Source organism: Esox lucius, chromosome 19, assembly GCF_011004845.1.
Source record: "Esox lucius isolate fEsoLuc1 chromosome 19, fEsoLuc1.pri, whole genome shotgun sequence".
NCBI lineage: Eukaryota > Metazoa > Chordata > Actinopteri > Esociformes > Esocidae > Esox > Esox lucius.
The window spans coordinates 28,773,804-28,906,361 of NC_047587.1; the positions used below are offsets into that span (position 1 = coordinate 28,773,804).

At 43.0% G+C, this 132,558-nt stretch overlaps 9 protein-coding genes across 21 annotated transcripts; 6 read left to right on the forward strand and 3 right to left on the reverse strand.

Moving 5' to 3' along the window:
- The first annotated feature begins 534 nt into the window (after positions 1-534).
- Positions 535-7,597, forward strand: ccdc113 (coiled-coil domain containing 113). Of its 3 annotated transcripts, XM_020040232.2 has the most exons (9): positions 535-707; positions 1,078-1,166; positions 1,285-1,423; positions 2,185-2,346; positions 4,061-4,216; positions 4,361-4,597; positions 4,865-4,972; positions 5,098-5,253; positions 7,241-7,540. In XM_020040232.2, exons 1-9 carry the CDS (start codon positions 705-707, stop codon positions 7,361-7,363), a joined length of 1,173 nt encoding a protein of 390 aa, XP_019895791.1. In that variant the 5' UTR covers positions 535-704; the 3' UTR covers positions 7,364-7,540. The 3 variants fall into 3 exon arrangements, with proteins under 3 accessions (XP_019895791.1, XP_010882336.1, XP_019895792.1); XM_010884034.3 differs by lacking the exon at positions 1,078-1,166 and having other exon boundaries at positions 7,241-7,597; XM_020040233.1 differs by lacking the exon at positions 535-707 and having other exon boundaries at positions 973-1,166.
- A 28-nt stretch (positions 7,598-7,625) lies between these two features.
- Positions 7,626-13,881, reverse strand: znf319b (zinc finger protein 319b). Its single transcript, XM_034288432.1, has 2 exons — positions 13,524-13,881; positions 7,626-12,607 (listed from the first exon to the last, which is right to left on the reverse strand). The coding sequence occupies exon 2, from the start codon at positions 12,321-12,323 to the stop codon at positions 10,500-10,502; it is 1,824 nt and encodes a 607-aa protein (XP_034144323.1). The 5' UTR covers positions 12,324-12,607; positions 13,524-13,881; the 3' UTR covers positions 7,626-10,499.
- On the forward strand, positions 13,873-17,066 carry usb1 (U6 snRNA biogenesis 1). The gene is made up of 7 exons (XM_020040234.2): positions 13,873-14,561; positions 14,677-14,843; positions 15,600-15,783; positions 15,939-15,992; positions 16,126-16,231; positions 16,528-16,611; positions 16,832-17,066. Exons 1-7 carry the CDS (start codon positions 14,416-14,418, stop codon positions 16,934-16,936), a joined length of 846 nt encoding a protein of 281 aa, XP_019895793.2. The 5' UTR covers positions 13,873-14,415; the 3' UTR covers positions 16,937-17,066.
- Positions 17,067-17,814: 748 nt separating this feature from the next.
- Positions 17,815-25,020, reverse strand: pla2g15 (phospholipase A2, group XV). Its single transcript, XM_010884032.3, has 6 exons — positions 24,741-25,020; positions 22,782-22,938; positions 21,368-21,486; positions 19,790-19,888; positions 19,410-19,634; positions 17,815-19,256 (listed from the first exon to the last, which is right to left on the reverse strand). The coding sequence occupies exons 1-6, from the start codon at positions 24,880-24,882 to the stop codon at positions 18,745-18,747; spliced, it is 1,254 nt and encodes a 417-aa protein (XP_010882334.2). The 5' UTR covers positions 24,883-25,020; the 3' UTR covers positions 17,815-18,744.
- Positions 25,021-25,124: 104 nt separating this feature from the next.
- On the forward strand, positions 25,125-54,073 carry ccdc135 (coiled-coil domain containing 135). 7 transcript variants are annotated; one of them, XM_020040229.2, is made up of 19 exons: positions 43,284-43,374; positions 43,751-43,835; positions 44,409-44,533; positions 45,200-45,374; positions 45,591-45,716; positions 45,816-46,010; positions 46,405-46,563; positions 46,693-46,911; positions 47,044-47,157; positions 48,846-48,918; positions 49,069-49,197; positions 49,404-49,550; positions 49,768-49,997; positions 50,140-50,355; positions 50,549-50,659; positions 50,764-50,874; positions 50,956-51,150; positions 51,334-51,473; positions 53,257-54,073. In XM_020040229.2, exons 3-19 carry the CDS (start codon positions 44,409-44,411, stop codon positions 53,339-53,341), a joined length of 2,550 nt encoding a protein of 849 aa, XP_019895788.2. In that variant the 5' UTR covers positions 43,284-43,374; positions 43,751-43,835; the 3' UTR covers positions 53,342-54,073. The 7 variants fall into 7 exon arrangements, with proteins under 7 accessions (XP_012994423.2, XP_019895787.2, XP_010882332.2 ...); XM_013138969.3 differs by lacking the exons at positions 43,284-43,374; positions 43,751-43,835 and adding an exon at positions 25,125-25,523; XM_020040228.2 differs by lacking the exon at positions 43,751-43,835 and having other exon boundaries at positions 43,274-43,374.
- lcat (lecithin-cholesterol acyltransferase) lies at positions 30,763-37,658 on the reverse strand. The gene is made up of 6 exons (XM_010884025.4): positions 37,362-37,658; positions 34,616-34,772; positions 32,683-32,798; positions 32,500-32,595; positions 32,152-32,376; positions 30,763-31,428 (listed from the first exon to the last, which is right to left on the reverse strand). The coding sequence occupies exons 1-6, from the start codon at positions 37,513-37,515 to the stop codon at positions 30,818-30,820; spliced, it is 1,359 nt and encodes a 452-aa protein (XP_010882327.1). The 5' UTR covers positions 37,516-37,658; the 3' UTR covers positions 30,763-30,817.
- Positions 54,074-58,707: 4,634 nt separating the features above from the next.
- Positions 58,708-69,049, forward strand: uba2 (ubiquitin-like modifier activating enzyme 2). Of its 2 annotated transcripts, none has more exons than XM_010884024.4 (17): positions 58,708-58,950; positions 59,554-59,637; positions 59,747-59,817; positions 60,129-60,193; positions 60,281-60,381; positions 60,514-60,635; positions 60,814-60,881; positions 64,503-64,624; positions 64,754-64,853; positions 64,981-65,129; positions 65,297-65,390; positions 65,555-65,667; positions 66,429-66,584; positions 67,018-67,114; positions 67,712-67,817; positions 67,924-68,066; positions 68,277-69,049. In XM_010884024.4, exons 1-17 carry the CDS (start codon positions 58,810-58,812, stop codon positions 68,471-68,473), a joined length of 1,929 nt encoding a protein of 642 aa, XP_010882326.1. In that variant the 5' UTR covers positions 58,708-58,809; the 3' UTR covers positions 68,474-69,049. The 2 variants fall into 2 exon arrangements, with proteins under 2 accessions (XP_010882326.1, XP_019895887.1); XM_020040328.3 differs by lacking the exon at positions 58,708-58,950 and adding an exon at positions 59,001-59,104.
- A 401-nt stretch (positions 69,050-69,450) lies between these two features.
- ca5a (carbonic anhydrase Va) lies at positions 69,451-95,011 on the forward strand. Of its 4 annotated transcripts, none has more exons than XM_010884023.4 (7): positions 69,451-69,536; positions 74,576-74,773; positions 75,007-75,125; positions 77,203-77,298; positions 88,862-88,924; positions 89,435-89,593; positions 89,902-95,011. In XM_010884023.4, exons 2-7 carry the CDS (start codon positions 74,584-74,586, stop codon positions 90,070-90,072), a joined length of 798 nt encoding a protein of 265 aa, XP_010882325.1. In that variant the 5' UTR covers positions 69,451-69,536; positions 74,576-74,583; the 3' UTR covers positions 90,073-95,011. The 4 variants fall into 4 exon arrangements, with proteins under 4 accessions (XP_010882325.1, XP_010882322.1, XP_010882324.1 ...); XM_010884020.3 differs by lacking the exon at positions 69,451-69,536 and adding an exon at positions 69,711-70,259; XM_010884022.3 differs by lacking the exon at positions 69,451-69,536 and adding an exon at positions 70,126-70,228.
- A 6,149-nt stretch (positions 95,012-101,160) lies between these two features.
- On the forward strand, positions 101,161-115,330 carry slc7a5 (solute carrier family 7 member 5). Its single transcript, XM_029115257.2, has 10 exons — positions 101,161-101,974; positions 104,187-104,312; positions 111,635-111,740; positions 112,858-112,902; positions 113,079-113,202; positions 113,328-113,431; positions 113,519-113,615; positions 113,714-113,863; positions 114,430-114,607; positions 114,704-115,330. The coding sequence occupies exons 1-10, from the start codon at positions 101,395-101,397 to the stop codon at positions 114,757-114,759; spliced, it is 1,566 nt and encodes a 521-aa protein (XP_028971090.1). The 5' UTR covers positions 101,161-101,394; the 3' UTR covers positions 114,760-115,330.
- Positions 115,331-132,558: the final 17,228 nt, after the last annotated feature.

The following is a 132,558-nucleotide window of genomic DNA, read 5'->3' on the forward strand; positions in this document are numbered from 1 at the left end:
GTGACAATTTATTGAATAAAAAAGAAAAACTGTTTAGGGTATTTCAAGCCTCAAACTGCATTATGATTACTAAAAGATAGCAAAATGTACATTTAATAAAAAATAAATCAAGACGAGAAATATAAAATACAGCATAATAATAAAACATAGAATAAAACGTTATAAAAACATAGGAAGATATAAAAGTTGTAAGACTAAACAGTGTAAGTGAGTTTAAGAGCTCAGTCATAGGCATGTGAAAAGAGAAATGTTTTTAACCTGGATTTAAAAATGGATACGTTTGGTGCACGTCCAAGATCTTCTGGTAGTTTATTCCAGTTGTGTACAGCATAACTGCTAAACGCAGCTTCTCCATGTTTAGTTTGGACTCTGGGCTCTACTAGCTGACCTGTGTTCATGGATCTAAGAGCCTTGCTCGGTTTATATTCTTCAAACATCAGAAATGTATTCGGGTCCTAAACCATTCAGAGATTTATAAACTAAAAGCACCACTTTAAAATCTATTCTGTAACTGACTGGAAGCCAATGCAAAGATTTAAGAACCTGAGTGATGTGCTCTGTTCTTTTAGTCCTGGTTAACATTCTAGCTGCGTTCTTAAACTGGAATTAAGAATTTCATTGTGTGGTCTGTTCTCTGTAGTGATGGATTGTTCACTTACGAACGACTCTTTTCGGTGAGCGTCAAGAACCGAGTCGCAAGCGCAATGGTAAGAGAAATTTACTTGGATTATTGCATAATATATAAACTTTTTAGCTATTTTTTTTTTTATATCTGCATAGAAGTTACAAAATAATGAACTATAGATGTCACACTGTAACCTCACTGCAGAAAAGAATACTAGTGGTGAAGGCTCATGCACAAAAGGCTAAATGGTCTTACCACATAAACTTGCATTGGGAAAAACAATTAAATTCGCTACATAAAATCTTCTGTCAGGTTTTGTTTTGTAAGCTTGACTGATGTGGTCACATTGTAAAATCCAGCGAATGCGCGCCAAGGATCCCGGATAGCATTCACCAAAACTGAAGTGAGCCACAGCAGGTGGGCACAGACTCAAACCAATTTGTTTACCTTAGCAACCAACCATGGCGGATGCAATATTGGAAGTTCAGTTTGTATCCGATACAGACAAGCGGCCTCTAGTCGAACTCATTGAAGAACTTAGGTAAAATATGATATTTGAACATGTATTTGTTACATTTCGTTAGATTTGCTACGTTGAGTGAGATTTTATAGACCCACCAAAAACAGAAGGCCTAGCTATGTGTTTTCTTCTATTCCAGACGTTCCAACGCGTTGCTCCGGGCAGAGTCGGATATGTATGAGCGCTATATTAGCCGCTTGGACCCCAGAGAAATGGTTCCTCGGCTTTTATCAGATTCCCTCGCAACAGCCACAGGATCACAGCTGGAGATTGGAGGGGTAGGAGAAATAATCTTGCACAACTGATGTAACACATGGTATCGTTTTTTCTTTTTTTTTTGTACTTCTCATTTACTTAAACTCTGACTTCAGATGGTCTTTGTAGAGGAAAGGTTTCAGGAGTTTCTGCGATCCTAGAAAGAGGAAGATGAGACCGTCCCGGTGGGACGGTTGAAAGACCAGAGGTGCTGTAATGTATATTGGGATGACAAGGTGTGCCATATGGCTATGGACTGTCCCGTTTTCTGAGGAATATCATACCACAGCTAACGTCTGCATCCGGGCACTCCAAGTTGCGCTGCGCATAAGAGCAACCCAACAATGCAGCCCTTATTTGTGCTATTTTGACCAAACCTGAAGTGCTTTGTTGCTATTATAAACTTGTTACCAATTAGTTCACCAAAAAAGCTTAAATGATTTGTAATACTTGTAGTATATTGTATGTTATAAACCAGGTGGTTTAATCCTGAAGGTTGCAAACTAGTTTATTAGAGCATTAAGACCTCTGGGATTTGTGATATTTTACCAATATACCAATGCTTAAAGCTGTGTCCAGGAACTCTGCCATGTGCATACATAAGAATATGTGGTACATTTTATATACAATGGAGCCAGCCTAAGCCAGCCTTTACCACATCCCCTTGTGCCTTATTGCTTAAATATATTACAGCTTTCAGCCAATTAGCATTCAGGGCTCATAGCACCTGGTTTACAATACCATCTAAATAACTGTGGTTAGATGCTTTTCTGTCTGCCTTTAGGGCCAGGGGAGAACGTTGAAAACACAGACAATGGCTGTGGAGCAGTTGCAGTGTCTGACATTGAAGCAAAAATGTGATGTGGCACAGAGAGAGCTTGATGAAATGACAGAGGACCTGGACAAACTGAAGGAGAGCTCTGAGAGAGTACTCCAAAAACATAAGGTAAACACAATGTAAAAAAAAAAAAACCCAGAGATAGCAGAGAGAGAAATAGAGTGACTATACATAATATATATATATATTACTATTTTGGTTTAGCTGTAGTCTATGTAGTTAAGATGTAGAGAAGAGACAAGAAAAGGGCTTGGGGAGGCATTGCTGAGGAAACACTGGGCAGAGGGAACAGGGCGGAGGAAACAAGGCTCAGGGAACACAGGGCAGAGGAAATACAAGGCTGAGGGAACACTGGACAGAGGAAATACAAGGCTGAGGGAACACTGGACAGAGGGAATACAAGGCTGAGGGAACACAGGGCAGAGGAAATACAAGACTGAGGGAACACTGGGCAGAGGAAATACAAGGCTGAGGGAACACTGGACAGAGGAAATACAAGGCTGAGGGAAAACTGGACAGAGGAAATACAAGGCTGAGGGAACACTGGACAGAGGAAATACAAGGCTGAGGGAACACAGGGCAGAGGAAATACAAGGCTGAGGGAACACTGGACAGAGGAAATACAAGACTGAGGGAACACTGGGCAGAGGAAATACAAGGCTGAGGGAACACTGGACAGAGGAAATACAAGGCTGAGGGAACACTGGACAGAGGAAATACAAGGCTGAGGGAACACAGGGCAGAGGAAATACAAGGCTGAGGGAACACTGGACAGAGGAAATACAAGGCTGAGGGAACACTGGACAGAGGAAATACAAGGCTGAAGGAACACAGGGCAGAGGAAATACAAGGCTGAGGGAACACAGGGCAGAGGAAATACAAGGCTGAGGGAACACTGGGCAGAGGAAATACAAGGCTGAGGGAACACTGGACAGAGGAAATACAAGGCTGAGGGAACACAGGGCAGAGGAAATACAAGGCTGAGGGAACACTGGACAGAGGAAATACAAGGCTGAGGGAACACTGGACAGAGGAAATACAAGGCTCAGGGAACACTGGACAGAGGAAATACAAGGCTGAGGGAACACAGGGCAGAGGAAATACAAGGCTGAGGGAACACTGGACAGAGGAAATACAAGGCTGAGGGAACACTGGACAGAGGAAATACAAGGCTGAGGGAACACAGGGCAGAGGAAATACAAGGCTGAGGGAACACAGGGCAGAGGAAATACAAGGCTGAGGGAACACTGGGCAGAGGAAATACAAGGCTGAGGGAACACTGGACAGAGGAAATACAAGGCTGAGGGAACACAGGGCAGAGGAAATACAAGGCTGAGGGAACACTGGACAGAGGAAATACAAGGCTGAGGGAACACAGGGCAGAGGAAATACAAGGCTGAGGGAACACAGGGCAGAGGAAATACAAGGCTGAGGGAACACAGGGCAGAGGAAATACAAGGCTGAGGGAACACAGGACCGAGGAAATACAAGGCTGAGGGAACACTGGACAGAGGAAATACAAGGCTGAGGGAACACAGGGCAGAGGAAATACAAGGCTGAGGGAACACAGGGCAGAGGAAATACAAGGCTGAGGGAACACTGGACAGAGGAAATACAAGGCTGAGGGAACACAGGGCAGAGGAAATACAAGGCTGAGGGAACACAGGGCAGAGGAAATACAAGGCAGAGGGAACAGGTTTGAGGGAACATAATGCTAAGGGAATACTGGATCAACCCAGCACTGATTCCCATTTAGATTCCTGGCATTCTTGTATTTTTTCAAAGCTGATGATCAATATTCTGTGCCTCTTCCCTATATCAGGCAACTATCGAGGAAGCAGATATTCGACTCGTGGAAGTCAAGAAAGCAAGTTATGAGTTTGACCGTGATGTCGCTAAGATGTTGAAGGAGAAGAGAGGTGTCACGATGGGAGCAGAGAAGATCATTCGTTATATTGAGGACAGAATGAGAGCAAAAGTAAGCAAGCAGTCGGCAAAGTGGTCAGTTTACAGTTCTTACATCTGTTTTTTTTTACATAAAGGACCGATATTGGGGGTAATGCAAAATGGCAATGACTGCTGTCCTGTTTCTCTGACCACATCACCTGTTTGTCTCCTACAGGACACATTGATTGAGAAGCTGCGGTTACAGAATGCAGCTCTCCATGTGCAGAAGAAGAAGTTGCAGTTAAAGCAACGACAGAAAGAGGAGATGGGTGAAGCCCAGCACGAAGTGGATTTCCAGCAGCTGAAGATCGAGAACACCCAGTATGTTGAATGCATTGATGAAAGAAACCAGGACCTCCTGCGCCTAAAACTCCTGGCAGGAAATACCCTGCAGGTTCTTAACCGCTACAAGGTGTGATTCCTATTCAGATTTTTATTGTACTGTACATTTCACCTCTCTTTTGTTTCACGGGAGTGTGATCAGGTTCAGGAGGGTGGAGGGATGTTTTCATGGTTGGGAAATGTAAACATACGTTGTATAGGTTTATCACAAGGGATCTACCTTAGGTTCATTTTAATTGCTTAGGCCCAGCTAAAGTACTTGGCCTGAGTTGTATTAGTAGGTATGTGGAGGAGATTTTGGAGAATAAAAGGAGATGTGCTGATGTTTTGTTTGCAGATGAAGCTCCAGAGCTTGACTTGTGAGTCAAAGCTGCTGAGTAGTGACATAACCTCCCGTGAGGAGATGCTGGTGAAGATCGAGGAGGAGACACTGCAGGCAGAAGAGGTCAATTTACATTCCCTTTAGTTAGGAAATAATTTAATAGCATACTGGAAGGCAACTAGTCAGCCATGTTTGCATTACTCCTGTTGACCAGGCTAATATTCCCCACCTTGTTCTTCCTTGGACAGGAGCGTGCCAAGGCAGAGACTCTAAACCAGAAGCTGCAAAGCCAGCTGGCAGACGTCCGTGTTCCCAACGTTCTGCAATACATCTCAGTGAAAGCCTCCAGTGCCCAGCTCGAACAGAATGTCCGGGCCTGGGAGCGAAAAGTTGAGATTTCTGAGGTTAGAGACAAAATTGTATGTTATCTACCAAGGGTACCTACACTAGGTACCTGCATACCTTCTAACACATTTTCATTATAAATATCCTGTATTTAGTGGGGCTTGCTTTAGTGGGGCTTGCAAGAGAAGACACTTTTTAGATTTTGAAATAATTATTTCTGACATTCATATAATTAAATAGTTATTGTCCTTTAGCAAGTGATTTAGCATGTTAAACCTTCCTCTTTTCAAATCTGAAATTTGAATGGAAATCTCTAATACTGTTCAAAATCTTATTTTAGTAACTGCACCAACAAACTTTTCTGTGAACTTATTATTACCTGACAACTTAACCACTTTCCCAACAAGATAGACAAAGAGTTAATGTTCGAAATATATTTTCCTCAGTCATTCAAAACCAATATCTACCAATTAAATGTTACAGCTATTTGTAAGATTTTACAAAGACGTTAAGTAACTAGCTAACTAGCAAGCGGCAGCTAATTTTGTCCCTGGACACTTCTGTGTAGTTAGCTTGTAACCTCCTAATGCAATAGATACTTACACAGATATGAACCATTATTAACCCCTTTTTTAATCCCTTTCTCCTTTTAGCCCTTTTTTTCTGAAAGTTCATATCTAGTTGTCTATGGCCGTCTCATTGCAAACCTACGAACGGATTTAGTGATGTTGAAGATTGTGGCAAATTTGTGTGTGTACTATGCGATGACACCAAGAAATCCCTGATGACAATGTCTCCCTACTACCAGGGTGATGGTGTGCTATTTTCACAGCAAGCGGCAGTGAAGGCCTTAAAACGCCACCAGGGAGACTCAGACTGGGGCACATTATTTATAAAGCCTGTGAAGGCTACACACTCTCTTGAACCTTTTCACATGTGAAGGATTTGTCCAAAGCACTTGAATTAATGCTGCTCTTTATGGCACAGATATTTTGAGATGACCCCCTCTTTAATATGAATGCATCAAAATAACACACTAAGAGACCTCCACATGTTAAATTCTAGTTATTTACATAATTTCAGGATAAGTGCTGTAATTTCTGCAGGTTCCCTCTGCTAGGTAGTGAACTGCCAAACACACACTACGCCATGAGAATCAATGAGCTTTCAAAACAAGAGAAAAAAGTTGTTACAAGACAGACTGAGATTGAGTTGACTTGTGGAGACTTATCCAATTATGATATTTAAGTTCTGTATTTTATAAACATTTGCTCTACTTCTCTTTTAAAATCTAATCTCAGAACATTTCATACTGCCACAAAAGTACTTTGAGCTAAAGCAAGCCTCATGATGATAAGTAAAAAAAACAATTTAGTTAAATTTTGTGTTGCAGTTTCTGTACTGCTTCTTAATGTGTCATCTGATATGTGTTGTTTTTATACAATAGGTACGCACTTTAAAATAATCATTCAGTTTTTTTTTTTACATACATACCAACCAAATATTCCACTTAATTTTAGTGCTGTAGCATCACCCAGTCATTGTTTTTTTATTCTAAATTACATTACTTAACCTCTGTGGCTGGCTTAGATAAATGCATAAGCTATAAAAGTAGTAGTTGATGTCTAAACATCCCCACAAGCAACATGTCAATACCAAAAAACTATTACAACCTTAACTAACTATTATTCAAGAGCAAAAACAGAAGTACACAGTTTGATTCATACAGCTTTTTGCTCATGACTGGATGTAGCCAAGTGTTTAGAGATTAACATCCATGTGTGACCCACAGACATGAGACGGCTATAGTTTCTTGTGGCTGTGTTTTAGATGGTGAGTCCACCCAATACACAGCTTATGCAATAGACTAAACCGGCCAAATAATTTAACAGAACCAAAAAATGGTTCTACAGGACTAAAAGGAATTTGAAAATAACAATATTAAATATATCTTTAAGTATCCATGCAATTTTGAAAGCGACATGTCATTCTAAAATCATCATTAGTAATGGAACTACATTTCTGCTATCCATTCCATTAATCCAGATGGCTTTGAAGACACACACTAAAGCCTGGAACAAGCTGAAGGCAACTGCAAGAGTGGGACCAGTTCCCACTCAGCCGGCGAACACTCCCATGCTTCCTAATGACATATTTAATCAAAACTAGCCCACAAGTCCTGGATGCATCATTCTTTTTTTAAACGATTAAAGATATAAAACCACATTGTAGCAAATGTGATTAGTTGTTTGTAAATTTGAAATGCACTGTGTTTCTGATGTGCCTGCCCTGCATTTAAATAAGCGTTACACACCCTATTAGAAATGACACAACTCACCTGTTGTTCAACTACATGAACTAAAATAAAAAAATAAAAATGATCCTAAAAGAATTTCAATCCCCTCTTCAATTAACCACATATGACCTCCCCTTTATAAATGGAAAAAAGTTTATTTGTTAGTGCTGTGTATATTGAATGCTACATACAGTTATCTTAGCATGAATGTACACATACTGTACGTTGTCACAATTCTTTTTACTACATCATTCACATACTACAATTTGAAAAAAGGTATAAGAGGAATAAGTGCTTTCCGAAGCACTAAGACCTGGGACAGATTACATGAACTAACACAGCAGGCATGCACAGAACAGAGAAACAAGGGTCACAGGCAGGGGCTAATTGTTATGCACTACACCAGATCAAAAGTCATGTCAATCAGTCCTAATGACCCTTCCGTCAAACATTTTCCCCATTCCATCACAAAGGCCCTGTTAACTCCTTCCAAGTATATAGATATTTATATAGATTTTAAAACAAAATTAATGGAGAAAAAAATATGAAAAAACAAACATACAGTACTTTTTGTGATATTAAAATTCCCAACTGCTCTCTGATTGTTGTCTTAATGCCAGATGAAAGACATGAACACAACACTTTTAACATAAGACAGACATATGACACTAATTCACACCTCAATGGCAATGGAGAAAACAAAAATACACATCAGTACAAGGAAAAAAAGCCACAACATGGAGGCAGTAAGGTCTGGAGTAGATTGGATATCTAAATAATCCTGACCCCAGATTAAGGCCAAGCAGTCTTTACTGGAACTGGTGAAATAATAACCTTCCTCCGAGTTACTACCTTCTACCATAAAATACTTCATCAATACTGCACTCAGACGTCACTTCCACCACCAGATGGGACAAATATGCCCTGTAGAAATGCTTCACTTGCAAAAGAACAAACACCTGCACAGAAAATAAGTTGAGGTTCATTTGAGCCAAGTTGAATTTTAGTGCCTTAATTAAAGACTAGAGGATGAAAATTCATAGTTTTTTGCAATCAAGCTGTATCAGCCCATTTTTGGTAAGGAAACCATCTTAAAAACATGATCTGCACGAATATACTGCAAATGTTTTTCACAAATGGGGTTAACTAAAACTATACAGACCTGCCAAAATTCAAAACCGACAGCCAGTTTCGCAGGCACCGATTACGCCTAGTCTTGAACATTAAAAAAACATTAAAAAATAAAAAATCTCGATTGAGCTTGGCTTAAGTCCAGGACGAGGTTTAATCGGTGTCTGCGAAACCAGCCCTGAATGTTTAACTCAATCCACTTTATAGCCAGGATTCCAATTTCACAGAAATGATTCAACATCATTTACCCAAATGAACTCAGAGGAGCATGAGGGGTCAGAATACCTGTTGGGTTTGGATTTAGATGCTGTCCTTAGAAACTTGCAACATACCATCACCACCATGACTTAAAAAAAAGTCCCCATATGATTAAAAAGTAGTAACATACAAAACAGCCAATGCAGTTTTAGAAACAGACAATGCCTATAACTGAACTAGTAAACATACTCGCATACATACTGTACTATATACACTCAATAAGAGGAGACTTGATCAGAGTTTAGACATTTTCAGTACAGTCTACACTGATTTCTGTAAGAATATTAACTGTATAATAGTGTGAAATATATATTTCTATATCATTTCTATATAGCAGTGAGATGTCATGACACTTCAGCTGGTTAATCTCCACACCTTTAGGATCTGGTGCAGTACAATGGGGTTTTGGTACAAACTATATTTGCCACAATGATGGCCACATATACTTCCACATACACTCACAAATATTTGTAATATTTCACAATAGCACAATAAAGTCCCCCTCCCCATGTAAAAAAAAAAGAAAAATTGAGTCGTGGAGTTGATACTTATACATAAATAGCTTAAAAATACTAAAGCACAAAGGGTAAAGAGGTGTCTGATTTTAGTGTATCTGCATACACTGCTACTACAGTGATATGAGGTTGTGGAAAAGTAAGCAACACACAATCTTGACCCTCCACCCACCCAACAAAAACATTTGAAATCCGAGTTGATACAGCGTAGTTGATTCCAAAATAAAAAACACAAGAGGCTGTCAGCAGACTGTAGCAGCAGCTGAAACCTAGCAATAATTTCAGTCGAGTATCCTGGATAGGAGAATGGAAAATTACTGCATGCAGGATCTCTGTAGATGGTTTTGAGTGACACCACTGTTGGCAAAAGAATAGTTCTGGGTCATGGTGCAACCCTTAACACTTACAGACCAGCCGACCAGGTCGTCACAAGGGGAACTGGTCCACATCCCCTTTTCTTTACAAATCTACAAGGTAACGTATTTACAAACACAAAGCTTTTCATCAACAGAAATGTAGGCTAATGTGGTGATTTACATTTCTTTTTTAATCGCCATTACCGGGCAGTTGCTTCAGTAGAGGATGAAACAGGTAAGAAAAATCCAACATAAGAGTTTAAGGTCAAATCTAAATTTCATCCTCTGTGATATCTTATCCTCGGTCTTTCAGAACGTAGCCCTAAATCAGTGACACTTGGCAGTACAATGAGAAGCTGTGACTTCCATTTTTTATTACACAATTATTAGCTGTATGGGATTCGTGGAAAGTGAAGGCAGGGATTCAATAAGCTGGGGGCAAATTCGGGTAGGCAAGGACATTTGCTATGGCCTGGAAAAGAAGGGAAGGAAGGGAGTAACTATATGGCACAGAGTGCACAAAGTGGCACATAGTAACCTACCATAGCGTAACCCCCTCCTTCAGATGTGTGCTGGACTGTGCTCCTGCAAGGCTCCCAGGTCTCCAAAGCATTTGAACTGGGCATCTCTGGAAAGCACCAGAGTGTGCACTCCAGAGATGCCCAGTTCAAGTGTGTTAAGCTGGGTGCTGCAAATTAATGGTAGACAGGGACGTTTGCTATGAACTTGTACAGAACGGAGGGGCGTAACTATATGCAAGGTGGCACAGGGTAACCCCCTCCTTCAGCTGTGTGCTGGACTGTGTGCTCCTGCAAAGCTCCCAGGTCTCCAAAGCGCTCTCCACACCAAACACACTTGAACTGGGCATCTCTGGAATGCACACTCTGATGCTTGGCCAGGTGCTCCCGTTGCTTGAAACCTTTATCGCAGCTGGCGCATTTGTAGGGCTTCTCCCCAGTGTGGACACGCCGGTGCCGGTTCAGATCGGACGAGTACTTGAAGCGCTTCTCGCAGTCGGGGCACTTGAGGGGCTTTTCTCGGGACGGGTCGCAGCGGTGCTGCACGAACTCGGACGACGACAGGAAGCGGCGGTCGCAAAGGGAGCACTTCAGGGGCTTCTCCTGGCAGTGCGAGTTCTGATGCCTCTGCAGTGTCGAACTCTTCTTGTATCCCTTGCCACACACGTCACATTTGTAGGGCTTGTCCGTGTCCCTAGACGAAGAGGACGATTCGCCGCACTTGTGGCGCAGCAGTTCTCCCGACTGACTGAACTCCTTTTGGCAGGACGCACATTTGAACAGGTTCTCCATGCCGTGGACGTGCTGGTGGTAAAGGAGGTGAGACGGCTGCAGAAAGCCTTTGTCACAAAGATTGCACTTAAAGGGGCGGTCGGAGGGGTTTTTGTGCGTGCGCCTGTGGCGCACTAGGGCGTACTGCTGTTTGAAACTCATCTGGCACTCCTCGCAGTGGAAGGGACGCTCCTCGGAGTGTGTGCGCTCATGCTGCCGCAGGTCTGACGGCCGCTTGAAGCCCTTCCCGCAGGTGGCGCAGCGAAAGGGCCGCGCCCCCTGCGGGTGGCACGGATGGTGCAGTAGCTCCGAGGACTCCTTGAAGTGCAGTTCACACAGGTTGCACTTAAACAGGTGCTCTCCGGAATGGGCGTACATGTGGCGCACCAGGTGGGAGCGGTGCTTAAAGCTCTTGTCACACACGGCACACTTGAATGGGCGCTCTGAGCTGTGGGTGCGCTGGTGATGGGCCAGGTGAGAGGACTGGCTGAAGCTCTTGTCACATGTTTCGCACTTGAAGGGCTTCTCCCCGGTGTGCACGCGCTCGTGACGAGCCAGCTCCGACAGGTGCCTGAAGGCCTTCTGGCAGACGGAACACTTGTAGGGCCGGTCGCGCGCCGAAGGAAAAGTGATGGTGGAAGTGGATCCCACTGCTGCGCTCCCACTGGAGGAGGCGCCGTCAGCGGAAGGCTGCTGGGGGTTGGTGGCGGAGGAGCTGGGAGTGGTGTTCCCGGAGGAACCCGGCCGGTAGGTCTTCTCACAGATGGAGCATTTCATGGGGTTAGTGCTGTTGTGCGAGGTGTGGTGCTGCGCCAGCGAGGTGAGCAGGGAGAAGCCCATCTTACACACGCCGCACACGAACGGCTTCTGCTCCACCTGCACACACTGGTGCTCCAGCAGGTCGGTGGCCTGGTGGAAGATCTTCATGCACTGGGTGCACTGGAAGGAGCGGTCCTGGCTCACCATACACTGGTGCTCATGCGGGTTGGCCAGGTGGGAGATGTCATGGCCACACGCCCCACACTTGTGTCCGCCCTCGCCCCCTACCTGCAGGGAGGGCTGCTGCACCTGGGCCGGGTGCTGCTGCTGGGGCTGGGGCTGCTGCTGGCTGTGCTGTTGGCCGTGCTGCTGGCCGTGCTGGTGCTGCTGCGACTGCTGCAGAGCGGGATCGGGCTGCAGGACAATACCGTAGACAGCGCAGCCCAGTGCATTCTCCGCCCCTGGCGGTATGGTGTGCACTACCGGAGGGGGGGCGACCGCGTGCTGCTGCCACGCCTCGGTCATCCTGGCTCTCGTGTAGGGATTCAGTTTTATACCGTAACGATCGCTTTTTTATGAAGAAAAAAGTCAAGAGGACATTGACGGACAGGTGGGCGGAGTGGAAGAAATCGGAGTAATTTAATCGGCCATTTCAGTGGACGACAACTGCACTCGCAAAATACGAACAGGGTTTGTTTGCAGGACGTTTTAACATGTGTCTGAAAATATGCAGAGGAATAACACCTTCTGCAAAAACACATTTAAAAAAGTAATCCACTGTCTCCACGTGTCTCTAGTCCTCTTCTGAACTGTAAACGGAAAAAGGAAAACAATTATTATTCAGTTATTAACTAGTACAGTGTGGCTTGCTACAAGTGTAACATTTTGGTTTCACAGACACTTCCCCTGAAGCAAGAAGAGGTATCAGAGCACTAAAGGATGAACTGTAGAGGAAGCATGTCAAAACAACACTGCTACTACCACCAAGCATCAGATTAAAGCAGCTGTAGACTACTTGATTCCTGATTACTTGTCTAATGTGTCACTAAAAACAAATATACCTACAAACAAACATTTAAAGACTTGCACAGATTTTACGTTTTGTAGGTAGGCAGACCATTTAAACTGGTTAGTCCCAGTACAAGGCAATTTCTTATAACATCCTATAGGTTCAGCAGAGTGCAACCTCTCACAAAATGGGTCAATCACATTGGTTTGATCCATGATCTGTCTGTGTTAAATGTTTTCAGTAACGACTATTTGACCCATCAGACTCAGAGTCTCTGCTATCCCATTTGAAGACATCCTTCACCCCCATCCCCCCATGATTACAGTATTGGTTGTATGCATATCCAAATCATCCACAGCGTGCACAATCAATAAGCATCCATTGGTCGGTGTTCGTGCACTAAAGCAAACCGAAGAAAACTCGATTTACCTACCTAGACACGCTACTGTATGTGCCCTGAAACAGAAAAGTATGCGTGCAGTAGATTTAACGGTAGCAGGCAGCAATCGCTGCTTCAGATGCGGCAGCAGAGAGACAGAAATCTGCATGGCGAGAGAGCTAGCTAGTTAGCTAGCATAGTATTTAGCTTGTTAGCATTGCTAGTTGGTGTAGTGTTGCGTTTGCTAATGTAATGTTGTTGGACTAGGAACATATTTGGTTATCTACAGAAGCAGGCAACCTGTGACATATTGAGGACCGCATTAATGGTAACATACCTTAAACGTTTTAGTGGGAGTTCTTTGTAACGTTTGCATCAGACAATTTTGCCAGAAATGACAAATTCCTCGTAGGCCTAACGTCCCTTCACATCCGCAGCCTCGGTCAGTCGAAGATCTGGCAGCTCTCTTGTTCAAGCGGGGTTGCTCCAGGGCCGACGGATTCAGAGCCTTTGGGTCGTTCGAAATGACACCACTAAATATCTACAGTTATAGTTTGCCCTGAGGGTTACTCCGTTAACACCCTGCCTATATGTGATAACTAGGCAATTCTCCCGCTAAAAAGGGCGAGAATATTTGGATTACAACGTTAGCTAGCTAACAGGCTAGCCTCAGAGATCCTGCCCAGGCACGGGAACATGAATAATCCAGGGTTTAATTGGCAAGCTCACAACACACTGTAGTTACCCGGAACCTGCAACGAATGGCTTTTATCTTTAGTAAATATAGCTAGACATTAAAGTAATACATTGTTTGTATAAAAAAAAAACGAATAAAGTTGTTTTATAGTAAGTAAGGGAAAGCTACATTGGCCAGTGTTGCTGCCTTACGATCTTTTTGTAACACATCTAGAAGATGTTGATTAAAGGACAGGATGTAACTCATAATTACTTTTCACAAGACAGTCACATTAGCAGTAATAGTACACAATACGTCCAGCTAAATAGTTATACGTCCAGTATGTACGTTTTGATTAAATATACGTTAAAGTCAATCCATATACAATATGGAACCTATTTTAACAGTTTTCTGTTTCAGGGGGACGTAAATTACCACAGCAATGTTTTTGGGCAGCATTGCCAATGCATTCAATGTACCGTTGACGCTGTAAGTTCACTGTTTATTTTTAATGACAAATCAATAAGCGTTAATATGAACTTCACTTAGAATAATGTTAGTCAGTTACAGTAGCAGCTCTGAAGAGGAGACAGAAAATATACAATTAAAATGGGTTACCAAAAGGCGGCAAAGTTGGCACGAAGATGACAGTTTATTAAGGAAGAAGCCCAAATCAGAAGAACACCCCCCCAGAGCAAGGTATATTCCTTTCCCAAATAACATTTTAACTGTTCTTTTATATGAATTAGCCTACCATATTTCTCGACTGCGTGGACCTCTGCAATCACGTCTCAGAAAGTGTCTCTGTGCATAGGGAGGAAGATGACACCAAGTCCAGACTACCTTTTCCTAGCAGTGTGCTGGACATGTTCACAGAGGAAGATGAAAACTCACAGACTGAGGACAGAACGCTACATGGTGGACGGATTCGTTCCTTCAAACATGAAAGAGGGAACTGGGCCACTTATGTGTACTTTCCATGTAAATTCCTTATCTTCATAGATACATGCTCTTACATAGACAATGTTATTTTTCCTCTATTTTCCTCTCCCCAATATCCAGATATTCGACTGGCTTTTCATAGCAGTTTTCAACAGGCTCAAGATAGCTGAAGATCACAGCATATCTTCCATGCCAAGGTTTTTTCCATTTCGCATGTCCAACGAGGAAGTCAACATGTTGTTGAAACACAAATGAACCACTCCCTCCGCCATACCACCCTCAGCCCTGTATTCGCACATATACATGTGCTTCCGTGATCTGCATTTTGGTGTCTCATTTGCAGATGGATAAAAAATTATCAAGGGTGTTTGGACTAATAAGACCTTCCAATGTCCTTTCAAGCAAGTGTGAAACTGCAGCTTCCACAAGCAAAGTGGAATCCCATACGGCACTATGTAATATTTAGCTTGTGAAAATGTCCATAAAAGAATGGATAGACATTCTTTGTTATGAGATATGCATTGGTTTTTGTCTAATTTTAAGACTTGACAAAAAAAACAGAATCCCACCTAAATAAGATCAACTGTTAATGCGGTAGTTTTATTCTGATTTTATTAGAGGAATTTGTTAGAATTTCATGCTTGTTTTATTAATTAAAAGTGGACCGTGGATCACACCATTCATGTCACGTGACACTTCTCAGTCTAGGTTTGAGTCATGGCTCAAACCTAGACTGCGGCAAACAGCTAGTCATTATTAGATCACTGCACCAACAGTTCTCCTTTTCCTTCTTAGACATCCCAGAGGAAGGGTTCCTGGAGCTGCTTGATGAGATGACTAAAGTGGCAGCATCCCATGGCATCTCCCTCATTCATACAGATGAGTTTCACCTCAGTCTATCTAAGACTGTCATTCTGAAACATCACTGGATCCAGCCTTTCATTAAATCCCTAAAAACAAGCTTGGCACATATAAGGAGGTCTGCTCTTAGTCTCAATATGCCCAAATGTACACTTGGTTAATGTGGAATTGGTGTTACTATTTTCATTATATGTTGTTCATAGGTTGCGTGACACTAGAGATATTCTATATATTCCAGATGAGGGAAAGTAATAATAATCCTGTTTTAATCAGGTTCATTTGTTCGGCTGAGATGCTGAAGGTCTACTGTAATGATGACAAAAACAGGTACTGTAGGATCTCCTAATGATCAGTGACAGCAGAAATTAGGAAGTATGTTCCTAAGGTGTTAAGACTTTTTCTTTTAGTCAACTCCTCTTGCAGCTAGTCTTATGGTATAGTCTCCTGATCTACCCTAAAGGACGTTCCTGGCTATGGAATTTTCCACAGGACAGGCTCAGCTACTAGAGCTAATGAAAGCTGTGGACAGCACCATGATGGAGTTCAACCTTGACACTTTTTACAAGGTATGAACACAAAACCATGTTGCATATTACAATATAAATGGCCAACCTCTCACTTATATAATATCTCTAAATAATTGGTTTTGAAATGACTTGACATCTAAACATCCTACCAAAGTTGTGAGGATGCAACATTTTGTTAAATTCCCTCGGTTTTCTGGAGTCCTGTTCTGCAAATTGCTGAAAACAAGAGGGAATAAGTAGGACATTCAGAATCAACTAGTAACACTGTCTAGCAATGGATGTTTTATCCAGTGTTGAGGTGAAAAGTGAGTATTAAACTTTCACTGTTCTTCTAGGATCCTTCCTTCCATGTCAGTCTGGCCTGGTGTGTTGGTGACTGCACTGAGCACATTCAGAAAGAGTGTCTGCAGGACTTGCAGGTATGACCTCTTCCAATTAGTTCATTCTGTCCATGTCCCTTTTTTGTTCTCATCTTTTGAAATCATCCACACCTATGTAACCCATCACAGTAGCTTAGAGAAATTGATGGATGCAAGCCATAGGCTGACTTGATCTAGGCTCTCTAATCTTATCAGGGGAATGAAACAGCCAGGGTTTCACTCAGAGCCTAAAGCCTTTTGTTTGTTCTTGTTCCATCAGAGTCTGGTTGACTCCCATGAGGATGGACCATTCATGTTGAGACTGGACTGTCAAGAGCTTCGATTTAAGTCTGGGAACAAGACTTTTTCCTTTCCACTACGCTGACAACTTCAAAGGAACCAGTTCCCCTTTAGCCTGTGGTCAATTGTAATGTTAGGACACCTGAATAGCGAGGCACTGAAATACGACATTGACATTTTAAAAACTGAGGAAATAAAGTATTTTTAAAAAATGAGGAAGTTTTACCTCCTGAATGGTTAAGGGAAAACAGCCCTGCTTCAACATCAAGCAGCTTCCTGAAGTCAAGCAACATAATCTCATAATTGCACATCTTCCTGTGAGGTTTGATTGTGAAGTACATATACACACACACACACACACACAATGTATATAAAGCACACACACAATGTATATAAAGCAAATGTATATATGCAATGCATACATTGCTCCTACAATTACTGTATGACAAAACACAGACACTAGACCTGAATTTCTTCAATTATGTTCAGTCATTATTGACAAAGTTAAAGGCAACCTTTGAAAAAGTAGTTGTCAAGTAGTTGTTCCTAAAGCCATTCTTTGAAAATAGATCTTTTGGATCAGAGAGATGCAGTTAAAATAAATCTGACACTTCAGGGGGCTGTTTTTTCCCCAAAAGGAATCTATCCAAGTGTTGCCTATCAGATACAATGTGTAAAACATACACCTATTGACTGGAATGGGGACTCGTTTTATAAATTCTTCCTATCCTGTAAGGGTCATTCAGGTAGATAACCTAATTTACTCCTGCAAATGGATAGTAGATCCTGCTTGATCTGTTCAAGTACTGAATGACGCAGAGCAGAAAAGGTAGTCTCTTTTTGCCAAAATCGGTGAACTATACAGACACAGCTGTATTTCAGGAGGAACCTCTGATGAGGCAGAGATTGAAACAGTTCCAAGTTTCACCCTTAAAGAGCTCACACAGAAAGACCAGCATAATGCAAAGTTCAACATGACATTTACTTGATCATCACAAGGCAGCTGCACAAACACAGATCACGATAGTTGCAGCGATAACATCGTGTTCAAGCTCAACCATAGAGCAATGGCACCGTTTCAATCCAGCTGTTCAGATGCCTCCCTGTGCATTCCCAGTAAACAATCAGCTTCAGAAAAAAAATATAACACCTTAATACTGCAGACAATGCTAATTCTGAAGATCACATAGGAAACGGTTCTACTCTAAATTGAACCTGGTTAAGAGAAATTTGAACAATTGCACAATAATAGCAGACATCTTATAGACTAAATGAAAAGGTGTAAATGTGATAATTATTTTATGTTAGACATGAAGAATATTTTAAATACACCCGTATAAATATAGATATGCTGACCAAGGGCGGAAATAAAATCTAACAAGCTCAGTAACTGAAAAAATTGTCAAAAACAGATACCCCTAGTTCAATTTGTGTGTACTAAAGTTATCAATATATATCTTGTGTTCACTTGGCTGATGTGTACAGTGAAACTACTGACGTTGATGGCACAATATTCCTGGCTTCAAATTGTGGCTAAACTTTAGGTATGACATTGTAACATCACAGCATTTTTGGTTCAGCGCTATATGAAACCAACAGGTAATTTCTGAGATTTTAGAAAACTCAGTACACATACATTTTCAACAAGATCAATTAACGTGATAACATTTGGATGTTGGATGAACATTAAAGGGGAATGAACAGTAATTGTTTGCTCAGGGGGATAATTAATGATAAAATCATGGCTTGTGTAAAACATTTTAGTGCTGTCATCAAGTCCTCCTCAGGCACAGTGGCCGTCATGTGTCCACAAGCCTATCAGTCATCTTGTCTTTGTACCATCACAGTTCATGAACTAAGATAAGCTGAGGAGCAGTAACAGATTGAGGTCACTCAGGGGCCAAAGAGAACCTTCTTGATGTAGGCGACTGTGGTAAAGTTGAGCAACATATTCACATGCTCATTCCCCTCCAGCTCGAGCATATGGACTGGTTGAGTTTGGCGGCCTATCCAACGCCTGCACTGGGCGGCACTCAGCAGATTGACCGTCCCATCTCCATCTCCGAGAACCGTTGTTGGGTCTGTATCTGGAAAGCTGGTGTACAGGAAACCCTCTGCGGTGGGCACTCCGCTACCGTAGAGACAGTGGATGGCCACCCCGGGAGGCTCCAGGGCACTGACCAGGGGCTCGGTATCCTGACGCATTTCCCAGCCGTCTTCGAAATCAAGATCCTTGAAGAAGCGTTGGTAGTCCTTCACTGTGTAGTTGGTGGTGGGTGTCTGGATAAGCACCTTGTCGGTGGGCCAGGAATGTGCGTACGGGAACAGCCACGTGGTTGAGACAGCGGAGCGCTGCTGTGAGCGCATCTTCAAGGAACTGATGACTGGTATGCGGTTATTATCACCTGCAAGGACGGAGACATTTTAAACGTATGCAATGGCGCGGGTGTTGAACGCACGCCAGCTAGACGTTACAAATGGTGCAGAAACACAGTAACTTTACCATCACGTCTCCGACACTGATGTTATTCACACAGAACTTGTACACAAACTCTTACCAGTAGCTACGACTCTCAGTGTTTTGGCTACTCCAGCCCAAGGTGCCCCCAGGGACACAAAGGCCTTGATGTAGTGATCCTTCCAGGCCTGGGGCTGTTGGTTTAGGAAATACAGGGTGTACATGTTCCCCATGCTGTGGGCCATCAGGACAACTGGACACCCAGCCTTCTCTGCCATGTCCTCAATCATCTGTTGCAGACCCAGAAAGTAGGCCTTGTTCTCATCTATTAAAAGTATACAAAACTATTAAGCTTAGGATAAATAACATTGCTTACGTCTAACAAAAGCACATGCAATCCATCCAAGGACCTGTTACCAATCTCTCAGCGGATTTATCTACAGTGAATGTGTGTGTGTACACTGACAGAGGTGGACTTACTTGGTGCTTTACGCCAGTCATAGGGAGCTCCTCGAACATCGTCATCTCTCGTGTATCCCCACTCCACCAGCGCCTGCACTATGGTGAAGAAATACATGCCTGCAACACAAACAATACTAGCTCAGCCCAACAGCAACAAAAACACACTTGACACTCAAAATATTTGAGAAACTGTTGAATAGATACATTCAACTCAAGAGGTATTGGCACCCTAGAGCAATGCTGTGGGATTGCAAAAAAGACAGTGTTCAAACAAAAGGAGTAGTTGTATACCTTTAACAATAATTAATTAAACAAAACGTTTTATTGAGTTGCATGGATTTCTTTTGGCAAACATGTGTTTCAAAAGTATTGGCAAGCCTAAAGAATATAAAGAAGTGGCATCTGTTATGTTACTTGGCCTCAGTCTCCAGGAACTGTTTTGATGCCTTTCATCTGTTCCTGATATACAAATGTCACATGTAAAATTCTTTAGTCATCCATGGGCATGGGTTAAATTCAAGAGCTTTCAGTTGAAAGAAGACAGATTGTTGTTGACCTGCACAGATCAGTTAAATGACATGAAAAGAAAAGAACATAAGCACATTCATGGCCATAAACAAACAAACATTTTCAGAACACAGTTGCAAATTTGCCAAGAAGTGGATGCATGTGCATTTTGCCCCCCACAGTTGGTGTTGAAGATGGTGAGGGAGGTAAAGAACAATCCAAGGATCACAGTCTAGAGGAATCTTGGGGTATCTCAAAATCATCTGTTAGACTCCACCTCCATGTCAAACAGTTCTTTGGAAGGGGGGCACGAAAGAAGCCCTTATTGAGCCCAACCCACATATTCCAGTGCCAGACCACTGACAAGCATTATTGGAACTACCATTGAAAGTATTTGCTATGGTCAGGTTAGACTAAAATGTAACTTTTTGGCCATGCACGCCATCGGCGTGTTGGGTGACAAAAGGGGACTGCATACAAGGAAAAGCACCTGATGCCCACAATAAAATATGGTGGTGGATCAATGACGCTTTGGGCTGTTTTGCTACTAGGGGTCCAGGGGCTCTTATTAAGATTGATGCCATAATAAATTCCACTAAGTACCAAGATATTTTAGTCCAAAACCTGGTTGCCTCTTCCAGGAGATGGACACTTGACCATGGATGGAGCTTTCAAGAAGACAATGACCCCCAAACATACATCAAAATCAATGAATGGGTGCCGACATATTTTTAATCCGTTTTTCAGAAAAATATAATATTACTCATTGAAATTCAACACTACTGTTTGCTCCTTGGGGTTTCAGACTGGGTGTTTCTGTAAAATCACTTTGTGACAACTGCTGTTGTAAAAAGAGCTTTATAAATAAATGTGATTGATTGATTGATTATAGTCTTTTGTGTTTGAGAAATTATTGTGTTTGAGAAATAAAAGTACTCCGCTCCCTGTTATGTTTGAGCCTAAAATATAACTCATTGTTGGTGGCGTTAATTTTTGGCACTCCCTTTTGCTTAATTTCAAAAAGGGTGTCAATATTTCTTAAGTTGTCTGTATGCAATGTTATGTTGCTATGATGATGGGCCCACTTACCAACACCTTGCTTGCTGGGATCAAGGTATTCCAAGGGGAAGGTCTGTCCAAAGCCAGGCACCCTGACATCTACACCCGGAGGTGCTTCTGTCTGCCTTGTTGTGCGGTTGTAAATCAGCCTGGGGAACAGATACACATACCAGAATATTAGACAGGTTAACTAAAATGACATTACATTTTGTATTGTTAAGATTATTGCATAAACTGTAAACTTTGACTTCTTCACTTTTCATGACTTGTTTCTAGATTGAAGCCACAGAAAAAAGCTTTTGGTTGGAGACTTAACTGGAAACACCTGTTTAATTCAGTCAGTATTATTTCTGCATTTCTGGAGGAAGTTGGCCTAGATGGAAGGAAAGACTGAACTCTTTGTACACTATGGCTTCACTGTTTAAAAAAAAAAGACAGACTACTCGTTGAAAATGATGATTACAAACAAGGGGATTCAAAGGTCAGTGGATTCCGTTGAAGGAAGCTTGATGTACTCAATGATTTCCAAAGCCATCCAGCTTCAGTTAACTTCACATTTCAGCTCAGGCTTCTTCCATTCCATCTATTTACTTACTTTAATATTTGTTAATAATTATTTAACCAGGTAAGTATGATTGAGAACACATTTTCAGCAACAACCTGGGAGCAATCAGTGTTAATGGTCTTGCTCCACGACAGAACGACGACTTTCAGGCTAGAGGTTTCAATTTAGCAACCATTAAATCATTGGTCAGGTGGTCTAATCTCTAGGCTACTATTCCACCCTAAATCGTGCTATATAACAAACAAAAAAAATCTAACAACAATAATAATAATAATAATAATAATAATAATAATAATAATATTTCCCACCGAGCATGTGGTTTTAGCTTGCCTCCAAGCAGGTTCATTCTAGTGAATATGTTAGGGTGCTACCCAATTGAACCCAGCTAAAATGTGAGCCACTTTCATGGTAGCTGTTATCACAAGTTGAAGTTAGAGTTTATCAAAGCTACTTTGCTTATTCCTCACACCAGCTCCAAAGTATACTGTGTAAAATGGCCAGAAAATAACCTAGTCAACCTACAGAGTGTTCTCTCCCATTCCTACTCATCTACAGCTCTGTAAAACATTAAGAGACCACTGCACCTTTTTCTTTCCTTTCAAACAAGTCAAAAAGGAAGGTTTTGAGTGAGGAACAGAAGGGTTAAAATTAAGAGACCACTGCAAATTGAACACTTTTGAATGAGGAACAGAACTTTCCTTTTCAACTTTTTTGGAAAGGATAGAAAGATTTTTTCCGGATGTGTATTTACATAGTCATATTAAACTAGCATTGTCTTATTAATATCAAGTTGCCAGTAGCGTTATGTAATTGTACAATCCTAAATCACCTCACATGACACCTTGTGCTAGCTGGTGTCAGAGACTACTAATTGCCAACCTTATGTTGTCAATCCAGCAGTCGATGGCCACTGGCACCAACAGTTCCAGGTTGAGCCATAATGTAAAGTAGACATCTGTCTTTTTGTAGCAGATGTAGTGGACCACACTGGGCTTGTCCAGCTTGGCCTCCAGCTGGTTCCCCAGGTCTCCAGGAACTGTGGCACCAGACAATATGATGATGTTAATAAAGAATGACAGAAGGCAGGACACCATTAATTGACAGTGTAATACATGTTATCATGGGTTACCATAACAGCCCATTGTACTAGGAACACTTTTCCTACCAACCACCTCTATTGTTGTGGTTTTGTTTAGAATGATGTGTTCAATCACTAAAAACCTGGCCGATTTAGATTTGAGCATGTTAGTCAGTCACAAATGACCCTTTGTGACCCTGAGTCAACCACAAGTTAAAGGTTTAAGCCAGAAAGTAAACCCTAGGGCAAACTTCATTGACTGCTATCACATGCATGCAGACATACAAATACTGTGAGGGTTGTAAGTTGCCAAACACTAGATAAGGCATTGACATAGCCTTTGTTGAAATATATCTGAGCTAACAACTAATGAATATGCTGCTCATTTCCAAGATTAACTCTGAAGCTGTGAAAGTAATTAAAGGCGACTGGACTGATCATGTTATGTTCTCAATCACAGAAGATGGTTTTATTACTATAAATGTAATTAATAAAGGGAAAGTTGTGCAAAGATTCAGTGCACAAGAATTATCCAGGAGAAAATGAACATGCGAAATAGTCCAGCGACGCTACGTACCGTAGCATGTAAAATTAATGTACACAGCCATGTTATCAATTATTGTACATAACTTGCTGGTGAGAGTAAAGAGCAATTCAAATAGAACCTGGTTCTATTTGAGACCATGGACACACTGAAGGTCCCATTCTCATCGGTTGACACAAGCATTATATGTCACTTGGGTCACTTAAACACGGAGAGATCATTCAAAGATAATTACCAGAATTTTTTTTTTTACATCTCTGATCTGTGGATTAATCCTCCGAGTGGAGAAACACGTGATTTTTTATGACTTAACAAAATACAAAGATCCAGTACAAAAAAAGGAATTTGCATTTGGGTTAATGTCCCTATCAGAATGTCCGTAAATGTTTTATGTAGGCTATGTACCTAGATTAATATGGTTTATTCCGATATAATTTGCCATTCGGACTGGGTGCCGTCATCTCGGCCGGTGGGTATAGACAAAGTTAATTTGCACGCGATGGGGCACGTGGTTGCACGCGCACTGCCGGTTTAGTCAAGTCATTCCAATACGTTTTAACATTCTAATACAAGTTTCCATGTAGAGAAATGTTCAAGCACATACATAGTGAAAAATAAAGGAACATTATTTCCCTTTAATACATTTCTGTTACACATAACATCGGCTACATGTCTTGCACTTTCAGTAGGACGCAAGTCACGCAACTTTTTAAAATTTTAATTTGTGGTTTTCAAAAAAATGTGGATCGACGTCGCATCTATTCACGACACTTCTGTCAGCAACGTTCTGCAACTGAATTGTCCCTTGTTACATATGCCATTTGTAGTCATATGACCAAGCAGCTCTAATCGACCCCGAATCACCGCGATATTATATCCACTAACCGAATAAACAATCGGATACATGATAGGTACATTGTCAATTTAAATTAGCATCATTCGTTTTTAGCCTGATTACGAATGTATTACTCAACAAGTGTTCGGCTAGGCTGTGTAAATATACATCACCCCTGGCATACATATCAAAGAAATAACGTAGGCTATGTCAAGGACCATAACAAACCTGAGAAACAGGGCATGCTTGAGTTTCTGCTAACTAGCCTTTTCAGTTGACTGAAGCCGCTTGCAGGCAATGTCTGTATATTCTAGCATAATAATGGCAACAAAAAATGAGATCTAACTTTATCTTCATAAGGATAAAAAAAATTACACTTACTTAGGATTACGGGAGGTCTTTCTGATCGACATGCCTTGCCCGTAGGACATGTCTCCAATGTTCTGCCGTTGATGTATGGTGTCCAAAACAACAACAAACTCAGCTGAAAGAGCGCTGGGATTACCAACCCACAGGATATCATTTCTCACATTCACTCATAACGCTGTTTTCCCTGATGAGGAAATTATGATGTTATCTAGCGACACGATATACCCTGACACGTTAACCAACATGAAATAAAAACTGTCCAAAACAATGCTCGGCAGATGTTGAAGGCACAGTAGTAACGCTGAACGTTAAAGCCCTGTACTCAAGTCTTAAGTAGTCGACGTCAGAAATAGTCGAACAGCGATGGGAGTGGCCGACTGAATATGAAACAACAACTGAACATTTCTGGAACTTGCCTGACAGAAATATTAGGCTGAATTAACATAGGCAGAGATTCCTTCCACTGCAGTTGTTTTGATGCAAACAATTTTTTTATTTAATAAAGTTTTTGTCTATTTCAGTCTAGCTATCCCTAGCCCACAGACCTAAGTTTCTTCCCCACAAGGAGAGTGGATTTGAGTCCTTACCAAATAATGCTTACTAGAGATTAATTCCTTCTGATTGGTCAAAGTATGGCCTGAATACCTGTAGGTAGAGCAACATTAAGAAGATTCAGCATTGGCTTTGATACTCTGACTGGTTAGAGATGATCCAATCACTTATGACTGTGTTTTGCTATTGTGACACCCAATCAACATCCGTTTTGATCATGCTGCCCAACAAAAATATAACAAGGTAAATATTTAAGTGCTTCTACAATTCATTCACGCATAATACGTCTGTGATATAATGTTGTAATAATCTCAGCATGGCATGTTTCATACTGTATTTGTGTGAATTAGGTATTAGGAATTAGGTACTGGAATATATATATATATGTGTGTGTGTGTGTGTGTGTGTGTGTGTGTGTGTGTGTGTGTGTGTGTGTGTGGAATATATGTGTATGTGTGTGTGTGTGTGTGTGTGTGTAAGGGTAAACAATGTAGAAAATTGCATCTTAACTTTTAAAACACTGAGGACACTAGTTTATTTTCTAATCTTATCTAAAGCTTCACTGATGTCCCAAGAAAGGCTGATCATGTTAACAAAACACATACATAACAGCATATCTTGAAAGACATCCATCATTTGATTTTTAAAGAACATTTCTTTATTTTAGTTTTCTGAATTCCTGGTGATTTTACAAAAGTGGTTTCCAAACGTTTTTGGCCCAAACATACCAGGTAAATCTAACAAAAGTTGCAGACCCATTCGTTCATCTGGTTGTAAATGCATCAGAAAAGTGTTTTGACTTTCAGAGAAACATCAAAGAATACCATCAGGTAATAAGTACACATCACTGACAAATGCCTGTCAGATTTGTTATTTGTGCTCGGTCCTGGGCTACATAATGTTCCTAAGAATGTTATTGTTTTAGATTGGGGTCATAATGTAACTCAAACCATTTAAAAGTGAGAACTACATTTGCAGGCAGAAAACAAAGCTGCTCTGTTTATTACAATCACATTTTCCAATCAACAGAACCCCTCAACCCATTGCCCTCAATATGTTGTTTTAGTTGTTCATAACATCTCTAAATCAATTATAGACACTAGCACATAAACAGCAAAGGAAATAACAACAGTAGGATATTAAAGAAAGGACAACTACATGTACAGATCAATAGAGAAATTGAAAAGAGACCCATAATTCATAAAGGTTTTCTGGATGGAGGGGTAATAGAGGTTTCAGGACCAAGTATATCCATGCTGACTGAATAACTTTCAAAAGCTTGGAATGTCCCAAAATCTATTTTCCAAGAAAATGGAGAGGGCCTAGTCAAATATTAGTGTCAAAACATTGTGAAAACAGATATTGTGTTATCTATAAGCCTCGACAAACTATTATCAATAATTTCACAAGTGCTATGGGCCTCATTTATAAACCGGACAAACTATTGCCTACCCCAAAATGTGCGTGCAACTGTTATTAACTGTGGATCTCAAACTCAGCAAATTTTAGATCAAGCATGCAGACATCTGCTGTGGTTAAAAAGATGCCCTACAAACTGACAAGTAACTTCTGAGAGTTATCGTGAGGTTGCTGAGCTTCACATCTGCTATCAAATTAATTAATTTGCTGAATATTTGTAACAGACTACTTCATTCAATGTGCAATTTCATTTGGTTGTGTTTTCATCTTACAGTAATGTTATAGCTTACAATGCAATTATTCATTCACAGGTCAATTTTTATTGGGAGGGTTGAAACGTTTGCTAAAATGTTTATGTACACATTATTTTGTTAATATTAGTGTTTGATATTTGGCAATCTTCTTGCCTGTTGGGTCCTGTTCTTGGTCCACACCTCTGGAGTACCAGGCTTGAAGGACTCGTTTCTGTCCCGATCCAAAGTCCTCCTGGTTGTGTTGCAGGTCAATACGGTACCTGACAATTCCAGCTGCCACTCTGCTGACCCCCCTTGGGTTGTCCCTGTGCTTGCCCATCTGGTCATGCTTCTGACCTGGATTGGGTTTTATAAACTCTGGACACAGCCCACATGCATTTATTAATTATTAAAACTTGTACTCTTAAAATGTTCATCCGGCACAGACAGAAGAGAACTGGTCACCCCTCCAAGCCTGGTTCCTCTTTAGGTTTCTTCCAAAATCTCGCCCCCCTTTAGGGAGTTATTCCTAGCCACTGTGCTTCAACACTGTTCTTGCTTGCTCCTTGGTGTTTCAGGCTGGGTGTTTTGTAAAAGCACTTTGTGACAACTGCTGATGTAAAAATGGCTTTAAAAGTAAATTTGATTGATTTGTTGTACTACTGCAATATGATCCAGCTATATACAGATCATTAAACAGCATCCCTATAACAATAATATATTTAGTTTGGATAACATTTACTGTGCCCTCCACTAATATTTGTAATTATGAGCAAAACGGCCTGTGACATTTTTTATTTACTGTCTCTCTTAATCTTTCATTCAAAATGTTAACAAAAATGTAATTTCTTTCTTTTAATGTAAAACAATTCAAAGAAAAAATTAATTGTCATTAAACAAATATCTTTCTAAAATATATGCCACAATTATTGGCACCATTCATTTAATACTTTGTGCAACCTCCCTTTGCCAAGATAGCAGCTGAGTCTTCAATAATGCGTAAAGAGGTTAGGGAACACATGGCAAGGCATCTGAGATTTCCCCATACAGAATCTCTCCAGATGCCTCACGCATATGGACTATCCTATTCAGCCCATCCAAAAGGTTTACATTGGGTTCAGGTCAGGGGACAGGGATGGCAAGAGCAAAAACCTTATTCTGTGGTCAGTAAACCATTTTTGGGTGGATTTTTGAAGTGTGCTTTGGATCACTGTTCTGTTAGAAGATGCAAACACTGCCCAGTTTAAGTTTCCTGGCAGAGGCAGTCTGGTTTTGATTTAATATCTGCTGGAACTTGATGGAGTCCATGACACCAGGTATCCTAACAAGTTGTCCAGTGCCTTTGCAAAAAAAAAAAAAAACTGCACCATGACATCAAAGACCCACCACCATACTTTTTGGATGGCTATATTTCGGTCTACATTAAACCCACCTTTGTTGTTTGTTTCCAAAAAGCTCTATTTTGGTCTCATCTGACCACAGAACCTGGTCCCATTAAAAGTTAAAGAAATTTGGCAAAATAGGAAATTGAGTTTGTTGCTTGATGACAGCAAAGGCTTGTTTATGGCAAGCCTGTGATACTTGGAGATTCTTTGGCCTTTCAAACCAACCGCCTCACTGTGTTTTGGGGACAGTATAGACACCCGTCCTCTTTCAGGACGATTGTTAACATCTCTAGTTGCTTTAAACTTCTTAATTATTGCCCTTAGAGTGGAAATGGGCATTGTCAACCATTGAAATATTTTCTTAAAGCCATTTATAACTTGTGCAACTCAACAACCCTTTGTCACACATCATTACTGTATTTTCGGGTCTTTCCCAGAGTAATGGATGACTATGGGAGTTTGGCCTGTGTGTCACCTAATATTAATACCTCAGTGAAACAAGTCATTGCTTACTACATACGTGTCCCAAATCACTTAGGTGAACCTTAAAAATGTAAAATATGAATGGGTATATAGTTCAGTTAAAAAAGAATAATAAGTAGTTTTAGGGGTGTCCAAAATTGTGGCACATGTTTTAGAGAAAAATATTTACTTCACATTATTTTCATTGTACTTAAATTAAGGGTTAGATTCTTGTGAATATTTTGAATGAAAGACCAAGAAAATAACCAGCAAAATGTTTCGCTCCTTTTTGAGGGTATACAGGGTGCAGTACCTAGCTAGTTAAGCAATTCACATTTCTTGCTAGATGGCTAACTAAATGTCACCTGCTCATCTACCCTCTAAGAGCCAGGAGATTTCCCAGGAATGAGGCTTACACACAGCAATGAGGCCTAACTGTAGCTTATTTGGCTTATATACACTCACCCAAAGGATTATTAGGAACACCTGTTCAATTTCTCATGAATGCAATTATCTAATCAACCAATCACATGGCAGTTGCTTCAATGCATTTAGGGGTGTGGTCCTGGTCAAGACAATATCCTGAACTCCAAACTGAATGTCAGAATGGGAAAGAAAGGTGATTTAAGCAATTTTGAGCATGGCATGGTTGTTGGTGCCAGACGGGCCGATCTGCTCAGTTACTGGGATTTTCATGCACAACCATTTCTAGAGTTTACAAAGAATGGGCCGACTGATTCAAGCTGATAGAAGAGCAACTTTGACTGAAATAACCACTCGTTACAACCGAGGTATGCAGCAAAGCATTTGTGAAGCCACAACACGCACAACCTTGAGGCGGATGGGCTACAACAGCCGAAGACGCCACCGGGTACCACTCATCTCAAATAGGAAAAATAGGAAAAAGAGGCTACAATTTGCACGAGCTCACCAAAATTGGACAGTTGAAAACTGGAAGAATGTTGCCTGGTCTGATGAGTCTTGATTTCTGTTGAGACATTCAGATGGTAGAGTCAGAATTTGGCGTAAACAGAATGAGAACATGGATCCATCATGCCTTGTTACCACTGTGCAGGTTGGTGGTGGTGTAATGGTGTGGGGGATGTTTTCTTGGCACACTTTAGGCCCCTTAGTGCCAATTGGGCATCGTTTAAATGCCACGGCCTACCTGAGCATTGTTTCTGACCATGTCCATCCCTTTATGACCACCATGTACCCATCCTCTGATGGCTACTTCCAGCAGGATAATGCACCATGTCACAAAGCTCGAATCATTTCAAATTGGTTTCTTGAACATGACAATGAGTTCACTGTACTGAAATGGCCCCCACAGTCACCAGATCTCAACCCAATAGAGCATCTTTGGGATGTGGTGGAACGGGAGCTTTGTGCCCTGGATGTGCATCCCAAAAATCTCCATCAACTGCAAGATGCTATCCTATCAATATGGGCCAACATTTCTAAAGAATGCTTTCAGCACCTTGTTGAATCAATGCCACGTAGAATTAAAGCAGTTCTGAAGGCGAAAGGGGGTCAAACACAGTATTATTATGGTGTTCCTAATAATCCTTTAGGTGAGTGTATGTCAACGTTTCTTAATCTTTCTACTTTCAATTTACATTTATTAAAAATGTTTATAGATGCAAATCAGGTCCATCTCTACTCCACATAGCATAAAACTTCAAAGAAGAATGTGGCGTGTGTTGTGAAGCAAAGGATCACTTGATCACCCCCTGTGTAGGAATGTGGAGGAAGCTATTGTGTGAGAAGAATCACGTTTGTTTTATGAGGTAGGCCTTAACTGTCTCTAAAATGTAAGTTGCATTGGATAAGAGTTTCTGCTAAATTACTAACAAAATGTCCATTGCAGTCATTTAGCAGATGATCTTATTCAGAGTGACCTACAGATAGCACAGGCATCATCTACTCATTCTTGTGGGCATGAGCATTAATGACCAAATTACCTGTAAGCACCAACAAATATGCAATGAATTTTCTTTCTTTATGTGCTCACATGCCCCCCATCACTTCCATGGAATTATAAATGAGGCCCCTGGACCGGCTGGGTCAGATCTTGTGGAGAGTCAATGGGACGTTCATCAGTCTCATGCATAGTAGAATCATCTTCCTTATACTTTCCCTCCAGGATACTCTGTACAACGCTGAGGACCTTGCTATTGAATACCATTTCCAAATGGGGCATAGCCTTGAATTCCTTGATATGGACAGGCTGTTGTTGTTTCCCTACCCAGCGCTTACACAGACCCATGCTAACACTTTCCACTGTATCATCCCCATCAGCATACACATAGTCTATAGGGTCTGAATCTGGGAACTGGTCATCGTAAATATAAGTAACCGGTGTGGGCAATCCCACACCATAGAAGCAGTATGTCTCAACACCAGGAGGGGGCAGACCAGCTGTCAGGTTTCTGGTGTCCTCCCACATGAACCAGCCATCCTCAAAGTCAATGTCTTTGAAGAAGCGGTGGTAGTCCTGGTGGGTGTAGTTGAATGATGGTGTGGAGATGAAGACATGGTCTGCAGGCCAAGCCTCTTCAAATGGGAGCATCCAGGGGTTTGTGGTGGTCATCCGCTGCTCTTCCCGGATCTTGATGTTGGACACTAGTGGGATGCCATCATTTTCACCTACAGAGGCAATTGGTATCATTAAGCATTTCACCATGGCAATATTTAACCAAAGTGTGACTTGCTCAAACAATCCAGACAAACAAGTCCTACACCACTTTAAAAACAAAAAAGACCAGCATTGCTGCAGTGCTGATTACTCCTATGTGAAGTCTAGGTGCTCTGCATAGGCACGGGGCACCAACCAAAAAAAAAGTCACATATTTTTTGGAACTCAGTCAGCCTCACAACTTACTGTGGCAAGCAGAATATAGAAGACACAATTTCTAAATTTGGCTGTGAATCAGCAGTTTTCCATTTGTAATGTCAGTCACTCCATTCACTCAAGTTAGTTAACAGTGCTTGACCTGCCATTGTAATCAAGCAAGTAATCTAAACATTGTAGTAGACCATAATTAACACCAAATTAAAGTCTATGCAGTGCATCTGCTCAAGGAACCGGACCTCCAGGGGTCCCCAATGATTTTGTCACACTCACACAGCATGACGAACAATTGTAGAATAGAATAGAATATCGGATATTTTCCCCCCAACCAACAAAAAAAACAACCACCGATCACTTTTGGCCTGAAAAAATTACACTGACCGCTAGTATAAATATTTTTCCAATATGCATAGTGATTACTGTATTTGTGATTATGGGACAGGGATAACGTACTAAACCCAGTTTTCAGGACATGTTCTTTTTCTACTACGGATATGGTCCACTAGATTGTGATATACCTGATGCTAACACTCGAAGTGGCTTGACCGCCCCACCCCACGGTGCTCCAAGTGAAATGAAGCCTTTGATGTATCTGTCTTTCCAAGCCTGGGTCTGCTGAAGTAAGAAGTAGAGGACATAATTGCTTCCCATGCTGTGTCCCAGGATGTAAACTGGTTGTTGATATTGATAGTACATTTCCTCAAGCAGATTCTTCAGTCGTGTGAAGTATTCCTCCTGCTCGTCTGATAGGGTGAGATCAATAGGCACAGTCAGATGATGTGCGCATAAACAATGTTGTCCTTGTAATTTTGCTGTACATGAGAGTGGCTATCAGTAGGATTGTGTTTGTTCATGATGTCACTTACTTGGAGCTACTCTCCAGTCATACGGTGCTGCTCGGACAGTCTGATTGCGGACATATCCAATGTTGACCAAATGTGTAACCATAGTATGAAAATAACCTGCAAAAAGACAGATTTTTGTTGAATGAAATCTTAATGATAAAAAAAGCATCAATAGAAAAATAAATGCTGCATTGTTGTCTTCACCTGACAATTTGTTATTGTCCAAGAACTCGACCGAATATGTCTGTCCAAAACCAGGCACTCTCACAGTCACCCCTGCAGAATTGGAAGTCTTGCGAGATGTCCTATTGTACACCACTCTGTAGCAGGAAATATGTGGTTTGTACAGAATGTTTTCATATACAGTGGATATAAAAAGCCTACACACCCCTGTTAAAACGCCAGAGATGAATCAAAGATAAATCATGTCAGAACATTTTCCACTTTTAATGTGACCTATAATGTGAACAATTCAATTGAAAAACAAACTGAAATCTTTGAGGGGGGAAAATGAAAAATAAAAACCTTAAAATAACCTGGTTGCATAAGTGTGCACACCCTCTTATAACTGGGGATGTAGCTGTGTTCACAATAAACTAATCACATTCAAACTCATGTTAAATAGAAGTCATTACACATCTGCCATCATTTAAAGTGACTCTGATTATTCACAAATACAGTTCAGCTGTTCTAGTAGGATTATCCTGACATTTTCTTAGTTGTATCTCAGAGCAAAAGCCATGGTCCGCAGAGAGCTTCCAAAGCATCAGAGGGATCTCATTGTTGAAAGATATCATTCAGGAGAGGGGTACAAAATAATTTCCAAAGCATTAGATATACCATGGAACACAATGAAAACAGTCATCATCAAGTGGAGAAAATATGGCACAACAGAGCCATTAGCAAGAACTGGACATCCCTCCAAAAATGATGAAAAGACGATAAGAAAACTGTTCAGGGATGCTTCAGGGATGAGGCCAACAGCAACATTAAAGGAACTGCAGGAATATCTGGCAAGTACTGGTTGTGTGCTACATGTGACAACAATCTCCTGTATTCTTCATATGAATGGGCTATGGGGTAGGGTGGCAAGACGAAAGCCTTTCCTTACAAAGAAAAACATGCAAGCCCGGCTGAAGTTTGCAAAAACAAACATCAAGTCCCCCAAAGGTACGTGGGAAAATGTATTATGGTCTGATGAAACCAAGGTGGAACTTTTTGGCCATAATTCCAAAAACAATAATCCGCAAAATCAACACTGCACATCACCCAAAGAACACCATACCAACAGTGAAGCATGGTGGTGGCAGCATTATGCATTTGGGCTGTTTGTCCTCAGCTGGAACCAGGGCCTTAATCAAGGTGGAGGGAATTAAAAACAGATCCAAATACCAGGCAATTTTGGCACCAAACTTTCAGGCTTCTGTTAGAAAGCTGAAGATGAAGAGGAAGTTCACCTTTCAGCACGACAATGACCCAAAGCACACATCCAAATCCACAAAAGCATGGCTTCACCAGAAGAAGATTAACTTTTTGGAATGGCCCAGCCAGAGCCCAGGCCTGAATCCAATTGAACATGTGGGGTGATCTGAAGAGGGCTGTGCACAGGAGATGTCCTCGCAATCTGACAGATTTGGAGCGCTTTTGCAAAGAAGAGTGGGCAAATATTGCCACGTCAAGATGTGCCATGCTAATAAACTCCTACCCAGTGCTGTAATAAAATCAAAAGGTGCTTCAACAAAGTATTAGTTTAAGGGCGTGCACACTTATGCAACCAGGTTATTGTGAGTTTTTTGTTTGTTATTTTTCCCCTTCAAAGATTTCTGTTTGTTTTTCAATTGAATTGTTCACGTTATAGGTCACATTAAAGGTGGAAAGAGTTCGGACATGATTTATCTTTGTCTCATTCTTCTACGTCACAAGAACCTGGCATTTTAACAGGGGTGTTTAGACTTTTTATATCCACTGAAAGACAATTATCCCAAATGCTAAAATGCGCAGCAATTAAATACAATTTTGTGAAATTTATATTTTGGTTGTGATTTTCTACTATTATATAACACTACTTATCAACAATCAAGAAATGTTCCTTTAGTATATAGTTTTTGAACTGTCTGACATTCATTCATCAACTCACCTTATATTATCAATCCAACAGTCAATACCAATTGGCATGAACATATTCAGGTCAATCCAAAGCGTGAAAAAGTCATCTGTCTTTTTGTAGCACATCCAATGCACAAGGCTTGGCTTGTCAATCTTGGCCTCAAGCCGGTTTCCTAGGTTCCCAGGCACTGGTCGAAAGAAAAATGTTAGAAATTAGAAACCAGATGAGCAAGCTAGTAGTTGAATGCAAGTTTTGAACATAGATTTATGCATCATTGCTGGAAACAAAATAAAGGAATATAAAAATATTAGAAGACAAAGTATAGGATGACTGGTGGCAAGGTGGAGGACTGACCCCCAACACACATCTGGAGCCCTAAGACTTAACCCTCAGAAGTATGTTCAGCTTATGTATCCGGAGTTACAGTTGAGGACAGCACAGCCAACTAGAGATGTTACATGTGTTAAAAAACCAGTTGGTTGGTGAGGTAAACAGCTGATGAATTAGCTTTTGAGTTAAATATTAGCCAACTGATATGTTTGGAAAGTTCTCATCTGAAGCTTTAAAAGTATATTTAGGATGTTGACAATTTAGAAGAGTTGGATTGGCTAGAAATCATGTAAATTCGGGTTTAATAATAAAATGGCAGAATGTCTCACTAAACTATTCATTTCATTCAGGCAAGGATAATTTTTATTCTAGATGCTTCCTTATCAGGAAGGTCAATGGGTGAAGAGAATCTGTAATCCACATCAAACTTCCATCTAACTTTAGCAACTGTTGGCATAACAATTGTTCATTTTTTTTTATGGCCAAATCATCAGACTTTATATTTTTTTAAATAGGCTCATTAGTTCTATAGATTAATTGTTAGTCGTGGGTAAAATTATGTTATTTTGGGGTGGGGAACTATTAAAAATGTAAAGTATGTAGTTTTTAAAACAACTTGGAACTGGGAAACTGATCATTACGTAATATTAGTATTCATTAGGATCCCCCTTATCCCTGCCTAGGCAGCAGCTCCAGTGGTCTGTATAGAAGTACAATGCTGTACATATTGCCCTCAGGAAAAATTGTAAGCAGTAACAATGTTATTTCAAAAGTTTGGAGTATTAAAGCATAGATTTTCAACTTAATTTGGACGGCATTTGTGTACATATTGGGTTTAGCTGCTCCCCCAAATATGAAACTCATGTGCTACCTATGATGATAGGCATTTTCATTATGTTTGTTTATTGTCAAACTTGGACAGTTGGACCTGTTTTGTCAGCTGTGTTGTAAGCAGTTGTAACCTTGTCCCCAGGTTTCAACTGCAGTTAAAATAACTGAATGTGGATTCAAATAACTACAAAATTCTCAGCGAAGCACACTAATATGAAGAGTGAGTCTAAAATGAAAAGGGGAGAAAAAGAGCAAGTCTGTCTTTATTCAATGGAACTTATATAATGCTAAAATCAAAAAACCCACCAGACTGTAGGTCTCTTCACTGGTGATCTGCCAGGCCTGGACATTTTTTAAATAGATTTAATCCGAAATTATACCTGCTCAGTCAACACCTTTCCACTTTTGGGCCCTAAACAATTCCATAGTTTTATATGGCAGTATGTTTGAGGGCCAATGTTTTGCTGTATGAAGTGTCATCCAGTTAGTTTGATGACATTCGTTTATTATATTATATGTTTCAGTATACTTCAGAAATATTTTTTTTGTTGTAGTCAGCGGTTATATCATCGATTAAGACAAGTGTGCTAGTTTCAGTGGATTGACCAATCATATCATAATCTTTAAAGGCCATCTACCCCTGCAAAAAGTGCATGGCTGCAGGGAGCTGGTATGTTTAGGATGCTGACCAATTATTATTTTAAACATATATTAGAGGCACATTATTGATCTATAATTGGATTTGTGTAGTGGCATACAGCTGAGGGGAATTGTTTTAGCATTTTAGTTTTTGCAGGGCCCAGACTATTTTACGTTTTTTATAAACGCTTTTCATGTATTTATGTAACTTCCATGACAGAACACGCATTTTATAGGTTTAAAAACTACACAAATGACCAAAACAGTGAATATAGCCTACTTTAACAAACAAACAATGTAAAAAAAAAAACACAAAATATTGGACACAAACCATAGCTGATGGAGACACCAAGATTGAGATGGAGATAATATTGAAATGAAAATGAATTATGTTTATATTAAAATCTACAGCCAATCTTCCTGTGGCACTGACAATGATAAGACCTATTGTAGTCCTCAGTCCATCATTATTCATAGTCCTTTTTTTCTATAACTCTGATAGGCTTCACAACTTTTTCAGAACCTTGTACACAACTAAGTATGATTAAAAACAAATATATACAGGTGCCTTTAGAGCACGTTAACGGCCAATCGGGAGGCATTGCCGTTTTTGTATACATCAATACAAAATGTAAACGTTTAACACATTTTATTGACAAATACCAAGTAGTTTACTGACTTTGGGATTCAGAGAACAACACAACATATCCAAAATATACATCAAATACAGTTATAATCTTGAGCAATGTTGCTTGTTCTCCATAGAAGCTATCGTAACGTTGAGTTGCCTCGCTATTGAAGTAGGCCTAAATATGTTTCGCAAAATGTTTAGTCGACGTTACACACTGTCATAGTGCCAGGTTGTCTGATTAAAGTTTGCATTCACTGGTATTTGTACGACATATATTCTAAAGTAAAAAATCTCAGTTTCACTGTTACCATCGAATTTCCTTGATCAAGAAATAGAAACGCTCACCTATAAGAACTGGTGGAGTGCCATTGCTTGGCACTTTGTTTTGAGGATTGGCACTTCGTGGAAAGACCACATCAAATAGCCAAAATCCAGCAGATTGCTGGAGCGCTAAGAATACAATAAGAAGCAAGGTACAGCAGTGTGCGTATGCTCCCATTCTGTCCAAATCTTTTTCAAAGCTGTTGTCTCGTCTCTCACTAGGTCATTAGGGGTACAAATGGACTATTCAATGTGTGGGAGAGGTGTGGCGCTGTCAGAGAAAACGCGATGTCGGTTATCCATCGTCCACCGCACTTTTACAAACGCTGGAGTGTTTATCTAAAAGGGACACAAAATCACCATGTGCAACAAGTGCATTTATAGTGGTATATTATGTGCTTTTACCATTTAGTAAACGTAATACGGGTTACAGTAGTTTAAATGTATTTATACAATGTAAACACAAATTGCCACATTGGCCTACCCATTGCACTATTGATTGTTCCAGTCCAATTCCGTCAAGGCTGTTTGTATGGTATCGAGGCAAATGATTAACAGCCCGAAATTCAGAGATGTTTAAACTATTGACTGTAGCCTAAAGGCTAAGAAAATGAGCAAAAAAAATCTACCAGACCTTTTTTAACGCTACAATCATGTGAAAACCTTTTTTTCCTACATTTATGCACATGTATATTTCCACATTCATTGATAAGTAGAAGGTAACCCAATTAAACAAATCACACAAAAACAACAACATTGAAACCATTATGCAATTTAAACAAAGATAAATGAAATTTCTATATGCAGAAAAAGACTATCATCTACAAATTGAGAAAAGACCTGAACATTGGCATTGTACCCAGCAGGTCTTCACACCAAATTCAGGCCATGACCTGACCAAAAGATGCTCATAGTGTCTAAGAACCAAGGTAACATCAAGGAATGTACAGAAATCGTTTGCCACAATCAATGTGGAAGTGCATTAGTCAACCATCAGAAAGAGACTTTCAGAATCTTGGCATATATGGCAGGTCAGGAAAGAAGAAGCCTTTGTTATCAAAAAAGCATATCAAGACATGACTGAAGTCTACCAGAACACCTACTAAAGACCAAAATTACTGGAACAATGTGCTCTGGACAGATGAGTCAAAGGTGGAGTTATTTGGCTGCAATTTCAGACACAATGTTGGAACAAAACGAAACACAGCCTTTGAAGTGGCATCATTGTGGGGCTGCTTTGCTGTCTCAGGGCCTGGCCAACTTGTCATCATTAAGCCAAACATAAATTCCATATTGTACCATAAAATTACTGAGTATGTAAGGCCATTTGTCAAAAAGCTGACGCTGAACTGAACATTCACCTTGCAAAAGGACAATAATCCAAAACATACAAGCAAATATGCAACACAATGGCTCAATATGAAGAAATGGAGGGTTATTGAATGGTCGAGTCAAAGCCCTGGGGCTGTAGTCACAAAATATTTTATCTTACCACTAGGAGGATTCATAAACAGCACTAACATTTCCTAGCTATGAGTTTCCTCTTAAAACCTATTCACAAAGCTGCAAAGACCAACTTTTACTAAGGAATGGGGAGAAGTCTTAAACTAAGAGACAGGGTGGGGTAGACCCCGTTGCTATGGATGATGTTGTGTTCCATGAACAAGCTTACTTACTATGCCCACAGTGATTGGTTGATGGGGGAGGGGTCTGTGTCACTGAATTAATTCATCATTGCAATACTGTAGAAGAATGTGTCAGATGACTGAGATATATGTAGTGTGTCTGCGCTGCATAGCTGCATTTTCCCTGTGGTCAAGTAATGAAGAGTTGTCACAACCTTGATCTCCAGGGTTATTGGGTTGTTTCTGTTTGTTGGGGAAGTGACTGTATCAATTACTAGCTCTACTATGATCATAATACTCTCGCGATTAAGCCAATACCTTTGTAAAAGCTTGGTGTCATTAAGTGTTTTTAAAATGTTGGCCGTATTACGTATTATTATAGCAGCCTTTAGGATTGTTTGTGATTTGGTCTTAGTGACTTAGGAGACCTCTTGACTACTCCTAACTTTTCACAGATTTAGGAGCTAGTTTTAGTGCTAAAGTGCTTTGTGAAATACTCATTTTTTTAAGTGTTGCTCCTAAATCAGCAAGTTAGGAGCTACTTTTAGCCTTAAGATGTTTTGTGAATATGGCCCCAGATCTCTATAACCTATGAGTGTCATTTGTTAAATTAGGTCACCTTTATCTGTAAATAGTGTAGAAATTAAGATGACATATCTAAATGTCCAAATATGTACAATTTTAAGAAAAACCAAACAATTTCTAGGGGGCGTAGTTCATTTTTACTATGCGGTGCAATTTCTGCCCCAGGAAAACATAAATTCTTAACTTGTGCAAAATAGTGCAAATGTGAAGTCTGAAACATAAAATGTGGAACACGTGAAGGGCTTCGAATACTTTTACGATGTACTGTTGCATATTGCTGTTTAATGTATACTGAGACACATTTTATGTTTAATTACAATTGTTGGTATTGCTTTCTATTATACTTTACTCCACCCTCTTATGTTGGGGGAATTAAAATGAAATTTAACCAACTATCAAATGATAAGCATATTTCTGTGTTAACTTTTGGAGATAGAATGGTTCAATTAAATATATAGAAATCCTGAACAAATTCTATTTGTATTTATCCTTACTATGAAAAATAGTGTGCAAATAAAGTGATTTTACTCAATAATAATAGTTGAAGAACAATTTGACAATTTGATATTTTTTAAAATGTAAATGTATATGTGAATAAATACATTGTTATTTCTTTCAGACAGTTACGTGAATGTCTCTAACAGGGTGGAAATATCTCATGGTCACAATATATCTAAATGCATTAGGTTTTAAGTGCAATACGTTTTTTATTAATCAAACATGACCACTTTTTGATAGCATATAAGAAACAAGAATGTTGAGGTCCAAGTGACACTGTACAGTAGGAATGATCCATGTCATTTCTATTGCAAACAATTCCTTCTTCGAATCTTGTCAGAGAACTGTACAGAATGTGTTTTCAAGATTCATAAAACATGTGAAACAAAAAAAAAATCACACAAATCTAGGCAGCTGGTGAAATCGGAATCAAAATAGTGTTTTAATGAATATCAAGATGCCCTGGAATAATTAGATTTCTAAACATATTGTGGAAGAAAATATTTTAGCATGCTTCAGTTTTAATTATGTTTTCAAAGCAAGTAAGCAGGATTACATTTATATAGTGGCCAAGAGCGCCTGCAAACCAAAGCTGGCTGTTTTTAATCCTCATCTTGGCAAGCTGAAATCTGTCATTCTGTCCCAGAGCAAAGTAGTTAACCCAAATAACTCCCCAGTCATTTCTGAAAAATAATGTGATTCCTACTTAACAATAACATTTTGTAATTTTATTTTTAAGGTTTTGGTATTTAACCTTTCAGTTACTGGATGTGAGATCTACATCTGAGCTCCTAGCCGTTATGTCCCTCAAGTGTCCTGAGCCGCCAACCAGGGAGTGTATAGATAGTGCAAATGTGGTGAAGGCATCTACTTGTCCTGGAGGGCTTGCAATGTCATGCTTTGGTGATGGGATATTATGTGGTAATCAGATGATCCACTCGAGATGATTAAGGGGTTTTGGATATGGTGCTATCTGTTCAATGGCAGGATATGACGCTGCTGTATTGGGTTAAGGTATGCCTAAGCCTATTTTTTCCAATGGATAAGTTGAGTTTACCTAGAACCACAAGAGATGGGTGTGGAACCATGGGAGCTGGGTGTGGAACCATGGGAGCTGGGTGTAGAACCATGGGAGATGGGTGTGGAACCATGGGAGCTGAATGCCTTGGTTTGGCAGGAAGAAGATGTAAACCATCATACCCTTTATCTCTTTCTTCCAGCTTGGGGTGTTCTGGTTCTATCTGTGGTACAGACACTAAGTGGTTGTACCTCAGGTAGAACCAACTATGATTGTCTGGCTGAGTCATAGGGGTTCTGGATTCATCATCACATACATCAATCTCTTTTGGTAAAGCTGTGACAAGCTTGGGTATCTGAAACTCAGTATATATTTATTTAGGTGATGCCTGTTCTGTTGTTGAACTGTCACCTCTCTGGTCCATTAAGATACCTCCTGACATCCCTAAGCCTATCTGGCTTCAGCTGCCAGGCAATGTCATTTAACTCCAACAGATTCATTCTTTCATCCTACATAGATGATTGGAGATCAGAAACGTTTGGGAAGTGACCCACTAATTATGCCGCATTAAGGAGCTGGCAGTATACAGCATCTGGAACTGATATCTCTCCCTGATTGGGAGCCTAGGCCCTGCTCCTAGTAAAGGAGATATTCACTAGCATAATCAGTCCTGTGAGTGGGGAAAATGTCTCCCTCTCTGTGTGAAAGGGGACACATAAATGGGTCTGGTGCATTTGGATGTTCCGGATCCATATATTTTTTTTGACCGCTGGAGTCTCTAATGTAATCCCTGTCTGTGATCTGTTTTTGAAATTTGTTAGTCTAGTAGAAATTAAAGATGATATATATGGAGGTAATTTTAAAAGAAGTGCTTCATAAATAAACAAGAGAGCATGTTGCTCTTGCCTCACAGATAGAGTGGCCCAACCCACATATTGATATAGAATAGAGTGATGAGTTTTGTAACTATCACCGGTGATAAACCTGAGTAATGTATTTGCCAAAGCATGCATAATATCACCATAATCTAAAATGGACATAAAAGTAGCTTGAACAATTTGTTTTCTATTTACAGGGGACAGACAAGCCCTGTTTCTGTAAAGGAACCCTATCCTGAATGTAAACTTTTTTTGCAAAAGATCACAGTTGCTAGTAGCAATGGCAGTCTCTCTACTACTGGTAATCAGACCAGCAACTACTTCAAAGCAAAGTGCCTGTGTGTGGCCCTAAAAGCCAGTCTAATTTGAATTACGCAATTGCTTACCATACTGCCATTGCACCGTTCTAAAGAGTTTGAGCTTTTCTTATAATAGAGTTGTGTTGTTAAAAAGTTGGGGGGACAAAATGCAATTTTCAAAAAGTGGGGGGACATGTCTCACTAATGTATATGAATCCTACACCCCTGTTTGGATATGATACGTATAAACTGCTAATACTGGTCTCTGGACTCTGGATTTGTGCCACAAAAGCTAAAATACCAGCATTTGGAAACAGTGCTGGTAAACTAAACCAAGGATCCATACATGGATTCCCATCAAACCATAGCCTCTCTACAAGGTAAGGACACAGATGAGCCATTATGTTATTTGGGTGAACTATCCCTTTAACCAAAAGGTTGGTTATTTTTTTATTTATTAAGTAACTAATTAGAATAAGTACGTTTCTGTATACATGTTTTATGTACATTGGGTGGATAATGGCAGTACATATTCAGATTTCTCAACAAAACTTCAGTTTGTGGTATGTGTCCAAAGTATTGTGACATATCACAAAAAATAAGAAAAAGCCAAATCAGCACTGCTCTGGTTCGGAGACATATTACTAATCTAAATCGATAAGGGAGCACAGAGATCACGTTTCCTGGATAGAGCTACTAATGTGATTAATCAGATCAAACTAGCATGCTAATCTAATTAGAAATGATGAGTGATTTCTATGAAAGTTATCAAATAAAAATACTTCAAAGCTATGAAATGTTTATATAGATGTGCATAAATAATGGTAAAAATATAAACGTTGAACAAAAAAAAAGAATGTATTTTTTATTATAGAACTATGCTAAAATTGAAGCGACCTCAAAAGACACTAATCTGCACTGTTCACAATGAATACAAAAAAGTGATAAAACAACAAGGTTTATTGCACTATTAATCAACTGTTCATTGTTGTTGTTGACTTTCCTGCCAGATATCCGACCAGTACTTCCCGATCCTTCTCACAGTAAATTAGGAACAGTCTCAACCATTTCCGTTACTATGGAGACAGACAGCCAACAGCCAGACAACAAAAAACACCTCATCTAATCCAAAAGGTAGCTAGCTAACAAGCATAATTAGGACAAATCTAGCTAAGGTATTGTTGACAATAAACCTTTAATATTGTATTAGTTGATTAGTAGCTAACACATCTTTATAAGGTTGACAATGTGTAATTCTTTGTCTGTCTATCAGCTTTTTTGTAGCTGGGTTGCACAGTCCGTGGCTATTAGTGTTACGTAATGACTGTGCTGGCTGGGTTAGGTCGACTACGATAGCATGTACTCACGAAGAAAATCATATAGCTATATCTAGACTGGAAAAGTTTAAATTTTGTCCACAGTGGAACCATGTATTTTAAGTTATATCGCAGATGTTTTAGTGGAGCCTGACAAGAGAATAGGCTCGAGAGAGGTGAATATGTTTCAACAGATCACTCACATTTGAGAAAGATCTTCCTCTTAACTTCGTGAATGCTTCAACAACTGAAGGTTGCAAGGTGACAGAAAAAAAAAATGTACGTTGCTCTCCACACTTAAAACTTCTTGCACTTCCACTTCTCAATCTCAACAACACAAAATAGAGATATCACACGAATTTCATATTATTCATGGATCCCTTCCCTACATTTTTGGATTCGTTTTTTACTTACGGAATATACTTAAGTGTAATACTACTTGAGAATATAAATAGCTTGAACTTAATTTGAATACAACCTTTTAGATGGTCAATAGCTTAAATCCCATTTTACTTTAGTTAATGCAATTTCTTTAGGGATTTGTTCCCTTCAATTATCATGAATTTTATTTTGTTGTTTTTATTTATTTATTGCATTTATATAAAATAAATATTTCATAATTGTAACTTCCATAGCTTCAAACTAATAGGACCAATAAATAGAATAATTGTCTTCTGAAAGGCGGCCTTTCAGAAAATGTAATTTCCATCATTCTGGCAGGTTCAGTTAAGGAGGTATTGATGAACAAAGTCAGAATCTTCACTACAGTACTTTTTCCAGTTTATCATGTTAGCTAGTTGTATTATGTGAAAATGTGAGTGTTAGTTTTGATATGCCTGAATACATTTTCAGATGGAGTTTGACAAAGGAGTTGCCATTGATGAAGCTAAAGAAGATGGACGGGATGAGTTGAACAAGGACCTGCTTAAACTAGACGAGGCACTCCGCAAGATACAGATAACTCCAGCATGTTCCCTGTAAGGTTACTAGAGGGCGTTACGGTTTACACTTTTCGTTGTTGTTTCATATGGCTTCCTTGAAAACGTAATAATTATATAAAGAAGTTATAATATGAGGCTATGCAGAACCCTTTTTCAATCTTTTAAACTCTGTAGAACATGCTTTTTTGTATTGTAGTTTCCTAGGTTTTGTAATTGTGTTTATTGACATGGGAATCATGTGTGCTAGCTTTGAAAGAGCTAGGGAACAAAAATGAGAACAAGCGACTTTAGTTGACTGGAGTGACACAAGGCCATTTGTGAATCTCATAAGAAAACCTCCCCTTTTTAGTTTCAAGCATTTTTGTGTGTATAACATTTGATAGCATAACACAGAAAAACAGAAAACAGATAAACTGTTCCCCTCACTCCTACATACTTAAAATACTCAAAAGATTGAAGAACCCCTTGTACAAATGCAGATAACAAGTGATGGCCTTACATAGTTATGCAAGTCATTATGGTGCCATATAGAAGCATCACCCTTACCAAATAACCCTTTAGTATGCACCAGGTGTTAGTATGCTTAGTATGTACCAGATGTTTATGTTCAATATCATGATTATCTACACAATGACTTGGAGTGTACCAACATACACTCAAGACAGCTGCAATGACTCTCATGCTCGAAACCAATCCTAACAGGCCAGAACAAGCACAGCAGGTTGACCTGTCCCAGTGCCCAACCTCATATAAGGAAAACTCCCCACAGGAAAAACTACTGCTTGCAATCGCTGAAAACTTCCGCTGCCAGTATGCGCACATTTACCCTGATCGGAAGCCCCTTCTGCTGTGCCCACTCAATGAGTGCGGTGTCCAGGTAAACTGCAAAACATTCACATTTGTTTGTGTGATGTTCGGTGTGCCAGCTGACACCCATACTTTTCACCTTACTCACCACTGGGACATCCCTTCTTTAACCTGTGAGTTTCTGTACGCTGTGTTGACCCTCCGCACCATTCTTTTGGCTATGTGTTGATGTTAGGCAATCACTGTTGACCCACTGAGCATCTTACCTGTCTTACTGACAAAACAGAAATTTGTGAGTACAACCTTGAGGCCCACCTTGTCCCCGTTCCCGGAGCTGTACAGCTGGGATGGATGTGCCAGCTTTGTGTCAGATTTCTTGTCTTTGGAGCCACTGGATCCACCCACAGACCCGGTAACTTTGCATGTCCTATACATGAGATAACAGAACATCCGGTAGATTACTTTTTGTATATAAGAAATGAAAGGCATCATTTTGTTTCTTTATCTCTAGCCAAAACACCTCCACTCTCCAACCTGGGTGTTGCAAACTAATAGAGGCTCCTGCTTTGAGTTCTCTACCCTGCTGTGTAGTCTATTGCTGGGCGCTGGCTACAACGCCTACTGTGTCAGTGGATACGCTGTGAAGGAAATGTGTCTCCTTAACCAGTCCCTCCAGCAATGTCCTCTACTGGGTCCACTTGTTAAGGTGAGTGGCCATTGTAGCTCCCTTCTGGTTATACGGTCTGTACGCTGCCCTTCAGTACCGCTCATGTGGCTTTTCGGTATGGGTGTGTGTGCCATTTATAATCACAGGAATCACTTTGCCGCCTTCTTCTCGGTGCTCAGTCCTCCACCTCCATCTTCCCTCTCTTTGCAGCACTTTGTCAACCCCTTTGAAAAGAAGGTTGATGACATTTGCACCCCATTCTCTCAAGCTATTTCCGATACGACTGAGTCCGTTGGTTCTTCACACACCAAACTTGTCTGTGCATTAACCCCTTTTTGTATGACCTTACCTCACAAAAAGCAGAGCAAGTAGTCACCCAAACATTTGTCACTACAACACCTTGGTGCTGTAAATGTGAACATGTGTGTTTCAGGTAAAAGCTACTAAGCAGAGGCAGCAGGTGAAGAAGTACTCAGTGAAACCACCCCGGGACCTTTGCAGTGGCTTTGAGCAGCGTCAGGAGGATCGCAGACAGGCTGAGGCACAGGCTATTCTCCTTCAGAAACAGCAGGAGGAAGAGAGACTCCGAGAGGTGAGGAGCCAACTCTGTGAATACTCTATGAGAAGCAAGTATGTATTAGTGAATGTGTTTGTCCTGTATGACTGTTCACTTTGGTTTTACACTACGCGTGTGCAACTCTTCTTCTGTTTTGTGCCTAAGGACGGGGAGCGTCCTCCCCCTGATGCCCTGTTGGGCCTGCGGGTCCACTGTTGGGTTTTAGTTCTGGCTGACAGCAGGGAGGTTCCCGAGAACTTCTTCATTGACCCACTCTCAGGGAAGAGTTTCTCCACCACCGACAAATGTTTCCTAGGCATAGAGAGCATCTGGAACCACCAGAACTACTGGGTCAACATGCAGGACTGCCGCTTCGGCTGTGCGGTTAGCGAATGCCTATTTGTCTGTACAAATATGATTTGTACTGTATATTTATGCTATATGATTGACTGACATTTACTGTAAATATTGCTCACAGATGTAGGTAGATGGTGAGTTACCTGAATGTTTTTGCAGGAGATGACCTATGACCTGGGAGATGCGGTGAAGTGGGAGTATCTGCTCTATGGTGCAGCTGGACAGTCTGTGCTTACTATCCCTGATATGATGATGCAACAGGAAGTAGAAGATGTGGGTCCAAATCTCTCTCCTAACATAACTCTCTCTCACGCTTTTATCTCTTCCTCTGTCTCGCCTTTATCTTCACATTTCTCTCACTCTTGCCATATCTTAATATCTCTCTTTTTTTACCCTTGATTCTATAATCTCTAAAACATTTCCTGAAATGTCATAGACATGTTTTTAATGTTTTAAAGTCAAGCACCCCAAAATGTGATGAGCCCCTTAGCGAGGACCCCCTACTGAAAAAGTTAGATTATCCAGAGCCACCAATTAAGTTCTTGAGACATGCATGAAGGTTATGTGCTGTGCAATGTTGTACAAGTACACATCTATTATTAAGCTGAGAGAAAATTTTGCCAGAAATAATATTTGGGTTGGGGTGCCCCCTGGAGGTTTTTTTGTGTGCCAGTCGGCAAAAACGCCCTGACTGCTGCTGGTTTAGAGCAGTGGTTCCCAACTACGGTCCTGAAGTATCCCCAACAGTACACATTTTCATTGTAGCCCATGCCAAGCACAGCTGATTCAACTTGTCAACTAATTATCAGGCTTTCATTGAGTTGAATTGGGTGTGCTTATCCAAGGCTACAACAAAAATGTGTGCTGTTGGGTGCACTCGAGGACCGGAGTTGGGAACCACTGGTTTAGAGTGAGATAGTCAAGTGGAAAGGCTATTTTAGGGCCCCTATAAAATCAGTTTAAATTTTTTGAGATAAAATGTTTAATATCACACCTTCATATGAACACCCTAGGCAGTAGTGGTGTGCTGGTCAGCTGTTGAAGTGAAAGTCCTAACCCTAAACCCGCAAATATAAACAATGCTGATTTAACGTACGGTTATTGTAGCTTTGTTTTGGTCACGCGCTTCACACTGTTGAAGGACGGAGAGGCACAGACTGGCAGTGGACTTAAAGAAGTATACTGTAACCTAGTCCTCTAGTTCTCATTGATTATTGCAAAAAAAATGTTAAGCCTAGCAGTGTCATTCAACATTCAACCTGCCCACAACTCATCCGCCCTTTATCCAAACAATATTTTATGACCCTAAGCCCGCCTGCATGGTAGATATAACTGTGGTGACTGCGGGTTATGGGAATCAACTAGCGCAGCACTACTAGGCAGATAAACATGTTGGAGTGAGCACTCGGTTTCTGTCAGGATTAGCCCCTAGGATAGGCTGTGTAGGAACAAATGGTGAAGCCATGCATTAACATGTATCATATTCTATATGTAAGAGATATTCAGGAAGTACATTTACAATTATTAAGAAATAATTGAATGTTGCAGTGTTCTACAATAAGTCACTGCCTCGCCGTGCAACTGTGTTTATAATTTCATCCAAGTGCTAAAATCTGGTTTATCCCAAAGAGAAATGTACTAGGCACCTCACATAGTGAATGGGTGTATGTTGGACAGGGTTGCCTTGTGTTGTCACACTTTAGTGAGTAATTTGGTGGAGACTTGCAATCTCAATTGTGGTTGTTGGCTGGGGAGTGTATTCACCTCCAGTGCATGTGTGCCGGTGAAAACTTACTGATTGAGCAACCAGTTTAAAAAGCATAGAATACACAAACTCTAAGCAGTTGATATTGTATACATTGTATGGTGAGCATAGAAGAAAATAGGATATAAGCTTATCATACACATTTCCTGTATATTTTTGCTGTGATTTATTATAAACCTGTGTATTTTTTCTAAAGGAAGATGAGGAGGAGTCCAGGGTATTTGAAATGCCTCCATCCTGGGTGAATCAAATCAAAATCTCACAACAAGGTAACTAATTTATTGTTTTTGTCTGTCGCATGACAATAGATAATTACTGGTCATTCTGTCCGGGATTATACAGGCTTTCCATGTCTTATCTATTTCGGATGTTACATGCTTAATCTTTCTGACCTGATGGATTTTTGACACTCTTTTCAGACATGGAGACACGCTGCCCTGGGGGCATGAAGGTTATTCACTATCGGAAGGCCAAGCTAGAAAAGTTTGCACCCTACCTCCTCAAGGATGGTCTTGTGACACGCTTGACCACTTACTCGGACCTCGACTGTGAGTTGCATGTTATTGACATATTGACACATGCTAGGATTTCCTAATATGTGTTACAGTCCTAAATCTAGACTGATAAAACCTGCACATAGATAAATTATCAGCAATAATGTCTCTTCTCTCCAGCATCTGTAATCTCAGTGGAGTCTCCTAACTCAGATACTGACTCTAATTTGACCTTGTGTCCTTTTGGCGGTTTTCTATAGGTACCCATTCTAGCACTGTGAAGGAGTGGTATCAACACAGGCATGATCACCTTGAGGAACGGGAACTGAACAAGGCTACCAATGTCACTGTTGAGCATTTCAGACCTGGACGGAGCTTCGCTTTAAGATGTAACAGAATCTGGCAAAGTTATAACACTTTACTTGAACCGCCTAATAGATACTGCATATCACTGTCATAATCTCACTATAGGTCATATAATCCATGACGACAACTGTGGTCAGTTTATGACAACTGACTTTACACCGTTACAATGCGTAATTCAATGTATTCCTCGCCAATGACGGAATGAGATGGTATGGGGAAAGACGAGACCATAGATGGTGTGTGTGTTTCACTGTCAAGCCCACAGATATATTATGATGACGCCAGAGACAGAGCGTCAGATGGACTTCTACAGCTGTGCCCGTGCAGACGGCCTGGTCAGGCGGGTCGAGATGCCCTTTGAGATGACCGAGACGTTTGAGAATCGACCAGACTTCCTGTATTATCGTCATGTGGTTTTTGGCAAGCGTGTCAAAGTATTCAGCCCCAGTAACAAAGAGGCACCTGACCGGGTGGATCGCCCTATACAGGTAATATAGTTGACATTAACTGGTTATAATTTTTTACATTTGTTTGGTTTGTGTAAATCATTGTTATGTGGCATACACTGTAAAATATCCATATTGTTATATACCTGACCAGTGTGCATGATATCTCTGGTGGTCTGAGCAGAAGGTTGTGGAGAGTTTCCATCGAGACCAGTCCAAACCAGCCAGGGAGGATGTAGCAGAGCGTATCTTCCTAGTGTGTGAGGACCGAATCCAAGTGACATACCACCTGGAGGATGACCGGATTATACCTGCTTGGAGAAACTTCATCAAACCCAAAGATTCAGGGGATTCCCAGAAACCACACTCATTCTCCCGTCAGATGGCCTCTACATTTCATGTCAGACATAATTATCTGGGGCAATAGCAAAACAAAGTCTTATCCAAAATAAAGCACATTTACAACAGGCATAGATAATTATTTGGTGCCATCAGCAGTTTGAGATAATGTAATTAGAAAGGTCTTCCTGTTATGTGGATTGTGTAACTATGTTGTTTGTCTAATGTTCTTTTTGTACTGTATTTACTTCCAGGTCGATTCATTTGAAAAGCCCTGTAAGAATCTCTTTCTGTATGAAATGCTAGTTCATATGATGAAGGAGGAAGAGACTGTTGCTCTCAGAGTGAAGGACTCTGAAAAAGAGGTATTTTTCTGGAAAAGTAACATTATCCAGTATGAGAAATTGAAAAATGATACATATCCTTTTGCTAACCAGGAGTGCTAAGATTAATTAGTATTTTTCCTCAGGTTAGGGCGATACTGGCTGTAAGGGAACAAGAAGAAAGCAGTATTGAGCTTCATATCTCTATCTACAACACAGCGAGAAATGAGAGAGCACGCTGCCACCGAGAGGCACAGGTTAGAATGACACTTTCTCTTCTCTACAGAAGGCCAACTGTGTAACCTTCTTAACCTAATTTCCCTGTGCCTCATGTCCAGGAACGGATGGCTCAGGAGGAGCGTCTTCAAGAACAGGAAAAAGAACTGGACTTCTTAGCACCATTTCTGGCCCAGCTGGTTGACCCAGAGAACCTGACTAGACAGGTTGCTTTAAAGCTGAGAAGCGACTGCCTGGCTGACCTGAAGCAGCGCCTTGTCGACAAAGCCAATCTCATGCAGGCTCGTTTTGAGAGGGTACGCCAAAGCACAGGATTAGAGGAATTAAAATAACTTATTCTTGACAAAAATATTTTACAATCAAAATAAATAAAACCAAAAAGGTTTCACGGTTTGGGAATAATCCTGGTAGAAGATTTTTGGTAGAGTAACGGTTTTGCTTTATTCATGTATTGTAATGGATATAATGTATGTTTGAAGGAAACCCAGGAGCTTCAGCAGAAACAGCAGTGGTACCAGAAAAACCAGCTAACTATGACAAAGGAAGATGAAGATGAATACCTTGCCTACTGCTCTGATGCCATGTTAAGGATCCATGTTCTTAAGCTTCGTCTGAGCAGGTAAGCACTAAAAAGCCTTGATCTATCAACATTGTAAAATAATATTGAAGACATCAAAACTATGAAATAACAAATATGGAATCATGTAGTAACAAAAAAGTGTCAAACAAATCAAAATACATTTGATATTTTAGAGTGTTCAAAGTTGCTACCCTTTGACCTGATGACAGCTTTGCATACTGATCTTCACATCTTTCAACCAGTTTAATGAGAATGCTTTTTGTAACACTCTTGAAGTAGTTCCCACATATGATGAGTACTTGTTCGCTGCTTTTTCTTCACTCTGCAGTCAACTCATCCCAATTGATAGTCCTTGTAAGCGCAAACAAGATGGGGTAGAGTATTGCTGCAGAATGCTATGGTAGCCATGCTGGTTGAGTGTGCCTTGAGTTTAAATTCAGAATAAATCACTGACAGTGTCACCAGCAAAGCACCCTCACACCCTGACACCTCCTCCTCCATGCTTCACGGTGGGAATCACACATGAGGAGATCTGTTTACCCACTCTGCTTCTCACAAAGATATGGAGGTTGGAACCAAAAATCTCAAATTTGGACTCATCAGAGAAAAGGACAGATTTCCACCTGTCTAATGTCCATCTTCAGTTTTTTGGCCCAAGCAAGTCTTATTATTATTGGTGTCCTTCAGTAGTGGTTTCTTTGCAGCAATTTTACCTTTAAAGCCTGATTCGTGTAGTCGATTTCTGAGGCTGGTAATTCTAATGAATGTATCCTCTGCAGCTGAGGGAACTCTGGGTCTTCCTTTCGTCTGGTGGTCTTCATGAGAGCCTGTTTCATCATAGTTCTTGAAGGTTTTTGCGACTGCACTTTCAAAGTTCTTGACTGTCTTTCCTGTCGTAAAGTAATGATGGAATAATTTATCTTTGTTTACTTGAGCTGTTCTTGCTATTATATGGACTACTAGAATACAGACATAAGGATGGTCTTCTTTATACCGACCCTACCTGGTCACAACACAACTGGTTTGCTTAAATGCATTACAAATGAAAGAAATTATACATTTCCATGTGGTTAACCCATGAAGCTGGTTTAGAGAATGCAAAGAATGTGCAAAGCTGTCATCAAAACAATGGGTGGCAACTTGGTGTAATGAAGAAATGTGGCTGGATCCAAGCGCAGAGCGCAGGACATTTATTTACGAAGTCGAAGGGCAGGCAGAAGGTTGGCAAACGGGTATCAACGTAGACCAGAAGCGGTAGTACAGAAATGGATAATCCAGAGAAGCATTCAGACAGGCAGTCTGGATGGGTCGGGATACCAACATTTACTTTCAAACTTTTCTAAGACAAAACAGAATACTTAACAACCAAGCTTAGTAGAGTTGCAATCTCACAAACAATACCTCATAAGGGTATAAATGACCAGGCTAAATAGTGGCGAGAGCACGGGTGAGTGGTATTTCAGGTGGTAGGGATCTGCTGTGAAGGGTGTGTTCACCAGCCTAGTTGGAAGGTCGAGGATGAGTGGTGGAGGCAGACCTTACACTTGGAAGAGTCTACAATATGAAATGTTATTTCTGTTTAACAGTTTTTTGGTTACTACATATTCCATATGTGTTATTTCATAGTTTTAACATCTTCACTATTATTCTACAATGTGGAAGATAGTGAAAATAGACGTTTTTACTATTCAAGGGAAGAAATAACCTTGAATGAGTAGGTGTCCAAACTTTTGACAGGTACAGTACATATTTGCATACTTATCAGGTAACAATATTTACATTGTTTTATGATTTGTTAAGCATGAGTTATGTTGTGTTTCAGCCATAAGGACAAAGCACCCCAAAAATATCTTTCTCTGGACGAGAGACTGAGACGAGACCCCAGATTGGCCAATCACTTGCTGTAATGAATATGGATACATACAACTCCCTTATCACCCAATGATCCGAACATTTTTCAGTGACTTTCTATTAGTTTATGAGTTAAGCAATAAACAGTTTTCTGACTTTATATTAGTGAAGCAATAAACTGTTTATATCTCAGTGATAATCCATCTTACAGTAATTTTCATCATGACTTGTTTATTGAGCTTATAGTGGCGTTGGCAGGACTGGAAGTTACCGTTCTTTAGGGTTGCATTATTTAGCATCTTTTTCTCACAATAACTGGATGTGGGAATTAGTTTTTTTTTTTTTTTACATCTGATATGTTAGGTTCAAGTTTGACTGGATATTTTTGTTATAGAATGAGTGTACCTCTGTAAAATGTCAGTGAAGCATTGAGCAAAAACCAACCTTTTTCTTTTCAAATGATTTGGAGTGTGGCCCCCTTGGTAAAGATGAGCAAAATATGCTATGAGAATTTTTGGTTGTATACTAGCATCATCTTACATTCAGTATATGAGAAATGGTATCTTTAATTGAGGTAAAAAATACATATTTTTCTCCAAGTCATGTGGCACAATATTTGGCACCCGTAAGAATTCTTATGAACCAAATCTAAAAGAAGGATCTTCCCATTGATATTTTTCTGGATCATTTAGAACAGGAATACAGGAGTATGTATATGAGGTGACATACTGTACACTACTCTTCAAAGGTTTGGGGTCACTTAGAAATTACCATGTTTTTGAAAGAAAATAACATTTTTGTTCATTTAAATAACACCACATTGATCAGAAAAACAGTGTAGCCATTGTTAATGTTGTAAATGACTATTGTAGCTGGAAACAGGTGATTTTTAATGGAATGTCTACATAGGCATACAGATGCCCATTATCAGCAAACACCAGTTCTGTGTTCTAATGGCATGTGGTGTTTCTTAATCCAAGTTTATCATTTTGAAAGGCGATGTGATCATTAGAAACCCCTTTTGCAATTATGTTGTGCGGATTAAAGAAGCAATAAAACTGCCCTTCTTCATACTTATTTAGTATCGGAAACATCAGAAATGTTGGGTTCGATTACAGGCTCAAAATGGCCAGAAACAAAGAGTTGAAAAGAAAAACCCAAATCTCTGACTGACCAACAGAAACTTGATTATTCTGAATAATTTCAAAATACTCATCCATGAACTGCCACCTTAACGTGGTGGAGGGGTTTGAGTACCCGAGTGACCCTAGGAGCTATGTTGTCTGGGGCTATATGCCCCTGGTAGGGTCTCCCAAGGCAAACAGGTCCTGGGCGACGGGTCAGACTAAGAGCGGTTAAAAAAAACTTTAATGATGGAAACCATTTTGAGGACCGTGATGTCGCCCGGTATGGAGTAGCCGGGGGGCCCCACCCTGGAGCCAGACCCAGGGTTGGGGCTCGTATGCGAGCGCCTGGCGGCCGGGCCTTTCCCCACGGGGTCCGGCCGGGCTCAGCCCGAAGGAGTGACGTGGGGCCGGCCTTCCCGTGGGCTCACCTGCAGGAGGGACCATAAGGGGTCAGTGCCTGGAGGATTGGGCGGCAGTCGAAGGCGGGGGCCTTGACAACCCAATCCCTGGACATGGAAACTAGTTCTAGGGACGTGGAACGTCACCCCGCTGGCGGGGAAGGAGCCTGAGATTGTGCTTGAGGTTGAGAGGTTCCGACTAGAGATAGTCGGGATCACCTCTACGCACGGCTTGGGCTCTGGAACCACACTCCTTGAGAGAGGATGGACTCTTCACCACTCTGGAGTTGCCCATGGTGAGAGGCGGCGGGCTGGTGTAGGTTTGCTTATAGCCCTCCAGCTCTGCCGCCATGTGTTGGTTTACCCCGGTGAACGAGAGGGTCGTTTCCCTGCGACTACCGGTCGGGCATAGGTCTCTCACTGTTGTTTGTGCCTACGGGCCGAACGGCAGTGCAGAGTACCCGACCTTCTTGGAGTCTCTGGGAGGGGTGCTGGAAAGTGCTCCGACTGGGGACTCCATCGTTCTACTGGGGGACTTCAACGCCAACTTGGGCAACAACAGTGACACCTGGAGAGCCGTGATTGGGAGGAACGGCCCCCCTGTTCTGAACCTGAGCGGTGTTCAGATATTGGACTTCTGTGCTAGTCACAGTTTGTCCATAACGAACACCATGTTCAAGCATAAGGTTGACCATCAGTGCACGTGGCACCAGGACACCCTAGGCCGTAGGTCGATGATCAACTTTGTTGTCGTTTCATCTGACCTACGGCCGTATGTCTTGGACACTAGGGTGAAGAGAGGGGCGGAGCTGTCAACTGATCACCACCTGGTGGTGAGTTGGATCTGATGGCAGGGGAGGAAGCTGGACAGACTCGGCAGACCCAAGCGTACTGTAAGGGTCTGCTGGGAACGTCTGGCTGAGTCTCCTGTCAGAGAGATCTTTAACTCCCACCTCCAGCAGAGCTTCTACTGGATCCCTGAGGGAGGCTGGAGATATTGAGTCCGTGTGGACCATGTTCTCCACCTCCATTGTCCAAGCGGCCGCTCGGAGCTGTGGCCGTAAGGTCTCCGGTGCCTGTCGAGGCGGCAATCCCTGAACCCAGTGGTGGACACCAGAAGTAAGGGATGATGTCAAGCTGAAGAAGGAGTCCTTTCAGGCCTGGTTGGCTTGTGGGACTCCGGAGGCAGCTGACGGGTACCGGCAGGCCAAACGGACTGCAGCTCGGATGGCTGTGGAGGCAAAAACTTGGGCCTGGGAGGAGTTTGGTGAGGCCATGGAGAAGGACTATCGGCTGGCCTCGAAGAGATTCTGGCAAACCGTCCGGCGCCTCAGAAGAGGGAAACAGTGCCCTACCAACGCTGTTTACAGTGGAGGTGGGCATCTGTTGACCTCAACTGGGGATGTCGTTGGGCGGTGGAAGGAGTACTTTAAGAATCTCCTCAATCCCGCCGTCACGACTTCCATTGAGGAAGCAGAGGCTGAGGGCTCAGAGGAGGACTCGTCCATCTCCCGGGCTGAAGTCACTGAGGTAGTCAAGAAACTCCTCGGTGGCAAGGTACCGGGGGTGGATGAGATCCGCCCTGAGTACCTCAAGTCTCTGGATGTTGTGGGGCTGTCTTGGTTGACACGCCTCTGCAGCATCGCGTGGCGGTCGGGGACAGTGCCTCTGGGATGGCAGACCGGGGTGGTGGTCCCTCTTTTTAAGAAAGGGGACCGGAGGGTGTGTTCCAACTACAGGGGATCACACTTCTCAGCCTCCCCGGGAAAGTCTATGCCAGGGTACTGGAGAGGAGAATACGGCCGATAGTAGAACCTCGGATTCAGGAGGAACAGTGTGGTTTTCGTCTGGGCCGTGGAACACTGGACCAGCTCTATATCCTCTACAGGGTGATGTAGGGTTTATGGGAGTTTGCCCAACCAATCCACAAGTGTTTTGTGGATTTGGAGAAGGCATTCGACTGTGTCCCTCGCGGCATCCTGTGGAGGTTGCTTCAGGAGTATGGGGTCCTGGGTCCTTCACTAAGGGCTGTCAGGTCCCTGTACGATCGAAGCAGGAGCTTGGTTCGCATTGCCGGCAGTAAGTCAGACATGTTCCCAGTGCATGTTTGACTCCGGCAGGGCTGCCCTTTGTTGCCGGTTCTGTTCGTAATTTTTATGGACAGAATTTCTAGGCGCTGCCAGGGGCCGGAGGGTGTCAGGTTTGGGGACCACACGATTTCGTCTCTGCTCTTTGCGGATGATGTTGTCGTGTTGGCCCCTTCAAACCAGGACCTTCAGCATGCACTGGGACGGTTTGCAGCCGAGTGTGAAGCGGTTGGGATGAAAATCAGTACCTCCAAATCCGAGGCTATGGTCCTCAGTAGGAAAAGGGTGGCTTGCCCACTTCAGGTTGGTGGAGAGTTATTGCCTCAAGTGGAGGAGTTGAAGTATCTAGGGGTCTTGTTCACGAGTGAGGGAAGGATGGAACGGGAGATTGACAGACGGATCGGTGCAGCTTCTGCAGTAATGCGGTTCGATTTACCAGTCAATCTACGTTCCTACTCTCACCTATGGTCATGAGCTTTGGGTCATGACCGAAAGGACAAGATCCCGGATACAGGCGAAATGAGCTTTCTCTGCAGGGTGGCTGGGCGATCCCTTAGAGATAGGGTGAGAAGCTCTGTCACCCGGGAGGAGCTCAGAGTAGAGCCGCTGCTCCTCTACATCGAGAGGGGTCAGCTGAGATGGCTTGGGCATCTGTTCCGGATGCCTCCTGGACACCTTCCCGGGAAGGTGTTCCGGGCCCGTCCCACCGGCAGGAGACCCCGGGGAAGACCTAGGACACGCTGGAGGGACTATGTCTCCCGGCTGGCCTGGGAACTCCTCTGTGTCCCCCCGGAAGAGCTAGAGGAAGTGTCTAGGGAGAGGGAAGTCTGGGCATCTCTGCTTAGACTGCTGCCCCCGTGACCCGGCCCCGGATAAGCGGAAGAAGATGAATGAATTTCAAAATATATTTAGTAATTATTCACCTCTGAATAAAGTAATGAACCCTTATAGGATTGTGCACATTATGGCAAAGATATTTCAATTTGAAATGTGCCTAATGTTTTATTTTTTGAGAATGTATGTTTATCAGTGTACAAGGCCACAGCTGTTTTTTTTGTTGTTCACTGCAACTGATCTATCTAGTATTGAAGACTGTACCTATACTTGCAATACAAAATAATTTAATGATTCAAGATATTCTTGGTTATGAACTAAATGCAAATACTGTTTCTCTTTATGGCATATGATTACCTGAGATAATAGGATTGGTCACTCTTGCTGTATAGTGAATAATGATTGATGCTTAGTGATTAGTGCTGGTGACTGACGTGGACTATGCCATACCTAACGATGTAACTATGCGATATCCCATAACTTGTGCCTTCTGGGCATAAGTGGACAACACGTGAATATAGAATGAAATGGCATGTCTTAAATTAACTAAACACCTTACTTTCTACATCAAGCAACGTAACTAGTTACTATATGGGAACTGTAACGACTAAATGTAATGAGTTACTTTTAACGTTCCCCTACACCAGTGGTTCCGAACCAGGGGTACTAGGACCCCTGGGGGTACTTGGCCTCTCCACAGAGGGTACTTGAAAACACTCATGACACCATAGACTTACTAGTGAAATTAACATGAGGGGGTACTTCAGGGGTACTGAAAGCAGTGCAAAAACATTTTGGGGGTACAGTAACTGAAAAAGGTTGGGAGACACAGCCCTACACTGACTGTACTGAGTCTTTGTTTTCGTTGATTCTCAATTGACTTCACCAGTTCAATTGTACTGACGTGGTAGATTAGCTCGCCTCTCCAGCAGACGGCACTACACGGGCATATGATGGCCCTTTTGGTGCTCTGTTGGTCAGAGCGCCCCCTATTACTTGGAGGTGGTGCCTTCTGCTACCTAGCTACTAGCCCATAAGCTACTGCTTTTTCTTGGTTTCTGTCCTGAGTTCATTAACAATGGTACAATTAGTGGGGTCTCTCCGAAAAGAGCTCGCTGACTCTGTATCCGATTGCAATGTGCTGGTGGTCGGAGCTGGAGGGATTGGCTGTGAGCTCTTGAAAAATCTTGTTCTCACCGGTTTCAAAAATATAGAAGTGGTAAGTCGTGCAGGAGGCGTACTGTCTTGTTGGGTCTTTGTGCTGCTATAGGCTAATGTGAAGGGGCCTACAGTTCTAGCTTGCATGCTAATTGTGGTTAGCTAGCCAGAAAATAATATTCTATTAAATATGTTTCACATGGACCATATAATATGTAAGTGGTAGGGTTAGTTATTTCTCGAAGCGAAATAAGAGAAACCCAATAGACTAACAAGCAAAGTCACATCTTCCAGATTTTCAATTGCGCGCCATGTTCTGTTCTCACTTCTTTGTGGTCTGCTAACGTTAGCTAGCTACTATTTAAACAATCTATGGCAAACGTTGTTTCCCTGTACTAACAATGCTGGCGAAGTTTGGGGAGGTATTCTGATTAGCCGTAACCAGAGAACTATAAAGTATATGTGGATAGTTAGCTACAGTTATCTAAGAACTTGTCTTGTAGTTGTAATATTTGACCAATCTCTTGGCCGGCTATTTAGTAAAATCTGAATTTGTTGCTACGTATCGAAGTCTCACTTTTAGCGAACATGTGATGTTAAAATAATATTTTGTACCAATCAAAATGATTTTTAAAATTGGGTTTGGAATTTGTCTATCTTTCAGATTGATCTGGACACTATTGATGTGAGCAATCTGAACAGACAATTCCTGTTCCAAAAGAAACATGTGGGAAAGTCCAAGGCACAGGTACGGGACCAGTTTTATTTTTACAAAAATGGTCACTTCTTGATCATTGCATTCACTTGTAGGCTATGTATACAACCAGAATACTTTTTAAGTTACGACTGTCTTATAGGTGGCCAAAGAGAGTGTGCTGCAATTCTGTCCCACTGCCAATATCAAAGCCTACCATGACAGCATCATGAAGTAAGTCAGCTAGCTTAAACTTAATTTGAGTAATAAAAATAAACCTGCAACAAAAATAAACCGCTTTATTAATTTACCTCATGGGCACACAAACTTAGAAGGAAATAAAATGCCATGTTGTATTGGGGTTTGCAACCAATAACCTTTTGGATACTCGCCCTACACACTGACCATTATGCTATCTGCTGCTCCTGTTATATGCCTCATTGTTTTTGTGCATATGGTTTGTGATTTGACACCATAAGTTGCTGATGATGAGAACGAAGATGTCCTTGATCATGTTTACTGTTTAGTTTTGTTTGTCCCCATAGCCCAGATTACAACGTGGAATTCTTCAGGAACTTCATGCTTGTCATGAACGCCTTGGACAATCGAGGTATATTTTATCTTTAGAGTTTGGTGTGTCTGATTTCCCTTTTCTGGTCCTTGTATTGACGCATGCTCTTTTTGTCCTCCCTAACAGCGGCTCGTAACCATGTGAACAGAATGTGTCTTGCAGCAGACATTCCCCTTATTGAAAGTGGCACAGCTGGCTACCTTGGGCAGGTGACTGTTATTAAGAAGGTAAGACTCATGTAATCACATCTGTAATGAGTAGTATCTGATGACAGTTGAACCACTTTAATGCCTGAATGTCACAGTTAGATTTATGATAACTTAATAATAATGACTTCTCACTGCCTTAACATTCTGCAGGGTCTTACAGAGTGCTATGAGTGCCAGCCCAAACCAACACAGAAAACCTTCCCTGGCTGCACGATTCGCAACACTCCGTCGGAGCCCATACACTGCATTGTGTGGGCCAAGTACCTATTTAAGTGAGTCTGGTTAAAGGGTTTGTCTTTCTAGCCGTAGAAGTAAACAATTGAGGGATAAATTATAGTTTACATTATTACCAATCTTACCTTTACAGATTTCTGTCAGGGATCTGTTGTTGGTATTGTGTTTTTCTTGCGATTAGTCCTTTTGGTATTAACAAGCAGTTCTTCACCTCAGCCAGCTGTTTGGAGAGGAGGATGCTGATCAGGAGGTGTCCCCTGACACGGCTGACCCAGAACTTTCATGTGAGTAGAAAGCAACACTTACAACTGCTGTGGTTGCCCCCTCTGTGTGCCTGCCATGGGCTGCAAAATGCCAGAGAGGTGTTGTTTTCTCCCGGCTCCTGTCCACCCTGTGCTCTGTTTACGGTTTTGAGTCTGCATGGCAGACTAGTATACCAAGCTAGCCTGAGTCAGCAAGACCCTAACATTGGGGCTGGTGATCCCAAGGGCTCCAAGACTCAATGGACATTCCCACAGGGAATTCTGGGGCCATTGAGGGGGTTAGTTGGGGTGACCTAGGTCTGGAATGTTTTTGAGTAGTTTTCTGCTTGCAATGCAGCTTCGCGATAAAGGTACAAACCGTTTCCGTTCATACATTTGGACGTTGCTAATAATGCGAATTACAGACTGGGACAGAGCTGAATAATGGATTGTTTGAAAAAACGACTCTACAGGCCTTCTGGAACATCTGTTGGTAAGTGATATTTCAGAGAGAGATGATTTTTGGACAAACTATCCCTTTAAGCCTGAACACTGCTGGGCTTCCCCAAAATGTCTTATTGCTTATTCAGAGTGCTAGAGCATCATGCGCCAGGTACCTTAATGAATAGAAATGGTAGGTGTTTGAGGAATGGCGTTCTGGGTTACAGACATTGTTGTTCCAATTAGGGCTGCAGCTAACAACTTTTTGCATTTAAAGTATTTAAATAGGTTTTCATTGTTTTTCTTGTCCTTGTACAATGCCTTCATTAGAACAGTAGGTCGTAGTTATATAACAAATAACCCTTTAGTTTTTGCACGTTTTTATCATAATATGATTTTCAACACTGTTGGAAAAGCATTCCAGGGTATCACGAAGCTAGTTGAGAAACTTTTGACTGATACTGTAAATGTTAATGGAAATTGTAATGCATTTAAATGCCTCATCATTTCTGATGTGGAGAAATATAGAACTCACCAAATTTGGCACTAATGGGTTAATTAATCAGTAATGTTATGAATGGTTAGCTAGCTGGAGCTGCTCAACAACTCATCCCTGGTTTGTTGGTGAAATGCTTGACATTCAGCCATACATTCAACGTTAACCATTTCTCAATTAAAAATATAACTCCATGAATACAAATTATAATGAATGATGAAATTGTATTATATTAACTTGCCGTGCTGTCAAAACGGCTACAAAATGTTTTCTCTTTAAATGCTTATGCATTACAGTAGTGCTGCTGTGCTATGGGAAAAACTTTGCAACAAACTGTTTTTGTTGAATTCTTAAACGTAAAGTGATCACACGCTTTTGGAGTTGGTGGTCGTATGTGACTTCCCTCCGGTGTAGCCCCCGCCATCTTTCAAAATGGTTTTACTCTTTTTTCCTGCGTCTCGTGTAGACCCAACTAATTGATAATGAGGTTCATGGCAATTCTTTAAATTATGGATATCATTGATTTTTATTTTAGCAATTAGTTGTTGCAGCCCTAGTTCCAATACACTTTTTATTGATCCTGTCTTTCCTGTAGGAATTATTAGAGAATGGAAAAGCTTTTTATAGTATTGCGGTATATATGATTGCTGTTACGGGTTATCATGTGGGTTTTGGGAGCGCATTCTTAGGGCAACACCCCCTCATTGTTTTATGTTGGTTATCTCCAGTGTCTTAACAGTTCGCTCCATCATGGGGATTTGTTCTTGAGACTCAACAGGTTTTTGACCCAATGTATGAAATGGACCTCAAAATTCTTTCATTTAAGACAGCAGTGTTGTTATTCTTGGCCTCTGCCAAGTGAGAGGGCTGTTTGTGAGGTTCTTCAACCTCCTGCTAGTGTAAGTACTCATTCCGCTAGAAGAATGGGCTCTTCCTGGTGCTGTTCAAGGGTGTCTCTATACCGGATATTTTCTCGGCAGCATCAAGTATGAGGTGAAGATCATCATTTGTGAGTTTAAAAATATATATTTTATCAGGAAAAGGACTCCCTGAGATTTCTGAAATCTCTCTTACAGGGGTGTCCTGGCCAAGATGGGCATCAACAAACAATGGAAATTAAAAATTGCACAACACAAACATGGAAATCAAAATACAGCAACTATGCCGTCCATTGCCAAAAAATTACCAAATAAATACAGCAACAAATTAAAAAATATGCCCAATTTTAAAAAACACTGAAAAGTAGATTGGCCTTCCAATATTTTCAATGTGTCTTTAGACACACTCAGTGCTACAAGCTCCTGCGTTTTAGGTCAGATTGAAGACCTTTCCATGCAGTTGAATGTAAGGACTGACAAGAAGCATGCATGTAGATGACATCCCCGTATTCTAAAACAGGCCTAAAAGTTACACGTTTCTTACTAGCTTAAATGAAAAACAAGAATAATTTCTAAAGTAACAACCCAACTTTAACCAGTTTTTTTAATCAAGTGTAAAATATGTCTTAAAGGAGAGAGCGTTATCAATTAAAATCCAAATATATTTGTATACAGATACAGACAGTTATATTACCATGCAGTTTAGTAAGTAATGGAAGATTTATAAATGTAAAAAATCTTTGAGTTTGTAAACATCTATTTGGTTTTTAGGACAAGTTTCAGCTGATTAAGTCTTTGGTTGAAATCAAACTGTAACTGAGAAAGGGCCTACATTTGAGAGGGGGCTGAACAATATATCACTGTATCGTCTGCATAGAAATGAAAGCTTGGGGTAAATCTATGCCTATGTTATTTATGTAAATTATGAGGACTGGTCCCCGAACTGATCCCTGATAGGTCTGTGAAGAGGGCTGCACAGTGGTGCCCCTTGTCAAGAGAGACAATAAAATAATTGTATTAATTGAAGTTAAAAAGTCTTGCTTACTCAAGTGATTTAAAAAAAAAAATAATAAATACTTTAAACAGTGTTAGCAGGTGTCAATGTAGGATTGCCTCCTAAGCACTAAGGCAGATTTCCAGATGAACGGAATTTCATTTGATCTTAACGAAATAATAAAAAGATAAGATAAATCTTGGTTCAATAAAATCAGCAGCTAGCTTTAAAAAGAATGGATCTAATTTATCAGGACCAGCTGATTTATTTATTCCAAGATTTGAGGGCTTTGTGTACCTCTGAGTTAGTAATCTGTTTTAAACAAAACAAGTGATTGTTTTGATGACCATCACTAACAGCATTTTCAAGTATTGGGCAGGTATGGTTTGGAGATGAACATAAACAACCAGAACTAACAAAATGCTAATTAAAAGCAATTAAAGCAATATGAACTTTGTCGGAGATGTAGAGTCTGACAATTCTGTAGGTTTTATAGGTGTAATGTCATGGCTGATACTTTGGCACATACTGATTTAGGTGTAGGGCCCAGACAGGCATGACTAGAAAGCTGTAGTTGGTATAGGGCAGGCGGGCATCAAGATAAACTTGTCTTGCATTACGGGAGTCAGTATATCCATGGTGAAATTCCAAAACTAATACTTGAGAGAGAACTCTAGGTTACAACTGTAGCCCTTGTTCTCAGATGGTGTGAACTACCCTGTAATTAATTGCCTCTCTTGCTATCAGACAACCAGGGTTACGGTCATAATCATAGTGAATCATCATTCACTGAGTCGTATGCACTAAAAAGCTGCTGTGTTCCATGGGATTCTGTTGTCTTTTTTCCCCCTCAGGGAACCCTGCAGACACTGAAGCCCGAGCCACGGCATCTGATCAGGATGGAGACATCAAGCGGGTGTCTACCAAAGACTGGGCACGCTCCACAGGCTACGATTCCGTGAAACTCTTCAACAAGGTAGCCAGGCTTCAGTGTGAAAAAACATTTAGTAGAGGATTGCTTGTTGTTAGCTAGCTTGTTAGCCTCCTCTGTGGTTATTGAAATGTGTACAAAATATAATTTTTCACCACATGTATGGTCCTCTAGCTTTTCAAAGATGACATTCAGTACCTCCTGACTATGGACAAACTGTGGAAAAAAAGGAAAGCCCCGCTGCCTTTGGATTGGCTTGAGCTTCAAAAACTTGGTACGATATTAGCACTGTATATTATGTTGTGCAATACTCATGAACAGTCCAGTGGATTTTTTCCTTTCAGGGACAAGTTTGAATTATACATCCCTCTCTGTTCTCTTGCTGTTTTTTTCTTTCATAGCGTGTCCCCAGGAGGTGACTGGGACAGGTCTGAAGGACCAGCATGTCTTGGGTGTTGCAGGCTACTCGCAGCTTTTTTCTCGCAGCGTGGAAACCCTGCGCTCTATGCTGGCTGACAAAGGAGATGGAGCAGAGCTTGTGTGGGACAAGGTGAGAACGCACTGGTGAATAGGTATGGATTTGACACTGAAGGGACTTTACTGGAATGCAATACGTGTTGAAGACAAAACAGACTAGACAAGATGCTGCTTTCATAATTTTAGCTGAAACTTACATTTATAGTTCTTCTGCATTTGTCTTTTTCCTGTTGTTGCTAGGACGACCCTGCAGCGATGGACTTTGTGACAGCAGCCGCAAACCTGCGCATGCATATTTTCAGCATGAACATGAAAAGTCGTTTTGACATCAAGTGTGGGTATTTTGGGTGAAAGTCTAGCTGTTGTCAAGTTAGAAGTGTATGAGGGCTATGGCTGTTATTTTCACCGATTATCAGTTTTGACATTTTGTTACAATGTTGTTAGGTCTCTTGCTTAAGAAGCTGTTCTGATGTGTTGTAAATTGTTTTTATGTTGCAGCCATGGCAGGGAACATCATCCCGGCGATTGCTACAACCAATGCTGTCATTGCTGGCCTGATAGTGCTGGAGGCACTAAAGATTCTGTCCGGAGATGTGGAACAGTGTCGCACGGTGAGACCAAGATTCACATTGTAACCGAACCGGCCACACGTGTCTCAATACGCATTGATGTATGTCAGTCCCCACCAAGTACAAATGGGAACAGGTGAAGGAAAGATGTCCCTTCATGAGATATCATGCTTTAGTATGATTGTTGCTAGGCAGCGCACATGAAAATGTTTATTATTACTATACAGATATTGAATAAAGTAGGCTAATACAGTTGAATGTAGCTCTTTTGGTAGTTGCATTGCACTTACGCAGTAATTACCACGTTGTTGCTCTGGATAAGAGTGTACATGCTAACTCAATTACTGAAGTAAAATTTTTATTTTCAATCTCAAGTTGCTATGTATGTTTGCTAATTTTAAAACTGTTTTTGTAGGAAGATTACCTTATTCTTCTTTGAGACGAGCGGGACCTTTTCTTGATATGAAATTAAGTTTTACTAGCGCGCAATCTGCTACTTGTGTAGGAATCTTTGCGGTAACCTACAATTGACTTGTCATTTTGTGTAATGACTCATTGGAGCATTTAGGATAGAGTGCCTCAAGGACAGAACAGCAGATTTAGACATTATCGTCTTGGAGATTGAAACCAGCAACATTTCCGGCTCTTGAACCCCCTAAATAACCAGCCGCTACACGTTCCCTGTAGCCTAATAGTAGCCATGATGGTTGTGAATAATGTGATTCAAGCATACAGCTGTTAAATGTAATTCATATGACTTTTGATACCTACTCAAGTCAAATTACTTTTATACATCTTTCTAGATCTTCTTGAACAAGCAGCCCAACCCCAGAAAAAAGCTGCTAGTTCCATGTGCTCTGGACCCACCCAGTGCCAACTGTTATGTGTGCGCAAGCAAGCCAGAAGTCACAGTCAAACTGAATGTGAACAAAACTCTGGTGCTGGCTCTTCAAGACAAGGTAATGCATTCCTCTGGCTCATGACCATGCTCCCTGACTGATAGTGGACTGATAGAGAAACAAACACAGATAAAGACATTGTTGGCTAGAGATGCCATACATTGCTTTGTAAACTTTGGCTTGCCTATGTAAGCTAATCACACACATGCTTGACAAAGCAACAAAAGTGCAAAAAGCTAAACAGATAAGATTTAGCATTGGGGATCTCCCTACAAAGAAGGAAGGTAACGTTTCTAGTAGCTCTCAAACACCACATCCAACAATTGCAAGCACTTTCCCATGTGGTGCTCCCATCCAGAGATAGGTAGAGTACATGGGAAAGTGCTTTTTGCTCTTTTGTAGCTCTGTCAAGCGTGCGCATGCGTGCATGAGTGTGTGATTGAAAATCAATATTAAATGTATAACACAATCAAATGTGGAAATTTGGTTTTAGATATTAAAGGAGAAGTTCGGGATGGTGGCGCCGGATGTGCAAATTGAGGATGGGAAGGGGACAATCCTCATCTCCTCAGAGGAGGGTGAAACAGAAGGTATGAGGCCTTGCAGAATGCAATGGCACTGTTCCCATGGAGACCAGTAGTAGATGCCATCCTGTTGTCTTGGTGACTGATTTGTCCAATTTGACCTCAGTCCCTTTATTAGCGCACCATTTTTGTTTTCAACAAAATGTTCAATACATATGCCGAAGGTGACATTTCAGACCTGAATGAGAAAACATTTAGGCTTTCACGGTGCTCAAAGTTGACCCGTATTTTATAAAATCCCAATGGCTTCACCAAGTCATTCCAATATGGATGTGAAGGGAATACTTAGTTGGGAGATTTATCAATGAGATCAAGTTTTATTCACCAAATACAGCAAGTTGTTTGAATTCGCCGTGTGTTATCACACTCAACCTAGTAAAAAAAAAGTGGGGGGGTTATAACATCAGTTATCTAGTATTTATACAACTTCACATGATCTGGATTGCTGTTGATATGACATTAAATGTACATGGGGAAAGTGATTTTTCAACCATATCTGGATTTCTTCTCCCAAACCAAAAGGGTTTGTTAAAGTGATTTGAAATCATCCCAACTGCATAATGTTCTTTACAGTATAGAAACACCAGTATACATATCTTACAGCAAACAACAGCAAGTTCCTGTCTGATTTTGGGATTCGAAATGGCAGCCGCCTGCAGGTGGATGACTTTCTACAGGACTACACACTTCTAGTTAATGTGATTCACTGGTAAGAGAGAATATATCCTGTATAGGCCTTTGTATTTTCATTTTGAATTACTAATGCATGCATGCTTGTATTTAAATGTATTTTCTTTTGTGCTTTTCTGAAAAAGTGAGGAATTGGAGAAGGATGTAGAGTTTGAGGTGGTAGGTGATGCCCCCGACAAAGCCCCAACCCCACCCAGCTCACAGGAGGAGCAAAAAAACTTTGCAAATGGCAACAAAGACTCTGCAGAACCGTCCACCTCGTCCAACGGTAATACAAATCTTGGAGTATTTTAGGCCTTTGTCTGTACTCCACTTGTTCAATGACAAAGTTTAATCTAAAAATCTAATTTAATAGTTACACAAGTCTAGTGCCCTTTTAAAATGTTTTGTAATACTGATTCGTGTAAAGCTGTGTATTTAGATTTAGGGTACTGATAGATCAACTTTGTCTTTCTTGTGCGGTCCTTTTACTTGTTAGCCCCTGCTGAGCAGGATGATGTTCTGATAGTGGATTCAGATGAGGAGCCCTCCTCCAGCACGATGGATGTTAGTACTGAATCAGGAGGCCTCAAGAGGAAGCTTCATGACGCTGAGACTGGCGAGGCCTCAGCCAAGCGCCAACGCCTGGACCAGGCCACGGCTGATGACGACGACGATATAATTGCGCTAGACTAGTATGTCTCCTGACCAATCACCTCTGTGTTTTCATACGCTGTTTCTCTTACCAAACATCTGTAAATATAAATGTACAAAAACTGTTAAGTTTGCCTGTTTGTTTTTGTTTGTTTTTCTTTTGGTCAACAGAATACTGTTTTTCAGTGAGAAATCTGCAAAGACTATCACTGTTGGAAAGAAATGCTTTTGATTTTTGTATTTTTTATAATGTATTTGTCAGGATGTCGTTTTTAGGGAGTCTTTAAAAGAAATGCATTGAATATGTGTTTTCAGTGTATTTCACCCAGATCAATGCGAAGTAAACGTATACATGGAAGGAATGTTAAAGGAAATCACACCCAATCATTTATTTGGGTCTAGTATTGACTACATTATTTTGCTGTAATTGTTGACTATTAACCACTTGCAGGGTAATATGCTTTGTCACAGCTGGTTAAAAGAGAAATTGTACTGGAATTTGTTACTTTATTTATACATTTGTCATACATGTGGTTTATAGTTTGATCCGTCATAGCCAGAACCTAGAGTTCCCTTAGGGCCATATAGATAATGATAATAAACTCACTATAACTAGTATATCAATTTGGAACGTCAGTAATTTGGCTGTTTTTTACAGAACACTAAAACATTTTTTTTAGACTGAAGCCCTTTCTGTGCTTGGTTTAGATTTGGTAAGGAGTTATGCCTTGTATTTGCCTTAGTGCTCAAACGGCAGACTCGCTCGGAATTACACCAACGGGAAAAAAGTTTGCCAGAAGAGCTAAGGAATCTCAATATCCCTTTCAGCTTGAAAATGACGTTGGAGGTGTTACAGGAAAACACATTTTCAGAGCAAATATTTTGTAATTCAAGGTGTGTATGATTGGGCACGTGCAGGGATTAAAGTCCAACTCATATTTCACTATACAATGGGTCATAAACAAGTTTATAATAAATGACATGATATTATTATGGAGCTGTAGCTGATCGTATTCTCAATCAGATACTAGTAATCTTTTTAGCGTAAAATTTGTAGGATATCACTTAAAACCATCTCGTCATCCAATGATTTACCGGAAATAAGGTAAATTCGAATCCTTAACATTAGCATGTATTGAATGTTGACTTGCTGATGCCTATGTGCAATGCTACTGTGTGTGATATTTGTCGATATAGTAGGGGGTTGTGTGCTCTAAAGCCATGCATCTGAAGCACTGACGTATCACTCCACTTAACCTTTATCGCCTCCATTGAAACGCCTCCCGGAGGTTAAAGCTGATTGGTTGGTGCGTCTTGTAACCGATTGTAACAACATGCCCGAAAGAACATTTACAATTTAATGTTCGTTATTGCGATGGTGGGAAAACTGGCTAAAATCGGTGGGCGTGTTGTTCGAGTACGAGCATGCATCAACAAAACAAGTAAAAAGCTATAAAACGGTTGGAATTTACTGTTATAATCGTGGGACCAAGCTATCAAGCGGTAGGGGGAGACCAGCGAGCAATGAGGGACGTTTAAACAGTTTTTTTTTGTTGTAATAATCAAGCAAAACACCAAGGCGTAATGCCCTTAGAGACAAAGGGGACATTTTTCATTGCCGACTGAACTACACAAAAGGACAACCAGCAGTCGCAACCTTCCAACAGCGTTTTCGAGAAAACTGTGAACATGGTGGCTCTTTCGATAGCAACGCCACTTGCTCGGCATCTGCATAGACATTTAATCAAACAAACTAGAGGTCAACGGATGATACCTGTGAGAAGATGCAACCTAACTGTATGTTCAAGCAAATATGTTCTTTCGGCGTGTAAGTGTCGACACTATGTATCATATGACTATTAGTATACACTAGTTTGACGTACCTTTACAGACTGGCTAGTACTAAACAATATTTGCTATTTATTAGCCTAGAAAACAGTCGTGTTGAATTGAAGGGTTCAATCCCTCAAGCATCAGTAACAGGCATGATTACGTTTGTAATCCATATCAATAACTACATTACTAGAGCAAGGGTTAATGCATTGTTTTCATGGCTATACGTTGCTTCAGAAATTCATGGAAACCATGGACTGGATTTCTGCATGAGTGAGTAGTGGTCACGTGGTCATTTTGAGCAGTGCCATCTGTAGCCTTTTGGTGTTAATAGGCGATATTTGGTCAGTTCCCTGCATGCAGTCTGTCAGTTGGTGATTACCAGCATTAAGACACAACGGGGCAACATGTGAACTTTTTGCTGTACTACTAGCATAAAAACAATCAAAAATTACCACTAGGCCTATGCAGTTAATGTTATATGTTAATATTTCAAATAATGTTTCTACTCAATTAACATTCCCCATTTAATCTTACTCGCCGGACTATCAGTTTGCATTGACTTGTGGTCTCCTTAAACTTGCTTTAGACACTTGCAGTACTGCCCTTCCAGCCCTAAACCACCCTAGTACTATACCGGTCTCGTTTGGTAAGGAAGACGAGAAGACAAGTCGTGTTATTGTTTAGAGGCAGTATTCTACACAATGCCTCTTTAAAGGACTGCATTAGGATTGGAAACATTTGTTTACATTGCTAATGCAAGTGAAAAGAATGATTAAATACTAAGTAAACGCTACAAGGCATTTTGAGTATATTGTAATTTATATGGTATAGTAGAATGCAAGTTATGAGTGAGCATGGCAAGGATCAACAAAAGATGAATAATTGTGAACTTCACAATGTTAATGTTCCGCTGGTTTTCTCTTTTTGGTGGCAATGGGTCACACACACTCATCAGTTCTGTTATTGCAATCTTTTTTAGTGTTTTAAATGAGTTGCTTATTATCTCAATGTGTTCCCAATCCTGTGTGCATCCTCTAATTGCCAGGTTAGGTTGTTCAGGTTGTGCCAGCCAGGGTTATGGTAGACACAGCATTATAAACCGGTTTCTTTGAATCACTGATGATGATTGGCAGTCTGTGATGCATCATGCCATAATAATAACCTTGTGCGTTATTGCTTAATATATTTGGACAGTAATATAACATATGGGCTTGTTGTTATACTGACAAGGCTTGTCTGGCTGCCATTCCCAAATATATATATATTTTTGGATAGGCTTGGTTATAAGAGTTTTGGGAACGCAGACCTTCTTATAATGTAGATACTGGTACAGAAAATAATCATTGTTTTTTGGTAAATGTAGAGGACACCACCAAAGAGTCTTTAGCTGACAACAGGTTTTGCTTCACTTTGATTTAGCTCATCTATGCCCACCCGCAAATTCAATGCAAAAAAAATACATTGTCATGTATTTCAGTAACTCGGACCTCAGCCCCTTTCGACTTAGTTTTTTTTGGCATATAACAATTTTAAATGTTAAGCAATGGGTTTAATTACAGTTTTGGGTATAGGGGAGGGACACTTGTTTGTTTTTCAAGTGGTCAGGTTAGGTCACGTGAAAGTATTCAAGCTGAATGGAAGCCCATCCATTTTCTTTTCATAGGCGCAAAACTTCATCCAGGTATTCCTGATTATCAATAACTGCACTCCCTTTCAGAGGTGAAGCTCGGTTTCCACCTCAGTGTATGGTCAGTGTATGTAGTGTTTGTCTTCTCTCGATAGCCAGGTCTGCCTGTGCCAGCCTCTTTCGATAACAAGGCCATGTTCACTGAGTCTTTATAGCAAGGCTGTCGAAATAATCAATATTTTAATTCCAATTCAGTACAAATTTAAAAGAACGGTTGTGATGTACATTTTTCATACTTTCTGTAGTATCAATTGTACCGAAGCATAGTTGTATATGTCACATAGAACAGAAGCATAGTTGCATAAGACAGAAACTGTCACCATCATCATCGCAAGTGCATCTTCACCAATTTGCTTTGTTGACAAAGAATGTGTGGGGTGTGGAAATATTTTGCCCAAGGAAAACCACTATACACCCAGAAGGTCCTTAGAAAAAAGAAAGCATACAGTTATGATTTTTACATCAAGCCCATAGGCACAACATTATACTGCAGGGGGACTAATCCCAAAATGTGTTATACACCGCCTCCATTGAGAATAATGAAGAATAAAATGATTATGGGGGCCTTTCTACAAACATCACTAGTTGTTTGCAGAACTAGCTACTTATGCTACGGTGTGTTCAGTGTTGTTCCAGTCAGTGTTGTTCCAGTCACGGATGAAATTCTACACGGTTCACTGAATATCTCTTCAAGGGAGAAAATCCATTTTACTCCACACAGAAAAATGCATAATAGGCCCTCCCTAGCCCTTCCTTTGGGAAATCGGACAAAAAAAAGTTTTTACTACTTCACAGCTATATGTAAAAACAAGTACAAGTGATGTGTTACAGTAAATAAAAGTGGTCAGATCAAGAGAATGCTGAAATTAAAAACAGGATTAATCTAATAACGTTGAGGAGTTTCATAAAACAATTCCTTTAGTAAATGGATGGATGACACTGTCCCCAGTGACCATTTCTGTATATCCAGAACCTAAAGCCTTATACAGTATTAAAACAAAGTGGTGGTCACTTACAATTATCTCTGCTGCATATGCAACTAGCCATTAAAATAGGCAAAGCATTCACTAAATTAAACTGGTGTACAAACTATTACAAAATATCCTCACCCCAGATACAGTCCATGAAAGGCAGGTCATGGCTCACATCTACAGCCTCATTTCAGAAACTCTGGACCACTTCAATTTATATAGCACCATAAGATCCACAGAAGACGTGGGCTACTTTTGATTGGACAAGGGGAATACCTGTGTGATAATGCTGTTTAACTACACCTCGCCGTTCAACATCGTAGTCCCTTCCTGTACTCCTTGTTCACTCATGACTGGATCTTGTGGTGGCATGCATACCGTCACCACGTTTGATGACACCACAGCGGTAGGCCTGATAACTGATGACGGACAGGCAGACTATTGAGGAGGTCAGGCTTATTTGTTTGCGCTTTCGGTCAGCCGACTTTAATCAGTGCTCGGATAAATTACATCATGGTTGACTGAAAACTCAAATTGAAGACTGCTTTGATGTGTGCCAAGATCCTTCTCTTGTAAAAGTACATACTAAAATGTTTGCAGCGCCATTGTTCACAGCTCCATGGGGACATGTTTAGAATGGCAGGATATTCACTAAAATACAAACATTCAGCTTCTTGGAGAGATGGTTAGAATTTCTTGAAATTCCTAAATTCTCTGGGTGGACGGGCCGGCATCGCGTATGGCCACCACCCTTGCAAGCCCCTGACCACACCCACCACCTAAGCACCTTTGTGATCCTGATCGCCACTTGGTTTGACCGCTGCACTGCATTCAGTTGCAGGGGAGAGAGAGCAGAAAACAAATCTAGATGCCATATATTAGCAAGAAATGTAAATGAATATAAAAATGGCATAACTGAAGTACGTTAGGCCACACAGACATTACTTTTAAAATAAATTGTCTGGGATGCATTTTCCTGAAAGTAGCGAAAAGGATAATTTGGCCATTAATAAAATAAGTTTTGTAGAGTCAGCCCTGTCGGTAAAGCAATCAGTCATATTGATGGAAGTAAATTGCGTAATTTGTTGTTATTGTTTTACAGCACAGTGGTAAAAGATATTAGTCCTAGCAGATTGCTCATAACTGCAGATGATGTCTAAGAAACATTCCATTCAGGGATCAACTGGTCCCTTTCCTGCTGTGGAGTAAACCTGGGGGGCTGCCAAAACATTCCACAAGTCACTTTCTGTTGCCTACCCACATTTTACTTATTCTGTCATTTCCTTTAAATAAGAGAAGGAAGCGTTTCTTTTTTTCCACCTTCTCTTTCCACATTTCCTTTACAGAATCTAGAGAGGGGTCTTTCTGATTTCAACGTTTTCGGTATAGCATTTCTATCTCATTTTAGTTTTGACAGTTTGACTGTTATACTCAATAAAAATGCAGGAAGCTGGAGAGTTCACTATGAAAAGTAAGTGGCACTATTCTTTGATTCGGTAGGCTATGCAATAGGACCTAAAGTGATTTACTAGACTTGCTATGCAATTTTGTCCTGGTTGAACTCTGTCGTCTCGCTATGCAATTCCTTCCTTGTTGGACACTATCGTCTAATTTAGATTGACATTCTTTTCTCTCACCCTTTGACACCAGTGCATCCGATGTGGCAGGGACCCCTCGTTGCTCCTGGGGGCAACAGGCAATCTCCTATTGATATTAGGGTGCGCAAGAGTGTCTTTGATCCACATCTCATGCCACTGATCCCGGAGTACGACCCCAGGACGTGTTCACAAGTATGGAACAATGGGTACTCATTCCTGGTTGAGTACAACGACACCACCGACAAATCCAGTAAGGACCTTCTGTTCTGCCACGTGTCTTCTGATTTAAAACAGCCGTGCCTGCCACGTGGACTGTCACTGATTCCTTTTAAAAGTAGCCCTGCCTTTCTCAACGTCTCTTTGAAATGAATTGTTTGTTCAGATTTTCAGTCGAGTGTTACATCCCCACTGAATGTAGTTACTTAGTGCCTTCCGTTGACTTTATCGTTGTAGTCGATTTCCTCTTCCCTGTCATCCACTCAGCTCTTAAAGGAGGTCCTCTGGAGGATGTCTTCCGGCTGTGTCAGTTCCATTTCCATTGGGGGGAGAGCAATGCGTGGGGCTCCGAGCACACAGTGGACCGCCGCCTCTTCCCGGCTGAGGTAGCTCCCGCATCCTCTTCCTTTACTGAGTGTTTGTATTTGAATGTCTGCTAGGTGTAATCGCTCTGTGATAGATGAGGAATTAGCCATGGCTTTCTGTGGCATGGAAGAGTAGAAGGGCCTGCTTATTAGTAATCAGGTCATAGTGCCAAAGTCTTCACCTATCCATGACAACATTGTCATGCTAGTACTGTGACAGAGGAATGTGCTGTTGGGAACTTTACTACATACAGAATGCTTGTGTGTAATCCAATCTGTTCTGTTGTCATGACCAAACTTATTACTCAATTTTTTTTATATTGTTCCTCTCACATAAACTACACAATGAGGGTGGACTGCTGTCTGTCTGGGTAAGGGGTTCCATGCCATTTTACACCTTGTTATTTCTTTCACATTTTGCATTTCAATGTGGATGTAATTGTGGACAATGTGGACAAAATCCATCATTTTACCACCGCAAATTCATATTTCTTAATGCATATTTTCTTGTCATTCTAGTCATCTAAATTGGTTCCCAACACCGGTCCTCCAGTACCTCAATATCACACATTTGTGTTATAGCCTTAGATAAACATACCCAATTCAACTCACTGATTGGTTCATAAGTAGTTGACAGACTGAATCAGGTGGGTTTGACTGGGAGAATGATATTAATGTCAGTTCGCCGCTCCTCAAAGTGGAGACCCAACATGCCCTGAAGGGCCTGGTTGTGGTCTAAACATTATCCTAAAGCCTATACTGGTCTGAGAGGTTTTGTCTTGAAACTAGCCTTACTGGATTCTTAGGGCCTTTTCTGAGATGCTTTGTGGATACAGGCACTGATCAACATTCAGCACTTCCCAGGTGAAGAGAACCCAGAACCCCTAGCAGGAGCACATCTCAGTCTGTGTAAGAGAGACAATGACACTCTAGAAGGAAGTGTAAACCACGGTTAGGGTCACTTCCATTACAGTTTAGGAAGACACTCAAATTCCACATTTCTAAATCCAATTATCCTCCATACTGAATCGATTGGTATTGACTCCACCAGTCTTGTGTATGTCTGGTTAGTGTTGTGGTTTTTCTGTCACATCTGAAACTTTAACCAGAAACCGGCTATGTTAGGCCCATACCAGAATATGTGTTTTAATTAGTGTTTCTTTGCAGCAAAACCTACAAAGTTGATATGATTGTATGGCTTATGACTTTTTTTTGCTCGCCAGAATTCTGTAAAACCTGTAAATCGAGTGTTTTATGTGGCAGTTCTTAAACCACGTGTCATGAAATCAGAACATCAAATAACCTGCTGTATATAGTGATGTTGTCAACATAGGATCCTCAATTGAAACAAGGACTTTTGTTATTTATACAAAAATAGTTTTGTCAGCTTAAGGTCCTTATGTCCCACCCCTTTCACTAGGCTTCTGTGTTTCTGATGCGTTCCAACATTCACTTGGTTTTAAAATTTGATTAGAGCAAACATTCCCTTACAACTATCATATGTCATACATGACATAACTTAATTTTTACAATATCCTTCATAAAGATAATACCACATTTTTTCCCAGTATATTTCAGTTGAAATATTGAGTATTTTGTAATATCTTCTGTTACTTTTAGAAGATTAAATAAAAATTGCAACTATCCTTTTTTGTCTGTTTATATAAAAGGTTGATACTTTGAAGGTTGCATTATCAAAGTCAGATGAAAGGCTTCCATCTGGATAAAGGCAAAACTTCCATTTATGAAAAGGATGAGCAGTTCTTAATCTCTTAGAGAACCAGTTTTTGTATGGTTTAAGGCTTATGCATATGCATGGTTATTTTTTTGTCAGCAAATATGTGATATGGTTACTTATTATTATCTGGATGTATTCCATAGATGTTATCCATGTCCTCAGTGAGATTGTGCAGGAAGCAAGTGGCAGACTTAAGAGAAGAACTTGAGTCATCAGCCCACATACAATGTTTTGGTATTTAAGGCCAGATTTCTTTTTAAATCTATGATGTTTATTTTAATAGCTAACATTTTGTTGGCAACCACATGGTTGTTGGGAGAGTGGACAGCCGTTCATATCTTCTGCTGTTCATATCTGCAGCTCCACATGGTGCACTGGAACTCAAATAAGTACAAACTGTTTGAGGAGGCTGTGATGGAGGAGAATGGACTAGCTGTTATTGGAGTCTTCCTAAAGGTAACCCTGCTGTTTAATGTAGCATTCCTTCAACATGTCCTCCACCTCCATGTACATGTCCCCCACCTCCATGTACATGTCCCCCACCTCCATGTACATGTCACCCACCTCCACCGCCTTGTACATGTCCCCCACCTCCTTGTACATGTCACCCACCTCCACCGCCTTCTACATGTCCCCCACCTCCTTGTACATGTCACCCACCTCCATGTACATGTCACCCACCTCCACCGCCTTCTACATGTCCCCCACCTCCATGTACATGTCCCCCACCTCCATGTACATGTCCCCCACCTCCATGTACATGTCACCCACCTCCACCTCCTTGTACATGTCACCCACCTCCTTGTACATGTCACCCACCTCCATGTACATGTCACCCACCTCCATGTACATGTCACCCACCTCCATGTACATGTCCCCCACCTCCACCGCCTTCTACATGTCCCCCACCTCCATGTACATGTCCCCCACCTCCATGTACATGTCCCCCACCTCCACCGCCTTCTACATGTCACCCACCTCCATGTACATGTCCCCCACCTCCATGTACATGTCCCCCACCTCCATGTACATGTCCCCCACCTCCACCTCCTTGTACATGTCCCCCACCTCCATGTACATGTCACCCACCTCCATGTACATGTCACCCACCTCCATGTACATGTCACCCACCTCCATGTACATGTCCCCCACCTCCACCTCCTTGTACATGTCCCCCACCTCCATGTACATGTCACCCACCTCCATGTACATGTCACCCACCTCCATGTACATGTCCCCCACCTCCACCGCCTTCTACATGTCACCCACCTCCATGTACATGTCCCCCACCTCCACTGCCTTGTACATGTCCCCCACCTCCATGTACATGTCACCCACCTCCATGTACATGTCCCCCACCTCCATGTACATGTCACCCACCTCCACCTCCTTGTACATGTCACCCACCTCCTTGTACATGTCACCCACCTCCATGTACATGTCCCCCACCTCCATGTACATGTCCCCCACCTCCACCCGCCTTCTAACATGTCCCCCACCTCCATGTACATGTCCCCCACCTCCATGTACATGTCCCCCACCTCCACCGCCTTCTACATGTCCCCCACCTCCATGTACATGTCCCCCACCTCCATGTACATGTCCCCCACCTCCATGTACATGTCCTCCACCTCCTTGTACATGTCACCCACCTCCTTGTACATGTCACCCACCTCCATGTACATGTCCCCCACCTCCACCGCCTTCTACATGTCACCCACCTCCATGTACATGTCCCCCACCTCCATGTACATGTCCCCCACCTCCACCGCCTTGTACATGTCCCCCACCTCCATGTACATGTCACCCACCTCCATGTACATGTCACCCACCTCCATGTACATGTCCCCCACCTCCACCTCCTTGTACATGTCACCCACCTCCTTGTACATGTCACCCACCTCCATGTACATGTCCCCCACCTCCACCGCCTTCTACATGTCCCCCACCTCCATGTACATGTCCCCCACCTCCATGTACATGTCCCCCACCTCCATGTACATGTCCCCCACCTCCACCTCCTTGTACATGTCCCCCACCTCCATGTACATGTCCCCCACCTCCATGTACATGTCCCCCACCTCCATGTACATGTCCCCCACCTCCACCTCCTTGTACATGTCCCTCCACCTCCATTGTACATGTCACCCACCTCCATGTACATGTCCCCCACCTCCACCGCCTTGTACATGTCCCCCACCTCCATGTACATGTCCCCCACCTCCACCGCCTTCTACATGTCACCCACCTCATGTACATGTCCCCCACCTCCATGTACATGTCCCCCACCTCCATGTACATGGTCCCCCACCTCCATGTACATGTCCCCCACATCCACTCGCCTTGCTACATGTCCCCACCTCCATGTACATGTCCCCCACCTCCATGTACATGTCACCACCTCCATGTACATGTCCCCCACCTCCATGTACATGTCACCCACCTCCACCGCCTTCTACATGTCACCCACCTCCATGTACATGTCACCCACCTCCATGTACATGTCACCCACCTCCATGTACATGTCACCCACCTCCATGTACATGTCCCCCACCTCCATGTACATGTCCCCCACCTCCACTGCCTTGTACATGTCACCCACCTCCATGTACATGTCACCCACCTCCATGTACATGTCCCCACCTCCATGTACATGTCCCCCACCTCCATGTACATGTCCCCCACCTCCACCGCCTTCTACATGTCACCCACCTCCATGTACATGTCCCCCACCTCCATGTACATGTCCCCCACCTCCACCTCCTTGTACATGTCCCCCACCTCCATGTACATGTCCCCCACCTCCATGTACATGTCACCCACCTCCATGTACATGTCCCCCACCTCCACCTCCTTGTACATGTCCCCCACCTCCATGTACATGTCACCCACCTCCATGTACATGTCCCCCACCTCCACCGCCTTGTACATGTCCCCCACCTCCATGTACATGTCCCCCACCTCCACCGCCTTCTACATGTCCCCCACCTCCACCTCCTTGTACATGTCCCCCACCTCCATGTACATGTCACCCACCTCCATGTACATGTCCCCCACCTCCACCGCCTTGTACATGTCCCCCACCTCCATGTACATGTCCCCCACCTCCACCGCCTTCTACATGTCCCCCACCTCCATGTACATGTCCCCCACCTCCATGTACATGTCCCCCACCTCCATGTACATGTCCCTACACCTCCATGTACATGTCCCCCACCTCCATGTACATGTCACCCACCTCCACCGCCTTCTACATGTCACCCACCTCCTTGTACATGTCACCCACCTCCATGTACATGTCCCCCACCTCCATGTACATGTCCCCCACCTCCATGTACATGTCCCCCACCTCCATGTACATGTCCCCCACCGCCGTGTACATGTCCCCCCACCTCCATGTACAATTGTCACCTCACCCCACCTCCTGTACATGTCCCCCACCTCCTTGTACATGCACCCACCTCCATTACATGTCACCCACCTCCATGTACATGTCACCCACCTCCATGTACATGTCCCCCACCTCCACCGCCTTCTACATGTCCCCCACCTCCATGTACATGTCACCCACCTCCATGTACATGTCCCCCACCTCCACCGCCTTGTACATGTCCCCCACCTCCACCGCCTTCCAAGTACTGTCACCCACCTCATGTACATGTCCCCACCTCGCATGTACATGTCCCCCCATCCAGGTAGCATGTCACCCCACCATCATGTACATGTCCCCCACCTCCATGTACATGTCCCCACCTCCATGTACATGTCCCCCACCTCCATGTACATGTCCCCACCTCCATGTACATGTCCCCACCTCCACCGCCTTCTACAGTGTCACCCACCTCCATGTACATGTCCCCACCTCCACCGCCTTGTACATGTCCCCACCTCCATGTACATGTCCCCCACCTCCACGCCTTCTACATGTCCCCCACCTCCATGTACATGTCCCCCACCTCCATGTACATGTCCCCCACCTCCATGTACATGTCCCCCACCTCCATGTACATGTCCCCCACCTCCATGTACATGTCCCCCACCTCCATGTACATGGGCCCCCACCTCCATGTACTGTCCCCCACCTCCATGTACATGTCACCCACCTCCATGTACATGTCCACCCACCTCCATGTACATGTCCCCCACCTCCACCTCCTTGTAGCATGTCCCCCACCTCCATGTACAATGTCCCCCACCTCCATGTACATGTCACCCACCTCCTATGTACATGTCCCCCACCTCCACCTCCTTGTCACATGTCACCCACCTCCTTGTACATGTCACCCACCTCCATGTACATGTCCCCCACCTCCACCGCCTTCTACATGTCCCCCCACCTCCATGTACATGTCCCCCCACCTCCATGTACATGTCCCCCACCTCCATGTACATGTCCCCCACCTCCTTGTACATGTCCCCCACCTCCATGTACATGTCCCCCACCTCCATGTACATGTCACCCACCTCCATGTACATGTCCCCCACCTCCACCTCCTTGTACATGTCCCCCACCTCCATGTACATGTCACCCACCTCCATGTACATGTCCCCCACCTCCACCGCCTTGTACATGTCCCCCACCTCCATGTACATGTCCCCCACCTCCACCGCCTTCTACATGTCCCCCACCTCCACCTCCTTGTACATGTCCCCCCACCTCCATGTACATGTCACCCACCTCCATGTACATGTCCCCCACCTCCACCGCCTTGTACATGTCCCCCACCTCCATGTACATGTCCCCCACCTCCACCGCCTTCTACATGTCCCCCACCTCCATGTACATGTCCCCCACCTCCATGTACATGTCCCCCACCTCCATGTACATGTCCTCCACCTCCTTGTACATGTCACCCACCTCCTTGTACATGTCACCCACCTCCATGTACATGTCCCCCACCTCCACCTCCTTGTACATGTCCCCCACCTCCATGTACATGTCCCCCACCTCCATGTACATGTCACCCACCTCCATGTACATGTCCCCCACCTCCACCTCCTTGTACATGTCACCCACCTCCATGTACATGTCCCCCACCTCCATGTACATGTCCCCCACCTCCACCGCCTTCTACATGTCCCCCACCTCCATGTACATGTCCCCCACCTCCATGTACATGTCCACCCACCTCCATGTACATGTCCCCCACCTCCACCTCCTTGTACATGTCACCCCACCTCCATGTACATGTCACCCACCTCCATGTACATGTCACCCACCTCCATGTACATGTCCCCACCTCCATGTACATGTCCCCTTTGTACATGTCCCCCACCTCCACCTCCTTGTACATGTCACCCACCTCCATGTACATGTCCCCCCCCCCCTCCACCTGTACATGTCCCCCACCTCCATGTACATGTCCCCCACCTCCACCGCCTTCTACATGTCCCCCACCTCCACCTCCTTGTACATGTCCCCCACCTCCATGTACATGTCACCCACCTCCATGTACATGTCCCCCACCTCCATGTACATGTCCCCCACCTCCATGTACATGTCCCCCACCTCCACCGCCTTCTACATGTCCCCCACCTCCATGTACATGTCCCCCCACCTCCATGTACATGTCCCCCCACCTCCATGTACATGTCCTCCACCTCCTTGTACATGTCACCCACCTCCTTGTACATGTCACCCACCTCCATGTACATGTCCCCCACCTCCACCGCCTTCTACATGTCACCCACCTCCATGTACATGTCACCCACCTCCATGTACATGTCACCCACCTCCATGTACATGTCCCCCACCTCCATGTACATGTCCCCCACCTCCACCGCCTTGTACATGTCCCCCACCTCCATGTACATGTCCCCCCACCTCCATGTACATGTCCCCCACCTCCACCGCCTTGTACATGTCCCCACCTCCATGTACATGTCCCCCACCTCCACCGCCATTCTACATGTCCCCCACCTCCAATGTACATGTCACCCACCTCCATGTACATGTCCCCCACCTCCATGTACATGTCCCCCACCTCCACCGCCTTGTACATGTCCCCCACCTCCATGTACATGTCCCCCCACCTCCACCGCCTTCTACATGTCCCCCACCTCCACCTCCTTGTACATGTCCCCCACCTCCATGTACATGTCACCCACCTCCATGTACATGTCCCCCACCTCCACCGCCTTGTACATGTCCCCCACCTCCATGTACATGTCCCCCACCTCCACCGCCTTCTACATGTCCCCCACCTCCATGTACATGTCCCCCACCTCCATGTACATGTCCCCCACCTCCATGTACATGTCCTCCACCTCCTTGTACATGTCACCCACCTCCTTGTACATGTCACCCACCTCCATGTACATGTCCCCCACCTCCACCGCCTTCTACATGTCACCCACCTCCATGTACATGTCACCCACCTCCATGTACATGTCACCCACCTCCATGTACATGTCCCCCACCTCCATGTACATGTCCCCCCCACCTCCACCGCCTTGTACATGTCCCCCACCTCCATGTACATGTCCCCCACCTCCATGTACATGTCCCCCACCTCCACCGCCATGTACATGTCCCCCACCTCCATGTACATGTCCCCCACCTCCACCGCCTTCTACATGTCCCCCACCTCCATGTACATGTCACCCACCTCCATGTACATGTCCCCCACCTCCATGTACATGTCCCCCACCTCCACCGCCTTCTACATGTCACCCACCTCCATGTACATGTCACCCACCTCCATGTACATGTCACCCACCTCCATGTACATGTCCCCCACCTCCACCGCCTTCTACATGTCACCCACCTCCATGTACATGTCCCCCACCTCCACTGCCTTGTACATGTCCCCCACCTCCATGTACATGTCCCCCACCTCCATGTACATGTCCCCCACCTCCATGTACATGTCCCCCCACCTCCACCGCCTTCTACATGTCCCCCACCTCCATGTACATGTCCCCCACCTCCATGTACATGTCCCCCACCTCCATGTACATGTCCCCCACCTCCATGTACATGTCACCCACCTCCATGTACATGTCACCCACCTCCATGTACATGTCCCCCACCTCCACCGCCTTCTACATGTCACCCACCTCCATGTACATGTCACCCACCTCCATGTACATGTCACCCACCTCCATGTACATGTCCCCCACCTCCACCGCCTTCTACATGTCACCCACCTCCATGTACATGTCCCCCACCTCCACTGCCTTGTACATGTCCCCCACCTCCATGTACATGTCCCCCACCTCCATGTACATGTCCCCCACCTCCATGTACATGTCCCCCACCTCCACCGCCTTCTACATGTCCCCCACCTCCATGTACATGTCCCCCACCTCCATGTACATGTCACCCACCTCCATGTACATGTCACCCACCTCCTTGTACATGTCACCCACCTCCACCGCCTTCTACATGTCACCCACCTCCATGTACATGTCACCCACCTCCATGTACATGTCACCCACCTCCACCGCCTTCTACATGTCCCCCACCTCCATGTACATGTCACCCACCTCCATGTACATGTCACCCACCTCCACCGCCTTCTACATGTCACCCACCTCCATGTACATGTCCCCCACCTCCATGTACATGTCCCCCACCTCCATGTACATGTCCCCCACCTCCATGTACATGTCCCCCACCTCCACCTCCTTGTACATGTCCCCCACCTCCATGTACATGTCCCCCACCTCCATGTACATGTCCCCCACCTCCATGTACATGTCCCCCACCTCCATGTACATGTCCCCCACCTCCATGTACATGTCCCCCACCTCCATGTACATGTCCCCCACCTCCATGTACATGTCACCCACCTCCTTGTACATGTCACCCACCTCCTTGTACATGTCACCCACCTCCTTGTACATGTCCCCCACCTCCATGTACATGTCCCCCACCTCCATGTACATGTCCCCCACCTCCACCGCCTTCTACATGTCCCCCACCTCCATGTACATGTCCCCCACCTCCATGTACATGTCCCCCACCTCCATGTACATGTCCTCCACCTCCTTGTACATGTCACCCACCTCCTTGTACATGTCACCCACCTCCATGTACATGTCCCCCACCTCCACCGCCTTCTACATGTCACCCACCTCCATGTACATGTCACCCACCTCCATGTACATGTCCCCCACCTCCACCGCCTTCTACATGTCACCCACCTCCATGTACATGTCACCCACCTCCATGTACATGTCCCCCACCTCCATGTACATGTCCCCCACCTCCACCGCCTTGTACATGTCCCCCACCTCCATGTACATGTCCCCCACCTCCACCGCCTTGTACATGTCCCCCACCTCCATGTACATGTCCCCCACCTCCACCGCCTTCTACATGTCACCCACCTCCATGTACATGTCCCCCACCTCCACCGCCTTCTACATGTCACCCACCTCCATGTACATGTCCCCCACCTCCATGTACATGTCCCCCACCCCCCATGTACATGTCCCCCTACCTCCATAGTACATGTCCCCCACCTCCACCGCCTTCTACATGTCCCCCACCTCCATGACCATGTCCCCCCACCTCCATGGACATGCTCCCACCCACCTCCATGGACATGTCCCCCCACCTCCATGGACATGTCACCCACCTTCCACCGCACTTCTACATCGTCACCCACCCTCATGCCTACATGGTCCACCCACACTCGCATTGTACTATGGTCACCCCACCTCCATGTACATGTCACCCCACCACTCCACCCTCCTTACTTACCATGTCCCCCCCACCTCCATGCTACATGTCTCCCCCACCTCCATGTACATGTCCGACTCCACCTCCATGTACATGTCACCCACCTCCACCTCCTTGTACATGTCACCCACCTCCTTGTACATGTCACCCACCTCCATGTACATGTCACCCACCTCCTTGTACATGTCACCCACCTCCATGTACATGTCCCCCACCTCCATGTACATGTCCCCCACCTCCATGTACATGTCCCCCACCTCCACCTCCTTGTACATGTCCCCCACCTCCATGTACATGTCCCCCACCTCCATGTACATGTCACCCACCTCCATGTACATGTCCCCCACCTCCACCTCCTTGTACATGTCACCCACCTCCTTGTACATGTCCCCCACCTCCACCGCCTTCTACATGTCCCCCACCTCCATGTACATGTCCCCCACCTCCATGTACATGTCCCCCACCTCCATGTACATGTCCCCCACCTCCTTGTACATGTCCCCCACCTCCATGTACATGTCCCCCACCTCCACCGCCTTCTACATGTCCCCCACCTCCATGTACATGTCCCCCACCTCCATGTACATGTCCCCCACCTCCATGTACATGTCCCCCACCTCCATGTACATGTCACCCACCTCCTTGTACATGTCACCCACCTCCACCGCCTTCTACATGTCACCCACCTCCATGTACATGTCACCCACCTCCATGTACATGTCACCCACCTCCACCGCCTTCTACATGTCCCCCACCTCCATGTACATGTCCCCCACCTCCATGTACATGTCACCCACCTCCATGTACATGTCCCCCACCTCCACCTCCTTGTACATGTCACCCACCTCCTTGTACATGTCACCCACCTCCATGTACATGTCCCCCACCTCCACCGCCTTCTACATGTCCCCCACCTCCATGGACATGTCCCCCACCTCCATGGACATGTCCCCCACCTCCATGGACATGTCCCCCACCTCCTTGTACATGTCACCCACCTCCACCGCCTTCTACATGTCACCCACCTCCATGTACATGTCCCCCACCTCCATGTACATGTCCCCCACCTCCATGTACATGTCCCCCACCTCCATGTACATGTCCCCCACCTCCATGTACATGTCCCCCACCTCCACCTCCTTGTACATGTCACCCACCTCCACCGCCTTGTACATGTCCCCCACCTCCATGTACATGTCCCCCACCTCCATGTACATGTCCCCCACCTCCACCTCCTTGTACATGTCCCCCACCTCCATGTACATGTCCCCCACCTCCATGTACATGTCACCCACCTCCATGTACATGTCCCCCACCTCCACCTCCTTGTACATGTCACCCACCTCCTTGTACATGTCACCCACCTCCATGTACATGTCCCCCACCTCCACCTCCTTCTACATGTCCCCCACCTCCATGTACATGTCCCCCACCTCCATGTACATGTCCCCCACCTCCATGTACATGTCCCCCACCTCCACCTCCTTGTACATGTCCCCCACCTCCATGTACATGTCCCCCACCTCCACCTCCTTGTACATGTCCCCCACCTCCATGTACATGTCCCCCACCTCCATGTACATGTCCCCCACCTCCACCGCCTTGTACATGTCCCCCACCTCCATGTACATGTCCCCCACCTCCACTGCCTTGTACATGTCCCCCACCTCCATGTACATGTCCCCCACCTCCATGTACATGTCCCCCACCTCCATGTACATGTCCCCCACCTCCATGTACATGTCCCCCACCTCCACCGCCTTCTACATGTCACCCACCTCCATGTACATGTCCCCCACCTCCACTGCCTTGTACATGTCCCCCACCTCCATGTACATGTCCCCCACCTCCATGTACATGTCCCCCACCTCCACCGCCTTCTACATGTCCCCCACCTCCATGTACATGTCCCCCACCTCCATGTACATGTCCCCCACCTCCATGTACATGTCCCCCACCTCCATGTACATGTCACCCACCTCCATGTACATGTCCCCCACCTCCATGTACATGTCACCCACCTCCATGTACATGTCACCCACCTCCACCGCCTTCTACATGTCCCCCACCTCCATGTACATGTCACCCACCTCCATGTACATGTCACCCACCTCCATGTACATGTCACCCACCTCCATGTACATGTCACCCACCTCCACCGCCTTCTACATGTCACCCACCTCCATGTACATGTCACCCACCTCCATGTACATGTCCCCCACCTCCACCTCCTTGTACATGTCACCCACCTCCTTGTACATGTCACCCACCTCCTTGTACATGTCCCCCACCTCCATGTACATGTCACCCACCTCCATGTACATGTCCCCCACCTCCACCTCCTTGTACATGTCACCCACCTCCTTGTACATGTCACCCACCTCCATGTACATGTCCCCCACCTCCACCGCCTTCTACATGTCACCCACCTCCATGTACATGTCCCCCACCTCCATGTACATGTCACCCACCTCCACCGCCTTCTACATGTCCCCCCACCTCCATGTACATGTCCCCCACCTCCATGTACATGTCCCCCACCTCCACCTCCTTGTACATGTCACCCACCTCCTTGTACATGTCACCCACCTCCTTGTACATGTCACCCACCTCCATGTACATGTCCCCCACCTCCATGTACATGTCACCCACCTCCATGTACATGTCCCCCACCTCCACCTCCTTGTACATGTCACCCACCTCCTTGTACATGTCACCCACCTCCATGTACATGTCCCCCACCTCCACCGCCTTCTACATGTCACCCACCTCCATGTACATGTCCCCCACCTCCATGTACATGTCACCCACCTCCACCGCCTTCTACATGTCCCCCACCTCCATGTACATGTCCCCCACCTCCACTGCCTTGTACATGTCCCCCACCTCCATGTACATGTCACCCACCTCCATGTACATGTCCCCCACCTCCATGTACATGTCCCCCACCTCCACCGCCTTCTACATGTCCCCCACCTCCATGTACATGTCCCCCACCTCCATGTACATGTCCCCCACCTCCATGTACATGTCCCCCACCTCCATGTACATGTCCCCCACCTCCATGTACATGTCCCCCACCTCCATGTACATGTCCCCCACCTCCATGTACATGTCCCCCACCTCCATGTACATGTCCCCCACCTCCATGTACATGTCCCCCACCTCCATGTACATGTCCCCCACCTCCATGTACATGTCCCCCACCTCCATGTACATGCACCATTTCTAGATTTACTGGAATGTAAAGAACACAATGTAGTAAATGTAAATACACAACACATTTATTTTAGTTGGACTAAGGGCTCAGACATTTTATTTTCCCCTCAGATTGGGAAGAGGCATGAGGGACTCCAGAAACTAGTGGATGTCCTACCTGCTGTAAGACACAAGGTGAGTGCCTTTAACCATTCATTCACCACCAACATATTTGTGACTTTTTTATCCTGGTGTTCAGAGAGCATGTTTCAGGCAGGTGTTGTCTCAACTTCTGAGAATGCAGACAATGCTTTGAAACAAGTCAATGTGCTGTCCTGTTTAAAACTCGACCAGTGTTTTCCCAAACTTCTTCTCAGGCCTCCCCAGACATTTCATATTTTTGTTTTAAACCTAAGTTGGTACAATTGATTCAAATTAGTAAGGGCTGAAACAAAACAAAAAAATGTCTGGGGGTCCCGAGAAGTGGTTTGAGAAACACTGGTCTACACAATACTCAGATAGAGCCTAGATGTGAGGAGGACAACTGACAGCTAATGGTGTGAGATTTGAAAGGCCCTCCAGCTGACTAGAGAGCAACTACATTCCCTCAGTATCATTAACTTTATTGTGGATATGCTAATAAAGATAACTTGAGACACATTTTGTATCATAAAAGCATTTCGTCTTTCCCTTCTCGCTTCCCAGGATAGTGTTGTTGAGTTCACAAGGTTTGACCCAGCCTGCCTACTGCCTGCCAACATTGATGATTACTGGACATATGCAGGGTCATTGACTACGCCTCCTCTGACTGAAGCAGTGACCTGGATTATAATGAAGCAGCCCATCGAAGTCAGCCATGAACAGGTGTGTGTGTGTGTGTGTGTGTGAAAGACTGCATCGAGCACTGGTATTTTTGTGTGTGTGAGAGAGACTGCATGAGCACTGGTATTTTTGTGTGTGATGTGATGTAATTTGTTTTTGGGTTAGAAACATGGATTTCTAGGTTAGATCTCAGGTCCCCACAAGGGGGCACTCAGCATGTGTGAGACAGCTAGTATGTCCATGTGTGCAGGGAGGGGTCCTAGATGGAATTACCGGAGGAATGCAGCTTGGTGTTTTCCCTCAGTCTCCTGCCAGGCCTGGATAACACATTGTTCCTGTCTCCTCTTCAGCTGGCTGTGTTCCGGAGCCTTCTCTTCACCTCAGCAGAGGAGGAGGTACAGAAGAGTATGGTCAACAACTTCCGCGTGCAGCAGCCACTGAAGGGCCGCACTGTACGTTCCTCGTTCACCCCCTTCCTGAAGGAGGAGCATCATGGGAAGGCTCCCCACACAGGCCACTGACCATCACACACAGACTCACACTGGAGCCTTCACGCCAGGATCATGCAATACCCTGGGAAAGTCTTACATATCAGTCATATTGCTGGCATCTTCTTTTCAAACAATGTATGTATGCAGAAAGCACTTTAAAATTCCACCAAGTGACAATTTTACCATCTAAAGCAGGGGTCTGAGTTGTAACTGCTAGTGTGATCCCAGGAAAATACAGTGTGGTCCACAATATACATAAAACAACCAAAATAAGTCATGTATTTATTGGTTAAAAGAACCATTCAGTAAATTAAAGTAAGTATTCTGTTATCTTATACCCAAATGTACTTCTATTTGTAGTATGAAGCATAACTTGCATCTGTCAGACCCAGAAATATTGAGAAAAATATTTAGGTTAATAAAATTAGGAAAATGGCAGATAAACTGGGCAACCAGGATTTTTCTTGCATGAAGGCAACTCCCTTTCCATAGTGGTGGGGTGTGGCCACACTTTCAGAGCCCATGTGTGGACATAAAGAGCTTTTTATATTTTACAGTAGAAATCTGGAAGCACTGGACAGTTACTTTAATTTGGTTGGGGCAAATAGGGAATGTATCTGGTTAATTTGTAACATTGTTTATTGGGGTTGCTGCAAAAACGGGTCCCCCGACAGAAAAGGTTTTAATACCACTAATCTAAAGACATTATTATTGAACATCCTTGGTACCAGGGATCTGTCTCACTCCCTGTTGTCACAGTGAAATCCTGCATCATCACATGGCCGGTGTCCTGCAGTTAACTCTGCTAATAGGTTTATGGAACCCCTGCATCTTTGTTGAATCAGGTTAGGGTGGCTTTTTTTAATGGATGCTCTGAATGTGTAAAACATGTAGACCTTTTTTTATTCTCTCCTTTTGAACATCTTGACATGCTTTCAAAAACCAGTGAGAGATGCTGCAGAAATATTTTGGTATTTTGATTACATAAAGCTTAGTTATCACCATCTAATGGTCAAGAGCAGTACTGCTACATAAATGTTTGTCCTTCCTCAACCAAGTATTTAACATGAAGGGATACCCACTAGACATGAGTAAACCTAACCCATATGGATTTAGTTTGAAGGATTAAGCCCTGGATTCTTTCACTGCACAGCTGAAGAGATTGTGTTTGTGTTTAGGCAAAGCTAAGGCTCTAAACTGCACAAATTACTGTTACTGATTGCTTTTTAAAAGCCTATTAGTTTATATTGGGCATTTGTGATAGGTTTTATTTCAAAGTCGGAATGTACATGTGTACATGTAACTAAGAGGTAACATAATATGTAGAACATACAGCTGAATAATGCCTTAAGTACAGGCAAACCAGGGCATGTTATGCTATGTGATAAGCACAACTATTTTGTTAAATTGTAAAACAAGCTTTGGCATTTTCATGCATGTCTAGGTAAATTTTTCTTTTGTAATCAAATGTTTCTGTTTTACTAAACAGGAATGGACTATAGTGCCTTCTTCAGAATGTTTTGCACAAAACTGAGACCCAGCCCACGTCTGTTGTGTTGTGGCTTGCTGGTCTAATGTTTCGTCAGAGCGCTCTTCCTCTATCAGAATTTGAACTGGCAGTTATAGGTGGTTTTTCCATCTCTTTTGATGGAGTCGCTGCTGAGGTGCACCTCAGGACACAGTAACAGGGAGTGTTTTATTCCTCGTGGTAACCGAGTACTCTAGAACCTGGTGATAGCAGGGACCACCTGGGTCCATTGAACCCTGTAGTCAGCCAAGCCCCTCTAAAGTGGCCCCTTGTCAATTTCTTTGACTAAAAACTACACATCTGTGATGTAATTCCTGCAGGCCTAAAATCGATCATCTCCATTGTTTAAGTGAAAGACGGACATTGAATGGCATCCCTAGCAGCTGGGTCTCTTGAGCCTGCTCTGTGGATGCCCCATAGAAAGTGGTGAGGTTTCTTTGCTTTCTTTTTAGATGTGCTTCATGAGGCATGTTAGTTGGCGCACCTTTAGGGCCATAAAAAATAAATAAAGGAACCTCCACTTCTTTTCCCCATTTTGGACTTTGGTTTCCTTTAAAAATTTTACTAATCTTTTAATCTGAGAAAATTAATGTATATGTTCTGGACATGAACGCCTTGTCGACTCTGCCTGAGAGAGCATTGGAAATCACCTAAAGATAAAATCGTTGCAGCAGCGGCGTCTGCCACAAATGTCAGACACTAGTTGTTTTCCAACAGAATGGGTGAACATATTCATTTCAGTCATTTAGCAGATGCTTCTCATCCAGTGTGACTTTCAGTAGTGACTAAATACATTTTGATACTTTTTTTTGTATTAGCTGCTTCCATGGGAAATAAACCCACACATCTTGGTGTTGCTCCATTAACATGGCAGTGTCAACATCGGTGCTATTGCTTTGAAACATTTTGCTTTACAAATAAAATTAGCGTTTCTATACCAACAGCCTGACAAACTAAACAGTTTACAAAGAGACTCTTTGTAAAGAGTTCCTGTTTCAGTCGAGTCTCCAGGCAGGTTGTCGAGGGGTTCAATGTGCATTCGACATATCATGACTAACGACGCTCAACACGACAGACGTCCGTGCATCTAGTCTGGACAGTATGGCTGCTATTCCAGCGTGTCCGTCATTAAGCTGTCATCCGGTGTCTCGGTTCATTGGTGAAGGTCAGATATGGGTGTGTCATGTGCCACTTCTTTACTCCCAGATATATTAATAACGTCAAGGTCCCCAGTGGACCCAACCTAAATACAAGGTGGTTAGTTGAGCCGTGGGGCCGACTATATGAATCCACTTCAAACCAAAAGTGAACAAGGTTTAATAAATTACGTTTAATAAGCACTGCCGTCCCTATGTTGACCCAACTACAGTGAGTGATGGAGCATTTTTATAGCAATTGTAATATGTCTTTTGCTGGCTATCTTCCATCGGCCTTCTTCGCATGACAGTTATACCGGGTGTGCGTTGCTTTCCCGGCAGAAAGTGAAGGAATAGACTATTTGAAGTGTCTGCTAAAAAGAGGGATTCATTGGTTTGTTCTGTTAATAAGATGAAAGGGAGGGCCCATAGACAAAGCTGTTGTTTGTTCTATGAATCATTAAATGAGTGGACGGTTGTCTTAGTGATCACTCCGTAACAATGCCCCCGTACAAACTGTCCCTTGCAAGGCCTCTCTCTTGAGAGTCGCCAAGCCCTTTTCTCACTTGGTGAAATGCAGAGAATCCGCTTGACACTAACCTGTTGTGAAAACTGAAAAGCACTGTCCAAACAGAGGAGAGTGGAACTCCTGCCCTCCTCTCCCTCCTAACACTTTAGCCCATCTCACAGAGTTTACTGTTAAACTGAAGGTGACACTGACACACCAGGTTTGGAGTACAGAAAGGATTTAAATCCCTTTATGAAATGGTCATACATTTTTTTGGTTTGGGATGGTAGGGTAAAGATTACTGGTAGGGACTTTTCTGCCTTCATTCATTTTGATCTGTTATGTTCTGCCTTTTAAATATTTCAAATAGTACGCCAGTGTGAAGTTTCCTTACATTTAACTATGTTTATTGTAAAATGTATAAATACTAAATAGTAACAGATTACACAGTACTGTTACAGACTACTGTACAGACTGTACCTAAAGTAATGATAATATTGTCTAATCAATGTCTTCTATTATGAACTGTTGTATTTTAATGTACCTGCCATCACTGCCTGTTTTTAACTTGTAAGAGTTAGTACGCACAATGATCTCGATCAATGCACATATTTTTACGTAAATGTGATTGAATACTTCCCCTTGCTTTGACTGCTACATAGCAGGTGTTTCCCTGAGACTAGAGATGTTCTCTTGTACATGTTGTATTTGTTTTGTCAATGGGCGGACACATTCCTGCCTTGAGGGGCTGTGGTTCCGGAGCAGAGTTGGGGCCCCTTTCCCAACAGGCCTTTTGTTAAACCAGGTGTCTGATTGGGCCAGTCCAGCAATACCAGGAATAGGTGCTACTGTCATGTCTCACAGGCCTGAAAAACACTGGGGTTGAAGTTACCACTTCTGTCAGAAACTGTTAATATAGATAATTCAATGAATATAATAAATAGATTGATTAACTATGCCTATGTTGAAGTCATTTGATATTCAGGTGGTTAAAGACTCCTATGAAATGGGATGCTCTCCGGGGCAAAGTCAGGTAGTAGAAAATAAGGGTGATTGCATGTGTTTCGGTTCTGTGAGTTGGTGTTGATATGTTATGTGGGAGTGTTTATGTGATTCCAGCCGGACCAGGGTGGGAAAAGGAGGGTGTAATTGGAAATACAGTAGGGAAGATGGTATGTCCCTGCAACAGGATACTTGTTGGCAGTTAGCATTGGGCTTACGCTACAGGAAATGAGTTCAGGATGTCTGTAAGGCATTAAAGAAAGCAATGTGGCACACTATGTAACACTTAACATCATACTTTTAAACACTCATCAAAAGCCCTTATGCACTGTCAACCACAGGTTGAGCAACACAGAGCTGTTAGAACCCAGTAAGATTGAAAATAGTAACAAAGTCTTAGTGGTCTTAGGTTTTTAGAAAGGCTTTTATTGTCCCTCAGAGAAAGTCATGGTTGTGCTACGCTCCATTATGTTCTAAGAGTTTAAGCCTAGCCAGGCAGTAAGGACCTTGCCCGGTACTTACAACAGCACAGCAGGCTTAGACGACATCTTTGAAGACACAACAGAGAATGGGACCAGGGTGTGGGTGTCTAGAAATGTTTGGAAACCTGGTTTAAATGTTTGTCTCAACCTGATTCAAACAAACCCTCATACATGTTTGTTATGGTTGGCCACGGGAGATAAGCCGGGTTAGAATTGTCTCCCGAAAGGCCACAGGTTTCCTATTATTGTGTGTAAAAGTTTGAGGCCCTGCTCTTTAAACTATGTGAAAACAAATGGGAAATTAAAAGAACATGCAATGAAAGAGTGAATGTTTCTGTGTCCATGAATAATCTCCATTCAAAACATGGGAATCCAATCCATGGTTATTCAGGGAACGTCTGTGGACCTACATCCACTGACCATAGACTTCAAGATGAATGGTGATTAGATAAAAGAAAAGGTTCTAATTAAAGGTCTGTTCTTTTGGTTTGGTTCTTTGTTTTAACAGGATATTTCTAGGACAAAAGACGAGCCAACAGTCTCCTAAAGCCTAGATACTAGAAGATAGTGTAAACAGGAACTTGTAGCATGAGGACATTCTTTCAGAACTTGACTCCAGCTGGTCTTCCTCCCCCTCAAACTCCAAACGTTTTGTTTGGTTTCTTTCAACCCATTTCTCATAGATATGGTTTGAGAACTAGAAGTCCTCTGTGATTTAAATGGAAAATCATTGCTTAATTGATTACTGGCTCCTCGGGGAGGGAAAGAAAGATTGTCCAGGCTCTTTGATATGAGAGTTGTTGGCATTTAAGTCAGTATCTTAAATAGTTTTCAACTGAAAAATAACTTGGCATAAATGTCATTAGTGGTTTATTACTCAAGAACATTGTACAGACTCCTACATGAACTGCCACCTTAACGTGGTGGAGGGGTTTGAGTACCCGAGTGACCCTAGGAGCTATGTTGTCTGGGGCTATATGCCCCTGGTAGGGTCTCCCAAGGCAAACAGGTCCTAGGCAACGGGTCAGACTAAGAGCGGTTCAAAAACCCTTTATGATGGAAAACGTTTTGAGGACCGTGACGCCGCCCAGTATGGCGCAGCCGGGGCCCCACCCTGGAGCCAGTCTGCGAGCACCTGGTGGCCGGGCCTTTCACCACGGGGTCCGGGCCGGGCTCAGCCCGAAGGAGCGACGTGGGGCTGCCTTCTCGTGGGCTCACCACCCACAGGAGGGACCATAAGGGGTCGGTGCGGAGAGGATTGGGCAGCAGTCGAAGGCGGGGGCCTCGACAACCCAATCCCTGGACACGGAAACTAGCTCTAGGGACGTGGAACGTCACCTCGCTGGCGGGGAAGGAGCCTGAGATCGTGCGTGAGGTTGAGAGGTTCCGACTAGAGATAGTCGGGATCACCTCTATGCACGGCTTGGACTCTGGAACCACACTCCTTGAGAGAGGATGGACTCTTCACCACTCTGGAGTTGCCTACGGTGAGAGGCGGCGGGCTGGTGTGGGTTTGCTTATAGCCCCCCAGCTCTGCCGCCATGTATTGGAGTTTACCCCGGTGAACAAGCTGTGGCGGAAAAGGGTGGCTTGCCCACTTCAGGTTGGTGGAGAGTTCTTGCCTCAAATGGAGGAGTTTAAGTATCTAGGGGTCTTGTTCACGAGTGAGGGAAGGATGGAACGGGAGATTGACAGACGGATCGGTGCAGCTTCTGCAGTAATGTGGTCAATGTATCGGTCTGTCGTGGTGAAGAAAGCTGAGCCGCAAGGCGAAGCTCTCAATTTACCGGTCAATCTACGTTCCTACTCTCACCTATGGTCATGAGCTTTGGGTCATGACCGAAAAGACAAGATCCCGGATACAGGCGGCCAAAATGAGCTTTCTCCGTAGGGTGGCTGGGCGATCCCTTAGAGATAGGGTGAGAAGCTCGGTCACCCGGGAGGAGCTCAGAGTAGAGCTGCTGCTCCTCCACATCGAGAGGGGTCAGCTGAGGCTTGGGCATCTGTTTCGGATGCCTCCTGAACGCCTTCCTGGGAAGGTGTTCCGGTCCCGTCCCACCGGGAGGAGACCCCGGGGAAGACCTAGGACACGCTGGAGGGACTATGTCACCCGGCTGGCCTGGGAACACCTCGGTGTCCCCCCGGAAGAGCTAGAGGAAGTGTCTAGGGAGAGGGAAGTCTGGGCATTTCTGCTTAGACTGCTGCCCCCGTGACCCGGCCCCGGATAAGCGGAAGAAGATGGATGGATGGACATTGTACAGACATACTATGGCAACTGGGATTGTTTTTCTCTTCGTTTTTCAATAGTTGTACTGATATTTAAACATGCAGTCGATATCAGGCTACTAGGTTACTCAGGCTAATCAGAGATTGTGACACAATTATGTGGTTAAGACACTGTATTCATCTATCCTGATTGCTTTATGAGGTCTGTTCATGGAATCCGTTTCCAATAACCACACTGTACAAAACAAATTGTTCCATATCTTCTCAGCAGCAGCCTCGGGTCCTCCTTTGTGCCCTGCTGACAGGCCCTCTACAGGCTTCATTCAGAATACCTTCAGTGTTTTCTCTTCCAGTTGGATATTGAGGTCAGTCCCACCCTCCGATCACCTGCCGCGTGAAAAAGCAGAACCTCCACATCTGTTGGGAACAGTACTTTGATGACTTTGTGTCGGTAAATATCACCTCACCTTGCAATGATAATACACACCATTGTTCTTGGCCATCTGATGTCTGTGATAATGATTGATGAGTCCAACAAACCACTGATTCAGCAGAATAAATCAGTACAGGCTGTATGAGAGGGAAAAGGACTAAAGGATTGTTATAGAAATATTAGAGCACTCTGCCAGTCCTGCTTCCTGAACAACCAATCAGGAGCTACTTAAGTAGAGGACAGTCATCAGACTCCAAGATATTTCTGCACATTGCTTTGCAGTGACCTGGTATGAAACACTAAGCCTTGATCTGTCTGAAATATATATTCTTCTGCATGCTTGAATGTCAATAACTTGAATACCTTAGGGGGACATTTATGGATAATATTCTTTAGCCTTGTCTGATTCAGAGGACACAACAGGAAATTGTGTGAGCTGAGTGCTTGTTGTCCCTATGAGCTTGAGATGAAATGATTGCAGTGGTCTGTCTGTGGGTCTATGTGAAGAATCTCCAGGGACATTACAAGGCCCTCGCAGAAATGTTGTATCTACTTTCTGTGAACCCTTCCTGGTTATTTACCACTGTGGTGTAGCTGGGTCATTATTGTAAAACATTATGTGGGTATGGGGATTGCAGTGTACCTGTTATTGTGTGCTGTTCAAATGTGCTTTACATTGAAGTGTGCAAGACAAAAACAAACATGCATGTGAATGCAAGGATTAAGTAGTAGGCAGTTAGGTAGAGGTGGTAGTACTGCTGTTTTCTAACCAGAGTCGTGCCTTTGCAAGGATGTGTATATTTATGTATTTACTTTAGTTCAGTGTTTCAAAACCAGTCCTCAAGATATACATTAGCATTACAGCATGCACAAATAATACACTGTGTAAACAAATACACTTGTCACTGCTATACTGTACACTACTGTAATGTAGGCAAGAAATCTAACCTTAATTATTAAGGTAAAAACATTTAAATAAAGAAAATCATTTGTCAAGAGCAATCTGACCTAAATAAAAAATTAGATTGATGTCATTTCCACATTTTATGTTACAACATGACATCAACATTGATTTAATCAGGGGTTAAAAAAATCTGTGAAAAATAAAATCTAATTGTTGTAAACAAATTGAACATATAAAAATTGAACACTATTCACCCCTTTTGCTATGACGTAAATAAGCTGTGGTGCAATCAGTTGTCTTTAGAAGTCATGTAATGATTTGGTTGGAGTGCACCTGTGTACAATAATGTGTTTTACATGATTTTGGGTTAAATGCACCTGTCCCTGGGAGGCCCCACAGTTCATTAGTACAAAACCTAACAAAAATGACATCATGAAGATGAAGGAACATTCAAATAAGGTTCTCCAAAACACTGAAAAGGATTAGGATATGAAGAACATTTCCATGGTATTGAATATCCCCATAGCACAGTAAAGTCCATTATTAATAAATGAAAATTGAGAGAACATGGTAAAACAGTGAATCTGTCTAGAACAGTCCATCTTAAAAAAAACTGTAAACCTGCTGAAGTCTTCAAAAACAAATTTGGACATGGGAGACATCTTCCAACAGGACAATGACCCCAAAACATTTGCCGCCCCACACTGGCTTTAAAACAAAAAGTTCAGTGTGCTGGAGTGAACCAGTGGAAACCTGGACCTCAATCCAATTGAGAATATTTGAAAAGACTTTACAGTTGCTGTTTGCTGAAGGTCCCCATCCATGGCTGTGGGAAGAGGTTATAATTAGGGGGTACTGATAATGGTTGAGCGTGAAATGGTATTGAACAGAAAATTGAATGGTGGGTGAGGCATGACTGTGGGCTAAAGTCACGTGCATCTCGCTGAATATAATAAAGGCTTTGCCTGTGCATTGTGGCGGGCATAATAAAAGAGTACATTTCAGAATCTTGTCAGGCACGTCTTTTGCAAAGAATAATGGCCAAAGCTGGTAGTGACGTATTCAAATAGTCTCACGGCTGTAATTCCTGCCAAAGGTGCCTCACCAAATATTGACTAAAAGGGGTGAATACTTATGCAATCAAGTATTTTTTGTTGTGTATTTGTAATTAATTAAAAATAAATTGTTGATTTTATTTTTTACTTTGACATTATGGATTTAATGTGTGTTAATCAAGGGCAAACAATTCCTTATTTAATGCATTTTTATTTTATGTTGTAATACAAGAACATTTGGAAAACATTTGGAAAATATTTTTCAAAGTGACTTATTGTCTCTGATTTTGTAGTTATATTTGGCAACAAATTCCTCCTTCATTTCACAACTGGAAATGAATGTGCATGGTTCAGAAAAATTAATAATTTGTAGCTAATATCCATCAAAAGATTCCAGCATTATTTGCATGGAAGAACAAGCAAATAAAACCAGTTCTGCTTGTCAGACAATTTTGCCAACAGGTTAACAGGTCTCCATAGAGAATGATAGAAGATCCATCCTTGTATGTACTCAATTATGGCACTGCTGAATTATGTATTACCCACTATCTGTGAGTTAAATGACTTTTCCCACTGAAGTTAACTGTGCTGAGGATCTTATCCTTACAGTGACTATTGATACAGATTCAAACTAGAAACTGTAAATTAATGGCAGCAACCTTAAAAAAACTGAAATGAGGTCACATTGCAAAAGAATAAAAGGGCATGGCTGTGTAAACACCGGCCCTATAAAGATTGCTGTTCTCATATTACTTCAAAGCAGAGCAATGCACATGATATTTGCACTTAAGCAATGACAAATACCTGTTTGAGCAGCATGTTTCCAGCTGTTTTGGACGGGCTGTTACCTGTGCGTTTTTGGAATGAGCACAGTTTGCGTCATGGAGCATGGCGATTAGTAATTCCAAACACTAACTCTGGCTGCTGGCCCTGATGGCATAACATACTCAGTGGCATGGTTGGTTACAGTCATTCAACCTTTCCCAACCTGCTTCAAAATGTCCACCACTGTTTCAGTACCCAGACATGCCAAGGTGACAGAGCTAAATGTTAACTGCCCAGTAGCACCCAATCTGCACACCACCCCAACTAATCAAACCACAATGTAATTTGTCATATGCTCCTTAAATAACAATGAAATATTTATTCACAGGCCCAATCCCATTATAAAAAGTAAAAAAAATAAGACATTATGAATAAATAATGAAAAGAACGAGTGTTATTAATATGGCTATATACAGGGAGAGCCAGTGCCAAGTTGGTACCTGCTTGGCTAGTTTGGTGATTTCACACTTTTTTGGGATCCTGTACGATCAAATGTTTTTATCCTGCACTGCCCCTTAAGTACCCCCTCATGTTCATTTTTACTAGTACGCGTGGTCTCATAGTACCCCAGTTGATAGGACAAGTACACCCAGCTGGTCCTGGTACACCTGGTTGGGAACCACTGGGGGAGTTGTGGGTTATATGCCCATAATGGTAGGTGTAAAGTGACTAGGCAACAGGATAGAAATAAAATGGCAGCTTGTGTGATGTGTGAAATTGTGCAGCGTCAGTATGCATGTGTACCTGTGTATGTGTATGGTTTGGGTATAGTTGATCATTCCTTATGACCCAGTTTGACATGACTTCAACAGGGTCATCAGGAGGGACCAGCCAATTAAGTTGTATGCATTCAACTGGTGAAATTATGCCCTCCGCGACCCTGTCCATGCTGAAAAATAATGCCCTCTAAAAGCATTTTTTCACTCATTCTCAGACATCCTCCAATGCAACGGATCACTAGAGGGCGCAAAAGGGTTCTGTCTAGCATTCAGCAGCGCCATGTGGGGTGTGTTTGTGACGCTGTCACGAAAGAGACGAGAAAGGAGGTGGCTGGCCTAGATAGGCCATGATGCTTTTTACTCAAATCCTTTGTACACGGAGTTGCGTTGACAGAACCACGCTTTGTTGTGTCAGTTACGGGGACAACGTGTTGTTGCGCTTCAGGAGCGACTCAGACTGTAACACGGACGTTGAATAAAAAAAACCTCAAGGACTGAAACAGACACCAGGCTGTGTCCACACATGACCGAGCTATGTCAAGTTTAAAGAAAAGAAATTCGAATTCGTCTGCCGATCGCGATGTAGAAGACAAGGAGGTTACGGAGAAGATGCTGTCTCCAGTCGGAGGGGAGAATGGAAACTCAAGCCGAACAGGAAGCCCACTGGGAAGCCCGGACAAGGTATCCGTGCCGGGGGATGACAAGGTTGTGCTAGAGAGAACCATTACCCTGGTGAACGGCGTTGCTATCATTGTGGGTACCATAATCGGCTCAGGTATCTTTGTGACCCCGACTGGAGTGGTGAAGGAAGCTGGGTCAGTCGGACTGTCCCTTATCGTTTGGGCAGTGTGTGGAGTGTTCTCAACTATAGGTGCCCTATGCTATGCTGAGCTGGGTACCACTATTTCTAAATCAGGTGGAGACTATGCCTACATCCTTGAAGTCTATGGTTCCTTGCCGGCTTTCCTGAAATTGTGGATCGAGTTGCTCATCATCCGGCCGTCGTCTCAGTATATTGTCGCTTATGTCTTCGCTACCTACCTCCTCAAGCCAATCTTCCCTGACTGCCCAGTTCCCGAAAATGGGGCGAAGTTAATCGCCTGTCTTTGCATACGTAAGTAACCAAGCTGATACGATGTACTATTCTCTAACTTAGTACTACAATATCAAGTGGTACACTGACGTACTCTGTTGAAAGAGCGCACGAGACTCACCCAAGAGGAAATCCTGGGTGTAGACAACTAGTTGAATGGCATGCTGAAAAAAATCCTCATTATTTCATCATCTTTGGTTACTAAGCCTTCTGCGCAGCATCACAGGAGCGCCATAATGGTCAGATACTCTCGCATGAAAATGTTATACTTTTTATGATAAAGTAACTAATTAGCATATTATTCAATTAGAATGTACGTATTTACAAATCTACAACGTTATCTCACATTTATATTAAATATCGATGTTACATTCTGACACTATCCTTTTATTATTGATATCCTGTGATCTGGTTTGCGAATAAACAAAAGCGTATTCTCCAAAGAACCAATACGGACAGGTTATCATTCAAACCTACACTTTCAGTGTAATAGTTAGTTTATATAATTAAGCCGTTAGCCACGTGGGGTGTGGTTTGTGGGCAATGTACTATCTAAAGGCCGTTTTTAAGGCCTGGATACAGCCATTCGTAGTGGTGTGTTGGCCTTCATAACTAACACAATTAAAACAGAACAAACATGGGTCATAGCTGTGGCATACGGACTCATGCATCGGCAATCAGCATTCAAGGTTCGAACTACTCCGCTTCTAATTAGTTTTGTTAAACAGGTGTCACAGGCGAGCCTAGTCTGCAGCGGCCACGGTTGTGTTGGATAGCGATAGCTGGGTGGGATTATGGATGGCATGTAGATTAGTTTGAGCTCCCACTAATTAGCCAACAGTTTCACACTGCTGGTCATTTCAAGAATAATTTTTCTTTTTGTCCACCCATTTTTGCTCTTACAGACTCTTGCACACCTCTCACTCTTGCCGTGTCTTACATTTCTCTTCTGTTGCTATTAAACCAGATTAAGGTGTGTGTGGCTGGGGTGTTTTGTTGTGTAGTGCCTGCTCAAGACTCTAATCCTTATTCTGAGTGTGTAATCCCTAACAGTGACCACATGATAGACTGAGGCCCAGCCAGGCCAAATGTATAGATAAAGGGATAGGACTGAAGCCAAGATGTTGTTACTCCAGTCTGACTGCCTCTTTATCTGCCTATTCCGGTCTTGGGGAATTTGAAGGCTCAGTCTGGGATTGAGTATCCAGACTTGATTTAAGCCTGTCCATAATGCTGGTCTGCGGAATGCAGCCTTGCTAATCCATTGTGCTACTAGCTGGGCTTCTGGGTTTGTCTGACTGACTCTGAGTTGTCGTTCCTGTGACCTTTTCATTAAGTGTTTTGTAGTTAATGTCACAGTGTATTTTGGCTCACCCGGGGGATCTGTCTGGTTTTTTAAGGGGCTTTTGGGGGAAATCTCTGTCCCAGTCCTTGCTATATGTTCCCGAGGCTGAGAATCCTGTCTGCCTTGGCAGTGGTTTTACACTGGTCCCACAGGCAACAAGTGCACGCTGCTCTCTCATAGTAAGCATCTGTCTGCACTGTGGGCAGCTGTAGACACCCTTTGAATGAGCCTGTTCTTAGCAGTCCTGTGGTTGCAGTAGCCAACAGGTGTTTGAGCAGATCCGGGCAGATTGAACCTGTGACCAAGTCCACTGCCTCTACCATTATGCTGCCCCCATCAACAGGCTGCATGGCCGTGGGGTTCTCAGAAACTACAAGCCGAGCCACTCTGCTCTCTCATTGTCGCTCGCAGTAGGACAGCGTGGCTTCTTGTCTGCGCGTCTGTGCACCATTCCTGACAGTCTATACTGTTCCCCCTCACAGGACCTCTTTGTACTGTGGGTCCCCACAGAAGCTGCTTGGTTCCACATTGTTGCCAAGGCGGATTTAGTTTTTATGATGCTTTGAAGTGTTGGTTAGTTAATCACTTTTAATGGGGAGGCCTGTGGACAGGGAGGGAGGCCGGTGTTTTTTTTTTAATTCCCAAGAATCTGTTTACCAAGTCTTGGAACTGTTCCCTGTATGCCACATGACGCGCAACATGGGCTCTGGGTTGGGGTTTCCCGAGCCTAGTCGCAGGGTCCTGCTGTGTCCACTGAGTGCTAAGTCCACATGAACATTCAGTACATCCAGGGAGATTTATTGAGCTAATAAGCGGGAAAATAAACTTGCTTTGGGACTCCTTTGTGTTGAGGAATAATTCTCACCTGCTGCTTCTGTCTTCCCCCAGTGCTGCTGACTGCTATAAACTGCTACAGCGTGAAGGCCGCCACGCGGGTCCAGGATGCCTTTGCCGCTGCCAAGCTCCTTGCCCTGGGCCTTATCATCATTGTGGGCTTCGTGCAGATTGGGAAAGGTAACATCAAAGCCACACGTAATCTTGTACATTTTCACAAACGTAACGCTTTACAGGAGGACATGCGCCGTGAGAGACAAATCCCCGGAGTGGAATCCAGAGGGCAACACCAATGGCAGTGATGGATTAGCATGAAGATGGGTAGAAAGTGCTAACAGACACTTCCCCATTAGGAATGATCTCACACAGGCAGCGGCATGACGACCGTAGCTAGTTGAGCCCATTCGCAACAAGAGCGTGCCATGAAATCAAAACTGTCAAATAAGCCACAAAATATTTTCAATAGAATGTTTTGTTATTTAGGAGGTTATGGCTATTTCAAGTTTAATCGCATTGTTTGTTATGATGTGCCTTATAATGATTCATATTATCTTACAATAATTCACTGGTAGAAATATAAAATCCACCTGAATATTGGTGCTTTAAAAGAAAATGTAAAGGCCATTATCAATATACATTTAAATAAATTAAGATTAAATTATGATTGGGGAGAGGACACCTGGCCCATACCTAACTTGTGACGATGGAGCTTTGTTCTGTTTTACATTCTAATTAAATTTTTGAAGATGAACAGTTTTGTTAGATGGACAGTTTTTTTTTGTTGGGAATTGTTGCCAAAGTTGTGCTGATGAGCTACAGCAGTTCCCTGTTTTGAAAGTTATTTTGTAATTTACAACCCTTATTTTACCAGGTAAGTTGACTGGGAACACATTCTTATTTACAGCAATGACCTGCCGAGCAATTTCCCTTTTGCTCAGGGACAGAACAATTGTTTATCTTCTTGCCTGCTCTGGTATTCAACCCTGCAACCCTTCAGTTTCTGGTCAAAATATATATAGATAGATAGATAGATAGATAGATAGATGCTTTAAGTGGGTTCCTCTCAGGCCATAGACCTAGAACTTGAACATCTAATACATTTGCGACTCATTTTCAATGGATACTGAATTTGGTTCCACACATTTTATCCAGGGGAGCGTTATTGCAGTCAGCAAGTCCCGTTGGTCTGAAGTTACATTGCATTTTGTTAAACTTCCCGTTGGCACAGCTGCATGTCAAAGCAACAAATGCAGCAAAAATATTGGCTTTGGGAAATCATGCGCCCCCTTAAGGCCAAGTTGTCTTGCCCCAAAACTCATGCCATTTACTCCCTGCACACTGCTTCCATCACTGTCTTCCCTACTCAAGTCCGTACAGTATCAGGCTCAGCCAAGAAAATCCACCAACGTTATGCAGAGTGGAGGCCATGATAACAGGCAGGTATTATTAGTGCTGAGCAAACATTAGAAGTAGATTATTGATTCTTGAACCAGTCAACTAGTAATGTTAACATGGTCTTAAGTATGGTATCTTCATCCACACCACCCAAATGTATACATTTAGCAGTTCGGGATTAGCTCAAAAAGAGCCTGTTTTCTGCACCAAGAAAAAATGGCAGACATGCTTTCCTAAACAGAAACACCTTATGTTACAACTTCAAGCTCTATCTCTGCCACCATTTCCTATGGAGGATTTTGAACATTTGTGTTTTTTAAGGTGGCATGCAAATGGTACCTTCAGAGAGATTTTCAGTGACATTTCTTATTTAATTTCATGGGAAGCAAAAAAGTTCAAACCATCTAGAGAACAGTAGCTAAAACATGAGATTCAGTGTTTGAAAGCAGAAATTCCTGCTGTAACCCGACCAGGACAACGCCTAGTCTCATTATGTTACATCTTTTTATATACAGAATAAATAAACGAAACAACGAACAAAGAAATATTACACCCATCCTGTTCCCAACAGAAAGACCTGAAGGGAACACAGTTCTTTTCATAAGATTATGCTCATTAAAGATTAGTCAAACAGACATAACCATTCAATCCATTAACTGTTTTGGTCTAATTATGATGTCCATACCAAATGAGAGGCAGAAAACCCAACCATACTATGTTCCAACAGGAAAACACTAGTCCATTGTCCTGAGGGATGAAGGAGAGCTGAGTGCCAGTCATTACTGATTGAGAGATCAGAGGGAACTGATACAGTGCCCAGATTGGCCTTATGGACCACCTTCAAGAAAAACAAGTCGCTCATTCAGATGGTTTTAATGTACGAATGAAAGGCTGAAATGTTTGAAAACAAAGCATTTTAGTGGTATCCTTTTCAACCTGGGCCGGTATAGTGAAAATAATGTCTTTCTGTTCCTGAGCAAGTCAGTTAACCCAAATTCTTCCCTGGTGGTTGCTCTAAATTAAAATGTGTTCTCAGTCAGTGTACTTTGTACATTAAGAGTAAAACAACTGGTAAAATGTTACATGCTTGCAAGTTACCAATGAAATGAAAATTCCTTTAAAGTCCTTCAGCGAACCAAGAATGTGATGTCTTGGGGGACCTGCATATCGAGTTTTCCTCTTATCATGTTTTTAATGATGCTGCTAATGTTTCCCAGGTAACCCTGTGCGTTTCTGGGCCAGACCCCCCTTTTGGATGAGGATGTGCTGTCATGGCAGGTTGTTTAGCACTCACTAGCCCTGGGTCCTTCGTGCCAGCCTCCCTGTTATCCCAGACTGCTTCTTCTGTCGATGCCCCCAGTATTTGCCGTGTTCTGTGGCCTCTCACCTGTGACCAGTCCACGGCCATGTGTCGATTCTAGGGTTTGCCTGTGGAATGTGGGCTGGAGTTGAAGCTCGGGCCTTGTGGACGGAAGCGGCATGTGATGCGGCCCGGGTCAGGTCCGGTTCGCTCAGAGCTGCGGACTGTTGTCCCTTCAGAACGGGAGCACAGACAAAGGGGGGATGGAGAGGCTAGGAAAAGAGAGGGAGGGCAGGAGGGCGAAAGAGGCAGCGAGTTTTGCGTTGAGTCTTGGCAGGCTGCGCTGGTAGAAGCTGGCATGAATGGGACACACAGCAGGCAATCCTCTGGAAGAGCCAAGGACTAGTGGACCGTAAGTTAACCCAAATGAATCAGTCAACCGACGAGAGTTGCCTGCTGGGGTTACTTACGGCAAAATGTAGACTTTGTGTTGATATTCATTTCTGGATGAGACATTGAGAGCTTGGGTTCAGTGTTCATAGTGTATGTTTGTATGACTTTGCTGTGGTGTGATACGTTTTGTATTTTTTATAGTCCCTCTAAGAACTACATATTGTTTGTATGTGGTGGTAAGGAGTATGTCTGTATGCACCAAACCACATGGAATCTACCGTAACGTTGGTGGTGTAAGTCATTTGGCCAGACAGAGGTGGGTTTAAGACTGGCAGTACCTCTGACTTTTACACAGTGTTTAACAGCTCTTCATTTTCACTGTCTCCACCTGGTCCATTATGAACCTGCCAGCTATCGCAGACAGACGGGCTCAGAAAGGGGAACTGTGGTATTTTAATAAAGCTGTGGTATGCATGTCAGTCTGTGTCCACAAGGACAGGAGGAGTAGTGGGGGAGGAGCTTTTGTCAGATGGGTGTTTTCATGTTATGGATTTTGTCGGTTATCACTTGCAGACCAGAGTGACTGTTGGGCAGCACTCTACTCTGTGCTATGTTCTCACTGAAAAACATGCAACACCCAACCCTACTGTATGATTGTAGCTTACTAGGACTAAACTGCCTTTCTGTCTGAGAGCAGTTTAGCCGCATATACACAGTGACAATTCCTTTATTAACCTTTATCGAAAACTGCCTCTACTGAAAAGATCAGTCATAGTATACAAACACACAAACTACTGCAAATAATGTGGAAAGTGTTGCCCAGCTTCTCATTGGGGTCTGCAAGGAATGAATGTTAGAGACATTTGTCATTTTATTGCCTTGTATCACTGTGTTGTGAAATAGCACTATATTTAGTTAGACTTCATACTGCCAAGTCATGGCTATGGTATGGAGAAGGCTCTCCTGGAGCTGCTCTGCTCTGGCCTGTTCTGGACTGTTGCATTATGGGTGGGACTTCAGTGAGTGGCAGAGATAAATCTAACCACAGAGATCAACCCTCCGCGTGTCTTTTCCTCTCTTGTCTGAACGAAATCCCCAGTCACTTCTGTTCGTTTCACTTCCCCAGTCACTTGCTGTTCAGCAAAATGTAAATGGAGAGTGTACGGTTCTGGGTCGTTCCTGCATTTGGCGACAGGCTGGGCCTGGTTAATGTCAGCAAGGTTGTCACCAACTAATCTGATTAGGTTTCTCTGTTAATCCTGTTGGTTCCAAATGAAAAGTTGTTTTTTCCTGGGGGGGGGGGGGGGGTTGGGTGGGGGGGGGGTGCTATTGCTGAAGTAGGTTGCAATTGGTGTGTGGTAAATATCACAGTGGACTGCAGTTATAGTTCTTCGTAGCAGTTCCAGTGTTTCTATACAAAGGTCTGTAGGGAAATTTATTCTTGTCATTTATGTCTCATGTAAACCCCTCTGGATTCATTTGATAAGATGTATTACCCCATGCCAGTGAAAGAGGCACATGTCTTGGGCAGGCTCGGCTGCAGGAGCTGTGGTGGCTATTGTAACGGGATCCTTCAATGGTTTATTTAGAACCAGCTACTTACTATTCCTGCTGGGATCGACGTGACACCCCCCCCCCCCCTCCCCAAACACAACACCCCGCCACCTCCCCTTACCTGTTTCTTACTGTCAAACACCAGAGTCAAATGTTTGGCTAGAAGTGCCATGTAATAGACCAGCTGCTCTACTAGCTTTGATGTTGAATAATGGTGTGTTAATAACTCCAAGTTGGGAGTGCCTAGAGCTGGAAGCTGCTTGCTAGAAGGCCAACGCAGTATTTATATAGTCTAAACAAACCGGAAGAGGTGGAGTCAGAGCTTCGACTTAGCCGAGGGGCGGTTATTTATGTTAATTCACCAGTAAGATAGTTAGAATTTAAAAGGAAACAGAGACCTAAAACCGGGATCGATTAATTTTAATCTGTGTAGAAACTGCTTAATTGCCAGAAACTCCCAGGAGAATCCTTTGAAGCCTCTAGATTTGCTGGACTGCTATTTGTCCCATGCAGCCCTGGTATGTTAATGCCAAACAAAATTCAATTGATGTGTGAAATTACAGATAGCTGTTTGTGTTCCAGACAGATTAACTGTGCACAAAACCATGAGGGCCATCTCTCTGCGGCCAGAACCTGATCAAATCTATTTCATCTGATTGGACGACGTGGTAGCCCATTTAGTATTGGTTGGTATTGGTTCACACACACACACTACCAACTGGCTAATACAGAACTGACCACATAGGCTTTAATCACAGCCGAACGACAAGGTACTGCGTGTGCTGTACAATACTGGCCAACTATATGTCTGCTGACCAAAACAATTCCACAGCCAGGTACTGCTCAATAGGAGTTCCTTACAATATGAGGTATTCAGGCTTATGGAACATGAGAGGCTGTGGTCATTTTTCTTCTCGTGGTCAGCCATCTATGTTTCTTTGGTTTATATGGTAGTCGTCTATGTTTATATCTTCACTGTACTAGCTTAGCAAAACAGGCAGCGTGCCTGTTATAACAACTTAATTTTTTTATGTTTGTCATTACGTGTAAATGTGCTGGCTAGCTTAGTGTCTGTTAGCAATACCACAGCAGTGAACAGTCAGAATGAGCTAGAGTAGAAAGGTCTGGTGGGGCACATGTAAAAGACACTTTACATGCTTCCCCACTAGACACTTTATTTTCCATCTGTAGATGGTTAAAATATTACTGATAGTCATTAGGTAAGGTGTCTTTAGACACTTTGGGGATGCAAAATAAAGTGTTAACATAATTTTTTCTGATTTCAGTCAATTAACTATAAGCAGGAATGGTGAAAGGACGAGTCAAGACAAATGGTTGAGCTTTTAAAGTTCAGAGCTCGTGGCTGTTCTACTTTAGAAAAGCACATTTTTGCCAGAGCAAAATGAATAAAGTGAACAACTGGGCTTCTGGTATCTGCGTCATTCATTGTGCCCACAGGAGTCTACTGCCTTGATGTCTCTCAGGCTCGACGTGAGCGTCTTCCCTGCCATAGTCATTCCTCCCTATTCGATGAACCCACGTAGCTTAAATAGGAAATTAATTGGCCTTACGCCTCCTGTTAGCGCTTGTGCTGGGTCCTCCAGTCCGGCGGTAACCTTTATTCATCCAACAAGAGAAGAGTGCGCCTTTAATTTAGACCTGATATGGATGACATGCATTTATATATATATATATATATATATATATATATATATATATATATATATATATATATATATATATATATATATATATATATATGTATGTGTATACCAATATAAATGACTCTGTATATACTATATAAATGACTCTGACTGTGTTTCTGAAAACAGTTGTAGCCTCAGGACTCTGGCCGTCATCTGCCCTCCGTTGTCTGAACTGCTAATGATCCATTCTCTGTATCAGGGCTTTTTGGCCTCTGGGGCTCGTCTGGCACTGACTGTGTGGTCCCGAAAGGCCACTGCGTCTGTCCTACCTAGTACTCTAGTCATGTGTTTAACTGATGGCAGGCTCCCCAGGCCTGACTGTGCTGGCTAGTAGATCACATGAGCCAAGGCCAACACACGAGACCTCCCATTTATCTCCTCAGTCGGTTTTCTAAGCAGATTCACATACACGGCAACTCATTTCTATCAGTCTCAGCAAATTCAGATGAGTGTGTGTGTCTGTGTGTCTTCAGAATACTTGTTGTTGTGTGTGAAGTGCCTTCCACATGGTTGGGATCTTGGATATGTGACAAAGCGGTTCAAACAGAGATGTATATGGATTGGACCTGTTAACCAATGTATACAGCCTTGGCCATGTTGTGGCCTCATACAGGCTTTAGGCTGGAAGTTGGGAGACAATAAAGGTGAAAGGTCATGGTCATGATGAAGAGGGACAGGGTTTTCTCACGGCCCAGTGCCGGTCCCAGTTAAGCATGGGCCCCTGTCTAAAACAACACACTGTCCGTTGTTTGTTCAGAGGATTTCTGGCTCTTCTGGCCGGCTGGTACACACGGAATGTCCATCCCAGCTTTCCCCCCAAGCTCACGCTCCATCTAGTTCCCCTTTTCTTCATTAGATACCCAGATACTGCCCCCTCCGATGCAGGGCTAGTGAAACGCCCATCATTATTGATTAAAAGGGATTTGGGTTGAACAGTTTTTCATCTGGCTCTGAATATTTGAATGTCACTGTGGTGTGTTTTCTGGCTATTTGTTCTTAGACTATTTAAACGTTTTCATGTTGTTTTGAGGTGTGTTTGTTGTTTCATCATCCCATTAATGTCCTCTGACATGCTTCACAAGGGGATGCTGATCACGCTCCGTATGCAGAGAATCAGTTGTGGATTTCCAACTCGGTCTTTCTATTTCTTCCAGGCGACACAGTCCACCTCCTACCTGAGAATTCATTCAAGAATTCTAATTGGGACTTTGGGAACATTGGGCTGGCCCTATACAGTGGTCTGTTTGCCTATGGTGGCTGGTAAGTACAGAGAACATGACTGACACATTCAGAAATACTTAACACTGGGCTAGACGTTTTCCCCCTCCACATAATCCTATTGTAAATCCCCTCCTAGGAGGGCTAGCCAATAAAGACCTCCACTAAATCAATTGAAAAGCCGGTTTACTAATCTTGTCCTTGCATTAGGTATTTGCTTTTCTCCCTCTAACACTTCCTCTTTCCCACTCTCTCTTGCTCTTTCTCCAGTCTTTTTACCGCTATGTGATGTCATAACCACTATATGATGGCAGTTCCACAAAGGGTCATGATAGCTACGGTTTAATAATTTATTCTGAAATGTAATAAGAATCGCACCCTGTCGGAGGGTAACCGGGGGTTAAATATATAGTCAGCTTCCAGGGAACAAGTTGTTTAATTGACAAAGACAAGAGCAGACATAACAGAGATCAAAGCAAGCAGACAAGACACGCCTGGAAGAGAAATCTAGTATGGTTTCATCATTTTTCCCAAAACCCTTCTTCCTTGTACATATCCATTTTTACATAGTTTTGTGTCATAATGGGCCTTGATGTAATTAAGGAAATTCCATTTTATATATTAAAACTGCTCAAGTATAACGTTTCAATAGACTGACCTTGTTTGGCTGGACTTCACTATTACCTCAGTGTTGCTGACATTGGAACAGAGAATGGTTGGTTTCCCAACCTTGATAGGAATGTACTCCCTTGATAAGACGATATTTTCCTACAAAGACCTTATTAATTTTAGAACCACCTGCAGAGTTCTACAATAAGATAAAGTCACCGTCCATTTGAGCTTATAAAACAGTTCAAATGAATAGGTCGTAGTAGAAGCGTTAGACCGTTAAGTATGAATTGTCAAGAAATTATACAGGCACATTCATATATGTTGAGCATGACATTTTGGTCTACTCTACTGCTGTATGTCTTTTGAGATTGAGACATTTCTAAACCCACCTTTGTCTAAGCCTTTATCACGTTACATGGCAGTGGGAGTACTGCTCTTCAATGACCTCCATCTCACCTATATCCAACACTGTCTACAATGGATTTGCACTCAGTATTTGGTCAGGGCTGTGTCTCTGTTTTCAAACCATATTTCTTTTATCTTCCAGGAATTACTTGAACTTTGTCACAGAAGAAATGATTGAACCTTACAAGTGAGTGTCAATCCTATTCTGTACCTTGTGTAACATGCCTTGGAAACACAAATCTTATTAATGAATTATATATTTTTTCAATCCCCTTCAAAGTTAGAATGACATTTGCTACTGCACTGGGAAACCAAGGGACGTTTAACGGTGTCTAACCATTCTCTTTCCCCTCTGTTCCACAGGAACCTGCCTCGTGCCATCATCATCTCTCTACCCATTGTCACTGTGGTCTACGTACTGACTAACCTGGCCTATTTCACCACGCTGAGCCCAGAAGAGATGTTCAAGTCTGAGGCTGTGGCTGTGGTGAGTTCTCCATGTTGCCATCTCAGCGTTTGAACAAGCCCCCTCCCGCAAAGGCTGTTAACTGTGGCTGAGGGATGGATGCAGTCTTGCTGATGTCATTTTGTTTCATTCTGTCTGTCCTTCAGGACTTTGGAAACTTCCACCTGGGCCCCATGGCTTGGATAATCCCTGTGTTTGTTGGACTGTCCTGTTTTGGCTCTGTCAATGGCTCTCTCTTCACGTCGTCCAGGTAAAATATTACCAACTAGAAGTACGTCTCTTTACCTTGGTTTGTTGGATTTGTGTGTATGAATGGTACGACACTGTCGCCTGTCAGGCTGTTCTTTGTTGGCTCGAGAGAAGGCCACCTCCCCAGTCTGCTGTCCATGATCCACCCCAGCCTGTTGACCCCGCTGCCGTCGCTCATCTTCACGGTACGCACCCCCCCCCCACCCCCACCCCTTCCGTGTCACCGTCCAGTGGGGTGCGTTCGTTCTCTCATCTCCCCCCTCGCTCCCCCTGTCTCACACAGTGCCTGATGACTCTGCTGTATGCCTTCTCCAACGACATCTTCTCCGTCATCAACTTCTTCAGCTTCTTCAACTGGCTCTGCATCGCCATGGCGATCATCGGCATGATGTGGCTGCGCTACAAGAAGCCTGAGCTGGAGCGGCCAATCAAGGTAAGGATGCGTTGAGTGTCGCCAAACCGTTACGAACCAATCGGGTCCAGGATGGCTGAAACCGGAGGCTTTGGGGTGACCCGTCGCCAAGGTGACCTGTCGGGGGCCCGAACTGTTTCGACTGTCGGCCCCCAGCTTCACCACCAGTGGCCCCTTTTATGGGCTGAGCCCATCAGCCCGGTGGACATGGCACGGATGTGTTAATGAGGGGGGGGTGGCTGACAGCGGCTGGAGCAGTGAAAGAGGCCAGCCTTGCGTTGTTGGCCGTTTCAGGCTTGGTACCTCGTGGGCCGTAGAGGAGGGGGCCGCAGCGCTGTTCATTCACCTCTCCGTCTTTGAATGCGTCTCTCATTTAACCGCACGCAGCCTCTGAAAAGGCGACAGTTGATTACTGGTGTGAGTCAGTGTGCCGATCCCACCGTGTCCAAGGGCTCTGACATTGCCTGTCCGTCTCTGCTCCTGTGGGCCCTGGGGGGCTGCACCGAGGTCTCTGCAGTCTTTCTCTTAAGAAGCCTCATTGAATTGTCGGTACCTCTTTCTTTGTGTTTGTCTCCTCCCTTCCGCAGGTAAATATGGGGCTTCCTATCAGCTTTGTCCTGGCTTGTATGTTCCTGATTGTGGTGTCCATCTGGAAGACGCCGGTTGAGTGTGCCGTCGGCTTTGGCATCATTGCCACAGGAGTGCCGGTCTACTTCATTGGTGTTTGGTGGCAGAACAAACCCAAATGGCTCCTTCAGTGCATCTGTGAGTTTTCACTAGGGTTTGCTTCCATCTTCCTGGTCGCGGTGGACTTCTGATTATATGGTGGCTGATGTTGGTTTGTGTCGTCCCTCCCCCCAGACTCCACCACAGCGCTCTGCCAGAAGCTGATGGAGGTGGTACCACAAGAATCCTAAAGAGGACGCACGTGACCGATCATCTGCTCAACCCTGCCTAAACCTTGACCCTAGCTGCTCTGTGTGTTCAGTCCGTTCAGTCCCCCGACCTCCTAGAGCTGTAGTGAAGGAGAGTCAGGGCTGATGGGCCGGTGTACCCCATGAGAGTCCATCCCAAATTCCTCCGCCCGCCCCGAGGCGGTTCCCTGAGTGTCAGTGACTGTCGTTCGGAGAGGGTCGGTCAGTCTTCCCCAGTAGGGCATCAGCTTTTGTCTGTTGGCGTGGCTTCTTCTATTTCAGCACCTTACCGGCGGTTGAATGGAGTGTGTGTGTGTGTGTGTGTGTGTGTGTGTGTGTGTGTGTGTGTGTGTTTGCTTGCATAGTTTGTATTTTTCTGGATGCTTTTATGTTTTCAGCTTCCCAAGGTCTGTCGTGATATTGAAGGCTTTGAAATGAACTTGGCAATGGAGATAGGCGTAACGTTGTCTTTACTTTTATTAGCAGAACGAAGCAAGGAGATCGTGCACTTCACACTAACTACCCCTGACCGTTCATTTTCACATCCCCTTGGCCGTCAACCTCAAGATACAGATCGGGACGTTGGTGTATCATTTAAACGTGCATAGCTCCACATACTCTGTGTTAAGACTTTGTAAACAATAGCCAAACATGAAGGACGCGTGACACATTTATTTATAATGGTGCCTGTGAGTCTATTCAGTTTCCTGACTAGGGGGACTTGAACTAAGCTGACCCCAGATTAGATTTAGACAGGGGAATGAACGTGTAACAGTGGTTGGAGAATCAGTGTTATGTTTCTTATGCGATACTGCAGCACCCCTCCACTAATCCGCTGCCGGACCAGACAGGTGGACTGTACCTGTTAGAAATCCCTGCTTTGGCTCTTTAAGTCTTTGTAGATATGAATTTCTATTTTCCACAGTTTATTTTTATAGGAAGATGCAGTGGACCTTTTTTTTAATGCTGTCAATTAGCTCTTTTTGTAAACCCAATAATTTTTTTGTCATGAGGCATCTGGTTCACAAATAGACGAGGGACATGAACCTTCATTACCGTTCCCGTTACTGCTAGTATCTACATGACACAGACCCTGTTGCTTGTGTGCTGTGAAGGTCACTCCATCAGGCGTATCTTTACCTCAGTGGACGACTGTATCACAGGTATATATGATAGCTGGTTGTCCAAATTACAAAAGCATCATTGTGGTTTTTGAACACTGATAAAAACACAGTATTGTGAACGTGACAGTTGCCTTGAGCTCAGTCCTGCCTGGATATCGACCACTTGATACATTCTTAGATCAGTAATCTTGTGTGTCAACAGATACCCATGGATATTGTTGCTATATACTTTGGTTAGATGTATTGGGTTTTAGAACCGGTAGTAAAAACGGGCCTAGAGACAAACACTGACACTACAGCGATCAGTGTGTGTGTGTTCCTGCGTGCGTGTGTTCCTGCGTGCGTGTGTTCCTGCGTGCGTGTGTTCCTGCGTGCGTGTGTTCCTGCGTGCGTGTGTTCCTGCGTGCGTGCGTGCGTGCGTGTGTTCCTGCGTGCGTGCGTGCGTGTGTTCCTGCGTGCGTGCGTGCGTGTGTTCCTGCGTGCGTGCGTGCGTGTGTTCCTGCGTGTGTGCGTGCGTGTGTTCCTGCGTGCGTGCGTTCCTGCGTGCCTGCGTGCGTTCCTGCGTGCCTGCGTGCGTGCATGTGTTCCTGCGTGCCTGCGTGCGTGCCTGCGTGCGTGCATGCGTGCCTGCGTGCGTGCATGTGTTCCTGCGTGCGTGCGTGTGTTCCTGCGTGCGTGCGTGTGTTCCTGCGTGCGTGCGTGTGTTCCTGTGCGTGCGTGTGTTCCTGTGCGTGCGTGTGTTCTTGTGCACGTGTTCCAGAGTGTGTGCGTTCGAATGTTGGAACGGGTGCGTATGTACAAGACTACGAATAGACTCATAGCTGTAAAATGTTTTCATTGTTTTCGTGTATCTGTTTCAGTGCATGTGTGAATCTTGGTCATAGAAATAAGAATAAATAGAATGTGCGATGGGTTTTAATGGGTGAATGGGTAAGTGAATGGGTTTTAATGGGTGGACTGGCAGCCTACTTTCCACAATACAACGCATAGGAAACATCATAATTCAGTGTGGAAGCGATAGAAAATAAACACATTCATACTACCAGCCCGTTGCTGGATTCTTCAGGATGTGGCATGTAAATGATTTTAAAAACTTCTCAGTTCCTAGAATGAAAGTAAAACATGTATGACATGCTTTCCCCAAGTAGTGGGCTGGATTTCAATATAAATGTGTTCATTTTCCACTTTGATAGGCTTGGGTTTGTTGAATCAACTCAACTTACATTACAGCAAATACATTCCAATTCATGAGCCCCATCACTTTGCAAACCATGAATGAAAAATGTGCCCATATGTTTTCCATGTCCTCGATTAGAGATTACAAGCATGTTCTGTTCATTCTATTTCTTTGGTCTTGGTATGCTACAGAATAAAAGTCTGTGGTTAAAACTATTAGCTACTATCAACTTCACAGAAGGATTTCAAAATGTTAGAGTGATGTTGAGATTTGGAAGATGAATGTTTTGAGGGAGGGACCATGGTAATGGGCAGGTTTAGGGTTAATTCCAGTCAAATCAGGAAGTGCACTAACATTTACATTCTCTTTAAAGAAATATGTAAATTGGACTTGGGTTCACTTTTTCTTTTGACTGGAATTGAAATGGATTTGAATTCTGCCTGGTTGTGGGAGACTGCCCAGGTTGATGGTGAAACCATATTGTACTTGGTCATGGATATTGGGGAGGGTGAGACAGGGGGAGGAGGTGGGAGGAGGTGGGAAGGGGGTAGGACAACCTGGTGAGATTTTTACTGTTTTATTTTGACTGTTCTAACTTTTTGCTCAAAGAAACTGGGTAGCATACTGTATTAACAGACGTGTTCCTCCGGAAGCTCGTCCAGACTTGTTCATGTGAATTTGTTCCTCCACGTTGTGTAATTCTGTGGTGTTCATGACGTGTTGTGCTATAGACTGGAGGAGGATGTGGTAACTCTATAGCTCAGGATTCTGGATTCAGTCAGCTTCTCTGAGGATGTCGTTGTACGTAGAACAGCAGTTTAGCAAGCTAACACTCCAGACATCACAAGTTGCCGACTAATTTAAATAGCAGTGTAGATGGTTTATTTATTTATTGTAGGACTAGTTAGTTCTAAACATTTTTTTTTACAAGGCATTTGAAAAAGTGCTTTATGAATACATCTTTTTATTTTCAGACATGTATGTATTGTAAAAAATGTTTGTCTTGTTTGTTCTCATTTTATTAAAATATGTTTCAAAGTGGATTTTGTCATGCCTTGCTGATTGTATGTAACCAATACTGTAGTATTCTGTACTAGTCTTTCTACCATGTGATTTGCTGAATGCAGGACAACACACCCATTGGATGTGTTCCTTGTCTTCTCGATTACCTAACCAACATTCAGCTTATATACTTTTTCAGGTCTATAATAATAATGTCATTCTAATTTGTTATTACATTTAGATATTCACATAGATCTGTACAGACTGGTAAGATACTATTAGTGACAAAAACATGTTTCCAGGCACCGTATATTTACATTATGGACTCTTGACTGCATTTTTCCCAGTATGCATCACTTCACATCTTCTCTAAGTGATTAACCATGGCCTTTCATACAGCGACACTTCGTGGCTGATGAGACTGTAACAGGTTTTCTGGTTGGGCCTGGAGGGCAGAAAGTCAGACTGAATGGAATGCTGTTTTCTTACACCAAGGTGTGTCCCGAAAAAGAATAACAACCCAATCTGGCCTGGTATATAGTCCACATTCCATATACATACCCCCCCCACACACAACCGCTATTTGTAACCACATGTTTATAGTAAACCTAAATACCATTTACGCAAACACGGGCAGAGAAGCACAGAGCCGACTCCCTGCATATATCTTGTCAGGTTCCCTGCAACACCCACTCAGTCCAGTCAGCACTCTCCCCTGGCTGGATCAGACCCACTGCCAGCCTGCCTCTAACTCTGGACTGACTACAACTGTAGCAGGATTGTACGTACTGTAAGACACATAGCCAGGGAACCTGCCGTTACAGATCAAACACACTCCATTATCCTGAATGACCAAAGCCACCAATCTACACTGAACAAAATTACACTTTTGCATTAATCATGAGCTGAACTCAAAGATCTAAGACTTTCTCTATGTACACAAAAGGCCTATTTCTCTCAAATATTGCTGGCCACAATAAAAGGCCACTCAAAAATTTGCAGTTCCACTGTATTGGGGGGGGGGGGGGGTGCGGTGGGGTCCGAAAACCAATCAATCTGGCACAAACTGTCATATAATTATAATTTTGTTCAGTGTATCTATAGTGCAGTACATATGTTTCTGGCAGTGACACAAGTTTAGTTTTGACTCTATTCCAGCACATGGCATTTGAAATTACGAGGTGGGTACAGTGCAGAATGTCAGCTTTAATTCAAAGGTATTTACATCCATAAACTGTGAACTGTAGGAATTACAACCCATTGTATTGGTTGCAAACCCTTTGCATTCAGTAACTGCCTAATGTCTGCGACCCACAAACATCACCAGACCTCACAAGGGTTAAAGCACTTCATTCAGTAACTCTGGTCAAACTAATTTGAGAGCGTCTGCAAGGACAAATGAAGGAGGAACTTCCCAAATCCAGTTGCGCAAAAGGTGGTACAGGCATACCCAAGAAGCTGATATCCCAGCCAAAGGCATTCCTACAAAATGCTGAAAAAAGTGTGTGAATACGTATATTTTCTTAGATTTTTGTTTTTTAAATTTATATAGAGTGAGGGAAAAAGGTATTTGATCCCCTGCTGATTTTGTATGTTTGCCCACGGACACAGAAATGATCAGTCTATAATTTTAATGGTAGGTTTATTTTAACAGTGAGAGACAGAATACCAACAAAAAAATACAGAAAAATGCTTGTTAAAAATGTTGTAACTTTATTTGCATTTTAATGAGTGAAATAAATAGGTCAGATTTTCTTGTAGTTGGCCACCAGGTTTGCACAAATCTCAGGAGGGATTTTGTCCCACTCCTCTTTGCAGATCTTCTCCAAGTCATAAAGATTTCGAGGCTGACGTTTGGCAACTCAAACCTTCAGTAAATGAGTAAACATTTCTGAAAACGTTTTCCTTTTGTCTTTATAGGGTACTGCGTGAAGATGGATGACAAAAAAGTTTAATGTAATCAATTATTAATTCAGTCTATAACATAACAAAATGTGAAAAATGTCAGGGGTCTGAAAACTTTCCGAAGGGACTGTACATAAACTCACTCTCACCATTATGTCCGGATATGTCTAGCCTGCCACAGACTAATGCTTTATTCCTCACACTGAAGCCTCTGTTTGGTATTACCCTCTTCCAGTTATATGTCATAATACTTTCTGCAAAGCTCTTTGTTGTGAATTGTCTTCTCCACTGAGTGCTTAAGTCTCTGCAAATCTCTTGCGCTTTGTACCTTTGTCTATGCCCTTGCAGCCGTAATGTAGCCTGCATTTAAGAGCTTACTATTGTGTACGGTCCTTTGTTCCGCGACAATATTAGCAAGCCAGAGGTTAGTATTGTTACATGTCTTTTATTTGTTGTATTTTTATCAAATACAGATAATAATCCTTTTACAGTGGGTGCTGTGTCGTAAATGGAGTAGCGTGCGCAAAAACAAGTTCTGTCGTGCTCCGAAATCTTTATATATTGAATGGTGGATTCTCTGTTCTTGGAATACATCTGCAACAAATTCGACATGGTTGATGAGTGCTGTTGTTGTGTTTGAAGCTTCAGTTTTACAATAAGGCAGTGATCAGTGCTTATCTGAATGTTCAGAAGATGGCTTTTGATAAATCTCCTTCAGGGAATATTTCTTAAGTTACAGCAAGCTGACACAACACGCGCCCAGTGGACCAACTGGAGATGGGTCTGAGTACTAACACTCCTAACATGTGTGATTGATTGTAGGATAGCTTTCGGGAGTGCTGATTTCACATGCAGTCCAAATCTGACCAAGACCTCTCCCTCTACTCAAATATACCGATTAGCCATAACATTATGACCACCTACCTAATATTGTGTAGGTCCCCATTTTGCCACCAAAAGAGCCCTGGCTCATTGAGGCATGGACTCCACTAGACGTCTGAAGGTGTGCTGTGGTATCTGGCACCAAGACGTTAGCAGCAGATCCTTTAAGTCCTGTAAGTTGCAAGGTGGGGACTCCATGGATCAAACCTGTTTGTCCAGCACATCCCACAGATGCTTGATAGGATTGAGATCTGGGGAATTCGTAGGCCAAGTCAACACCTTGAACTCATTGTTGTTTTCCTCAAACCATTCCTGAACCCTTTTTGCTTTGTAGCAGGGTGCATTATCTTGCTGAAAGAGATGCCATCAGGAAATACTGTTGCCATGAAAGGGTGCACATGGTCTGCAACAATGCTTAAGAAGGTGGTACGTGTCAAAATAACATCCACATGAATGGCAGGATCCAAGGTTTCCCAGCAGAACATTGCCAAAAGCATCACATTGCCTTCGTCAGGCTTGCCTCCTTCCCACAGTGCATCCTGGTGCCATGTGTTTTCCAGGTAAGCAATGCAAATGATGTAAAACGTGATTCATCAGACCAGGCCACCTTCTTCCATTGCTCCGTGGTCCAGTTGTGATGCTCACGTGCCCATTTTAGGTGCTTTCGGCAGTGGTACAGGGGTCAGCATGGGCACCCTGACTGGTCTGTGGCTACACAACCCCATACAAAACAAACAGTGATGCACTGTGTGTTCTGACACCTTTCTATCAGTACCAGCATGAACCTTTTCAGCAATTTGAGCTGCAGTAGCTCGTCTGTTGAATTGGACCACACAGGCCAGCCTTCCCTCCCCATGTGCATCAATGAGCCTTGGCCGCCCATGACCCTGTCGCTGGTTCACCGCTTTTCCTTCCTTGGACCACCTTTGACAGGTACTGACCACTGCAGACCGGGAACACCCCACAAGGGCTGCAGTTTTGGAGATGCTCTGACCCAGTCATCTAGCCATCACAATTTGGTCCTTGTCAAAGTCGCTCAGGTCCTTACGCTTGCCCATTTGTCATGCTTCTTCATGATAATGAGATTATCAGTGTTTTTCACTTCACCTGTCAGTGGTCATAATGTTATGGCTGATCGGTGTATATCCCTCGTAACTGACCAAGGTCTGTGTCTCTCCCCTAACTGACCAAGGTCTGTGTCTCTCCCCTTCCTGACCAGGTGTCTCCTTAAGACACCTGATGTTTTCTATCACTGTCACCCTTTTAAGAGACAATGAACATAAATAAAAAACATGCATATTGCATTCATAGAATTGTGGCATAGGAGTGCAGGTAACACGGCGACACATTAATGTGACATAGGAGCAATGACTTTCCATTGTAAGAACATTTCGTAAACTGAATTCAATATGTTGCATGTAATTATGAAATGCCAACAGCATTCCCACAGGGATGTGAAGATGGGTCTCATAAAGAAGAACTTTTTATTAGAACATAACATACTAACCATTTGAGGTGATTGAACTTGTCTTCTCCATGACCCAACCACAAAGACAGTTGGGAGGGATGAAACAAGCACTGGATCAAGCACGTTTCCGCTATGTGAGTCTACTTCTGAGTGTAGCCTGCTGCAAGTGAGAGGGAAATGAGATAGGACTCAACATCAGCCTCCCAGTATGGACAGGAAAGGGATAGCCACATCTCCGAGAGGCACTTTGATTTCCACTTTCCTGTGTCAACACGTACAGTACAGGGGGGTGCTCTTGGGATCAAACGTGGTCTGTTCACTGGGGCTTGTTCCAGTCTGCTGTTGATCTCTGTTGTTGGGCTGGTTTGAAGGGGACACAGAGGGGGAGGGGGTCTGTTCCAGGGCACCGGGAGGCTTCCTGAGATCTGAGGTGGAACTGAAACTGACCGAGACTGAGAGGCACTGAGTTGTACTTTTACTTTGGCTCCTCCTCTCCTGTTTGTAAACTCTGTTATAACATGGCACCCTGTAAGGAACCCTCAGTGGGGACTAATTAACGGGTTTTATGGTCTGGTGTCATCAACATGGGGTGACCTCCCTGCATTATCTTCCTCCTCATATCAGGACATGGTTATTTTCCCAGACGCAATTATGTACACCGCTTGATTTGTGTCTGTTTCTTTGGGTTTTAACAGGATCCACATTGGCCGTGGCAGTGGAGGCAGCTACCTTTCCTGGTGTGTGTGTCTGTGGGTGAGGTAGAACCTAATTAGTTTAGTCGAACAACTGAGCATGGGTTTCGCCTTGTCTCTGGGAAACAAGGCAGTTTCAATTAATTTCCTTGGCTGCATGGCCTGAAATGTGATTACATTCATATTGAAGAAATGGAACACTCATCACATCAGATAACAAATGTCATGGTAGATCATCCGTCTTTATCTCAGCCCCTTCCCTTTGGTCACGACCAGATAAATTGGCCAGTTTACGTTCAGAGGACAGAGACCAAAGACCTGCGCTGATCTATTGACGCAGGTGGCGCTGAGTCATATGCTCATGTGTGAGCACACACACTGAAAATTATTCTCAATCAATGCCATTCTCACTCCTCGCGCTCGCATTAACACACACACACACACACACAAAAGTACATTCTCTGAATTTGAAACACATTCATGGAAACACCAGTGGTTTGGGAGGCAGTTAGATAGGAGGGAGTCCATCCCAAGAGCAGCCACAGGGCAGCATGAGAGGAGCTTGTGATAGAGTGAGTGCCTACCACAGACCCACAGGCAGAAACGTTTCCGGATGCCAACTCGCGCACACATGCACACACACACATCCATCCATTCATGCATCCCACTCAAACTACTAAAAACCTTCTGAACTACCACACGTATACGTTGAGTACAAACACGCTCTCACAAAAATCTCACAATGCTGCCTTCACAGAAAAAGGTTAGGAGTAGTCAGGAGGCAGGGGTAAAAGTCAGGGAGGAGTCATGTGGTCTGTGGGGCAGGAAAAGGGGAATAAAATTAACTTTCCTTTTGTAGTATCACAATGCTGGTCTGGGTACCAGTCTCTTTTGCTGACATTCGTTCCTTGTACTCTGAAGAACATTGAATGGAATGTGAGTGAAAGAAAATGGTGCCTAGGCCAATACAATATGCCTACCCTTGAGAACCTTTCACCATCAAAGGACACTGTAAATGTTGACGCATTTTTCTCCTGTTGTCATATAAACATTTCACAATGTTCTGAAATCTGATACTGCTAAAATATAATTTCCACAGATGGATTACCAACTTGGGCCAAGAAGAACCTTGACAGACATACCAAAATATCAATGAAAGTCTTATCAAAATATCATTAGTAAAAAATAAATAAAAAAAATAAATTAAGAAAAGATTTTTTGCAACATTACTGTTAATTTGCTGTTCATTTAGTTTTTCCCTAATGTAATTATATATTGTATTACACTATAGATGGATACATTTTTTGGGGCTGTCATCAGAATGAGCCCAAAGAACTAGAATGTTTCACATGCCATATCAATGCCGAAACACTGAACAATTATTAACATTTATTACACTGATTAAGAACGTCAGAAATTCTTTTAACAATTGTATAAACCCCCTTTGGAACATAATAAAACAATTTGTCTCAAGTCCAAAGAACCCAAGTAGGTTAAATTCTCCTTCTCCACTATAAATCCTTGTAGATATAAGGAATGCATTTTCTAAATTTTCCCTGTCTCCTGACTTTTCAAACTTAGGAGGAATTAGGTCCTGGCCCACACCGGGGGAGTACCTGGCTTGAAAGACCCATTGCAGTCCCTGTCCAAAGTCCTCCTGGTTGTGTTGCAGATCAAGACGATACCTGACGATTTCAGCTGCCACTGTGCTGACACCTCCCCCTCCCCTGTGTTGTCCCTGATCTTGTCCATCTGGTCATGCTTCTGACCTGGACTAAGTTTAAATAGACTCTGGACACATGCATTTCTTAACTATTACAATTTGTACTCTTGATATGTTCACCCGGCACAGCCAGAAGAGGACTGGTTACCCCTCTGAGTCTGAGTCCTCTCTAAGTTTCTTCCTAAATTTCAGCCTTCTTATAGAGTTTTTCCTAGCAACTGAAATAAAACACTACTGTTGTTTGCTCCTTGGGGTTTAAGGCCGGGTGTTTTGTGAAAGCACTTTGTGACAACTGCTGATAAATACATTTGATTGATTGATTGGTAGCTTGAAGGTGTGTGTGAAAGAGTTGCACCGACAATGCCAGAACTAAAATAACAGGTGGTTTCTCCTGCCATTTAATTAGCTGTGCTGCCACACTGTGCTACTCCAGTGAACTGCATGGACAGGACGTGAGTCCTCCAAAAAGGAACGATGGAAAACTGGAACTTCCAAAGCTAGTACTCATGACATGACAGCTCACCTTGATTAATTTAGTAAATCGGGTAGTGCTGTAACATGCATACTAACATCACGTTAGCATGTAGGCATTATGGGTAAGGTGTTGGGCCACAAGCCGCCAGAACAGCTTTAGTCCACCGTGGCAGAGATTCCATAAGTCTCTGGAACTCTACTGGGGGTATGAAACACCACTTATTCCCTTACTTGGTGTTTTGATGATGGTGGTGGTGGTCAAACACTTGGATCCTGTTTTCTTGGTCAACAGGGGCTGCAAAGCATGATAGGATGTAAATTGCTTAATTGTATCATTTAGTACACCTGTTTGGAAGCATCTGCATTCGTTATGTTCTTCCGCTGATAAATTCAGATTTTTCCTTTAATTTGTCAACCGTCTGTATCTTCTGCATTCTGACTGCCGCAGAGGAAATTCCAAGTGGATTCTGATCGTTTTAATTTCCTCTGGCCCCCTGGGAGATGGCTTTTTATCCACCACACTGACAGTGGACATAGTGTTTTTGTGTGTACTGTTCCTACATACCTTAGTGTTACTTTTCCTACCTGCAGGGCTTGTGTTTCTCAGTCTGAAACAGGAGGGGGATACTGTAGATACATCATGACATTGGTTGAGCGGCTTTGGTCATAACCTGGATCCAATTGTTATGACCTTAATGTGATGTTTGGTGGTTCTACGGCTGTGAATGTATGTCTACGGATGTGAATGTGGTTCTATGGCTGTAAATGGGGTTCTACGGCTGTGAATGGGGTTCTATGGCTTTGAATGTGGTTCTACAGCTTCAAATGTGGTACTTTGGCTGTTAACTGGGTTCTGCGGCTTCAAATTTACATTATATGGCTATGAATGTGGTTCTACGGCTTTGAATGTGGTTCTACGGCTGCAAATGTGGTTCTATGGCTGTGAATGGTGTTCTACAGCTTCAAATGTGGTTCTACGGCTGCGAACCTTTCCAGTATCATACAGGCTGATTCTATTCAGATGGCTAGGCACTCATGCTTAGGATCAGGATTTTCTCTTGACCATGTGACCTCATCATGACTTTTCTTCTGAACCGCCTGTCCCGGCTTAGGCAACAATGTGACATGTTAGTAGAGGTTATTAAGAACAGAACTCCTTGGGATGGTAATTCAAAAGATATCAATATCAATGCATAGGATTTAATTGACAGAACAGGAAAATCCATTTAAGTGACTCATTCCATGCTATTCATTCCTTAAAAAACATTTTAAATGGCTAAGATAATTTGTAACCTTGCAAAATAATAAATATTAGAATGCAAGGTATTTGTAAAAACTTTTTGGAAAGTTTTGACATACAGTATATACAATTACTTTAAATATACAGCTCTGGAAAAAATTAAGAAACCACTCCTAATTTTTCTTAAATCAGCATTTCTACATGTATGGCAGCCATTCCATTCCAGTGTCTGTTATATTCCAACACAGGCACATCTCATTCTACTTAATGAGGTACTGATTAGGTGATTACCTGAATCAAATCTAATTGAATGAGGAAAAGTATAAAAATAACTGCTGTGGTCATCTCTATCCTCTTGCAATTGGACCAGATGGATGGCAAAAACTGTGCAAGTAGTACCTCAAAGGTCATTTGAATAAAAAAATAACACAAACGAGTTGAAAAGTATCCCTTACTGGCGAAGGGATACAGTGAGCATCAGGTTGCTTCCATCCTGAAAATGTCAAAGACGGCGGTTAATAAGAGCAAGCTCAAGCTCAGACATTGGGGACAACAAAGCTACAGACTGGCAGAGGGCGAAAACGACTCTCCACTGACTGAGATGACCGTCAACTAATTCGATTGTCACTCAACAACCGTAGGATGACATCAACTGACCTACAAAAAGAATGGCAAACAGCAGCTGGGGTTGAAGTGCACAGTGAGGATAGATTGAAACAGGCTCCTGGGGCAGGGCTGAAGTTGTGCAAAGCTAGAAAAAAGCCCTTCATCAATGAGAAGCAAAGAAGAGGCAGGCTGAAGTTTGCAAAAGACCATAAGGATTGGACCGTAGAGGAATGGAGCACGGTCATCTTCTCTGAAATGTCTAATTTTCAAACAAAGCCGAGCTACTAGAATTTCTGTGCCAGGAGTGGCATAAAGTCACCCAACAGCAATGTGACAGACTTGTGGAGAGCATGCCAAGACGCATGAAAGCTGTGATAAAAAATCTGGGTTATGCCACCAAATACATTAGTATTTTGTTGTTGAAAAATTTATATTAATTTGTTTTCTTTGCATTATTTGAGCTCTGAAAACATGTTTTTTGGGTTATTTTGACCAGCTGTTTTCTACAATATTTGTATTTGGAATTTGGGAGTAATGTTGTCAGTAGTTTATAGAATAATAATAAAATAAAAAAAGGTTCCATTTTACTCAAACACATACCTATGAATAGTAAAACCAGAGTAACTAAATTTTGCGGTGGTCTCTTAATCTTTTCCAGAGCTGTGCTGGTCATAAAATTAGAATATCATCAAAAAGTTGATTTATTTCAGTAATTCCATTAAAAAAGTGAAACTTGTATAATGTATACATTCATTACACACAGACTGATATATTTCAAGTGTTTATTTCTTTAAATTTTGATGATTATAACTGACAACTAATGAAAAACCCAAATTCAGTATCTCAGAAAATTTCAATATTGTGAAAAGGTTCAATTTTGAAGACACCTGGTGCCACACTCTAATCAGCTAATTAACTCAAAACACCTACAAATGCCTTTAAATGGTCTCTCAGTCTAGTTCTGTAGGCAACACAATCATGGGGAAGACTGCAGACTTGACAGCTGTCCAAAAGACAACCATTGACACCTTGCACAAGGAGGGCAAGACACAAAAGGTCATAGCTAAAGAGGCTGGCTGTTCACAGAGCTGTGTCCAAGCACATTAATAGAGAGGTGAAGGGAAGGAAAAGATGTGGTAGAAAAAAGTGTACAAGCAATAGGGATAACCGCACCCTGGAGAGGATTGTGAAACAAAACCCATTCAAAAATGTGGGGGAGATTCATAAAGAGTGGACTGCAGCTGGACTCAGTGCTTCAAGAACCACCACGCACAGACGTATGCAAGACATGGGTTTCAGCTGTCGCATTCCTTGTGTCAAGCCACTCTTGAACAAGACACAGCGTCAGAAGCGTCTCGTCTGGGCTAAAGACAAAAAGGACTGGACTGCTGCTGAGTTATGTTCTCTGATGAAAGTACATTTTGCATTTCCTTTGGAAATTAAGGTCCCAGAGTCTGGAGGAAATCCAGTGTAAAGTTTTCACAGTCAGTGATGGTTTGGGGTGCCATGTCATCTGCTGGTGTTGGTCCACTGTGTTTTCCGAGGTCCAAGGTCAACGCAGCCATCTACCAGGAAGTTTTAGAGCACTTCATGCTTCCTTCTGCTGACAAACTTTATAGAGATGCAGATTTCATTTCCAACAGGACTTGGCACCTGCACACAGTGCCAAAGCTACCAGTACCAGTAACTTTGGTGGGGTGATTGATACTTTAAAGTCACTGAGTATTTTATTGATTTAACATTTACTTAGAACTTAATGTAGAGTCATAGAATTTCATATCAACATTAACGTTCTGGTTGAACATTTTGACCAAAGTATTTCTATATTTTCTATAACATGATATATTATAACGAGACAAATGTATAACATTTTATTTTTTCCCCATTTAAACTTTCTAGCCAGTCTGCACCTCAGTTTGCATTGACTCTTGCTGTCCTATCCTTCCCATTCTAAACCACCCTGAACTAACAACACTATTCTGGCCTTGTTCATTAAGGGAAAAGGATGAGGCGACAAGTCATGTTTTGTTTAGAGGCAGGATTCTGCACAGTTCCCCTTTAAACAAATTGCTATTTAAATAATAACTGGTAGCCTGCAATGGCAGAGAAGGGCAAGTGTCAAAAGGAAAGCAATGAAGCAATTCACCATTCATGGACCTTCCCCATTACATGGGTGGTGTGAAAACTATACATCAAGTCTGGCGGGGACACAGTCTATACCTTTCACAGGCTTCCCACAGTAAACTGACGCAGTTCTCAACAATTTGCAGCAATGTTACATTCCTCACTCCCATCATGAATATGGAGTACAGGAGTGATTGACGATCTGTATGGCATACTCTCCTGGGCTTACTGTTTAAAATTGCATGTCCTGCCCACTCATTTCAATCAGAGCTTCAGGATCTGAAACTGGTTATCGTGATACACGACAATATTAGTATCACTGTTAGGATCACTTCCCCTTGTGAGTCTACATGAAAAGCATTGCTGCTAGTACACTTAGAAAATATTCAACCACCAACTAGAAACACTATTATAGATTAAGTTTTCAACTGCCTATACACACTTGAGCCAAACCTGCTAATTTATTCATTCATCCAGTCCAACAGGCGGCGATATTTTACTATTTTAGTCTTAGGCACTTGCAGGGGAGACTGGTCATCAGGGGCAAGTGGGGCACAGCCCCACCTGTTGTCAACTGAAAGGACTGCAACTAAATTGTTATTTTTATTTCTGGAAGATTACTTCCTATAATTTATCATCTATGAATATAGTATCTTCCTAAATTGCATATCATTTGTGTTAGGATTTTATTTAATGTTCATTGGTCCCTGCCTTGCTGATTCAGACTACGTTCTGCTGATTCGAGTGTGCAGTAGTAGGCCATAGGCTAAGCGTGAATGTGGGACTAGCCCCTCTCTCACAATGCAATGTACATTGTACATGTGAAAATATGAATACGCATGTTCAGAATGTTTGTGCGATAAATGTAGATCACACTAATTTGATGCCAAGTGGGGCTGACAGCCGGTAGCCTTCTGCCTTCGTGAGTGAAAGCATATTTTATCATCCTGCCTTTGTGGTGCTGGTCCGTGCATTGGTTATATTTCTGTGCTGGATTGATTGATGAGCTCATTGCTGTTCGCTTATGGACTTGTAGGCACATTTGTTCTGAGCTTGGTTCCATTCCCAATTTAGGTTTGTAAATGTGACAGTGGTAATTTTACACATGTGTAAGAGAGAAGGAGAGCAATTACACAAGTTCTCTCTCTCTCTCCAGTATGTGTACTACACCACCTGGTAGAAGCAAGCCGCTCTGTCATTAAAAGGGTTTTGTGGAGCCACGCTGTGCAAGAGGGAGTTTTGTAGCATTACTGGAATGTATCCTAAATTTGGAAATAGTTTGTGCCAATTTCACCAATTTCTTACATATAAAAACGCCACTGGGCACTTGTGACCCATATACAGCACCCGCTGCGTTATTTACATCGTTAAAAACAGCAACGACACTGCCAGAGGTAAACTTCTGGGATGTGTAATTTCCGAGTTCCAAGTCGGAAGTTTTAACCGAAAAACGCCCTCTCAATTCGGATTTCCACCTCGGAAAGTCCGAAGGACCCCAATAGCGACGAGTTCATAAATAGTTGGAGTTATCAACAGTAATAATGGCCATTTACCTCGGAAGGTGGAACTGGGAATGACCTCACACCAGAGTTGATAGTCCAAAGTCGGTGTCCAAAGTCGGAAAACAAGATGGACGCCCCCGTTAAATCCTTTGTTGTTCTCGCCCTTTCAAAATATATACACTGTTTCTCGTTGTATTTTATTGTGTAAAAAGATGTTTTGACCGCTTTTTAATCGGCCATTCCGTAACCAGTAGCCTAACCTGTAACCTGGAAGGGCGAGTGCTCTTCGGAATATTGTAACGTTAACGATATACGTAATTTTCCTATATAATTTATAATACTAGTCTGCTAAATGTATATATACACCTTGTGGAGAATCCATCCCCTTACGCACACTGCTACCAAAAGTATAGCGTACAAGAGTAATTCGTCATTGTCAACGCGAAGTTTGGTGGTTTAACCTAAAATACCGTTGCATTGGTTCTGTGTGGTCAGTGTAGCGTAGTGTAGGCAATGTAACACAATATTGTGACAAATGTACCGGTAATAATATCAACGTGTTCCCAATGTCAGGTAAACCATTTATACTGTTTAAATGACCCACCATTGACAGCAAGTCTTGCTGTGGAGAATGTTGGATTGGTGCGATTAACTTTATTTACTTAGCTAACGCTATATGTTTAACGAGAGGTTTAGCTAGCTTCGCTTGTGAGCTAGGCCATTGGAGTTGGTTGCATCGGTGCAGACGAAAACAGATCATGCCATCCTTAACAATTACAATGATTACATGTAGATATGATTGCAAATACAACATATATGCGGTAACCGCATCCAATAGAACTGCAACTACCTGGCATTTTGAAGCATAACAAGTGAAAGTTGTCGATGGAGGTTAATGGAAGGAGAGTTTGTTTTGCCCGCCAAGTGGGTGTTCCCATAGACATAATAAAGAGTAGACGCCGCATTGGCTGCTGGGGCGCGAGAAATACGGCCGCCATGTTTGACCGGTCATACTCCTATTTGCGTAGCAGCAGAAGCAACGATGCCAGAGTACTATGGAGCATACTCCTGCTCATATCGGCGGACCATCGAAAGCAGGGCTCGGGGGATTACTTTTCACAAGTAAGATTTAACATTACCGTATTATTGGTTGTATTTTTTGACTAGAATATTACCAGAGAGTTGAGAAGGAGCAAGGATCTTTGATATTACTGTACTGAAATCGTATCCAGCTAGCTAGGCTATGTTTACTGCACCAGCAGGTGTTCACCCAGCGAACTGAGACTTGATAAGTCATATTCTATAACACTGACTCAAGAATGCTATTGTAGAAATAAAGCAAATATTGCTGGTATAACATTGGCCAGCTAATTATATATTTATATAAATAAAAGATGGTATTATCATTGTTGTGCAGTACTAGCTTAGCTAGTAACTTAGTATTTTGGTGGTAGCTTCACTATTTTCAGAATCAAGTAACTTTTTTCAGTAGTAGTAACTCCTTTATTTACCAAGTAGCTTGGCCACACAAGCTACTTTTCTTGTCATGTGAAATTAGCACAACTTAAAGTAGCTTCCTATGTAATGAACTAGCCTACTGCTGTGTTTGTGTAACTTTTTTTTTATATATATATATTTTTTTTGTGTTACTTAGCTTGCTACATTTGACTGGGTGGTAGCTTTTGTGTAGTGAAGCTTTATTCATGACAGAGTAACTAATAGCTTAGCTCACTGCAATTTCCAAGTAACTTGCCCAACACTATGTATTATTCACGTGTAATTCACCCTAACAAAAGTAAGTTACCTCTCATGTCTCATACCCACCACACTTAAAATAAAGGCAACAGAACATCTGATAGTAGAATGGTTTTCAAACAAGCTTA

What these genes read in the sequence shown, in the direction of transcription:
- ccdc113 (XM_020040232.2), top strand. An exon ending in AGGACAGAATGAGAGCAAAA is followed by an intron (nt 4,217 to 4,360) that starts GTAAGCAAGCAG and finishes TGTCTCCTACAG; the next exon opens with GACACATTGATTGAGAAGCT. An exon ending in GAAAAGTTGAGATTTCTGAG is followed by an intron (nt 5,254 to 7,240) that starts GTTAGAGACAAA and finishes CCATTAATCCAG; the next exon opens with ATGGCTTTGAAGACACACAC.
- znf319b (XM_034288432.1), bottom strand. Translation starts at nt 12,323, where the DNA reads ATGACCGAGGCGTGGCAGCAGCACGCGGTCGCCCCCCCTCCGGTAGTG.
- usb1 (XM_020040234.2), top strand. Translation starts at nt 14,416, where the DNA reads ATGTTAGTCAGTTACAGTAGCAGCTCTGAAGAGGAGACAGAAAATATA. An exon ending in ACCTTGACACTTTTTACAAG is followed by an intron (nt 16,232 to 16,527) that starts GTATGAACACAA and finishes CTGTTCTTCTAG; the next exon opens with GATCCTTCCTTCCATGTCAG. An exon ending in AGTGTCTGCAGGACTTGCAG is followed by an intron (nt 16,612 to 16,831) that starts GTATGACCTCTT and finishes TTGTTCCATCAG; the next exon opens with AGTCTGGTTGACTCCCATGA.
- pla2g15 (XM_010884032.3), bottom strand. Translation starts at nt 24,882, where the DNA reads ATGATATCCTGTGGGTTGGTAATCCCAGCGCTCTTTCAGCTGAGTTTG. An exon ending in AAGACCTCCCGTAATCCTAA is followed by an intron (nt 22,939 to 24,740) that starts GTAAGTGTAATT and finishes CTGGTGCCACAG; the next exon opens with TTCCTGGAGACCTGGGGAAC. An exon ending in TGACTGGCGTAAAGCACCAA is followed by an intron (nt 19,635 to 19,789) that starts GTAAGTCCACCT and finishes TACTTTTAATAG; the next exon opens with ATGAGAACAAGGCCTACTTT.
- lcat (XM_010884025.4), bottom strand. Translation starts at nt 37,515, where the DNA reads ATGGGAGCATACGCACACTGCTGTACCTTGCTTCTTATTGTATTCTTA. An exon ending in CACTCCACCAGTTCTTATAG is followed by an intron (nt 34,773 to 37,361) that starts GTGAGCGTTTCT and finishes TCTTTCGACCAG; the next exon opens with TGCCTGGGAACCTAGGAAAC. An exon ending in ACTTCGAGTGTTAGCATCAG is followed by an intron (nt 31,429 to 32,151) that starts GTATATCACAAT and finishes TTGCCTCTGTAG; the next exon opens with GTGAAAATGATGGCATCCCA.
- ccdc135 (XM_013138969.3), top strand. Translation starts at nt 44,409, where the DNA reads ATGGAGTTTGACAAAGGAGTTGCCATTGATGAAGCTAAAGAAGATGGA. An exon ending in ATGTAACAGAATCTGGCAAA is followed by an intron (nt 49,551 to 49,767) that starts GTTATAACACTT and finishes TTCACTGTCAAG; the next exon opens with CCCACAGATATATTATGATG. An exon ending in TGCAGGCTCGTTTTGAGAGG is followed by an intron (nt 51,151 to 51,333) that starts GTACGCCAAAGC and finishes GTATGTTTGAAG; the next exon opens with GAAACCCAGGAGCTTCAGCA.
- uba2 (XM_010884024.4), top strand. Translation starts at nt 58,810, where the DNA reads ATGGTACAATTAGTGGGGTCTCTCCGAAAAGAGCTCGCTGACTCTGTA. An exon ending in GTTTCAAAAATATAGAAGTG is followed by an intron (nt 58,951 to 59,553) that starts GTAAGTCGTGCA and finishes TCTATCTTTCAG; the next exon opens with ATTGATCTGGACACTATTGA. An exon ending in TGGGCCAAGTACCTATTTAA is followed by an intron (nt 60,636 to 60,813) that starts GTGAGTCTGGTT and finishes TCTTCACCTCAG; the next exon opens with CCAGCTGTTTGGAGAGGAGG.
- ca5a (XM_010884020.3), top strand. Translation starts at nt 70,121, where the DNA reads ATGGTGGCTCTTTCGATAGCAACGCCACTTGCTCGGCATCTGCATAGA. An exon ending in CAAATATGTTCTTTCGGCGT is followed by an intron (nt 70,260 to 74,575) that starts GTAAGTGTCGAC and finishes CTTTGACACCAG; the next exon opens with TGCATCCGATGTGGCAGGGA. An exon ending in TCGAAGTCAGCCATGAACAG is followed by an intron (nt 89,594 to 89,901) that starts GTGTGTGTGTGT and finishes TCTCCTCTTCAG; the next exon opens with CTGGCTGTGTTCCGGAGCCT.
- slc7a5 (XM_029115257.2), top strand. Translation starts at nt 101,395, where the DNA reads ATGTCAAGTTTAAAGAAAAGAAATTCGAATTCGTCTGCCGATCGCGAT. An exon ending in CTTCGTGCAGATTGGGAAAG is followed by an intron (nt 104,313 to 111,634) that starts GTAACATCAAAG and finishes TATTTCTTCCAG; the next exon opens with GCGACACAGTCCACCTCCTA. An exon ending in TGCCGTCGCTCATCTTCACG is followed by an intron (nt 113,616 to 113,713) that starts GTACGCACCCCC and finishes TGTCTCACACAG; the next exon opens with TGCCTGATGACTCTGCTGTA.